Below are 143,861 nucleotides of genomic sequence, written 5' to 3'. Positions count from 1 at the left end.
ATCGACACCATCGCACTCCTAGTAACAACAAGGCAAGACGCCCATGCAGTCACCACCATGGTAGACTTCTTGGTGATAAAAGCCCCATCATCCTACAACGCTATAATAGGGTGCCCAACCCTCAATAACCTCAAGGCGGTCACTTCTACGTATCACCTTAAGTGAAATTCCCAACAGAAGTGGGAGTAGGCGAAGTCCAAGGGGAACAAATATTGGCTCGAGAACGCTACGCAGCCGCTGCCACTCACAAGCAAATAACCAAACATGGAAGCCAAGAATGAAAGGATCTAATGCAAGCTGAAGCGAACGAGCCTCTAGAGATAGTGTAGTTGCACCCGAACCGCCCAACCGCCACAACAAGAGTTGGTACAAACCTCCCGTCACAATATCGAAAAGCCTTGAAGCAATTATTGATTGAGCATAGAGATGTGTTCGCCTGGAGCCATGAGGATATTCCCGGGATTGATTATTCAATCATAAAGCACAGCCTCTGCTTCGATCCAGAAGCTAAGAGAGTATGACAAAAGAGGAGGCCGTTCATCATAGAGAAATGCGCAGCCATAGCAGAGGAAATAGATCGGCTCTTAAAAAAAAGCTTAGTACGGGAGGTACATTACCCAGAATGGCTTTCCAACGTGGTACTAGTTAAAAAAGCCAATGGCAAGTGGCGGATGTGCATGGACTTCACCGACCTTAACAAAGCTTGTCCCAAATATAGTTTTTCACTCTCTTGAATTGACATCATCGTAGACGCCACAGCCGGACACCAATTTTTGAGCTTTATGGACGCCTACTTCGGATACAATCAGATCAGGATGAACAAGACGGACGAGGAAAAAACAACATTTATAACAAACAGATGACTCTACTGCTATCGAGTAATGTATTTCGGATTAAAGAATGCTGGAGCAACATACCAAAGGCTAGTTAACTGAATGTTCAAGCACCAGATTGGAAAAATTATGGAGGTTTAGGTGGACGACCTACTGCTAAAAAGTAAAGAGGTCATTCAACACTTAACAGATCTTAAATAGTCCTTTACGATATTGTGAAAATACAAGATGGAATTGAATCCAGCCAAGTGCGCATTCGGAGTAAACTCAGGCAAGTTCCTAGGGTTCATAGTCTCACAAAGAGGAATAGAGGCCAACACTGAAAAAATTGAAGCAATTTTGAGGATGGCGCCACTCCGAAACATCAACGATACCCAGCGCCTAGCAGGAAGAAATAGCAGCCTTGAATAGGTTCGTGTCACGATCAACAGATAGATGCTTCCCTCTTTTTTTCGAGTTTTAAAGCAAGTATACCCTTGGAATGAGGACTGTGACCGAGCCTTTAAAGAATAAGTATTTGGCCAGCCCTCCCCTGTTAAACAACCTAACCAATGAGATATTTTGTACATATACTTGAGAGTATCTCCCCAAGTCGTATCGGTCGTCCTGGTAAAAGAAGAATAAGGAACCCAAGCGCTCATGTATTACACAAGCCACGCTTTACAAGGTGCCAAAGTAAGATTCTCATGAATGGAGATGCTGGCATTCACATTGATAGTAGCCGCAAGAAGACTGCAACCGTACTTCCAAGCTCATCCCATAAAAGTTTTGACAAAAAACCCTCTTGGAAAGGTACTACAAAATCCAGACTCCTCTGGGCGCCTGGTCGCATGGTCAATAGAACTCAGCGAATTTGAAATTAGCTACGTGCCCAGAAATGCAATTAAGGGTCAAGCCCTCGCCGATTTCGTGGTCGAGTTCAACGATTTCCCTACAGAGATCGATGCGCCCCTCCAGGTCAACCTTGGACTATCTTTGTCGATGGATCAGCATGCCGAGCAGGGGGCGGTATAGGGGTACATATTATCACAGAAGCAAAACAGGAGCATTATTATATGGTGACGCTCACTTTCAAGACCACTAATAACGAAGCAGAATACAAAGCCTTAATAGCAAGATTATCTGCTGTCAAGGCATTAGGCGCCAGAAAGGTAGAGGTAAAAGTAGATTCCCAGATAGTGGTGAACTAGGTCACAGGGGCCTGCCACTAAAGGGGAAAAGCTTAAGAAATACCTCAAGCAGGTACTGGTACTTCGAAACCAATTCAAATATTTTTCTATAACGCAGATTCTAAGGGCGAACAACATAGTGGCAGATAAGCTAGCAAAGGTGGCGTCAGTTAAGGACGAGGTGGAGTTACCATGGGAAGTGCAGAAAATGTTGATCGAAGTACCAGTCATCCGGATGAAAGTAGCACAGGTAGATCCGGAACACCAAGATAGGCCGTTGAAATAAAAGACTATCTTGAAACAAGAAAGCTCCCCTAAGGAAAGGAGGCGACAAGAAAGATAAAATTGAAGGCAGCGCGGTTTGTCAAGATCAATGGTGTCCTATACAAAAAAGGGTTTCGCAACACCCTTACTAAGGTGCGTCTCACCCGAAGAATCGCAGTATGTGCTCGCAGAGATACACGAGGGTGGTTGTGGTAACCATTCAGGTGGGAAGGTGTTAGCAAGGAAAGCCATAAGGACAGGATATTACTGGCCCAACGCCCTTAGGGACGCCAAATAGTTTGCCAAAAGATGCACCCAGTGCCAAGCATACGCCCCATTCCGCATAGACCATCGGAAAAATTATCATCTGTTATCTCCCCATGGCCCTTCTCCCAATGGGGAGTCAACTTGGTCGAGCTATTCCCACCTGGGAAGGGCGGAGTAATTATATGATAGTAGCAGTTGATTACTTTACAAAGTGGGCATAAGCAGAAGCCCTATCTACCATAACTGCTAAAGTCGTAACAAGGTTTTTGTGGAAGAACATCGTGTGCAAGTTCGGAATTTCGAGTGCCATAATCTCAGACAACGGGAAGCAGTTAGACTCTGAGCATTACAGGGCGTGGTGCCAAGAACTTGGGATAAGAGTGAAGTACTCGTCGCCAAGCCACCCACAGGCAAACAGACAAGGAGAATCAACAAACAAATCTATACTCAGGATCTTGAAGAAGAAATTAGGAGACCAAAAGGGGGATTTGGCGGAAGAGCTGCCAAGAATCTTATGGGCTTACAGGACCTCGGTAAAAACCTCAACAGGTGAAACGCCTTTCACTCTGGCATACAGAAGCGAAACGATCACCCCAACTGAAATCGGTTTGCCAACTTACCGAACCAACCACTTCGGCCAAGCGGTGAACAACTAGGTTCTTGCTGAACAATTAGACCTCCTTAAATAAGTGAGAGAAGAAGTAGAGATCCAGAACATCCTCAATAAAAGGAAAGCTGAGCAATACTTTAACAAATGAGTTAAGCCAAGGTCATTCAGAGTCGGCTACCTAGTCTTAAAAGGGGCGGGGGTCACTACTTGAGATGAAGGGAAGCTCGGTCCACGTTGGGAAGGGCCTTACATAGTAACCTCCATCAACCACCCAGGATCGTATTGGCTTAAGGATAGCGAGGGAAGAGAGTTGCAACACCTTTGGAACGTCGAGCATCTAAAAAGGTTCTACTCTTAAAAAAGCTTGTCTCCTTATGCATTAGCACTCATTTATTTCCGAACCACTTATTCCTTTTTGGGATGTATGTTATTGAGACTCGAGAAAATAAAAGTGAGTAAGCACTTGATCAATCACTACGCAATCCAGCGGGCGTGGAGGTCACAAGACCACGCGACCCTCTCCAAAGTTAGCCATCAGGAGACGAGTTACACACTTGCGGTGCAATCTAGCGAGCGTGAAGGTCAAGAGACCACGCAACCCTCTCCAAAGTTAACCACTAGAAACTGAGTTATACACTCGCGATGCAATCCAGCGAGCACAGAGGTTACTAGATTGCACGAACCTCTCCAAAATTAGCCACTAGGAGCTGAGTTACACACTCGCGGTGCAATCCAGCGGGCGCGGAGATCACAAGACCACGCAACCCTCTTCAAAGTTAGCCACCAGGAGCCAAGTTATACACTCGCGGCGCAATCCAGCGGGCGCATGGTCAGGAGACCGCACGACACTCTTCAAAGTTAGCCACTGGGAATCGAGTTATACACTCGCGGTGCAACCTAGCGGGTGCGAAGGTCACCAGACCGCACGACCCTTTCCAAAATTAGCCACCAGGAGCCGAGTTACACACTTGCGGTGAAATCCAGTGGGTGCGAAGGTCACAAGACCACGTGACTCTCTCCAAAGTTAGCCACCAAGGGCCGAGTCACACACTCGCGGTGCAAACAAACGGGTGCGGAGGTCACAAGACCGCGCGACCCTTTCCAAAGTTAGCCACTAAGGGCCAAGTCACACACTCATGGTGCAATCTAACGGGCGCGAAGGTCAGAAGACCACACAACCCTTTCCTAAGTTGAGTTACACACTCGAGCGTAATCAAACGGCCGCGAAGGTCAGAAGACCACACAACCATCTTGTAAGCTAGCCACCAAGAGCCGAGTTACACACTCGTAGTGCAGCCAAACAGGTGCGGAGGTCAGGAGACCACCCGAACCTTTAAAAATATAACACCCAAAGGATGAAGTTGAATACTCGTGATACAGTTAGAGCAAGTACAAAGGGTAGGACTTGGTGAGCATGTTCCTAAGGAAATCAACGAAGGCAAGGGGATCAGAAGACCCCATGACTCGCGATATGGCTTTGACTGGCCATGGAGAATATCTCGAAGAGGGAAATAGGAGGAAAACATAGGATAGTAAGAGGGAATCCAAAGAGGAAGAAAGAACGAAGAAGTGAGGAGAGAGAGAAAAATACAGGGAGGTAAGAGGAAGACGAAAGAGCAAAGAAAGTAAAGAAAGAGGTTATGGGAAGTAAATGGTGCGTGAAGCGCATACGAGAAAGGAAATCATGAAGGTTCTTAGGAATCTGAAGGGTTGGCTACGCCGACAGTTACACTACTTTTTGAAAATCATTAAATTAGCAAGAACAGTTACGGCTGATGCAAGTCACGTCTTTCCTAAAAGAGAAAGGGCGAGGGCTGGTGTACGCCACCTAGCAAAAACTACAGCCAAAAGAAGAAAAAGTACGAATAAATGCTTATGGACTAGCAGGGTAAGTAATAAACATTTTTGAATGATTAATTCTCTATGAGCCAGCTCAAAGGAAATTAGTGGGGTAATTGGAAGAGACATTTACACTCTTAGGCTTCAAGCCCATCTTTAAGGCCAAACTCATCCATAAGTTCAAGAAGGCTTATCGAAGGCTTAAAACTAGGAGTCTCACAGACAAAAGGCTCGTGACACGTGGTGAGACATCCACGAAGAACTAGGGATAGGGCCCGCAACTAGACATGAATATCTTAGGTAAGATAACTCCTAACAAAAGGGGAAATATCTTTTCCAGTTAATAAGGGATCACAGGAGACAAGCACATGGGACCATTGACCAAAGTTAATGGTCATCACGTCACATCCTTCTATAAATAGATCGGTAAAGGTAACAAACAATTTATGGATTCTGAATATACATTTTATCCTTATATTGTTACTGACTTAAGCATCGGAGTTTACATAGGGCAACAAGTGCCGCCCCTTCTTTGTCTGCAGGATATCCATACGGTTGGTGGTGTGAAACACATCCTTTACAGGCATAAACCTAAGATAATTGATTAGAATTTGCATAAATCGAAGTTAATCGATCAGAAGTAGGCCAAATACTTAGAAAAGCTCATTTACCCATAAACCCTAGACATTTATGTTATCTTACAAGCGATAAGTGATTGTGTAACAAGCAGAAATAAAAATCCAAATTTATACAAAAGATTTCGTCCTCCAAATCTTTGATTCATCCATGCAAAGTCAAGAAATTATTTGTTCTGTGTGAGAGTGGGAGCAAGAGAGATTTGAAATCAAATGTGTGTGCGCGTGTGTGTGTACACGCCGAGGGACTGTTGTCGATGGACGTGAGGGCCCGGGATAGTTGGGAGCAGAGTAAGGTGCGAGAGAGAGTGAGAAATGTGGGAGGGTGAACAGTAGAAAGTGGAGAGAGAGTTTTTTACTCTTTTGGGGGATCTACAACAGAGACCCAAATATGAGGATCTACTCTTGCATAGAATACTAACAATTAGTAAAAGACTTCACAACTTTTGCAAACAAGGTCTAAGAGCACTATCAATAGATTAGCCAAAGTCAAACCCCACTTTTAGATAATATGAGATGAATTTAACTTTGGTTATTCTCAACTTATTCCATTCACATCAAATCTCCACGTTGGAATAATCATTTTTTATTATATAATCATAAAATAATATGAGATGAATTTGACTTTGACTATTCCATTCACATCAAATCCTCACATTGGATTATTCATTTATTCATTATATAGTAATAAAATAATATTAATTTTAAAAAATATTAATTTTTTTAATTATTAATTTATTTAATTTTATCATATTTTACAATTCTACCTATTTTACCATTCTAATTAAACTCATCTAAAATTATATATAAATGTCTTAATTACAAATCAAATTTCTTCAAAAAGGCTACTAAACTACTAAATCGCACTACTAAACTACACTTGCATAAATCTACACCTGAAAAAAAGTCTACTAAACTACTAAATTGCACTTGCATAAATCTTCACTTGCATAAACTGCACAACACATTCAAGTGAAACCAAAATAAGTGGAAGTGCGAAACCAAAAACAATAGTAATAGTAAACAATTTATTTCAGTATAAAGAGAAAAGGCCAGATCAGATAGATGAAATAATAGTAAACAATTGATTTAGTAGTGTTACAATGCACATCCAAATATGACCAAAAATTTAGATTTATTGTAGCTAAAGTCTATCTTAAATGAATTTGTCTAATCCAATGTAGCATATTTTCATGTCATATTAATCATTTGAGTGTTTTTATTTGGATTTGGCTAAGAGTTAATCTTATAATCGATCTGATTGACCTCTATCAAATAGCAGTCTCCCAATAAATTGATGCCACGTAGACTTCCCATCTAAACTATAATGGAGCCGCACTAAAGCAAATCCTGATCACCTCATCTTCTACAAAAAATCTCTTCAAATTCATCTCTTTGACGTAGCAATGGCAGAAAATGGGTATTAGTCTACTGGAGGCTATTCTTCATGCTAAGCAAATTATTCAAAGGTGGTCTCCCTATAAGTGTCGATTTTCAATGACCAGTACCGTACTAATCGATATTCCAAAAGGCCATTTTGCCATATACGTGGGAGAGAAAGAGAAGAAGAAGAAGAAGTGCGTCATGGTTCCAATATCCTACTTGAAGCATCCTTTATTCCAAGACTTGTTGTTTAAAGCTGCAGAAGAGTTTGGCTTCAATCACGAAAAGGAGAAGGCTTGTCCGAGAAGAGAAGCAGAGCTAGGCAGAAAGGCAGACCCAGAAAAAGCAGCTGATCAAGCTCTGTGAGTAGTAATAAAGCCCACACTTTTCTTTATTATTATCTCCAGTAAATTAAATTGTTCAATTTGATAATCTTTCAATTTGGGAAAATGATCATGGGGAAAAGCTGCGAAAGATTCTTCATTTCTCGCTTACCTCTTGTCCCATATAAATTGTTATAAAAAGAGAGAAAAAGGGCATAGCTTTTTATATTAATTGCTTGTAGTAATTCTGCTTATCTTCTTCATCTTCTTTTTTGACAATCAAAAATCATTTATGCAGTTTGCTTTCCTTTGGATTTTTGGTCTGTAAACATCACTTTCCATACAAGCAAACAAGTTCAAGATTTTCCCACATGATCATTTTCCCAAATTGAAAGATTACCATGTATGTGGCTAAGGGGATGGCAGCAACAGATATACAATGACGGACGATGGGACAAACAACGGTGATAAGGGGCTCTGAAATGCACTATGTGGCAGCTTGAATGATAGAGGGCTGCTGAAGGATTCATTCCATCGGGTGTGATGAGGGGATCTTTATATGATATGGTGTGATAAGCTTCATCATACTTAAAGTAGATTTGTAGATGTGGCAAGTTCTCATTGAGGATTGCTAAAGCCAAAAAAGCAACCGGACCACTCCAAAGCGGTTTTATTTGGCTAATCCATTGAGAGTGCTCTATGGAGATTGTAATTGGTTACACAATTTGAGAAAATGTCACGTGCAAAATTTTCAGGCAATGGATTATGTCTTTCTTGGGGTCCAGCCCAATTAGAGCATTGACAATTGTCAAGTCCAAATTTTGGCTAGAACTTTAAGATTTGATTATAGCTTTAACCTTTGGCTACGTAAATCCACATTGGATTAGTTATCTTAAAGTTAAAATAATAATATAATATTATATATTTTAATAATATTTTACAAAAACAAATTGCAATATTTTATAAATACACTTCATATATTAATTAATAATTTACTTTTTACTTAAAATTATTTTTTCCAACTACCTGAGCCATAATTTGTCCCTCTACTTGAAATCAACCCTAGAAATTTCAAAAAAAAAAAAAGAAAAGAAAAAAAGAAATCAACCCTTGTGTCATACTGTTTGACATAAGCATACATATAATTCTAGACCAAATAACCATCTAGGGTCAAACAAAACCTTGGGAGACAAATGATATGGAGACAATGATCATCAATGTTCAGTAAAAGCTTCTCCCGAATTTGAAATTGGTAATAATTCGAAAGAGAGCAAATTATAATTGCGTATGAATCAAAAACCAACAAAATGAAATTAAGACCGCTTTGACAACCAAGGACAATGGGACCAGCATGGAGTATATTTGCACCAGCTTCCTTAAAGAGAGATTTGGGACCCTCATTCTTGAGGATTTGAGAGAATGTATCAAAGGAACTCTTATACTTGACGGTTTCACCAGATGTCATCATCATTCTTCTACAGACAGTGTCAATTGGATGGGATGCAAGGCCAGCACCATTCGTGATTACCCAACCAAGAGCAAAGCTAGCGAAGAAACTATCCTGAAATCATCTAGAATATGTGAGATTGCAATAATGTCAGTACGAGAATCATACAAAGTTAATATCCACATTCAACTCACTTTTTCATACACATTTAGAGCAAATTATTTAAGATAACCATGCCTTTGACATACTAGTTCTTAGTAAGGTAACTTCAAATTTAAGTATGAAAGTTATCACATCTCATATACACATCATGTGTAACAACCCAAAGAAAGTTCGAGCTATATCTAGAATTATACATTTAGTTAGAGCTTTTAGGAATCATGTGAAATCCAGTTCCAACTAGTAAGAAACAATGGTGGGATTTGGCACTGAGTACACCTTTATCATGTTCATTCCCTTCTACCATAGATCACCCGCCTGATGAGGGACCTAATGGGTATAACACAGTTACATTGTAAAATTAGTAGAACATGCATTTGTGTAGTTCTACTTCTGTCTTCAGTAGTGGTTTGAGAAACTCAACGCAAAATCATCAGTTTAGCTCTCACCAGCATATCAATATTTTGTAAGTATTTTATTTGCATTATATACATAGTACACTTATAGATTTAGGGCAAACATTTGATATTGAAAGCTTATCAATATCACTCACAACCAGTTCTCTTCTGAGGAAAAATAGTGTCCCACTTGATACATTGACTGGAATGAGGATAAGAAGTGCCAGGACTGTCATTGGTACAAAGATTTTTAAGCTGTCAAACAAAAGAGAAGAAATCAGTTACGAAAATGCTGACAAATCTGTCAAATCTAAATGCTTCAGCCAAGGTCATGAATAAATAGAAAAGATCATGAAAATTATTTGCTTGAAAAGTTGCAAATCAATACAAAATGCCAGTGTTCCCTTGTTTCTAGATTTCAATTTGCACTATACTGCTAATCTTTTTGGTTGTAGACAACAATGTTTCTGGGTGAATTCTCATAAGATGATATAACTTGAAGCTTGCAACTTTAAGGAAGATGAATTGAAAAGAAACAGTTCATCTGGATTCTGGACCATAGGTTCATGACTTCATTATGGACCATGGGCTTGATTTTCCAAGCTCAACCTAAAAAAAGAGCAATTAGGATTTCTTTGTAAAAAAACCAGATAAATTGCAATGAACCAATACCTAGAACTATTGAATACCATTAACTAAGAATAAATAATCTTTCAAACCTTAAAAGGGAAAGAGTCCAAAACTCTTAATCAATGCATGTAAGCGTGAAAAGGCCGTTATTAGGTTTCAAATATTAAAAATCTTCCCTACTATCTGGTCGTTATAAAATAGGGTACTTCTGTATTAAGCTACGAAGGAAATAAAGCTTGATAGAATGGAAAGGAAATAAAGGAAGTAGAATCTGTTGTGAACAACTTGATGGAATAGAATAAAACCTAAAAAGTGCAGTGAAAATGAGTTTGAGATCAGAAATGTACAGCGAAGTTTAAGCTCTTTCTCTGTGATCAAATAACTAATTTGAAACACAAAAGAAAACATGGCAGTTGCAAGGAAAAAGGTTGGTCCCACTATAGCAACTGCAGAGGAAATCCCCACTACAAGTGTGCAAACTCCTTAAATCCAACAACCCAACTAAAATTTGGATCTGAACAAGCAAAGAGTGGCAATAAATCTTGCAAGAAATCGTGAAGATCACAGCAATAAATCGTGCGAGACAATTTGGACGTGAAGATCACAGCAATGAATAGTGTGGCAAGAAAATTCCAAATGGCAACTTGAATTTAATACCTCCAATCAGAAATCTCGCAATCTCACGCTCTGCAGCATTTTGGAGTGGTATTTGAAATTTAAACGTTGGATCTTCCTAATTCCCTTCCACTGCAGCTGGAAAAAGGGGGTGGTCAGATTTTTTTAGGGTTTCTTGAGCTTTCTCGAGAAACGGCTTCAATCGTGTGGCAAGGTTAGGTATCCGAATGCCAATGCGCCTACCACCACTATTCCCGACCTAAGCAGCAGCCTCAGATCCGAGTGTTTGTAGGCGGAGCACGAGATAGAATCGAATAAAATACTGAGAGAAAAGGGAGAAGAGAGACTCAGAGAAAATGCACAAAGAATAGGGAGAGAAGAGCGAGGAAGAGAGACTTACCGTTTGGCGTGAAAGAGGACGGTGAAGAAGACGACCGAGGGAGAGAAGAGGGACGAACGAGGGAGAGAAGAGGGAAAGGAAACTTGTGGGTTTGAAGAGAGAAAAAAACGAGGGAAAGAGAGAGGTGAGGTTGATAAAAATCATAACATAATCTAGAGTGTGTGAACAGTGAATCGCCAATATTAGAGGAGAAAATATAAATCGTATTCTCCTGTACATAACAGCCACTGCACACTATGTATTGGGTGAAAAAAAAAAAAAAAAACCACAGCACCGGTGTACTGTGGATATGGGCTGATGCCCAGAATAGCTCATATTAGAGAATCTTCTTAATTTACTGTAGCTCAAGTGTTGAGATTTGTAGCATTGGCTAATTCAATGTGAATGTTTTTTTATCACATATAACAAAATTGAAAAATGATAGTTACAATCGTATGTGTGCAAGCGTCATATAATTATTTTTAAAAAAATGAATGAATACAAAATTCACATAAAAATAATAATTTTTAATGATAAATCTTATTTTTTTTCAAAACGATTATATGATATTTATATATTTCACGACTGTACGTAGCATTATTCAATAAAATTATAGACTTGCACATGCTCTTATTAGGTATAATGCTAAACCCATTAGGCGGTTGTAAGCTAAATTTAACTCGACACGTGTTGATGAGTCCTTGTCGGGAGTTGGTATCAGATTCGGTAGATTTGTGACATCTGACTTGTCTAGGACTCTAAATTGGTTATGGGTTCCGTTTAGGAAGTTCAAACAGTGGTCCATTTATTTTGGGTTACTGTTATTAGGGTCCTATTTTTCGGTGGGTAGTTACCACTTTTGATATTTAAAATGAAGTTATCAATAAAAATCGACTTCAAAATAATATTTTATAACGAATAATGTTAAATATAGGTATAAGTTGCTTGTAACATAGGTGTCGCCTGGGTGGAGACCCTACTCCTAGTGTCACTTGGATCTGATATTTTTAAGAATATCTTATTATTAGTGAACTGTTTAAAAATATCAATATTTTTTATGTTTATTTTTGTCACATGTCACTCCACCATTGGAGATGATATAACCAACTTAACTGAGTGTTTCAATTTTTGGGATAATGAAAGTGTTTTATCTCATCTTATCTTATATCATAATTATAATTTTTTAAATTTTTACACAAAATATAATAATTTTTTTAATTTTTTTAAATCTTAAAATAATAATAATATTAAAAAATAATATATTTAATAGTATTTTATTTAATTTTTATTTAAAATCATCTCATCTCATATCACTATCCAAACTGCACCTTAATAACAAAAAGATTAAAATTAAAAATACAAGAATTTCAAAGCTGAAAACTAAAATATATGAAGAAATATGTCTTGCCCAAAATTTAAAAAAAAAAAACTAAATATGTCTTAAAAGACTAACAACAAAAACTAATTTAATATTGAGAAATGATTTGTACAAGTTTTAAATAAATAAATCTCATATAAGTCTTTATAAAAAAATAGATCCCATCTTAAAAAAGTGAAAAAAAAAATTATACTTTATTAATAAGACCCATTATTTTACAAAAAATTTATTTGAAATTTATCTATTTAAAACTTGTGTCTAATATTATTTTTTAATATTAAACTTTATCATATTGGTTGTACGTGGTGATCAATCCACAGCGTACTCTTTTTTTTTTTTTTTTTTTTTAAATATGGACAGACAACTGTATATTTTTAACTTTCGGAATTCAGTGTTCGTCCGAATCCGGCCTTCTTTGCGTTTCTATATGAATGTTACGACGTTGTCTTTGTTTTTTTTTTTTTTCCATTAATTTTTAATTTAGACGAAAGACTTGTATATAAGTATCTCACATCCCTGAACGTTTGCACTATATAAAGTTTGACTAAGGTCTGGTTTATTTTTACAAATAAGATTAAATGAGTTAAAATTAAAATTAAAAATTAAATAAAATATTATTAAAATATATATTTTTAATATTATTTTTATTTTTATTTTAAAATTTTAAAAATTAAATTATTTATTTTATTTTATATAAAAATTTAAAGATTAAATGAAATAAAATAAAATAAATTGTAAAAAAAAACGAGGCGTAATTGTGGTACATTAGTGCGACAGAATGAAATTAATACACGATTTTCAAAAGAGCACTGCTATTCCTACAGAAGTTTTCCACCGAAAACTTCTACCGAAAGGCAAAAGTTTTTTTTTTTTTTTTTACTTTTTTTTCAATCATTTTTTTAAACACTTTAAATATTTTTAAAAAATATAAAAAAATCATAAATTCATTTAAAAATATTTCTTAATCACTAAGTAAAAATAAAAATAAAAATAAAATAAAATACACTTTCGGTAGAAGTTTTCGGTGGAAAACTTCTGTAGAAATAACATTTTCCTTTTCAAAATAATAGAATCATGCATGACGTAACCCTCAGGTAGGTATATTATATAATAGAATAAAAGTGAGATAAAATTATAATGTGTTAAATTATTTTCTAATAAATTATTAAGACAAATTATCTATATTTGTCAAATCTCTCTCTAACTGTAGCATTACGTCACTGCTAGCGATTTAAGCCGGGTCGAAACTGCTATATAAAGCTTGCCCCCATTAATCTAGACGCCATTGCGCATCGGATTAGAAAATAGAAAGTAAAAAGCTTCTCTAAAACCCACATTCATCAATGGCTGCAGTGTAAGTTTTTTAGAAATTCGATATTTCCCATGGATTTTCCTTGTTCTCAGATGCTTTTTTGTTTGGGTTTCTCTGAATTTCTGCAATCCTGTCATAATTTATACGAGGGTTCCATTATTTATTTATTTTTATTATCCTTGGTTGTACAGAGAAGTGAATCTTCCGACACCCTTGGATGCCACTTCTTCCGAACCTCCTCCTCTCTTCGATGGAACTACGAGGTTCACTCTGCTCTCCTAGTTGTTGTTGTTATTATTATTATTATTATTATTTTGTTTTGGTTTTTATGGTTTATACATGCACTGTGTTTTAAAATGAACTTGGATTTCTTTCTTGTTTTCGAAGGTTGTACACCTGTTACACATGCCCATTTGCACAGCGTGTATGGATCACCAGGAATTACAAGGTTGTTTTAATCACTCTGTCCTCATTGTTCTTCATTTCCTAATTTTAATTTGTTTTCTGTGCTCAAATTTTACAGGAGGCCATTGACCCCTTTGGCTTCTTTTGTCCTCTTCCTTGTCTTTTTTTATTTTTTTGTTGGGGGTTTGTTTTTACTTTTAATTTATGTTTTTTGTCGATGAATGATTCGAGGTGACAGGGATTACAAGACGAGATCAAATTAGTTCCACTTAACCTTGGAAACAGGCCTGCTTGGTATAAGGAGAAAGTCTACCCTGAAAACAAGGTGCCAATATGGAAGAGAATATACCTGTGTAGATTAGTGTTGGATATCTAATGTAGAGTAGTTCTACACATACAATTTTACGCACAATATTATACGTACTGTGTGGCAGCTCGATTTTAATCGTGTTTTCTTTTTTAATTTTGAATTTTAAAATTTTCCCAATTTTCAATAACTGACACATCAGTACTTATGATTATGTAAGTAAAATTGTAAGTATAGATGGCATTTTCCATGTAATATATTCTTGATTTAGCTGCTTGATTGAAGTGATTGACTATGGAGCAATGCATATTTACAGGTGCCAGCCTTGGAACACAATGGCAAAATTATTGGAGAGAGTCTTGATTTAATTAAATACGTAGACAGCAACTTTGGGGGGCCTTCTCTTTTACCTGATGTAAGATTTGAGTAATTCATTTGTGCCCTCGATCAAAAACGTTTGTCTCTATTTATTTCCCTTGGCCTTTGGACTGAAGTAGTTCTGGGAAATGTTATAGGATCCTGCTAAAAGAGAGTTTGCTGAAGAGTTGATAGCTTACACTGACACCTTCAACAGGACAATGTTTACATCATTCAAAGGAGATGCAGTAAAAGAAGCTGGTAAGCTTTAGAACTTATTGCCCTTAATGGAATAATTTCGTGTAGAAGATCGGATTGACTAAGACCTTGAACTCGCTACAGGTCCAGCTTTTGATCACTTGGAAAATGCTCTAAATAAATTCGACGATGGGCCATTTTTCCTTGGGCAATTCAGTTTGGTAAGCTGATTTCTCAACTATGTTATTCTAATTTTTATTTCATTGGTGCTATACTGCATACTTTTGGCTTAGGTATGTTCTCACCAAAAAATTGTCAAGATTCAAGATTTATTTTAAAGTATATTCAGCCTACAGAAACTGATCATGCTGATTTACATATGGAAAGTGGAAACAAATAATATGTCCATAAGAATAGTAACATCTGTGATTTGAGGGTTTGCCATATATATTTATGATTGGACTGTGTGATCCTCAGGCGGATATAGCTTTTGCTCCATTTGTTGAAAGATTCCAAATCTTCTTATCAGAGGGCTTCAAGTACGACATCACAGCAGGAAGGCCTAAGCTTGCAAAATGGATCGAGGTACGATATATAACCCCATCCACAGGAAATTTCCATTTTGAATTAAGCTTTAATCCTTGAGATATGTCTCTCCCATTGAGTTTGTTGGCTGAATATTGGTGTCAACAACATCTGCATACTACAATAGTTCAGGTAAATAATTTGTGGAAATAATCCTCTCGATAAAAGAACTGATAAAACTTCCAACTTAAAACAAACATGCTACTGCAAGTCTAACTCCTAAACAACAAACAATGAAGCCATTAATGAAACAAATAGACCTCCACTGTAACTAGAATGTTGAGCACATGAGTTGCCAATAGAGGACTCCCAAACCTCCTTCAACCGAATACCCCCACCTTGACCTGGCCTCCAAAAAGGTAGTATCACGTCTAATTTTATAGTTTTTGGAACCTAGTAGAAGATGAATGATGATTGATATGTAGTCAAGTTGATACCTTTTGTTGGAGATTACCATTTTAAGTTAATGGAGCCAGAGTGTACTTCTCCATGCAAGCTCAGAACCAACCATCTACCTGATGCACCAGAGGCTTCACATGACATACATTTTTGCATTATCTTCTTTTGTAACATGGATTTGAAAGAATCATGAGTTCCTAATGCATCAAGGTTTTTGTTCTTGAATGGTACTTAGTCTTGTTAACACATTTCCAGGAGATAAACAAGATCGATGCTTACAAGCAAACAAAGACTGATCCCGTAGAGCTTGTTGAATTCTACAAGGCTCGCTTTCTGGTACTACCTATTAAGATGTGTTATAAATTTGATTCGGTTTTCAGAAATTATGTTTTTCGCTAACCCCTCCTAATCAATCGAATGATCCTTTATTTCTCAGGCGCAGCAGTGAACACGCCTGCAAGTCTTCTAGACATAAGCTAAATAAAGCGGCATTGCGCCGTTTTGCATTGTTTCTTAGTATGTAATAAGAATGTCTTGAGTGCGAGTGGAGTACTAGTTAAACATATGGCTTCGTGTATGTATCAGCGTGCGTTGGTGTGTATGGATTGCTTAAATAAATGGAAATCAGTTGGTACCGTGCTTGAAACTTGCTGCTTATTGATGATTCTGTTTTTATTTGGGTAACTCTGTACATTTGATGCCAACAGAATGGAAATCATTCGGTACCCAAGAAAAGACATGCAATGGATTCAAGACTTTTAGTACGACCTTTCAATTATCCAATGAAGGGTAGTGCTACTGATTATAACTAGTTTACTTGCCAGAATCACCAAAAAAAGGAAAACAGAAGAGGAAGAAGGTTGTCTACCTACCATGAACAAACCTTACATGCAAGTAGCATATGAAATTTGTGGATTTCCATAACTCACAGGTCAATTTTTGTCTACTGAAATAATGACACTATCAACTTCGATGTCGGGATTGACTACCGATGCATAGAGATGCGATGCCGTCGACCATTAATTGATTTTGATGCGAATATGGGACATTGATCACTTCTGGTCGAGAGAAAAAAACACAGCCAAAAGATTAAAGAGTTGTCAAGTTAAACTGTTAAATCGATCAATAGGGAAAAGCTCAACAGGTGATCTAGTCTGAGATTTCAAGCTATCAAAGTCTTCAAGTTATCGTAGACAAGTTGAAATATTAGTATCAAATCAGAAAAGCATGATATCCATGATGGTTTTGAACTCTAGCACAGACATTGCTAATTAATGGGTTCCTTCTAGTTCTAGGCAACAAAGATGACTAGGGTTCCTTCTAGTTGTGGCCGATTCGGTTGGGTTTTTTACTCAATAGTATGCCATGCATGCCTATCAAGCTGCCTTGTTGAACTGATGGTTTTGAGGAGAAAGCACCAAAAACCTCTTTGTGAAATGGAAAAATTATAATATCATTTCAATGGAGAATCCTAGCAACCACATATGGGTGTTTCTAGCCACTAAAGAGTATGTAAAGACAGAAAAACTCTATTTACAAGTCTGTGAATGATGCACCCTACGTGCTATTGTGTCAGAATAAAACAATTTTGAAGTTCTCTTTGCAAATTAACCATGAAAGATCAACGATATGGTACAAGTATATAGGACACCTAATGATATACATACAAAAGAGTACTTCTTGCAAAACCATGTGCCCACCAATACCCAAACAAACTCCAAAGTGTCTAGTAACAGTACAATTTACAATACGAGTGAGTCACTGCTCTGTAAATGTTATGGTTAATTGTACCTGAGTTTTTGTTGTGTTTTAAATATGTTTGGATTTAAAGTTATTTTATTTCGTATTTTAGAACCTTTTTAAGCCAAACATATTAAAGGATTCATTTGAGGGCCGAACGGTTCAGGGTAGGAAGAACTACCTATTTCCTGCGATCATCTCCCAATTAACTGCGTTTAGACGAAGAGACGGCAATGGTTGTCCAAATATGCTTGAGGATTCATGAGGGCCAAGCAGGTTCTTTTATTATTGGTTTCTCCTCCCACTTGGTTATCAGAACCATTGTTCTTGCTAAATTATTAGCCATAAAGTGTGCTTTACTCTTATGCTACCAGCTATGTGTCTAAGAGCTTATCATTGAATCAAATGCTTTGGTAATAGTGAATTGGCTTCACAATGTTTCTCAACCTTCTTGGAAGTTTTATGATCTTTAGAATGTAACAAGTCAAACCTCAGTTCCCTTTCTCCATTTTTACTTGATAGCATCACTTCCATCAATGCTTTTTTTTTTTTTTTTAATGATAGCATCACTTACATTGAGGGTTATCTTATTGGAGGAGATTTCATGACGTCAAGAATCTCGAACACTATAGTTGAAAGAAAGAGATCAGAGTAGGAAGATTTTCTATAGAGTGGTCAACTCACAAAGGTCGACTAACAAATTGAGATGTTGAACATTGATGGATTTGTTTCCACAGAATTTATAGTACGTAATTAAGAAGCATGTTGTTGGTTTCTTTGAACAGCTGCTTATGGAGCAAGTGATGTGGAGGCTAAAGTTCGATTTTGAGACCATTTAGTAGCAAAGTGTTGACTGGTTGGAGATGCCCTTCAATGAGATAAAGGTTCATGAAATGGTGAGACGGATGGTCAAAGACAAAAACCTGGTCCATATTTTTTTTTGATGGGTTTCTTTCAATCCTATTGAGAGGTGGTGAATTATGATTTGAATAAGATTTTCTAGGAATTTTACTCATTTGGGAAGTTTGAGAAAAACCTCAATACCACTTTTATTGCACTTATTTCCAAGAAAGTTGGAGCTTTGGATGTTAAGGATTTTCGACATATTAGTTTAGTGAATGAGAAGTAGAATTTCCTTGCAGAAGGTTGTTTAGATCAAGTAGGAACAATAGGTTTAAGATATCGGGTAGGTTCCATCGTCCAATGGTTTAGCAAGTCCTTCATTAAATCCTACATTTGATTATGCCCTAGGCGACACACGTGCGCCAATGTCCAGTCTCCTTTAATAAGTAAGGGTCGACTTTTGGTCTTCCTGCTCCTGCTCGGGGAGAAAAGTAAGTTCTCATTGCCTTACTATGTTAGGGGAAGGGCGAAGTTCAGTCATATTTGACTCAAGCTAAAGCCAAATAAGATAGAAGTACCTTTAGAGCATATTTAAACACCTTATTAAGGCATATTAGAACTCCTAGTCTTAATCATACTACTTACTACTAAACTCATAGCTTATTGGTTACAAATTAGAAATGATTGATACCCCCAAAGTCCCCGTCGGGGGGATTAGACAACAGAAACTACTGCACAAACTTACATCTGAACTCTAACAACTCTTTAGTTACCATTGAAACTGGCCACTAGTTACAAAGCTCCAATAGGATATCGAGAGGGCTATCACAGTCAGAGGAGGTCTTGGGGAGGGTTATTTCAAAACCCCCAAATGCATTTATAAGGGAAGATAAATATTGGATCTAGTACTAATAGCCAATAAATGTTTAGATAGTAGATTGAAACTAGGTGATTCGAGTATTTTATGCAATCTGGATATAAAAAAAGCTTATGATGATGTTAAATGAGACTTCCTAATATACTTGCTTGGGAGGTGTAAATTTAACTCGACATGTGTTGATGAGTCCTTGTCAGTAGTTGGTATCAGATTCAGTAGATTTGTGACATCTGACTTGTCTAGGACTCTAAATGGGTTATGGGTTCCGTTTAGGAAGTTCAAACAGTGGTCCATTTATTTTGGGTTACTGTTATTAGGGTCCTCAGTCCTGGTTTTCTGGTGGGTAGTTACCACTTCTAGTATTTAAATTGAGGAAAACACTATGTTCACAGAAAAAAAACCACCGAATTTTTTTTTTAAATTTTTTTTTTAATTTTTTTTACTTAATAATTAAGTAAGTGTTTTTAAATGAATATGTATTTTTTTTATTTTTAAAAAATATTTAAACAATTTAAACAATTTAAAAAAATAGTAAAAGAAAAGATAAAAATATGAAAAAAAGATTTGTAGTGTTCGGTAAAAGATTTCTGTAGAAATCTTCTGTAGATGTAGCAACAGGGTAATGCTGGGATCCCGTTGGGATTCCGCTCCATTTTTTTTTTAATTTTTTTTACATAGTGAATAAGAAAATATTATTTAATAATATTATAAATTTTTTTCTTTTTTTAAAAATATTTAGAAGTGTTAAAAAATTAATGTGAAAAAAAACACTTTTAAATATTTTTTCACATAATTTTTTAACACTTTTAAATATTTTTTTTTAAAAAATTCAATATTTTCTTAATCACTACGTAAAAAAAAAAAAAAAAAAACACTAAAAACTAAAAACAAATTAGGATGCTCGAATCCCCAGCAGGATCCCTATCATTTTCGTTAAATTTAAGTGATCAATAAAAATGGACTTCAAAATAACATTCCATAACGAGTAATACTATATGTAATTTTAGGATATGCAAATTTTACATACTTTATTTTAAAAAAATGAGATTTATTATTAGAAAATAAATATTTTTATGAATGTTAAATTTATCTATTTTTTTCAAAAAATTTACAAAATTTACACATCATAAAACTGCAAAAACCCATAATTGCTCGTTGAAAAATTGGTTCTCTCGAAGTAACTAAGTCCATAATTGCTCGTTAAATAACATTCCATAATTTCTTCTTCTTATTTCTGCGAAGTACAAGTTGCTTGTAACATATGTGTCGCCTGGGTGGAGACCCTAGTGTCACTTGGATTTGATATTTTTAAAAGAATAAATATAGATAGAAGTTACTATTGGGAGTATCCATTTTGTACACATAATGTGGCATCATTTAGACCACACATCTCCCCAAGTGAGTGTTAGAAATAATCAACTAGAAGCAGCCACGCAGTGAGTGTAAAGTGTGCATTGCTATAGTGGTTTCTCTCTAGCATTACTCTTTTTAAAAATATATGATTATTAGTGAGCTGCTTAAAAATATCAATATTTTTTTATTTTATTTTTGTCACATGTCACTAGGGGTGAAAACCGATGTCTTCGGTGCAGTTTTTGGGCAAAATTGATGCCGACCAACGTCTAAAAAATTGGGAGAACAACCGACTGTAACCGGTCGATGGAGGAGGAGGAAACCAATCGAGGCGATTCTCTGACGGTTCTCGGTCAACGTCGATTCTCCTAGTGGCAAGATTCTACTGAGAGAGAGAGTTGCATAGAAGAGAGAGAGTTAGAGAGTTGCAGAGGAGAGAGAGAGAGAGAGAGAGAGAGAGAGAGAGTTGCAGAAGAGATCAGGAAATGGAAAAAGGTTGGGGAAGAAGAAAACCTCATATCGAAACGACGCCGTTCCACTTAAGTTTAAGTGGAACGGCGTCGTTTCAGACATATCTTTTTTCTTACGTCCTTAACAAAACGACGTCGCGTTGTTTCTATTATGTATCGTATACTTATAGATATAGAACGACGTTATTCTATTTAAACTTAAGTGGAATGGCGTTGTTTTGATTAGAGTATATTAAAAAAAAATTATTATATCGGTAGGTTCAGCGGTCCGGCCCAGCTTCAAACCATAATCGAATCGTTGAACATCGGTTTCTATAATATTCCACTGCATGCCGGCCGGTTCGCTTCAGCAGCGGTTTATTGCATCGGTTTCTGTATAACCCTGCATGTCACTCCACCATTGGAGATGATACAACAAACTTAACTGAATGTCAATGATTGTTCTGTTTGGATAGTAAAAGTGTTTCATTTCATCTTATAATAATAAATTTCTCAAATTTTCACACAAAATATAATAAATGAATTAATTTTTTCAAATTTCAAAATAATAATGATATTAAAAAAATATTTTAATAATATTTTAGTCAACTTTTAATTTTTATTTAAAACCATATTATCTCATTTCACCATCCAAACTGCACTTTAATAAAGAAAGATTAAAATTAAAAATACAAGAAGTACAAAGTTGAAAACTAAAATATATGAAGGAATATGCCTTAAAGACTAACAACAAAATCTAATTTAATATTGAACTTTATCATATTGGTTGTACGTGGAGATCTATCCACGGAGTATTTTTTTTTTTTTTTTTTAAATATGGACAGCAACTGTATATTTTTATTTTATTTTCTTTTAGATTTTATCTTTCGGAATTCAGTGTTCATCCGAATGCGGCCTTCTTTGCGTTTATATATGAATGTTATTATGTTACGACGTTGTCTTTATTTTGTTCTTTTTTTCTTAATTAAAAATTTAGAATAAAAAAGGATGGTGCAAAAGAGAAGATTTCACGAAAGACATATATAAGTATGTCACGTCCCTGAACGTTTGCCGTATATATATATATATATATATATATATATATATATATATATATATAAATAGTATGTCACGTACCTGAACGTTCAAAAATTTTATCTGCGGTTATTTTTATATATTTTTTATAGATTTTATTAAAATCATTTTTATGTCATTTTTTAATATAAAATAACTATTTTAACTAATTACATTATTAAAAGAGTCATGCTACGGGTCTCGAATTCGGGACCCAAAAATTGTCCTGAAAAGAGTTAACTTTTTTATTCTTTTTTTCATTTTTTTCATGTATTTTTTTAATCATCTTAAACATTTTTAAAAAAATAAAAAATTTACAACATCATTTAAAAATATTTTTTTAATCATTTGGTAAAAAAAAAAAAAAATTCATTTGGGACATTTTTTGGATTCCGAATTCGGACATAGAGCATTTCTCTTATTAAAATGTATAAAAAAAATGTAAAAATAATTATATACAACTGAATTCTATAAAATTTGACTAATTGCAAAGAATGAAATCAAATAGATGGGTAATAATAATATGTGATTTTCAAAACGGAAAATAATAGGGATATTATCCTCTTACTATTCATTTACTACTTTTTTTATATTTGATTTTTTTTATAATTTTTTATTTTACTTAATAGTTAAAGAAGTGATAATTAGTAAATTTATATATTTTTTTAATTTTTTCTTAATGATTAAGGATGTTAAAAAAATACTTAAAATAAAATGATAAAAAAATAAAAACACTACAAGTAATATATGAGTAATAGATAGGTAGTAAGCCTATCACTACCCTTTCAAAACTATAGAATCATGCATGACGTAACCCTCGGGTAGGTATATTGTAAGTCTATAAGAGACCAAAGGGATTTTCTCGGCATAAAAGATAAAAAGAAAATTATATTCCTCATGTTATCGTTTTAATTTTATTTTATTAAGTTGTGATATATTTATTATTATTAATTTTTTATGAGATAATTTTTTATTTTTTAATGATGATAAATATACTATATTTTACATATAAAATGTAAATAAGATAAAAGTATAGTATATAATATTATTTAAAAGACAAGAGAAATCGCTGCCTCCAAGAGTTTGTTCATCAGACTATGTTCTCACTTTCCCTAATCGAAGATCAAGTGAAAGTGAATGTAACGGTTCCTTCCAGCCAGTTCAGACGAACATGTTGCAGCACATTCCTTTGTACTGTGACTTTTAGCTGTAGGTTAATTGTATATTCATCAGATTATACAAAAATCGACTTCAAGTGGTCTCTCCATGTAGGAATTGGGTGAGAGTCAATTTTTTTACTCCGATCATCCCCTTTATTTTCTTACTTTTGTGTTGTAATGTGTTTTGATTTTGAGAAGACTGTAAGAGACTCTCATCCTACTGAACTTGTGTCTTATATCTGTTAGTTTTATCTATAAATACTTACTTGCTGAGGAAAAAAAAAATCAATATGAGAAATTTTGCTTTTTTCTACATGAAAGGAGTTTTGCCAACTACAGTACCGTATCTATTCCTTACTTATTTTCTAATAAATTATGAAGACAACGTATCTATATTTGTCACTAACTGTGGGTGGCATTAAGTCACTTCTTGTGATTTAGGCTTCGTTTGGAACCTCAACTCTTCTTAATTCATCTCAACTCATCATTATAATTTTTTCAAATTCTAGTATAAAATATAATAAATAATTCAACTTTTTCAAATCTCAAAATAATAATAATAAAAAATAATAATATTTTAAAAATATTTTATCATTTTAACTCAATTCAACATTCAAACGTAATTTTCAGACAGGTCGAAACTGCTATATAAAGCTTGCCCCCATCACCATGAACATAGACGCCATTGCTCATCAGATTAGAAAGTAAAAGGCATCTCTAAAATCCACATTCATCAATGGTATCAAATTCAGTTGATTTGTGACATTTGACTTATCTAGGACTCTAAAATGGGTTATGCGGCTGCCGTTTAGGAAGTTCAAACAATGGTCCATTTATTTTGGGTTACTGTTATTAGGGTCCTGGTTTTTCGGTGAGTAGTTATCACTTTTGGTATTTAAATTGAAGTGATTGATAAATAATGAATAGATGTAATTTTAGAATATGTAAATTTTACGTAATTCATTTAAAAATATTTAAAAAAAAAAGTGAAGTTTATTATTAAAAAATAAATTTTTATATGGATCTTAAATTTAACTATTTTTATCAAAAAAAATATATACGAAATTTACAAATCATAAAACTACAAAAATCCATAATTGCTCATTAAAAAATTGATTTTCTCGAAGTAAGAGCATTCTCATTGGATTAGCTAAAAGCTAAATCCAATGAGAATTTAGCTATTATGTGGATAAATTGCTCACATTGAATTAGCTATATTCTAAATATTTGGAATATAGCTACAGTAATATCCAAACTAATTTTCAAATTTGGAACACACTATTCATTCATCAAATCATTTTTATATTATTTCTTTCTCTCTCCTTTTAATATTAATTATTTCTCTCTTCATTTTAAATGACAATTGAAAAAATATAATTAGAATACAATTATAAATTAATATATAATATTATAAATAGTAAAATATGATAAAATAAAATAAATTCATAATTAAAAAAATTAAAAAATTTTTAAAATTATTAATTACTCATTACTATATAATGAATAAATAGATAATTCAATTTGGGGATTTGATGTGAATAATCAAAATTAAATTCATCTTATATTATTTTATTGTCATATAATGAAAAAATGGCTATTCCAATATAGAGATTTATATAAATGGAATAGCTAAAAGTTAAATTCATCTTACATTCATAAAAAATGTACTTTAATTTAGCTATTCCAATGAGAGTGCTCTAACCAAATCAATCTCTTCTTCTTATTTCTGCTAAGTACAAGTTGCTTGTAACATAGGTGTCGCCTGGTGGAGACCCTAGTGTCACTTGGATCTGATATTTTTAAGAATATCTGATTATTAGTTAACTGTTTAAAAATATCAATATTTTTTATGTTTATTTTTGTCACATGTCACTCCACCATTGGAGATGATATAACCAACTTAACTGAGTGTCAATTGTCTAGGTTTCGTTTGGATAGTAAAAGTGTTTTATTATAATTTTTTTAAATTTTCACACATAATATAATAAATAATTCAACTTTTTTAAATTTTTAAATAATAATAATATTAAAAAAATTATTTTAATAGTATTTTATTTAACTTTTAACTTTTATTTAAAATTATTTCATCTCATATCACCATCCAAACTGTACCTTAATAACAGAAATATTAAAATGAAAAATACAAGAATTACAAAGTTGAAAACTAAATATGGACAGACAACTGTATATTTTTATTTTATTTTCGGAATTCAGTGTTCATCCGAATGCGGCCTTCTTTGCGTTTATATATGAATGTTATTATGTTACGACGTTGTCTTTATTTTGTTTTTTTTTCTTAATTTATAATTTAGAATAAAAAAGGTTGGTGCAAAAGAGAAGATTTCACGAAAGACTTATATATAAGTATGTCACATCCCTGAACGTTTGCCGTATATAAAGTTTAAAAATTTTATTTGCAGTCATTTTTATATATTTTATTAATATAATTTTTATGTCAATTTTTTAATATAAAATAATTATTTTAACTAATTACATTATTAAAATGTATAAAAAAGATGTAAAAATAATTATACGAATCAGAATTCTATAAAATTTGACTAATTGTGAATAATGAAATCAAGTAGATGGGTAATAATAATATGTGATTTTCAAAACTATAGAATCATGCATGACGTAACGCCTACAAAAATAAAATAAAAAATGCATGACGTAACCATCTCATATCACTATTCAAATTGCACCTTAATAACAGAAATATTAAAATTAAAAATACAAGAGTTTCAAAGTTGAAAACTAAAATACATGAAGGAATATGTCTGAACGACTAACAACTAAAGTACCTTTCTTTTTTTTTTAAATATGGACAGACAACTGTATATTTTTACCTTTCGGAATTCAATGTTCATACGACGTTGTCTTTGCGTTTCTATATGAATGTTACGACGTTGTCTTTGTTTAAAATTTATGTGATGAATAATGAGTAATAGATTTGCACCTGGACGTATCGTATCTATCATAACTTATTTTCTAATAAATTATTAAGACCACGTTTGTATATTTGTCAACTCTCTTTCTCTCTCTATAACTGTAGCATTACGTCACTGCTCGCGATTTAGCCGGGTCGAAACTGCTATATAAACCTTGCCCCATCAACATAGACGCCATTGCTCATCAGATTAGAAAGTAAAAGGCATCTCTAAAATCCACATTCATCAATGGCTGCAGTGTAAGTTTTTTTGAAATTCGATATTTCCCGTGGATTTTATATCTTCTTATATGCTTTTTTATTAGGGTTTCTCTGAATTTGTGCAATCTTGTCATCATTTATACGAGGAAAATGCTACATGACCCGCTGGGCTTCCGTTGGGCTGTAATATTTTTATATGTATTTTTTTAGTTTTTTTTATATAGATATTTTTAATAATTTTAAATATTTTAAAAAATAAAAATAAAATATTATTAAAAAATATTTTCTTAATTAAAAAGTAGAATAAAAAATAATATTTAATGATTTTTTTTTACTTTTTGATTAAGGAAATATTTATTTAATGATATTTTAAATTTATTTTATTTTTTAAAAATATTTAAAAGTGTAAAAAAAATGTATATAAAAAATAAATTAAAAAAATACAAATAGAAAAGTATATGCTAAGTCTAACTAGAGCTCCCAGCGGGAGCTGTAGTATGACCATTTTAAATATTTAAAAAAAATCATAATATTATTAAAAAAATACTTTCTTAATTATGAACTAAAATAAAATTTCATGTCGTGATTAAAAAAATATTTTTTAATATATATATTTTACTTTTTAATTAAGAAAGTATTTTTTTAATAATATTTTAAATTTATTTTATTGTTTTAAAATATTTTAAAATATTAAAAAATTTATATAAAAAATTATTTAAACAAAACAAATATAAAATAATACTACAGCCCCAGCCCCAGCGAGAGCACCCAGCGGGGGCTGTAGCATCACCCATTTATACGAGGGTTTAATTATTTATTTATTTTATAAGTAATATTAGAGATAAGTCATTATAATAGTGTATACTTTGTACTCACTACATGACTGCTTCTAGTTAATTATTCCCAATACTTATTTGAGGAGATGTATAGTCTAAATAATGACATATTATGTGTACAAAATAGATGCTCCCAATAATAATTTTTATCTATATTTATTTTATTTTTATTATCGTGGGTTGTACAGAGGCGTGAAAGTGAATCTTCCGACACCCTTGGATGCCACTTCTTCAGAACCTCCTCCTCTCTTCGATGGAACTACGAGGTTCACTCTGCTCTCCTAGTTGTTGTCGTTATTATTATTATTATTATTTTGTTTTGGTTTTTATGGTTTATATATGCACTGTGTTTTAAAATGAACTTGGATTTCTTTCTTGTTTTCGAAGGTTGTACATCTGTTACACATGCCCATTTGCACAGCGTGTACGGATCACCAGGAATTACAAGGTTGTTTTCATCACTTTGTCCTCTTCGTTCTTCATTTCCTAATTTTAACTTGTTTTCTGTGCTCAAATTTTACAGGAGGCCATTGACCCCTTTGGCTTCTTTTGTCCTCTTCCTTGTCTTTTTTTATTTGTTTGTTGGGGGTTTGTTTTTACTTTTAATTTATGTTTTTTGTCGCTGAATGATTCGAGGTGACAGGGATTACAAGACGAGATCAAATTAGTTCCACTTAACCTTGGAAACAGGCCTGCTTGGTATAAGGAGAAAGTCTACCCTGAAAACAAGGTGCCAATATGGAAGAGAATATACCTGTGTAGATTAGTGTTGGATATCTAATGTAGAGTAGTTCTACACATACAATTTTACGCACAATATTATACGTACTGTGTGGCAGCTCGATTTTAATAGTGTTTTCTTTTTTAATTTTGAATTTTAAAATTTTCACAATTTTCAATAACTGACACATCAGTACGTATGATTATGTAAGTATAGATGGCATTTTCCATCTAATATATTCTTGATTTAGCTGCTTGATTGAAGTGATTGACTATGGAGTAATGCATATTTACAGGTGCCAGCCTTGGAACACAATGGCAAAATTATTGGAGAGAGTCTTGATTTAATTAAATATGTAGACAGCAACTTTGGGGGGCCTTCTCTTTTACCTGATGTAAGATTTGAGTAATTCATTTGTGCCCTCGATCAAAAGCGTTTGTCTCTATTTATTTCTCTTGGCCTTTGGACTGAAGTAATTCTGGGAAATGTTATAGGATCCTGCTAAAAGAGAGTTTGCTGAAGAGTTGATAGCTTACACTGACACCTTCAACAGTACAGTGTTTACATCATTCAAAGGAGATGCAGTAAAAGAAGCTGGTAAGCTTTAGAACTTATTGCCCTTAATGGAATAATTTCCTGTAGAAGATCGGATTGACTAAGACCTTGAACTCGCTACAGGTCCAGCTTTTGATCACTTGGAAAATGCTCTAAATAAATTCGACGATGGGCCATTTTTCCTTGGGCAATTCAGTTTGGTAAGTTGATTTCTCAACTATGTTACTATAATTTTATTTCATTGCTGCTATACTGCATACTTTTGGCTTAGGTATGTTCTCACCAAAAATTTGTCAAGATTCAAGATTTATTTTAAAGTATATTCAGCCTACAGAAACTGATCATGCTGATTTACATATGGAAAGTGGAAACAAATAATATGTCCATAAGAACAGTAACATCTGTGATTTGAGGGCTTGCCATATATATTTATGATTGGACTGTGTGATCCTCAGGCGGACATAGCTTTCGTTCCATTTGTTGAAAGATTCCAAATCTTCTTATCAGAGGCCTTTAAGTACGACATCACAGCAGGAAGGCCTAAGCTTGCAAAATGGATCGAGGTACGATATATAACCCGAATTAAGCTTTAATCCTTGAGATATGTCTCTCCCATTGAGTTTGTTGGCTGAATATTGGTGTCAACAACATCTACATACTACAATAGTTCAGGTAAATAATTTGTGGAAATAATCCTCTCGATAAAAGAACAGATAAAACTTCCAACTTAAACAAACATGCTACGGCAAGTCTAACTCCTAAACAACAAACAATGAAGCCATTAATGAAACAAATAGACCTCCGCTGTAACTAGAATGTTGAGCACATGAGCTGCCAATAGAGGACTCCCAAACCTCCTTTAACCAAATACCCCCACCTTGCCTCCAAAAAGGTAGTATCACGTCCAATTTTATAGTTTTTGGAACCTAGTAGAAGATGAATGATGACTGATATGTAATCAAGTTGATGCCTTTTGTTGGAGATTACCATTTTAAGTTAATGGAGCCAGAGCGTACCAGAGGCTCTGGTACCTGCTGCTGCACCAGAGGCTTCACATGACATACATTTTTGCATTATCTTCTCTTGTAACATGGATTTGAAAGAATCATGAGTTCCTAATGCATCAAGGTTCTTGTTTTTGAATGGTACTTAGTCTTGTTAACCCATTTCCAGGAGATAAACAAGATAGAAGCTTACAAGCAAACAAAGACTGATCCCATAGAGTTTGTTGAGTTCTACAAGGTTCGCTTTCTGGTATTACCTATTAAGAAGGTGTTATAAATTTGATTCGGTTTTCAGAAATTATGTTTTTCACTAACCCCTCCTAATCAATCGAATGATCCTTTATTTCTCAGGCACAGCAGTGAACACGCCAGCAAGTCTTCTAGACATAAGCTAAATAAAGTGGCATTACGCCTTTTTGCATTGTTTCTCAGTATGTAATATGAATGTCTTGAGTGCGAGTGGATTACTAGTTAAATATATGGCTACGTGTATGTATCAGCGTGCGTTGGTGTGTATGGATTGCTTAAATAAATGGAAATCAGTTGGTACTGTGCTAGAAACTTGCTGCTTATTGATGATTATGTTTTTGTTTGGGAAACTCTCTACATTTGATGCCAACAGAATGGAAATCATTCGGTACCCAAGAAAAGACATGCAATGGATTTAAGACTTTTAGTACGACCTTTCAATTATCCAATGAAGGGTAGTGCTACTGATTATAACTAGTTTACTTGCCACAATCACCAAAAAAAGGAAAACAGAAGAGGAAGAAGATTGTCTACCTACCATGAACAAACCTTATATGCAAGTAGCAGATGAAATTTGTGGATTTCCATAACTCACAGGTCAATTTTTGTCTACTGGAATAATGACACTATCAACTTCGGTGTCGGGATTGACTACCGATGCATAGAGATGCGATGCCGTTGACCATTAATTGATTTAGATGCGAATATGGGACATTGATCACTTCTGGTCGAGAGAAAAAAACACAGCCAAAAGATTAAAGAGTTGTCAAGTTAAACTGTTAAATCGATCAATAGGAAAAAGCTCAACAGGTGATCTAGTCTGAGATTTCAAGCTATCAAAGTCTTCAAGTTATCGTAGACAAGTTGAAATATTAGTATCAAATCAGAAAAGCATGATATCCATGATGGTTTTGAACTCTAGCACAGACATTGCTAATTAATGGGTTCCTTCTAGTTCTAGGCAACAAAGATGACTAGGGTTCCTTCTAGTTGTGGCCGATTCGGTTGCGTTTTTTACTCAATAGTATGCCATGCATGCCTATCAAGCTGCCTTGTTGAACTGATGGTTTTGAGGAGAAAGCACCAAAAACCTCCTTGTGAAATGGAAAAATTATAATATCATTTCAATGGAGAATCCCAGCAACCACATATGGGTGTTTCTAGCCACTAAAGAGTATGTAAAGACAGAAAAACTCTATTTACAAGTCTGTGAATGATGCACCCTACATGCTATTGTGTCAGATTAAAACAATTTTGAAGTTCTCTTTGCAAATTAACCATGAAAGATCAACGATATGGTACAAGTATATAGGACACCTAATGATATACATACAAAAGAGTACTTCTTGCAAAACCATGTGCCCACCAATACCCAAACAAACTCCAAAGTGTCTAGTAACAGTACAATTTACAATACGAGTGAGTCACTGCTCTGTAAATGTTATGGTTAATTGTACCTGAGTTTTTGTTGTGTTTTAAATATGTTTGGATTTAAAGTTATTTTATTTCTTATTTTAGAACCTTTTTAAGCCAAACATATTAAAGGATTCATTTGAGGGCAGAAAGGTTCGGGGTAGGAAGAACTACATGTTTCCCGCGATCATCTTCCAGTCACTTCGTTTAGAGGAAGAGACGGCAATGGTTGTCCAAATATGCTTGAGGATTCATGAGGGCCAAGCAGGTTCTTTTATTATTGGTTTCTCCTCCCACTTGGGTATCGGAACCATTGTTCTTGCTAAATTATTAGCCCTAAAGTGTGCTTTATTCTTATGCTACCAGCTACCAGCTACAGCTATGTGTCTAAGAGCTTATCATTGAATCAAAGTCTTTGGTAATAGTGAATTGGCTTCACAATGTTTCTCAACATTCTTGGAAGTTTTATGATCTTTAGAATGTAACAAGTCAAAGCTCAGTTCCCTTTCTCCATGTTTCACTGCCATATATAGAGAAGTAAACGCACTCGCAGTTAGCCTTGCCTACTATGGTGCTCAAGGTAATACAAGTTGTTTTCTATCCCTCTCCCATCTTCCAAGGCATATGTTGAGTACTTTTATTATGGACAGAGTGGGAATTTCAGTTTTACGATGATCGCATCAATTGCATTGAGATTTTTTATTTTTACTTGATAGCATCACTTCCATTAAGGTTTTTTATTTTATTTTTTATTTTTTTTTATTATGATAGCATCACTTACATTGGGGGTTACCTTATTGGAAGAGATTTCATGGCATCAAAAATCTCAGATACTATAGTTGAAAGAAGGAGATCAGAGTAAGAAGTTTTTCTATAGAGTGGTCAACTCACATAGGCGGACTAATACATTGAGATGTTGAACATTGATGGATTTGTTTTCATAGAATTTATTGTACGTAATTAAGAAGCATGTTGCTAGTTTCTTTGAACAGTTGCTTACGAAGCAAGTGATGTGGAGGCTAAAGTTCGATTTTGAGACCATTTAGCGGCAAAGTGTTGACTAGTTGGAGGTGTCCTTCAATGAGATAGAGGTTCGTGAAGTGGTGAGATGGATGGTCAAAGACAAAACACCTGGTCTATATTATTTTTTTGATTGGTTTCTTTCAATCCTATTGAGAAGTGGTGAATGATGATTTGAATAAGGTTTTCTAGGAATTTTACTCGTTTGGGAAGTTTGAGAAATACCTCAATGCCACTTTTATTGCACTTATTTCCAGAAAGGTCGGAGCTTTGGATGTTAAGGATTTTCGACATATTAGTTTGGTGAATGCGAAGTAGAATTTCCTTGCTGAAGGTTGCTTAGATCAAGTAGGAACAATAGATTTAAGCTATCGGGTAGGTTCCATCGTCCAATGGTCTAGCAAGTCCTTCTTTCGATCCTACATTTGATTATGCCCTAGGCGATACACGTGCGACAATGTCCGGTCTTCTTTAATAAGTAAGGATCAACTTTTGGTCTTCCTACTCTTGTCCGGGGAGAAAAGTAAGTTCTCATTGCCTTACTATGTTAAGGGAAGGGCGAAGTTCAGTCTTATTTGGCTCAAGCTAAAACCAAATAAGATAGAACTACCTTTAGAGCATGTTTAAACCAGTGTTTTAAATTTCGTACCGTACCGGCCGGTACGGTCGAAATTTTTCGTTTCTACCGTCCGGCCGGTACAGGTACTATATTTGTCCCGTACCGGCTAAAATACCGGCCATACCGGACTAAATTTCGGCCTGTACCGACCTGTACTGAGCTATATTTCGGCCGGTACCGGCCGATATTTCGGCCTGTGTTTTTTGTTTTTTTTTTCGTTTTTTCAAACTACAAACTTATTTTTTAACCCCTAATTCAGACTAGACTATTTATAATTTATATATATATGTATTTATATATAATTTATTTATATATAGACTATTATTTTGGAATATAGTTTTTATATTTATTTATATATATAATTTATTTATATATCGATTATCCCGAAACGTTATCCCGAAACGGTACCGGTACCGGTACCGAAATATTTCGTTCCAGTGCCTTGACCGGTACAATGTCCGGTACGGTATTCAAAACATTGGTTTAAACACCCTATTAAGGCATATTAGAACTCCTAGTCTTACTCATACTACTTACTACTAAACTCATAGCTTATTGGTTATATATTAGAAATGATTGCTACCCTTCAAAGTCTCCCTTGGGGGGATTAGACAACAGAAACTATTGCACAAACTTACAGCTGAACTCTACCTCTTTAGTTTACCCTTGAAACCTGCCACTAGTTACAAAGCTCCAATAGGGTATCGATAGGGCTATCACAGTTAGAGGAGGTCTTGGGGAGGGTTATTTTAAAGAGTAATGCTACATACAGTCGTGGAATGCGTAAACGCTATACAATCGCTTTGAAAAAGAGTGGGGTCCACCATTAAAAATTAATTTCTTTTCATATGGGTCCCATATTTATTCACTTTTTTCAAAGCGATTGCATAGCGCTTGCACACTCACGACTGCAAGTATCATTTCTCTATTTCAAAACCCCAAAATGCATTTATAAGGGAAGACATATTGAATCCAGTACTAATAGCCAATGAATATTTAGATAGTAGATTGAAACTAGGTGATTTGAGTATTTTATGCAAATTGGATATGAAAAAGACTTATGATCATGTTAAATGAGACTTCCTAATATACTTACTTGGGAAGTGTGAATTTGGGGAGAGATTGTGCTCTTGGATTCAATATTGTATCTTTACAATGAGATTTTCAATTTTGATGAATTCTAGTCCAACTGTCTTCTTCAATAGCTCTCGTGGTATAAGGCAAGGGAATCCTTTATCCCCGTTTCTTTTTGTCATTGTTATAGAGGCGCTTAGTAAAATGATGTCTGCTATGTTGAATGTGGCTTTATGGCTGGGTTTTCGGTTGGTGACATCAATCGTGGTACTCTTAACATTTCTCTTTTATTGTTTGTAGATGATACTTTGATATTTTGTGAGGTAAAATTATATGGGATGAAGTAATAGAGAAGATTGAACGTCGCTTGGTAGGTTGGAAGAGATTGTATTTGTCAAAAGATGGTAGGACCACATTAATCAAGAGCACTCTGTCTAATTTACCAACTTATTTCTTATCTTTGTTCTCAATTCCAATGAATGTGGCAATCCGAATTGAGAAACTCATGATTTCCTTAGGAGTCGGTTGAGAATTAGAAATTTGAGGGTATTTCATCGGGTACTTCTTGGAAAATGGTTGTGGCGGTACAACATGAAGAGTGAAGCTTTATGGAAGTTGGTAACTGATTTCAAGTATGGGCGTGCATGGGGGGTGTGGAGCCTAAGCGGTTTATGGAGTGAGAGTTTGGAAGCACATTTGAAGAGCTTGAGGTTTTTTGCTCAACATGGAAAACATATCTAGAGTAAAATTCGAGTATGATTTATGGCATGGAGAGAGATCCCTTATGGACAGATGCTCAACAATTTTCAGGATTGTGTGAAAATGAAGCATCAACAATGGAACTAATAGAGATATATAGTGGTTCAATCCAATGGTACGTGAAATTTATGAGGGTGGTCCATGATTGGAAAGTTGGTAGCTTTACTAATTTTTTCAGATTCTTGTATGCTATGAGAGTGAGAACTCAAGGAACTGATACGTTAGGGTGCATACCCGCTAGAAAATGTACTTTTTTTGTTTGCCCATTTTATAAAACATTCAAAAATTCACAACACAATCACCTTCCATGGAGAAGTATTTGGAGAAATAAGGCGCATCTCAAGATAGTATTTTCGCTCGAACAACTTCTTTGGGCAAGGTTTTGACATAAATAACTTACGAAAATTTCTGGTAATTGTTGTGGATTGGTGCTGTATGTGCATAAAGAATGACGAGATTGTGGATAATCTTTTATTGCATTGTGGTCGCTAGGGCGTTATAGGACGATGTCTTTAGAAAATTGGAGTTAGCCTTAGTTATGCATGTTACTGTGGTTGAGTTTCTAGCCAACTAGAATAATCTAAATGGTATTCCACAAATCACAACTGTGGAAGATGGTTTCTATGATGCCTATGGAAGGAGTGAAATGATCCGAATTTTGAAGATAAGGAGCGCTCATTGGAGAAGATTAGAACGTTTTTTGTTAAAAGTTTATTTTTTTGGGCTAAAGTTGTAGATTTCAATGACCTAAATCTTCAAGATTTTCTTGTTTCTATTTTTCCCTCCTAACTAGGTGTTAACTCTTGTATGCTCCCATGTACTCGGGCTATGCATATTCTTATTAATATAATCTATTACTTAACAATTTTTTTTTGCTTGATCTTGATATGACTAATTAGTATAGCCTTGATTACTTTTAATAGGGCTTGTTTTGAGATTTTTTTTATAGAGTAATGTTACATACAGTCGTGAAATCTGCAAGCGTCGTGCAATTATTTTGAAAAAGAGCGGTTCCTACTATTAAAAAAAATTAGTTTTTTATCATGTGGATCCCATATTTACTCACTTTTTTTTTAAAGTGATTGCGCGACGCTTGCTCATTCCACGACTGCAAATATTAATTTTCTTCTTTATAACCGAGTAATTCTATATTCAACTGTAAAGTACGTAAACGCCGTATAATCGATTTGAAAAAGTTGGATTCACTATTAAAAAATTATTATTTTTTTCATATGGGTCATATGTTTTATTCACTTTTTTTTAAAACGATTATGAGATTGTTACATAAGTTACAGTTGAAAATATCTTTTCTCAAAATGTAATTATTAAATATGAATAGAATAGAGAGACCCAATATTCCTAGCTTAATCTTTATTTGTATATCAATTTGTGATAAGTTGATCTTGGGTTACCTTATAATTAGTCCCTCACAGATAAATATGATAAACCTATACTCATCACACGTCCTTACTAGTGTAGTTAGTGAGGTTGTGTCAACAGATGAGACTAATAGAATGATATGTGAGGTTGTTAGGGTGCTCTGAATTGTAATAAAATAATAATAATAATAATAAAATATTAAATAATAATAAAAAATAATAAAAAGATAATAATAAAATATTAAATAATAGTAAATAATAATGATTTACTATCCAAACATAACTTAAAAATTTTCAATTTTTATAATTAAAAAAAAAAAAAATAGATCCCACTACTTTGGGAATCTATTAGATAAATATTAAATTCTCAAATATTTTCCATGTTAGGTAAATCTTTTTCATCTACGAATTTGTTTCTCTTGCAATATTTTAGGCTCTTTTAAATTAAAAAATAAGGTAAGATGAATTGAAGTAATTTATAAATAATAATAAAATTTATAAATAATAATAAAATTATTGATCTCGACACACTTCTCAATTCAAACCTGTACTAAATTTGAAGGTAGCACGTGAGCAACAGCCCCCACCTGAATCGACTAGAACAAGCTCGGATTTGAAATCTACAGTGAACCGGTACCCCGAGCCGGGCAGAGAAAGAAAGGATTGAAAAGTTCGTTGCAGTTAGTAGAAAGTCGAAGGAGCAGCCTTTAGATCCTCCGTATCAAGCGGCCCAAACCCTAATATCTCTCTCCCTCTCTCAGGTTCACCACCCGAGGATGACGGAGCTTAACTTCAGTTTCATCCACACTCTCGAGCCCAGGAGGTATAATACTTTCGCACATGCATATCTGCCGCACACTTTTCAGCTTCTCGTCTCTCCACGCGTACTTAAACCCCAAATTTCCTCGCATTATTTGAACAAAATTTGACAGATTCTTTGTCTTAGATGCTACTCTCTCTGATGCGATCACTCTCGATTATCATCTTTTTTCCATAACGAGATTTCGCGATGATCACGTTCTTCTTGATCCAGAGTTTTTTTGTCTTTAATTGAATTATATTTGAAGTAAATTTTTGGGATTTTGAGCAAATTAGAATGGACTAGAGTGATAGGCATGGTGGATATTAATTAAATAGCTGTGAAGTGTGTAACTGTGATACGAGGCCATAGTATGCTTAGTTTGGTGTAAAGAGTTTGGTGTAAAGCAAATGAAAGCTATGGGCGGTAGAACTGCAAGTACTTTTGAAGTATGTTGTTGTCCTTTGTGAGTAAACGTAAGTTGGGAGTTGATTCCAGGTAAGTAGTTAAATTTGCTGCTCTTATGATTCTTTTTGTGCAGTTTTACTTTTGCATGATCATCAACTTTTGGATCTTGTTTTTTACTGGCCCTCTTTCATAATTCATGACGTCTGTAATGTTGAACCCTTGTTTATTTATTTATCTTTTTTACGTTTAATTTTATAGCTTAAGGTTGGGATTGTGGAGATTGTGAATATAAGAAAAACCAAAACGTTTTTGTCAACAGGGATGCTTACGGGTTTGCTCTGAGACCTCAACACGCCCAAAGATATATAGAGTACGCTAATATCTACAAGGTATCTACCATCAAAGTTTTTCTTTCTAATACTAGCTAGCAGAGGCTCAACTAAACCCTTCTCTGAAACTGTTATATGCTCTCCTTATCTATAAATCCTTACTAGTAGAGGCACGTGCAAAGTCAAACATGTGAAAAAGTAATTGTCTCTTTATCTGAAAATAATTGTGTGGTACCAGGAGGAGGAAGGTGAAAGATCGGATAAATGGAAAGACTTCCTTGAACAGCTAGCACAATCTCCTCAACCGTGCTCTTCTGAGGAGGAACGTAAAGAAACATTACAGGCTGATGCTACTGAGTGCCAAGCAGAGACCATTTCTGAGGGGATCAACGAAGTTGATGCTTCAAGTGGCAGGAATTCTATCTCTGATGGTTCGAAAGAAAGTGATCCCAAAGAAGGGGCGCCTCTTTCAAAAGAAACAAAAACCCATAAGGTCCAAACCTGGACTCAAATAAAACCATCCCTTGGCGCCATCGAACATATGATGACTTTCCGAGTACGGAAGAGGAAGAATATGATAGATGAGCGAGAAAATTTAAGTGGGGACAATCTTCCGCCTATAGAAGAGACAGAACCCTCAGGAGGGGCTTCTGAAGAGGAATTGGAGGGTGTTAATAAGACATTGGATGATAATGTGAATGCTGTGTCGTTAGAAAATGCAGCATTTGATGAGGTCTCTCCCAAACAGTTATTTCCTTGGATGGAAGAATTAGAGTCCCTTGTCCGTGGGGGAGTACCAAAGGATCTCAGGGGAGAGGTATGGTTAACACTGTTAAGTTCATATATTATCCATAATTATGCTTGTGAAGAATTGCAGCGCCTGTACAATATTGCCATTACAGGTTTGGCAAGCCTTTGTAGGTGTGAAGGTACGACGGGTGGAGAGATATTACCAGGATTTGTTGGACCAGGAAGGAATTGATGGTGAAATCAAAGATCATGATGAGTCATCTGGTGTACCCAAGAAATGGAAAAGGCAGATTGAGAAGGTCATTAGATGCATGCGCCTTGGACTTTATCGTTCAGTGTTTTCATTTTGTAGGTGCTACATCTTTTGCTTTGTATTGTAATTTGGGTATCTCCCTAGACTAACTTTTATTTTCTGTTTGTAGGACATACCACGGACATTCCCAGGACATCCTGCTTTGGATGAAAATGGTAGGGATTCCTTGAGGCGTGTGCTTCTAGCATATGCTCGACATAACCCCTCTGTTGGGTACTGTCAGGTAATTGGGTTCCTTTGAGTTCCTACATTGTGAATTTACCTATTATATGAAGTACTTGCTCCTAGTGCACCCAAGTTTGCATAAACTTACTTTCCATGGGGCAAAGTAAAACCCAAATCCCAAGCTCCATTGCAGTTGCCTATTTTTTGGAGAATTTTTCCCAAAGTCCCTTCTTGATTCATACTTTTCTTTTATAAAAACTCTCTCTCTCTCTCTCTCTCTCTCTCTCTCTCTCTCTTCCAATTTTCAGTTCCAATCTCACTTGCTTTGTTTCATTTACTTTATGTAAGTGTTGTATAAATGGTGATCTACAAAATAGAGAACCTCCATGAACAAAGGTTCTGATTTGGGTTTATGGTGAGACTCAAACATCTTTAAGTAGTTCATAAAATTCACCAAACTAAATTACGTAGTTACATAAGGAATTTGTTCCTTTTGGGATTTCGGCTTCGAATTGGGTATTACAGAAGGTGAAAGAAATCCAGCAACGCGTTGGGATTTCTTGTGTTGGTTTTGAGAACCAATTCACTGCACTACGATGTGAATCAGGCTCAAAAAGCAGTAAAGAGCTAAAGCAATTGACCTAGTGAATCAATTACGATGTGAAAGAAGGTGGTTGTTCAAGTCGAGGTAAGTTCAAAGAGAGGGTCGCTTCGGTGGCTTCTACCTCAGTATAAAGCCCAATATCGGATCTTGGAATCTTTGGGGATTGAATGAGGCCAATAATTGCCACGGTGGAGTTCCTCTTATTTTATATTTGAATGGGACCTCATGTATATTCCTCGTATGGGTGGGGCATACACATGTTCAGACAATTAGGCTTGGTCTAGCTTTGATAGATTTTTAATTTCTATTACTTGGGAGGTGCACGATCCAGAGCTATGTCAAAAAAGACTCTCGGCTATGTTCATATCATTTCCCGATCTTGTTGGATTGTGGAGGTATTGAAGGGGTTTAGCTAGGACTTTTATTGACACATTTTGTTATTTCGGTCGAGTTTGGGTTGGCTAATTGATGACCCGAAGAACCCTAACAACCCAAAACAATCCCGATTGACCCGATACAAGTTGACGCCCCTAGGTGAAGGATGATATTTTTGAAGGTTTTCTGAGAATTCTTCTTGGTCGGGGGGTTTGAGAAAAGTATCAATGGACACCCTTAATGCTCTCATCCCCAAAAAAGCTTGGCCTTGGAATGTTAAGGACTATCGACCTATTAGGGCTTGTTTGGGAAGTGAGATGATCTCATTTTATCTCAAAACTTCTCATAATTTCCTTCCAAAACATCACTCAAACACAAACACTTTTAAATTTCAAAACTTCAATTTTTTATCTAATCATTACCTAATCATTACAACTTTCCCAAACTTCCAAACAGAACACAAAAAACAATATTACTTTTTCAAATTTCAAAACAAAATAATATTAAAAAATTCTATTATTACAATATTTTAATTTTATAATATTTTTATTCAACTCTCTCTCTCTCATTTTTCAAAATCCAATAAAACATCTTAATTCAAACCATTTCACTACTATTCACAGAATTTTCATCTCATCTCATCTCGCTTCTCAAACATGCCCTTAGTCTTGTTAATGGGGTGATGAGATCGAAAGTCCTGGCTATCCACTTGAGTGAGGTCTAGGGGAAGATTGTATTGAAGCTCCAAAATAGATTGCTAGAGGAAAAATCTTGAATTTGATGTTCATTGCCAACGAGTGTTTGGATAGCATAATAAAATCTGGTGGACCAGGTATATAGTGCGAGCTGAACATGGAAAAGGCCGTTTGTGTCAATTGGGTGATCCTACATTACTTTCATGGATTGTAGCAAAGCCCCAAAATACATTTGTTAGAGGAAGAAAAATCGAAAAATCTTGAATTCAATGTTCATTGCCAATGAGTGTTTGGATAGCATAATAAAATCTGGTGGACCAGGTGTATTTTGTGAGCTGGATATGGAAAAGGTTGTTTGCGTTAATTGGGAGATCCTGCATTACTTTCATGGAAGGTGTGGACTCAGGGAACAATGGTGTTCTTTGATCTTGTATTGCGGTTCCACAATTCTGTTCTCCGTTTTGGTGAATAACTCTCTAGTTGGCTTCTTCAATAGCTTGTGCGGATCAAGGCAGGGTGATCATTTGTCTCCTTTATTATTTGTCATTGTAATGGAAGTCTCTAGCAGAATAATCTCTGCAATGGTTGGTGGTGGTTTTATTTCAGGATTCTCGATAGAAGATCTCAATTGCTGCTCTCTCAAAGTTTCCCATTTATTGTTTGTCAAGGATACTTTGAATTTTTTTTTATTATTATTTTTCCGAAGGGAGCAAATCCAAATTTGCTCACTAAGGGCACTTATCCTTTGTTTTGAAGCTGTTTTTGGATTAAAGGTGAATTTATCCAAGTCTGAGTTGGTCCCAGCTGGAATGTCCTTAATCTCTGGAGTTTAGCTAATATTTTGGGATGCAAGGTATCTTCCCTACTGACGAAGTACCTTGGCCTTCCCCCTGAGAGTTACCTTCAAGGCCAAGTCTATATGGGATGAATTGTTTGAGAATATTGAGCATAGGTTGGCAAGTTGGAAAAGGTTTTACCTGTCAAAAGGGGGTAGGACCATCTTAATTAAGAGCACTTTGTCCAATCTGCTTACTTGCTTTTTATCCTTGTTCCCTTACCTACTGGTGTGGCAAATCGCATTGAGAAGGTCCAATGTGATTTCCTTTGTAGTGGATTAGGTGATGAGGTTAAATTCACTTAGTCAAATGGGGCAAGGTATGTACCCCTAATTCTGATGGAGGGTCTGGGATCCGTAACTGAAGTGTGTATAATTGTGCTTTCCTTTGGAAATGGTTGTGATGATATAACAATTAAAGGGAGACTTGCAGAAAATGGGGATAAATTTTAAATATGGGGGAGATTTGTCTTTTTTTTTGTCATCTTCTTTTTTTTTTTTTTTTTTTTTTGGGGAGTGTGGAGCTCTGAGGTACAAGGAGCTTATGTGGTGGGACTATGGAAGAACATTAGAAGGCGATGGGGGGTCTTTTCTCACCGCATTAGACTTATAGTGGGGAGTGGTTCCAAGATCAAATTTTGGCATTGTATTTGGTGTGGAGATCACTTTTTTTTTAATGCATTATTTCTATGGGAAAAGGTTATTGACTTCAATAGTCTTGATATCCATTATTTCCTTGTATCTATTTCTTCCTCTTAACTGGTTGTATTCTCTTGTATACTTTGTATGTACTTAGGCTATGCCTACTCTTCTATTTGAATGAATACAATCTTTGACTTATAAAAAAAATGACAGTTGGCCCTTAGGACATGAACTCGTTTGATCTTCTTGATTTAATTTAATGTGTCTCAGAGTGGTGAATCATGTTTGTAAAGTCTTCTCTTGGTCTTTATATTTTTTGATTTGATATGTTTCCCTTACCTTCTTTGGTTGCTCGACTGGATGTTTCAGATTTCCCTTTGAAAATAAAAATTAGAATCACAGGCATGGCATAAGTTATGCAACAATATAGAACTAGTAATTTCCTTGTTTAGGCCAACCTTTTGCTATCTTGAATTGATGTGAAGCTTTGTGTTAATTAAAGATATTTTTTTGACTTGAATAGGTTTAATATCCATATTAAAAAACTCAAGGACATGGTAGAATTTTCTGTCAAGGCTCATTGGCTCTCTTTTTTAGCTTTAGTCTTGCTGTTGCATTTGTTTTGTTCGTTTTCATTTTTTAATGTCAAGATATGTGGGGTATGCCATGTACCTAAGTGACTGGGTGAGCAAACTTGGCATGGTTGTGACATTTGCACAGATTTTATTAGGGTTTTTGACAGAAGCCTAATGAAAGGGACTGATTTCTAATTGTGTGAAACTTGAGGGAGTATTTTTGTTGGAGTTGGAAATCTAGGTAGCGATTTTAATCCCTTGAAAATGCAAGTAATAATTTTGAATTTACTCTGAAGGAAAAGAAATGAAGGGAAAAACCACTTAAGTATTCAACATTAAAACACTTGGGAAGTCCCTTGAAGTTATTAACACTTGTCTTACATGCAGGCGATGAATTTCTTTGCTGGTTTACTTTTACTTTTGATGCCTGAAGAAAATGCCTTTTGGTACGTTTTTTTTTTTTATTTATTTATGAAACTTGAATGATTTCTCCAGAACCCGTGCTTTTTTTTTTTTTTGGGGAGGGGGGGGGGGGGGGGGAATTATGTAATAGGATTTCTTAAGAGTTCATGTCAAAATGCATAAGCTTTCTGTTGCTGCTTGCTTTTGCCTTTTTTATAATTGAATTAAGGAAATTTTAATATATTTCTATTAACAAACAGGCAAACTTATAGCTGGGGTAGCCTATGAATTGATTTTACTTTCATGGAATCTTTCAGGACTTTGGTAGGCATTCTTGATGATTATTTTAATGGCTACTATACAGAGGAAATGATTGAATCTCAGGTGTAAAGTTCAACATCCAGAGTTCTTTTTATTTATCTTTGATTGAATTCTGATTTAGCATTTTCTACACTCATTTGGACATTGATGGATCCTGTTTTTACCAATAACTCTTTCAAGTTACATTCAGATAATATCTTGTGCTTTATCAGGTGGATCAACTTGTTTTTGAGGACCTGATGCGTGAAAGATTTCCTAAATTGGGTTGGTCATTTTAACATTTTCTGTTTCGATGATCCTCTTTTGTGATTATTATCCCTTGAAGCAGTGTGGGTGGTTTTTTTATTCCACTTATGCCTCTGGTGCAGTTAATCATCTGGATTACTTGGGAGTGCAGGTAGCATGGATATCTGGACCCTGGTTCTTATCCATTTTTGTCAATATGCTTCCTTGGGAAAGTGGTATGGTTTGTGTGGTGTGCATTTACAAGATTGACTTTTGAACTGTTTGGTTATAAGACACACTTATCTTCTGATGAGTAACTTTGTTTACAGTTTTTCGGGTTTGGGATGTGCTTCTTTTCGAAGGAAATCGTGTTATGCTGTTTCAAACAGCACTTGCTTTAATGGAGTTATATGGTACTAGGATGGCTGTTTGTGATTTGTGTGAAGTCGCGGCGATGAATTGTATTTATTGCTGATTTGGTGGTTTAAAAGCAATTTAATTTTCTTGTACGTGATTTTATGTAGGTCCTGCATTAGTCACGACTAAAGATGCTGGAGATGCAATTACTTTGTTGCAATCCCTTGCTGGTTCAACATTTGATAGCAGTCAGCTTGTGTTGACTGCTTGCATGGGTTATGTGGCTGTGACTGAGGTTAGATTGCAAGAACTGAGACAAAAACATCGACCAGCTGTACTAGCAATCGTGGAGGAAAGATCAAAAGGGGGTCGAATTTCAAAGGACTCCAAAGGGCTTGCATCTAAGCTGTATAGTTTTAAGCATGATCCTGGATCACTTGTAGAAGAAAAGAAATCCAGTGAAGGCAGTGATAATCTGGAAGATGCAGATAAATCTCATTTAGGGTCACGTTCCTCTAATTTGGATGAGTTGCTTAATAGCCTAAGTGGTGATTCAGATGTAGATTCTCTACCAGATCTTCAAGAACAGGTAGCTTTCTCCATCTTTTTTTTTTTTTTTTTTTCTGTATGTTGTGCCTCTTTAATTTCTTAATCACATAATATGGCGGACACTGTGGTTGCTTTATTAATCTCTTGAGGTCCTTGTGCAATAGATTATTTTAGTCTTCTTTCACCTTGTTCATTTTGACTTATTCTGGTATCAGTAACTGCCCTTTTTGTGTAACACATGGGTTGCTAGATTTCTAAGTCACGGTGGCTTTGGCAATAATCTTTTCTAACATAGTAAGGGAATTGTGTTTAGCTCTCTCTCTCTCAGTAACAGTCTTCTCCACCCAGCTCAAAATAATTAAATTATACAGAGGATCATATAAGTTGGTTGAGGCAGTTTGATTTTCATAATTTCTGTTAGGCGCTTTGTAATTTTTCAACCATTGAAGCCATTGTCCTCATCTAAAGTAGGCTTATAGATAAAGACCAGCATAGAAAAAAGTTTTCAAATACAAACCTTACATCAACCATGTTATCTTTGGCTTTTGCCTGTAGTAATTTCATTACTTACCGGTCTAGGGGAAGGTTATTTTTAAACTCTAGAATGAAGAGAGAAGAAAAAGAAGCTCCAACCCCCTGGCAACATAATTTTAGTGTTTAAGAGATTTTTCTGTGCCACTTTCCATTATTATAGTACTCTCTTTCGTCAAGCCTATGGGGCCGCGTCTGTAACTAGATAGCCACCATCATAAACCATCCACCAGCACCATAAGTGTAACACCCCGTTCCCGAAAAGACATTTTAGAATTTTCGAGGAGCCAGTGTGCTGCTACTACTAAACTTAAACTTAAAACTTTTTCTTTTTAACAATGCGCCAGATGCGAAAGATTTCCATAAAATAACAAATTTCAATAAATACTGAAAATCCAAAATAAAGTCTGCGGAAGCACTTATGAAAAATACGGAAGTCTCATGTGTTTATCAAAATAATTTATTTAAACTTTAAACCATAAAAATAATTATAGCATAATCTATCTAGGCCTCTGCCTCGCTTCCCTGAGTCAAGTCCTGTCCTGCAGTCTCATCTTCATAAATGTCAACACCTGGGATGGTTTAAAAACATAAAGACAAACTAAAATGAGTCGAATATTCAATAAGCAACACATCATACAGTAAATATAATAAACATAAAGTTTCTTGAAAAGCGTGCATATTCATAAATACATTCATAAATAACATGAGCAGGAACATTAACTTATCTTTCACTTATCATAGGCCGTTACCCACTGTTGACCCCCGTGAGTTAGGGTTAGCGAATCTAAATAGATTCCGATTCCGCCTGTGGCCGCGGGTTGTGGAATCCATACATAAGGAAGACAATACTGGGTGCACTACCGGCATGCACGACCTGGCAATGCAATATGCCCATAACATAGGTACCGTTTTCATATCATTCATATCATAACATAGGCCATTACATATATTATCAAATCATACTTGCATACTTGTCATTTCATAGATTTCAAACGAAATCACATACGTACTTGTCATATCATATCATAGATTTCAAATGAAATCACATTATTTCATAAATGTCGTGATATATGTTTCATCGCATGAAATCATGATTTTTCATAAAATACTTTAATGCATAAATCTTTACATAAAACCATGCATTTCATAAATAATTTTATGAAATGACTCTCACATAAAATCATGCATTTCGTAAATAATTTCATGAAATCACTCTCACATAAAATCATGCGGTTCATAAATAATTCTATGAAATAACTCACATAAAATCATACATTTTATAAATAATTTTATGAATAATCTCTCACATAAAATCATGTATGACTTCCCATAATTATTTTAACGCATAAATTATCACCTAAGATAATCAATATTCATAAACTTTCATATAAAATCATGGATTTTCATAAATATATCATGATTGGGTACGTAAAGAGAAGCTTCCAAAGAAGGGCATACATGCAAAATATTTTTATAAAAGACATGCCATTTACCGTACATACGTGTAAGGGTATGATCATGCTACTTACCTCGTAGCGCTTAATCCAATATTTCCAGGGCGCGATTGATTACCTATAAAATACATGTAACTGGCGTAAATATCTAACTTAACATGTATTTCGTGATCAAAACCTGAATTTCCAATTTAACATATATTTCCATAAATCTTGATCTTTCATAACTCTAAAATCACATTGACTCTATGCTATTGACATAAATTCTGTATAATTTTATTTGTCGAGCTTAAAATACAACTCTATCACCATGACACAAATCTAATTAATCTCAAGCCCAGCCCACAACTAAGCCAAATCCAATTTATAAATACAAGTCCAATAAAACATCATTATAAATTTTGTAAGATTCAAAACCTGGCCCAAACTAATAATTCTACATGAGCCTAACAAAAGGAAAAAGCCCATCCCACCCACATACGGGCCTAGGGCCCAAGGCCCATCAAGAACTAAGGGTTCTTTCTAGAACCCGAAACATTGCTAAACAAAACAAGGGCAAAACAGAGTTTGAGAGAGAGGGTCTGCGATGGAGGAGCTCACCGAGAGAGGGCCAAGGGCGATGGAGGGTCGCGGTGGCTGGCCAGGTTTCACGGTGGCTAGGAGTGGTCGGCGTCGTGCTGGGCTTCTCTGGGCTGGGTGGTGCGACGCAAAGAGAAGGGTGAGTGAGAGAGAACGGAGAGAGATTTTTCGCACCACGTAGCGTGCATGGGGGCTACGGGTGGTGGCACTGGGGGTCACTGGGCGGTGGAGGCTAGACCTCCGGCGTCATCTGTTGCTGCTGACGGTGGCGAGGCGGCCCACCAGTGGCAGAACGTGGCTCTTGGTTTGGGGAAGGATGCTCTGTTTCGTTGGGCAAAAACAGAGTAGCTTCAGCTTCCGTTTTCCACGGAAGATGATGATGATGGCTACTGTGTTTGGGCTACTTTCGAGGGTGGAGAGGAAGAGCTATGGTTGCTGCGTGTGTGTAGTTGTGTGGTGGTCTCGTGTTTGTCCTACGGTGAGTGTTGGTTGTGTTTGGAGGGTGAACGCTAAGTGGTGAACCGGGGCTGCCGTGCTGCGGGATTGAACGTGGGGTTGGTTTCGGTTCTGAAAACCCTAGGATATATCAAAGGCAGTGTGTGTAAGGCTGTGCGTGAGTGTATAAATAAACACGGTGTCGTGCAAGCGGAGGAAATGGATGAAGCTGTGCATGCATTTATTGATACGTGATTAGAAGACTCACGGTGGAGGGCATTGCGGCTTGCATTCTTTGGTGAGTGAAACGTGTGTATGCATATATGTTTGAGATCTTAAAAGAAAACCCTAGATAAAAATAAAGGAATAGACGTGCATGTGCATGTGCATGTGGGTGGCTTGTTTGAAATTCAAAGAAGAAAAAAATCCGGTAAAGAGGAGTTGTATTATGAAAGAGGATTCAAGGGCTTGGAGGGAAAATAATAATAATAATACCGATGGAGCCTTAATAAAAAAAAAATATAATCTATCCGATAAATTTCTAATGGGCTTTAACTTATTTATTGAGCTTAATAAAATTATTCGAATTTTATCCCTAAGAAAAAAAAATATAGGGTCGGGTCGTTACAATAAGCCATCTTTATTTTGAATGATTTATTTTCAAATACAAACTTTTATGTATATATCTACATAATTATTTTAACCAATGAGCATTTAAATCATATGACTTGTAATCTTCATATCCATCAAATTAAACCTTTATTCCACAATTACAGATGCAGATCTTTAATCGGTCTAAATACTTGGTACGATATATTTTTGGAGATCCACTATATTTTATTTTTGCTGAAAAGTTATTCTTCCTAGACAATTGCTACATTGTTGGATAATTGCCTATTGCTTGATCTTCAATTCAAGCATTTCATCTATGACTTGCCACCCTCTTTGATATAGGTTCCCAATCTTTTTGTAGCTTCCTTCCACAACTCAATTGCTTAACTGAATTTCTACATTAATAATGAATCTGCATTGTTTGGAGGGACAATTGCTATGCATTGTTATCTGATAAGACTCACTATTTCAAAGAATACCTTACGTATTTATCCATCGTAGCCTAATGCAATTCACCTGTTAATAGTTACTAACAACAACTACAAGTGATACCTGTGCAACGCCTTTTAAATTTCAATCATTAACAGCTTATGTGCAGGTGGTTTGGTTGAAGGTTGAATTATGCAGGTTGCTGGAGGAGAAAAGAGCAGCTGTACTCAGGTTAGTACTTCCTATATGCTGTGTAGTTTATGTATCTTTCAATGACCAAATCAAATAAGTAAAGGAGCTCATTTTATTTAGTAATATGACGAAGTAAGAGTGACTGACTTGTAAAAGATCTAGTCTAGATGGTCATAGGCCAAACAAGGTTTATGGGTGGCCTAGCCAAGGCCAACTAGTTACTAGTTTCTGCATTTAAGAGGTTCATGGACCCAGATTTGAGAGCTTAGGAGTTCCTTATATGAGGATTTCATTGCATTTAGCCTTCTTGATACTTTTTCAAAGGTTGTCTAGCAAAACTATAGGTTATCAATTGACTTATTAATAGTATATGAAGATGTTGAACCTGGCTTGTGAAAGGTACTAATTTAATTTAAATGTATGGCTCCTATTCTTTTTTTCAGGGCTGAGGAGCTGGAAACAGCACTTATGGAGATGGTCAAACAAGATAATCGGCGGCAATTGAGTGCAAGGGTATATTTAGATGATCATTCTTGCGGTAGTTTGTATCACAAGTCACTACCAATTAGTGTTGTAGATCCATTGACTACAAAAATGCTGCAGAGGACTTGTTCATGATTTAATTTATATTTTTGCTTCTGCTTCATCCATTCATCTAGTACTGATGGAAATGAAAAATAACAACTTCATGCAAGAATGGGATCATTTTATCATCTAATACGCTTTTTATTGTCTCCTTTACATGGGAACTGGCTCAGTTTCCAAGTGCTATAAGTTCCACCTTCCATAAAAACTCTTTTCAGCCAACTTGTTTACAAGGTATAAAATTTGTTATATGATCTCTCAGGTTGAGCATTTGGAGGGAGAGATAGCGGAGCTAAAGCAAGCCCTTTCTGAAAAAAGAGAACAAGAAGCTGCAATGCTTCAGGTTCAAATCAATACTGATGTTTTTAATTACAAAAGAATGATCTATACTTTGCCTGTGAGTCTTGTTGCAATTTTTATTTACTGTAGAATTTCATAGGTCTTGATGCGAGTAGAGCAAGAACAAAGGGTTACTGAAGATGCTCGACTAAGTGCGGAGCAAGATGCAGCTGCTCAGAGATATGCTGTACATGTTCTTCAGGTTCTTTCTTTCTCTTTTACATCGAGAGGCATTCTGTTCACCAAGGTTATAATCTCAATAATTTTTTCAACCTCACATGGTTATATCCATCCATATCAATGTTTGAATGCTAACAGTTCAATCATTTGAGCACCGTTAATTCTACCTATTGCTTTATTCAGTTACAATTAACAATTCTTGATCTTGGTCAGGGTCATTTCATGTAGTTTATGTTTTCAGTTCTCAACATTTTGCTCCTACTTGTTGTCCAACATGCCATTTTGTACGTAGGCCCTGTGTTAATACATAAAGAGATGAAAATCTAATTCAGGCAGTATTTTTAACTGAACAAGGGGCTTCGTAATCTGCTAGAGTATCATTTTTGTTGCTGTGATAATGAACCTTGGTTGGACAATATTTTTCGCTTCATGGCCCTAACTTTTTACTTTTCACTAGAATGGAGCTTGTTGTGCTGAGTTCTGACATGCACTTTTTTTTAACTCTTTCTTTTGTTTTAGTATTTCTAACATGCACTATTTGGTTTTTTAGTTTCTCTAAATTTCTATAAGTTCATTTTAATGAGATAGCTGGAGCATTCTGTATGGTTATTCATTTTCTTTTCCTTCACCACCATCAGTTTGAACATCTTGCAAAACATCTACCCCTTTCCCAAAATAGGTTTGTTAGTCTAAATGATATGATCCCTTATTGGATCACTCATTTAAATTATAAACATTTCTAAATGATATAACTATCACAGAATGGTAGGAAGTGCAATTAATTTTCTCAAATACCTTTCATTATATATTAAAGTGAGCAAGGCTTTTAATATGAGCTTTCTGTCTTTAATTATTCTTTTTTGAAAAGGATGAAGGTAGTTTAGAAAAATCTAAAGTAGGTATTTCTTTTTTTGGAATGTAAATATTTTTCTTGGACATTCTAAAGAGGAAAGTGTGACATTAAAATTGGAACGTAGAGAGTATATTCAGCTTGCTATTATTGTATTAGATGAGTCATGATTAATCTATTCTCTACGTGATGGTACATATACACAGGAAAAATATGAGAAGGCAATGGCTTCTCTCGCTGAGACGGAGAAGAGGGTGGTTATTGCAGAATCAATGCTGGAGGCTACCTTGCAATATGAATCCGGCCAATCTAAAGCACAATCTTCTCCAGGGTATATGAAGATTCTCTTGGCATCAAATTTATAGTTCTGCATGCTGTTTTATCCCATGTAATCAAGATTTTTGATAGTTGATGATTAATTCTAAGCACATGTATGGAGGAAAAGTTTGGGGGCTGAATAAGAACTACTATGACCAACACTTTTCACATGCACTTATCATTATAAAACTGGCCAACTATCAACTATTGGTTAACAATAGTAATAAGAGTAATGCTAGATACAATCATGGGCTGTACAAGTGCCGAGCACTCATTTTGGAAAAGAGTGGGGTCAACTATTAAAAAATTAATCTTTTCATATGAGTCCTATATTTACTCACTTTTTTTCAAAAAGAGTGCGACGCTTGTGCACTCGATGACTGCAAATATAATTTCTCTAGTAATAATAATGGCAATAATAATACTTTCCAACTATCTAAGAGCTCTAGGACTTGCGTACATTATGTGGCATAGCCTTAAGTTTGCTAAACATGTTCTTTGTTGCATTCCAACATCAGGGTTAAAGGGTTTTTTTTTTTTTTTTATCTGTTTACATGAACATCAATCTATTGTTTCTTTGGTGGTCATATGCTTCTAGATGATGTTGATGCCTTATAAATGTAGTTTGCTGCTGTAGGGCTGTGCGTAACCAAGACACCCCCACAAGAAAGGTTGGTTTACTGTCGTTTGGACTTGGTTGGCGTGACAGAAACAAGGTAAAATTTTGTAATGTCGCCTACTTGATCTCTTGGTGTTGTTTGACATGCAAATCTTGCGTAATCAAGTTTAATGGGGTTTGCTGGATCTACTAAAAAACAGTCACCAAGCGATCATAAGACATTTTAACAAGCATTTCTTTTTCTTTACTTCAATTACGAGAGTCAATACTCCATTCAACTATTTTTTTACTGACTATGGCATTGTGTAAATTACCAAGTCCAGTTCGTGTTTTCCAATTTCCCAGTAGGCACTTGTTAATGTTAGAGATAATAACAAATCAAGAATTTGATTTGATTTTTCATAATTATCAAATTATTTGATTTGATTTTCTTAATGATCAAGATATTTACCTTATCTTATCTCCATGTAATTTCCCTATAAATAGGAACCGTTATTTTGTATTCAATCACACTTGAGAATAGTAAAGATGTAGCCGTCAAAGTCTCTTTCCCCCATCTCCTCCTCTCCATCTCAATTTCTATAATATTTTATATTTTCTATCACTTAATTAGGCATGCTTCATATTGTTTGTAAAACTTAAACGCATTCCTTTATCAGGGTAAACCATCTAATGCTCAGGAGTCTAGTGAAAGTAAATCCATGAATGAGGGGACAGGCTCAAACTCTTCAGGGAAAGAAAACAAAAACGAGGAGCAGGAAACTTAGTGGGGAAATGATGTAGACTTGGTGCAAATGCTCTCTTCTACTTGTCTCGTGCTACCCAGGTACTCTTGCTTCACGATGGTTCTGTAAAATCAGTACTTATAAAATATTATGTATTACACCCGCATTCCCCCATCTCATCCTACTGTGTTAGATATGTTTTTATATTGTTTTGAATATAATTGATATGAGGATTGATGTACAGTGATCCATCAACGCAGTGGGATAAGAATGGGATGGGGTTGTAGTATATAACATAAGTTGGTTATTGTATCATGCTTATGGTGGCGGCTGGGTGAGGGAGCCATATGTCTGTACCATTGTCCAGTTAAACAATACATTGGTTCATTTATTTTTCTTTTTCCTTTTCACCCCCCTTTTGTTGACTACCAAGTCTAGGCATATAATTAAATTCATTTGTTATTCACTCATTTATTATATCACCACCAGCCTAGAAATGAAATTTCATCTTTCTCAAATGCTTGCATCATTGCTTTCCTTTTGCTTGCTATTTCTTACCCTCAAAATTATAAGCACTAATCGCAAGTAGAGCGATATTTTTCACATCAACATCAAGGATCCTAGGTTCAGTTTGATGGATCAAACTTGCTGGAAAAGATTATTGTAAGTTGGCATGGAAGATGGATCCAATCCACTTCTAGACAAAACCTTTACTGCAGAGCATATGTGTTACATCTCCATAAAAGAAATTGAAAAAAGTAAAGGAAAGAAAATTTTGTAATTAGGATCAAATCCATTTCGGCCAAACCGAGGTCTATTCGATACATAATTCAACCATCTCACTGAACCCCAAGGGGTTGGTTTTCAATCCTAACCTAGATAGTTGTAAGTTGAGCTTATTGGATGACAATGACTTGGAAGGAACCTCCCTCAATGAAGAGTTTGATTTTAATTTTTTTTTCCCCTTTGCTTATTATTGGCTTTTCTGATAGTCAGAAGGGTGGCTCTAGTCTGTGAAATTATAGGGTCAAATGGAAAATGCTTCCTCGTCCATGCGTTTTTTAATTTTCCCAAGATAGTTCTGATATATAGATTATTGTGCTATTAAGACTAGAGAAATATTTTGCTACCACCGAATCAAAGTTCATTTTTATGTGATCAGAGAAATATATAGATTATTGGGGATTAGTTTTCATGCTAAAGTTACAGGTGTTTCAAAGCCTTTTATTATATATAATCTAAAGATGATGGTGGTAGGTTTTCCTCTTCTCCTTCGGTAGCTTTGTCCATTTTGTCTACAAAAATGGCAACAATTTTAGAGGTAGAAAATGTGAGTTCTGACTAGCAATCAACTAGTTTAGGTCATTATAAACTCTAGCACGTTTCTCAATGTAAAAATATGTGAAACATTTTGGGCCTAACGAGACTCTCGCTAGAGTTTGGATTCGGAAAACGTCTCGTCTCATCTCATCGCTATAATTTTTTGAAAATTTTATGTAAAATATAATATATAATAGATAATTCAATTTTTTTAAATTTCAATTCAATTTTTTTAAATTTTAAAATAATAATTATATTAGAAAAAATAATATTTTTTAAATTTTATTTTTCATCTAAAATCATCCATACGAATACTAAAGCCAATTTTATTGGTCGAGATGGAAAAGAGATGCTGCCAAGTTAATTGGACAAAGTCCCACCTCCCAATCGGTCAAAGATAAACAGCGCAATACGAGTCTGTACTCTGTACACTTCACTCCCAATGTCCGATTATTCTTTGCAGGCTCTCTATATGGACTTTGTGCTGCACATGCACAATTAGGTTTGTCCTACACATGTGCTGTCACCTAATCTTTGAAGAAAATCATACACCTACAATTAGTCTATATTTATTTTATAACTCTATTTAAATCAAGGGTAGTTATGTAAATTTAAAAATTATTTTTTAGCAAAGTGGCATAATTACATTGGTCGAGTTCAAATGACTTGTAAAATAATTATAAAAGAATTTTAGGTGTATCATTACCTATTTTTAAAATCATGATACCTGGTTTGCCTTGTACGGAATGGATATACTGAGTTGTTACGGATAACGGATTTGGTTAATAGTATGACTCATTTTTTTTAAAAATATTTTTTGAAAAATAAATAAAATTAAAAATATAAATACATATATTAAATTAAGAAAAAGGTAATGCTACTGAGATCGATGATGAACCGATGAAATTTGAGCGATAAGTGTAAATGTATTTTTTTCCCTTTTATTTTAATTATTTTTTTATATATCTTTAAATATTTTTAAGAAATAAAAAAATACTAATTTACTAATAGTGACTTCCTTAATTATTAAAAAAAAATAAAAAATAAAACATTCAATCGGTCATTTTTAACGATAATTTTTATAAGTTCAAGTAGTATTTTTCTTAAAAAAAAGCCACCCATGTGGGAGTGGTGGGTGGCCACCCCATGGGCAGCCCGACCTGCTTCTATTTTGATTTTCATTTATTTTAAAATCTTGAAAATTCAGTTTTATAGAAAAATTTTTGGATATCCCCGAATCCACCCAAATGTAAATATTCACATACCCGAATCCGGATACCCGCATCCAGATTTATACCCAATTTGGGATCACAGTATCTCTATATCTGAATCCGCAACAGTCCTATAATTGTCCATACATAAAAGAATATTAAGTTCTAATTATGGAGAACATGACACGTGCATAGACCTAGAAAATGGAAGAATATAATAACTCCGGGCCACTTTTGTAAGTAACATGAAGAAGATTGGAGTGAAAATGACGTATCGGCAAACCTTGGCCATTCTTCAGTGGCCGAGTAATCTTTCATTGGAAGGAGTAGTGATGTAAGCAACTATATTTGAATCAGTAAAACCATTGGCATGCATAGTCAAACCACGTTATACTACTTTTACCTGGAGGTTGAGGTGCAGACCCTAAAATGCAACCTTCAGTCACAACCTCTTCCATTTGAAGATTTCATAGTCTAAAAAACCTTTTCCAATGCCTCATGGGCAGTAACAATAGGAACTTGAAATTTCATGACTCTCATAATGAGATTAGAAAACAAATCCAATTAAGTATATTCCCAAGCTAATTCAGGAAACAATCACATTAAATTCTTAGCATAGGTGATTATGTCATGGCCAGAGTTAGATCTGAACATTAAGGCCCCGATTTTAATTGTGAGATGAGATAAGATGGTTTTAGATGAAAGTTGAATAAAATATTGTTAAATATTTTTTTAATATTATTATTGTTTTGAGATTTGAAAAAGTTGAATTGTTTATCATATTTTGTTTGAAAATTTGAAAAAGTTAATAATGATAATATGAAATGAGATGAAACCATTTGTGTATCCAAACGAAACTTAATTTTCACTTGGTTTTCCTTGAAAATTGGATTGCCCATACTAGACCTCTTTTCTATTTTTCTCCCTTCCCTCCAATTTTCTTCTTGATTTAAAGAAATTTTGCTGCATCAGTCTTCCCAAATTCTGAGGTTGCCTTTTACCCTTACGAAGCAAGTACCCCTTTCATGGAGGTTGGTGTTACAGCCGTTAGTTCAATGTATAGATCTGTACATTGGAAATCACAACTCCAAGACAATCACCGACCACCACCACAAGGATCGCCAACCATATTTTTCGAAAAAGAGGAAACTACTAACCTTGCCAAATGGAAATTGGAAAGCAAAACCATACCGTAAAGGCTGAACTTTTTTTTATATCACGCAGCTTTCATTGTTAGAATACAACAGTAGAACACAAAAACACCAGGATCAAGCAAAGGTCACCACAGCTGGGACTAGTAAATACAAGGGAGGAACCACTGCCCAAGTGCGAAGGCCTCTTTGTGTACAGCAACCTGAGCTTACCATTCACATGAAGTAAAGAACATGCAAATATCTTCTAACGACAAATGTATCAGTATCGTTCTGTTATCTAGACCATTACAAAATTTGATAGCGAGGCACAATTGAAGCTCAACGACCAATCACTCACAACCAAGCACCGAGCTTCTGATCACCAACCACAATATAATATATCACCTATATAAGCATCAATCTCGGTAAGACAAAAATAGTAGCCATGTTTGGCCTGTATGACACCAGCCCACTCAGTATGGAAGGAACCATTTTGGATTCAATTCTACCATAGAAACACTCTCGAGTTAGTCTTCTATTCAATCTCTCTCAGATCCACTTTACGATTGAGTTTCTTAGCTCTTCCCTTTACTTGAGGAGAACAGGGAGACTGGCGGGAGCTTTGGTCTCGCTGTTTATCGGGGTCATGTTTTTGCGAAGCAAGGTAAGTCAAAGCAGTGACAACATCAGCTATGGCCGGCCGCAAATGAGGCTGCTCTTGAACACACATTGCTCCAATCGCAAGAACTTGGTACAAGCCTCTTGGAGGATACTGACCTTGGAGCAATGGATCAGCCATTTGCCAGATTTTTGTACGATCTTTGAACAATGGTCTTGCCTGAAATTAATTCAAAATAAAATTTCATAAACTATAGACATCATAATTTTTGGTAGGGGTGTCAAATCATGTTAATGGGTGGTGTTCGTGTTGTGTCAAGGTATGTACATTACACTTAATGGGTCAACATGAACATGACCCGTTAAGGATTTTGTGTCAAAATTCCAAACCCGAACACGACACGGTAAGATAAGGGGTTGACACAACACGACCCGTTAATGAATAAGAAATAAATTGACACCACACCACACGACGCGATGCGACACGACCCGCTCCGTTTCAACCCATTTACGTTAATGGGTTGAACAGACACGAGACGTCACGACACGACCTGTTTGATTTAATTGATTTTATATAAATATTTAAATATAAATAATATCTATAAAAAATAAAAAACTAACTACAAGTTAAAAATTACAATCCAAACAAATATGATCCACACAATTTTTAATAATATTCATTATTAAAATTACATCCCAAATATAATAAACAAAACATACAATGTAAATATATTAATGCTACAATCCCAAATATAATAAAAAATTAAAAACACAGATCTAAACAAATTTAGAACTTGAAGAAGGAAGTGGAGCATCCTCCTTGCCCTTTAGATCTAAGGGTATGAAGGTAAATTTAATTTTCTTAACGGGTCATAACGGGTTGACCCGTTAGTGACCCGTTAAGCAATCGTGTCTTAACGGGTCAACCTGTTTTAACCCGAACCCGTTAAGGCTAAACCCTAACCCACTTTTATCGTGTTGTGTTCATATTGGATTAACGGGTTGTGTCACATATTGTCACCCCTAATTTTTTATATAGATTATAATCATTTTCGAGGTCAACGATTGGTATTAAATTGATGATAAGATCCTCAAGTTACAAATTTGAATTACATCCTTCTCTTTCTCATTTAATTCTTCTCGTTTTCCTTTCCCTTTTTTTCTTCATTTTCTAAAATCAACCCTCTAGAATATATCTAAAAACTACTACATGTTTATATATTTGATGTGGCAAGAAAGGGGCAAGAGAAGCATATGCTAGAAACCTATTTGTGGAGATAGCCATGTGTCGGGCATTTAACTACATATAACATATAGGTGTTCACAATTTATCAATAGGAAACTCTCTTAGGCTGGTCATAATACGATAGAATCTATGCCTTTTGAGCCGGAGCATTTCCAGTGATACTCTCAGTAGAGTATATCACTAATCTAATAAAGTGAGACCTCATGATGAAAAAAATAAAAATAGAAGAAAGGCCTTAAAACCTTATCACCATCAGTAAAATTAAATAAAGGTAACGATTTCTTACCCATGTAACCAGATTCTGCTCTCCTTGAGGTTTTGAACTGTCAATTGCTCTCCTACCCGTTATGATCTCCAGAAGAACAACCCCAAAGCTATAAACATCTGATTTCACAGTCAGTTGACCTGTCCTTGCATATTCCGGAGCACAATATCCATAGGTACCCATGACCCTTGTGGAAACATGTGTGTTATCCCCAACAGGCCCGAGTTTGGCCAAGCCAAAATCAGATAGCTTGGGATAATATCCTTCACCAAGCAAAATGTTGGAACATTTCAGATCTCTGTATATAACAGGAGGATCAGCTTGGTTATGTAAATACTCCAATCCCTTTGCTGCCCCGGCGGCAATTTTCATTCTTGTATTCCAATCAAGTTGTTTCTTACCAGGTAAGATGTCTGCAAAATAAGCATAAGCGACAAGCATTATATTACAGATTAACAAATAACAACAAATAAAAAATAAAGCGTGAAACCTGTAACACAATGTATATACCATGCAAATGGTCTTCCAAAGATCCTAGTGGCATGTATTCATAAACCAGAAGCCTTTGATCTCCATCAGCACAGTAACCAATCAAATTAACAAGGTTAGGGTGGTGTAGCAGACTTAACATCAAGACTTCAACAAGGAATTCCCTGTTCCCTTGTAACCCATTGCGATCAAGCTGCTTGATAGCTACAACCTGTACCAAACCCAGTTAGAAGGATCAGATTCACTGTCAACTCAGTTCACACACACACACACACACTTTACCCCGTTTGGATTCGAAAAATATTTCATCTCATCTCATCCCATCTCATTATTACAACTTTTTTAAATTTTCACACAAAATATAATAAACAATTCAACTTTTTCAAATTTCAAAATAATAATAATATTAAAAAATAATATTTTAACAATATTTTTTTTAACTTTTATCTTTTATCTAAAATCATCTCATCTCATCTCAGAATCCAATCCAGCCCTTAAAAGCTCAATTCATAAATCCTAATTCTATATCTTGTAAGCTAGATAAGAAACACAACTTTCGGAAGACGATCTTAAATATCAAAAGTGAGCAGAAGAAAAAGGAGTAATCATTAGCAGGAAAAAAATAAGCATAAATGGCTTTTTTTTTTGCGAGAAAGCAACCAAATGCAACGTGATTATAACTCATCTCAATCATCTGCTTCTCTTATGAATGATTAATATGTGATGACTCAACTAACCTGATCGGTCGCTTCCAAACGCCCTTTATATACTCTACCAAAACCTCCCTCACCCAAAAAACATTCTGCTCTAAAATTTCTAGTCGCAGCTGCCAACTCACGGAATGTAAATATCTGCGCCGATTCCGAAATATGATTGGAGCCTCCGATTTTAGAGGCCTCCTTGGATGCTAAGGAGGAACTTATCTTCAAGTTCTCTGGAAACACACGAGTGGAAAGCGGAAGCAAATTGAAAAGGTTAGGAAAGAGCCACAATAAAGCTTGAGTTTCTTGCAGAAAAAGCAGATGCAACCAGAATCATCGGGACCTCAAAACGAATAAAAAAATATTTTAAAAATAAAAAAGAATCCAAGGACGCCAGCAGCCAGTCACTGTAGCAACCAATTGAAAGCAAGATGAACTCAAAAGGGTGACACAGACATGGACATTAAATACCTGAACTGGGTTTAATCCGATCAAGCGGGCTCTCCTGCAGCTCCAAGTTTTTCTTCTTCTTCATCACCTTGGCCTTACTTTTGTGTGATCTTCCAGAGCAGGGAAACCAACCCATGTTCTAATTCTGAAAATGCCTGCAGAGAGTATTCCCCTAGAAAAGGAAGGGAAGGTTAAAAGATCAGTCTTTTACATAGAAAGAGAGGTCGTAGAAGTTACACAGAACTTTAAATTGAAATTGAGCAGAAGAGCGAGCCCACCTCACCCCCAGAAAACCTGTTTCTTGGCTGGCTGGCTGGCTGGCTGGCTGAGGGCCAGAGGGACCTTTCAAACCGAGCTTGCATTAGACGTGCGACGCCGTCGTTTAAAGCTACAGTTGTGTAACACTTTTTGTTTTAATTTATTATTAATGTCATTATTTTGATTAGGCCAATTTGTTGTGCACACAAATCACTGTTGGGTGGTTCCCACCACACCACCTATGGATATGATGATGATGGCTGGATTTTTTTTCTTTTCTCCTTTTTATGTTCTAACAACATCATTGCCGTGTTGATCTCAGCAATTAATATTTTGAGACACACATAATACTTGCTCTAAGTATTTTACTTATTTACTTATTTATTTATGAAAAAAGATACTTACAATCGTGAATTGCGTAACTGCCGTATAATCGTTTTGAAAAAAATAAATAAAATATAAGATCTATATGAAAAAAATTAATTTTTTAATAGTGGACCCTATTATTTTTTAAAACGATTACACAACAGTTACGTACTCCACAATTGTATATAAAATTATTATTTATTTATTATTATTACTATTCAAAGGTAGTCACTCTCAAATTTAGAGGTACATTCAACAATGGCATCGATGATTTGAGAGTTTTAAGACTTTTTTGCACCCAAGGAAAAACACTACACACTAAAAAGACACGCTTTTCAGTTTGTTTTATTATGTAAAAAAGCTTGGAGTGTAGAGATCTTATCATACTTGTACTGAATTGATAAGTCATGAGACAATAAGAGCTGGTTTAGATAGTGAAATGAGATGAAATGATTTTAAATAAAAGTTAAAAATTGAGTAAAATATTATTTTTTAATATTATTATTGTTTGTATGAAAATTTTTAAAAATTATAATAATAAAATGAGATGAAATGATTTATGTATTGAAATGAGACCTAAATGTATAATTGGTACAAAGAAAAATAAAAGATATGAGTAAGGTTTAAATAATTGTAATTAGAAAATATTTTCAAATTTTTATAGAATTTCGATAGGCCTTTTCTATGAATGATCAATTACTCCTTTTAACAGTTGTTTTATAATCGATTGACTCTTTCTAATAACTAGTCGGTGACCGTACGATGCATAGAAAAATCATTATTTATTAAATATAGACAAAAGAAGATGAAGCACTAAAAAAATACAAAGTGTTTTCAAACTCTTAAAATTACAACTTATCTAATATTTATTGATGTGACTTTTCAAATTCTTTTAAGGTTGCATTTGGATGTTGAAGTGAGTTGAGTTGAGTTGAGATAATAAAATACTGTTAGAATATTATTTATTATTATTATTATTATTTTGAGATTTGAAAAAGTTGAATTGTTTATTATATTTTGTGTTGGGATTTGAAAAAGTTGTTGAGATGAGTTGAGAGGAATTGTGGTTCCAAACGAAGCAATGACCATGAATTAGTCATTTATAACTATAGTATAGAATCTTGCTTCTCTTATTTGATTAATTCGTTTAATGTAAGACTAAGATATTCTTTATTTTTACAGATAAAATGAGATGAGTTAAAATAAAAATTAAAAGTTAAATAAAATGTTAGAATATATTTGTTAATATTATTTTTATTTTAAGATTTGAAAAAGTTGAATTATTTATTTTATTTTGTGTAAAAATTTAAAAAAATTATAATAATTAGATGAGATGAAAAATCTTATGAATGTAAATGAGGCTAAATGATTTGGCTTAGCAAAAATAAAATTCCTATGAAAATTATATATAAGCTATAGATTATAGATATGGGCAATTGTCTATTGAGCATCGTTGGATAGATCTTATTTATAATCAAATAAGAGAATTATTAAATATGAAATATGATATCCAATAACTTCGAAAAGCTGGTGAGAAAGATAAAAGGTTCTTCTTTTATGGACCCCCACAATTTGATCAATCGTATCAGTCAAACTTACTTACAATAAAATTATGATTATACATTATTTTTATGAATTCTAATGATGGGTCGAGTTCTCGTTTTTCAATATTGAACAGCGCGTAGTCAAACCGTGTTCGTGGCATGTCTTTGTTTTCTTCTTCAGGAGGTAGAAACCCCGACCCAAGTTAGGTGTGGAGGCTTTTGGTTTGATTTTGGAGCTTTGAAACAGTAAAAGAGCATCTTCCAACTTGCAAAAGACGCCATTTACAGTGATTTATTCCCACGAATGAGCTCGAATTTATGGGACAGCCAAGTTTTTCCAGATTTGGTAAGCTACATCTTCTACTAATCCATTCATCTACAATATTAAAGGAAACTTTGCCACTTTTATTCCCACGAAAAAATATGTTTTTTTTTTTTTTTTATGAAAATATTTCGTGTTTGCCGATGTTGATGCATCTATATGTTGTGCTTTATGACCTTGCTGATGAAATCTTTGATTTTGCATCAATGATTGAGAGAAAAAAAAAATGCAACGTTCTATAGGAATGGAAAGTAGGCCTTTTGTTTTCCAGAAAAAGCAAGATAAGATGAGCAAATCTTGCTATGTACGAACTAGATAACAATGATCATGAATATATTACTGATATGCATCGGAGCATTGAAAACGTGCAGGCCATGCCACAGAAAATCTGAAGTCATGAGGTTCATTGGAAGGAGAAATTAAAGAATCTTACATTTTGAATGTTCTTCCACGTCTATGTGATATGAGCACATAGGTTGTAAAGTATAAACAATAATTCAAGAAGCTGAATGAAACTAGAGTGCATACATATAACACCTGATGTGGAATTCAAGTCTACTTGTTATATGGAGTGTTAAACAATCAAAAGAGATACTGTAGTAAAAAGCTGTGAGGCAGAAAGTTGGATAGGCTTAAGTGACAACTGTGCTACCATCTAATAATCTTTGTTACCCACAAGGAGAAGAGCAAATAAAAGGAAAGAAAAGTAGTCTTCATCGAGAATTCGATTTGGAGGAGAGGAAAACTGATCCATCATTTCTGATCGCATTAGTCGTCTGGCTTCTGATCCCCTTGAACTCTCACCCGACCTACTTTGTCTGATCGAATGATGGGTTGGTGAAGTTTTCAGGGCATGGTGTCAATCATTGCTTATCTTTACCTTTAGGGGCTAGGGAATCTGTTTCAGAAACCACTGGATTTGAGTTCCTGAGTGGCATTTCATGGTTGTGTTTTCCCTCATATGTCGTAATGAAAGCTCTTGGATCATCGGATGCTCTTTCAACATGTTTGCGCACGCTGCATTTGAGACTGGTACATCTATAATAGCTTCTGCAAGATGCATGAGGGATGCTTAACAAATACTATCTGGAAAGAAAGACTAAACACTTCTTCACCAAGAGATTATATCACACAAAAAAACATGAATCTCAACCTGGGATATGGATTTCCTTTCACAACCTTCTGTCCATATTTCCTCCAGCGGAAACCATCAGACATTATCTCAGAATCTGTGGAGTTTTGCACAACAATTCGGGGCTCTTGTATGCCTTCCCCTGATACACCTGCTTCATAGGATCGACTCTCACTTTTCCTGAAGCAGAGGATAGTTCAGACAAAAATTAACGCATTCCACTTGAATGAAAGTGATGAAAATGATGTGCACTGAAAAGGAGATCTCACGGATTAGGCAAGGAGAAATATATAGGATGAAAGAAAAGAAAGGCAAAGGGGTTAGCACAAGAAAAACTTGCGTCATTTCTTTGATAAACAGTGGGATAGTAATTATATCAATAGATTCAATTCGGTGAAATTTGGACATACCACTAACATCCTTCTACCATTTATTGAAAACCATGAGTGGGAAAGGCATGTTGTGTAACAAAGTGGGCCATACAGAACACAACCATCTCAGATAAGGTCCCTAGTTTTGGTATACCCAGTATTGATTTCATTTCAGTCTGATATTAAAATACATATACTCTTACCTTCTTTTACTTCTGGGTTCATCATCCTCGGGCTCCATTGCTTTACTCCCTTCTTCACATTCTCCACTAAGACCACATGAATTATCAGGAGTGACACCGCCAACATTAACTGCTCCAGTGGCAACAGGATCACAAGGCACTGGAATATTACCATGATAAGTCGAACGCACAGGTAATCCTACCTCATTCTGACTTTCTACTCTGCCTTCAGAACCCTCATTACCTTCATTGTGGTGATTAGCCCACAATGTATTGTTGGCATCTTGACCAGGTCCGTCAGATACAAATCCTAGCCCTTGTGTCCCTGATGAGTTGCGCTTAGGAGGCTGGGGCTTTGAATGACTGTGCTCACCTTTGTAGACAATCTCTGCAATCTGACCATCCAACGATCTTTCAACCTTCTTTTTCACAGGACAATTTGGGTGTGTGCACTTATAATAACTTCTTGGGTACTCACTTCCTTTGACTTGCTTTTGGCCATATTTCCTCCAATTATATCCATCATAAGAAGGCCTATCACTGTTAGCTGTGGTCAGCACAGCTTTTGGATCCTCCTCCAAGTTCGGGGATGCTATCTTGGAGTGCCCACCTGTCTGATTACTTTCAACATGTGATGGAATGTTCTGGTGAAGATTTGAGCTAATTTGGGATCTGAAATTACGTTTTTCTTGGTTTGAATGTTGGACAGAGGCCTCAACTGGTTGTTGTTGTTGCTGTTGATGACCAGTACTGAAATTTCCCTGTTCATTTAAAAAATAAAATAAGAAAGAATCTCTTACTTCAGAAGTATACAGTTATCCAACTTTGATTTTCATATCTTCTCAATGTGTTGATAGGATTGAAGCTTCATGAGGATGGAAAAGAGAAGTAAAATGACAACAGAACAACACGAATAGCCATTAAAAGACCATAGATGTCAGGAAAAAAAGAGGTACGCCTATAACACCATGCAGATTTTAGCAACTAACCATATTTGCCAAGAGAGAAACGGTTGTCTTTGATACAAGTTTTGCCAGTGGTTTGTATACCACAGTGGATTTGCTATCAAATTTCGAAACATTATCAGATGAATTACAAACTGCTGCTCCAGAGATCCCAGCCTGAAATCATTGTGGATTAGAAAGATCAGAAGATGAGAAAACAGAATAAAGGACATTTTAGAAGACCTAGAAGATCACCTGGGAAGAAACCAGCCCAGCTGGAGCACGAATCACCGCTGGCTTGAACCTCACAGTCTTTGGTCGAATAGCAGCAACTGCAGTTGAACATACATTGGACGGTGAGGCATCAATGGCGCCTGCAAGAAGTTCTGAGAAAGATCTAAAACTGGAACAAGTAGGCCTTGATGCGACTGGTTTCGCAATAACTACTCTCTCTGCTTCCTTAATATCCATCTCAAATGATAATATGCTGTTCTAATTATGGTTTCATGGAGAATGATATGCCCCGCCCAACAAATGGAAAGCTTTGAACTCCAATCGTCATATGCCTGGAATACTCAATAATCCTCTACTAGAAGGGTAGCAAGAGTAGATTATAAACGTGTTGGGAGGTGAAACTTTTAAGGTAGGACGGCTGAAATGTGCTTCAAATGTTTCTGTTCTCCGAATTGGTTCCAGTATACACAGTTAAAACTACTCTTCTTCTTCGAACCTGCATCATGGTGGGCTTATTATTAGACAAACTAATAGTAGATAGACAAATAAAATGATAAGAAGAAAGAAGTATATTGATTATTAAATTTCACCTTTTTAATGTGGGAGGAGTTGTAGAAAGAAGGATGAAGTTCAATGGTCATTAAATGTGACGAAAGGGCATTACCAAGTAAGTAATGCCGTTTTCAATTCAAAGTACAAACAATAAGAATACTACAGTAAGTTAGCAGGTAAAAGATATTACTAGAAATCTAATGAGTTTTAAGTAAAAATTAGTTGTAAGGAAACTCCACGACCAATTTCTGATAATCCCTACTAAATGATGAATATCGCCCGAAAAAAACAATTAATCAATATCTCCAGAAGTCACTTCCAAAATCCAGGCTGGAGATTACCATCGTCTGACTACTCACATAGTATCCTCTGGCAGAAACTAGCATACCACCTGATATGCACACCTCAAATTGCATTGATTCTCAGTTAAAGATAAACTGTGCCTGAGCTGCATTTGGTACTATGGGAACATAGAACTAGGAACTGGACTTAACCCAATATAAAGGAAGTTGTGTTCTTTATATTGGCAACCGATGAATTCTCCCAATTAGCAATTAAGCTTTTCGGCCCTGAAGCTGAAGTCATGACAGGTCAAACTCTGGGACCATTCCCAGGATCAATTCAGTTTTGAACACCATTAAAGTTGCACAACAAGCCATTACTGAATGTGTCATCACCAAGTCATTGGAAAAAAATTCCATACCACTCTCAAAAGGAGAAGAAAGGAAAACAAAACCACCAAATGAATTGATGAATGAGTAATAGCCGATAGTGTTTCCCAAATGTTCACTAGAACTGAAAAGTCCTACAAAAGGTTCTTCAAGTCGATTTGGCCTTAGTTGGGTAATGGAATTTCTGTTTCATAACTCAGATGGATTCTTTCTATCTGCCATCTTCGGAAGCTTCATTAGATATGCATTTGTATTCTCCATCAAGACAAGATCGGATAGACATTCCATAGTTGGTTTCCTATCCACGTCACATCTGCAAGGAGGCGTAATGGTGCTCATCTGCCTCCAAATCCTTGAATTTCTTGGTTCTGAATGCAACTACAGTTTGCAACAAGTTGAATGTTCTTTACCTTAAGAATATTAACTCCTCTGTGGTGGTTGCTCTTAATATTCTTCTTCCATGGCCATGAACTTGAGCTTTATCATCAATTCGAAGAAGATAATAAACCCTATTACATTTCCAAGCGCAAGAGAACAATAAACCGTCATGACAGTCCAAAACTTTTTTTTCCCCTCTTCCAAAGTCACAATACCAAAAATCTAGTTGGGACTGGTTGCCGACCCTAGAACTACCATAAAATATCTCCATCCGCATATTCATTCTTAACCACCAAATCATTAGGAAACCCAAAATCCAGCCTATATTCTTTCCTTTTTTGGATAATTATTAGTATAATTGGACGAATACAAAACAAACCATCATTTTATATGACAATAAACAGAAAGTTTTCTTAACCCAACTCACTGAAACCTTCTGATTCCTCCATATTTACATCAAAATTTAGATTTTCTGAAACAAATGGATGCGAAAGTGCAGGATAATATGGGTTTTGAGAGTTGTAATGAAAATATGGGACCTTTAGAGTTGGGATGAAAATCACAGACACCGCAGCACAGAAAGCACGGATCAAAATCTAAAAAAAAAAAAAAAAAAAACAAGTCGAATAAAATAAAAAATAATAGGAAAGAAGGGAGAACTAACCAGAATGGCAATAACTGGGAATCCAAGAAGTTGGTTGGCTTCTTGAAACGCCATTTACCAACTCATTTTATAACATTTGGCAAGACCTGTATTGAGGTTGGAGTCTTTTGTAAGAAAATAAATAAACTAGACATCTGAGAGAGAGAGAGAGAGAGAGAGAGAACCCATAAACAGTTTAACATACAACATATATACAAGGTATTGACCTCTTAGAGAGAGAAACCTTAGCCATCTAACTTATGAGAAAAACCAATCATATAACCAACCTTAAAGAGTTCTCACTGGTTTTTCAGCTCCCGCGGTTTCAAAAGCGTTCAGAGAGAGAGAGAGAGAGAGCTTTTTCGAAACTTGAGGAAAACAGTTCAAAAGTTTGAAACAAATAAAAGTTAACAGCAGAAAGATGAGGCAAATCCAACCATGATCCAACTGTTTTTGGGTTTCTTTATTGTTTCCGAAATTTTTGTTCTCTCTTTCTTTCTTTGTTTTTTTTCGTTTTGTTTTGGGATTCTCAGTAATTTTGTCCTAAAGACTTGAGATTGGTGGTTTGGACTAAGAGCCAGCAGCACCCCCAGCGTAATTCTATTGTATGGCCAACTAACTGTCTCCCTGCTCCCCATGTTTTGACTCTCTCTGCGCGTGGAACGCACTCGAATTTCCCCCATGATCCCATCCATCAGTTGGACAGGATACCAAAGCGCACAGCCGAAATTGACACTCGCTCCCCTCCCCCATTGATGTGGGAGTCGGGCTACTATCTTTGACGTTTTTGTAATTTATATTTTTTTAATATATTTAAATATTTTTAAAAAATAAAAAAATATATATCAATATATCTAAAATTACTTTCTTAATCATTAAATTTTTTTTACCCGAACGGTTAAGTAGAACAGTAAAAATTAGTAGGCAAAGTAACTTTTTTCTTGATGTGTTCCTCTATCGATTATCGATCATCAATAAAGAAAGGAAGTGGATGACATCAATGGGGGCTGAAAAGATTCATCTTATTTTTATCGGACTTCATTCATCAAGTTCAACTCCTTTTTTGGGATAAATCTTGTTAGCAACCATACTCCAATGGCAAATGTGAGAGAGGATGACAGATTTTTGGGTAAGCAAACTCTTGCAAAAAGTAATACCACGTATAATATTTCGAGACTACATTTTAAGTCTAGTTAATTTTATCTTTAAATTTTTTTAAAATTATAATAATTTTTTTATTAAAATAATAATTTTTTTTATTTAATAAAAGATTTACACATACAATCTCTATTTAAAAATTGTAAATAAAATTTATTCTTGCAAAATGCCAGCAAAGAAGACATGTTGTCACGTAGAACGTGAAAGTCATGGGTGGAGTGGTTCTATAGACAGGCACAAATCTGTGCCTGCTCGCGAACGACATTGATGTGGCAAAATGCCACATCAGTAATTATATTATTAAATAAAAAAAAAAGACAAAAATGCTGAAAAGGAAGAAAATATCTAAAAGTGGAAAGAAATTATTTTGCATTCATTCAAGCGGCAATGATCTATCCAAGCAACGAAGGCGAAAAATCCAATTTCAATGGCTTCCTCGACGTAGTGCTACAAAAAGTTTCATCAGATTTCTTCCTCTCTCTCATATCCAAGTTCCTATGAAGCTTACACCCACCCAACAAGGCACACCAAGTTGGGTTCAACTTTCATGCTTCTTCATTTCTTTGGATTGACTCTAATTACATGTACAAAAAATCTTTCAAAAACTAATCAACTACTCATAAAATTTTAATGATCACAAGTCATTCTCTTGTGAATAATAATGCATGAAAAAGAAAAATTCCTGCACTTTCTTCCACTGATGAATGGGGATTCATGACTTCTTTGGATTGGTTCTAATTACAGGTACAAAAAATCCTTCAAAAAATAATCAATTGCCCAGAAAATTTTAATGATCACAAGTCATTCTCTAGTGAATAATACTGCATGAAAAAGAAAAATTCTCTAGTGAATTTTAACAACTCATACTTGGGAGGAGAGAAACCACAGATCGATTCGCACAACGAGAGAAATTTGGGTTGGGAACCACGGATCGATTCACACAAAAAAGAAGAAGAACCACGTCGAGCAGGAAGTAATTGATTCGCACAGAGAAACCGAACAAGAAGAAGAAGAGGGATCAAGTCGAGTAGGGGTAGAGAAACGTTAGGGTTTGGGTTCGGGGAGAGACATCGAGCAGGAAGAACCAGAACGCATTTCAAAAGTCTCGAAACGCACTGTTTAAATAAAACGGTGTGTTTCTCTCCATGTCGGATGTCGTCCGAAGGCCCGACTTGTGCCTTCCTTTAGACTTTTTCTTTTCAAATATAAATAATAAAATCTCATTAAAAAATTGCTCAACATTTTTTAGATGCAAAATTATTGACCGAACTTTTATATTTAATTAATAGTATTGTTAATCTATAATATTTTGTTACTTATAAGTCCGTGTGTATGAACACACCAGCCAGTTATTATGATACTCATTATAATTGTAAAAAATTCAAAGCAATAATATTTCTTATATTATTAGCTTATATGAAAGATTTTTACCTTAACCGTGTGTTAGATGTGTCAATAAACAGACTCATAAATAGATTTTTTTTTAATATGTATTTTTTATGAATTAGTGCATTAAAATAAATCTTATGAATTAAATTTATTCTTTTAATTCTTCCTTATATCACGTGTTAGTCACATATATTTTATTTCTCTATGTACTGATATAAATACTTGCTTTGGTCACTGTACATGTACGGTTTTAATTCAATTGAGGTATTTTTCTCTAGAAGCTTCTCTCGACTTTTGCTCTGCTAGGGTTTCATCCCTTTGTTGTGCTAAGGTTTCGCTCCTTTGTATTCTCCTAGGGTTTGCACTTCATATGGTATCAGACGTCCTTTTTTGATTACTTCAATGCGCCCTCTCACAAATTCGTCTCCAAGGATGCTACTTATCCATACTTTCTACATCCTAGTAATAGTTTTGGTATCCTTTTGGTCACTTAGCCTCTTCTTGGTGAGAACTATCATGCTTGGTCCCGTTCAATGTTCATGGCTCTCTCTGTAAAGAACAAGTTTGGATTCGTTGATGGATCTATTCTTAAACCTTTAGATCCGACAGATTCTCTCATTTCTCCATGGTTCCGATGTAATAATATGTTGATATCTTGGATCTTAAAATCTGTTTCTCCCGAAATTTCTTCTAGTATCTTGTATATTACAACTGCTTGTGAGATTTGGTCAGATCTTAAGGAACAATTTTCTCAAAAAAATAGATCTCATATTTTTCAATTGTAGAAATCGATTTCCTCTCTTTCTCAGGATTCTCTTTTGGTGAGTAATTATTTTACTCGTCTTAAGGGCCTTTGGGATGAACTTGCTAATTACAAGCCTGTTCCTGCTTGTTCTTGTGGAGTTGTACGAACGTTGAACTCCTATGTTCAACATGAACATTTTTTATAATTTTTGATGGGATTGAATGAATCTTTTGCACTTACTCGTGCACAGATTCTACTTATTGAGCCTCTGCCTCATCTTAATAAAGTTTTTTCTCTTATTTTACAAGAGGAACAAGAACAGGAACGAGAAATCTCTTATGTTTCTTTGCCCTTGTTGATTCACATGTTTTTGCTTCTTAAATTGATGGAACCAAATCTGTTAAATCATTTTCTAAGAAGGATAAACCAATATGTAAACACCATGAAATTACTAGTCATGTGATTGAAAATGTTACAAGTTGCATGGTTTTCTCCCAGGCTACAAACCGGAACAGAGGCAATAGTCTATGGCTAATAATGTTGTCCTTAGTGATAGCAATTCCTTATCTGTTTCTCATTTTTCCTTGATTGAGGCTCAGTATCAGCAGCCTCTGTTCATGCTTCATCCTTCTAAATCTATTGATGAAATTCCTTCTGCTGTCAATGCAGTTGTTTCGAATTCTTTTTCTAATATTATTTTTCCTCATAATAATACTCACTTTGTTTTTTCTGTTGCTCAGTCTGCTACATTTGATTCAAATTCCTGAATTCTCGATACTGGAGTCATTGATCATTTGGTTCCTTCTATTGATTGTTTTACTTTCATTACCAATTCTGCTAATGCTTCTGTGAAACTTCCTAATGGTCTATTTGTGTCTGTTACACATATTGGCTCTGTTTATATTTTTGAACATCTTATTTTACATGATGTTCTATGTGTTCCAACTTAAATTCAAATTAATTTCCATTAGAGTGTTAACACAATCACTAACTTATTGCTTTTTATTTTTCTCTGACATTTGTCTAATACATGAACTGTTACTTCTTTACTTCTTGGTAAGAAGCCTATAAGCTACAAATGAGTTTATAAGATTAAGTATCGTGCTGATGGTTCCATTGAAAGATATAAAGTAAGGTTGGTTGCCAAGAGTTATACCCAAACTGAAGAATTGGATTATTCTGAAACCTTTTCACCTGTTGCTAAAATGACTATTGTTAGAACTCTTTTAGCCATTGCTGCTGTGAAATGCAAGCATCTTATATAACTTGATGTAAATAATGTTTTTTTGCATAGAGACTTATCTGAAAAAGTATATATATGGTTTTACCTCCTAGTTTTCATGTTAAAAGGGATCCCAAGTTTGCAAGTTGAAGATATCACTCTATGGTTTGAAATAGGCCTCACAGCAGTGGTTCTCTAAGTTTTCAGCTTCTATTCTCAGTATGGATTTTCAACAATCCAAAACTGATTATTCTCTTTTTACTAAGATCGAGGGTTCATTTTTTATTGCTCTTTTTGTCTATGTTGATGATATTCTCATAGCTAGTAATGATATGAAATCTGTTGAGTTTTTAAAGTCCTTGCTTGATGAGAAGTTTAAGCTTAATGACATTGGTAAGCTCAAATATTTCCTTGGTCTAGAAGTGGCTCGGTCTCCTGTGGTATTTATTTGTGTCAAAGAAAATATTCTTTGAAGGTTCTTCTAGATGTTGGTTTACTTGCTTCTAAAACTGTTGACTTTTCTATGGAATAAAATATTAAGTTGAGTAAAGATGTGGGGAGACTTGTTGCCTGACCGTACAATTTATAGAAAACTTGTAAGTCGACTTCTTTACCTCACATTAACTCGGCCAAACTTGTGTTATTCTGTTAATAGGCTTAGCCAATACACGGCTCAACCTAGACTACCCCATTTATAAGCAGCCTACATAATTTTACAATATATCAAAGGCACTCCTGTTCATGGTCTTTTCTTTCCAGTTGCCAATTCATTATCTCTCAAAGTTTTTGCTGATTCTGATTGGGCCTTTTGTCCTGACAATAAAAGATTTACAAGTGGTTATTGTATTTTTCTTGGAGATTCTTTGGTTTCTTGGAAAATAAAGAAACAAACCACTACTTCTAGATCTTCTGCAAAAGCTAAGTATAGATTCATGGCTTCTACCACTTGTAATATTATTTGGTTTCTCACCGATCTCTTATATGATTTTGGTATTTCCCATATTTATAGTGCTCAACTTTTTTGTGATAGTCAGACTGCCTTACACATTGCTGCCAATCCAGTCTTCCATGAAAGAACAAATCACATTGAGCTGGATTGTCATTTTATTCGAGAAAAAAATTCAAGCTGGAGTTATCAAGACCTGTTACTTGGCTTCTAAACATCAACTTGCTAATGTGTTAACCAAATCTCTTGGTTTTCAGCAATTTCATCACTTAGTTTCTAAGATGAGAGTCCATTCTATATACTCTCTATCTTGAAGGGGGTATCATGAATTAAATTAATTCTTTTAATTCTTCTTTATATCACGTGTTAGTCACATGTATTTTATTTTCTTATGTATTGATATAAATACTTGCTTTGGTCACTGTACACGTACGGTTTTAATTCAATTGAGATATTTTTTTCCAGAAGCTTCTCTCGACCTTTACTCTGCTAGGATTTCATCCATTTGCTGTGCTAAGGTTTTACCCCTTTATATTCTCCTTGGGTTTGCACTTAATTTACAATAAAAGTAAATAAGTTAACATATAAGTTTTGGAAAACAAAATTAGAAGTTGAAATAAAAGAAGAGAAAAATAACTTCTAATATAATAAGGGCAGCAAGCTGGCAACCCAATTCCGACAGCACCAATGTCTTTTGTGCCATGTTTGCTCAAAGGGGAGGCGGTCTATGCATATAGATAGAATTTTTCAAAAAGATGTTTATGGTTTGATTTTCTTGAAAAATGTGATTTATTTTTTAAAATAAAAAACAAAAACTTCACCATTTTCACCGTCAAGTTGAATTTGATGCTTACCAACCAACATTTAAAGTTCTATGTCCGAATTATAAAATATAAAATAAGAGAGTGACAGATATTTTTATAAGATTTATTGTACGAAAAAAATGGCATATATAATAAAAGATGTTATAAATTGGGTCTACAATGTTTATTAAACATTTACTTTACGTATTATAAAGTAACTTTACGTGTTTGGAATTTAAAATCATCTCAATTTATCTTAACTCATCTTTATAAATTTTTTAAATTTTAATATAAAATATAATAAACAATTTAACTTTTTCAAATTTTAAAATAATAATAATATTAAAAAATAATATTCTAATAATATTTTATCATCTTAACTCAATTTAATTCAATTCAGTTCAACATTCAAACGCAGCCTTAACTCCCAACTTCTGATAAAAATTTAAAAACTTTCTCATTTTATGCGTATGATATTTCTCATTTTAAATCTTAAAAATTTAGAGAAAAATTAAAAAAAAAAAAGTCTTCATTTTACTTGTATATTCTCGATTCAACTAAACATTAAAAATAATTATATATATCATGAATAATTTTAATTGAATTGAACAAGTTTAATAATTATATACATTAAAAAATGTTTAAGGCACTTAAAAGGATTCGATAGATACGCCTATCACTGACAAAAAAAGGCAGATAATAGCCGCCTCATCAATGATCATGAACTCCCAATGATGTGTCTCTTTATTTTTTATTTTTCCCTTTTTCCAAACAGTAATCAATGCTCTTAGAAAAAAAAAAATCAAATAGAATGTAGCATTATAAATAAACCTGACCTCTGTTTTTTTTTTATTTTGTAATTTCTTCTCCTCGGAAATACAAAAATATTAAAAGAAATTATAAAAAATAAATAATATCTAAAGAATTTAGAATGTCTATATTTATGGAGGTTTGTCATGTAGCATAGTTGGAGAATTAGTTGAGGTTTGGAACATTTGGAAAGTTAGTTGGGGGAATGGGGAGGTGATGGGAACACGTGGGACTCTCTCCTCCAACTTCCAAAAATTCAAGCTGAAATTCTACGGCCCCTTACTCTATGACTGGTAGTTGCGATGCTCTTTGGCACGTCATACACACGTGTCAATGGAATTTTTATTTTTATTTTTATTTTTAATATGTTTTTTTTATTTTTAATATGTTGCTGAATACGTGCAAATGGAATTGCTCCGACTCCTATAGGTCCTTTGTCATTTTTCTACCTTCTTTCATTCTCTAAATAATTAGCCTAGGATTAACATACTAAAGTTCAATCAAATAAATAAATGGATAGAAATATAAAATAGATGGTAGGTATCATATAATTTATTGATATTTACGCGACTGTTTCAATAAGTTTTATTAAAATATTTAATGAGTTATTTCATTTTTAAGTCAGTGGGTAGAACATATCATTCGTATTATTTAAATAATAATATTTGATTTGTAAGATTTACATTCATATTATGTGTATTCTATACATCGACTTGAGAATATAATTTCTTCGTATTAAATAAGATAAGCATATAAAATCAAATGAATTTTTCAACATTTGTTTTTCTTAATAGTTTACTAATTTAATTTGATACAATTTTCTTTTTAATTTTATTAATCTATTACTCATAAGTACGTACTATGCATTACCTTTACACTTCACACATGTATATATATTGGTTTTTGCTTGAAAAAGGAGTTACCAAAACAATGTAACTATGCATTATGGGGTCAGTATTTTTCACCATCCATTAAAAATAATAATAAAAATAAAAATATCAAAGTTATTAAAAAGTATAAATATACATTTCCTAGAATATATGTCGGTGGTGAGATATCTTCAGTAATAATGAAATAAAGAATTGATGAGAAATGTTAAAGCAAACAAAGAGAACTACAATAATAAAACTCGCATATAATTATGGTTGAATTTGATCAATAAGAAAATTGTTTATTTGCGACTAGTTAATTTCAGTTAAATGATTATTTACAATTAAAATTAGTTACGAATAGTCTTTTGATTACAATAAATTAGTCACAAAAACCTATTTTTCTTGTAGTCGATATATATCTGTCATATAAATTTTACGATTTAAAATACAGTATGTACGATCTAATGTATTATATTAAATTATTAAATTTATATAGTAATTATTGATAATTGAGTAATAATACACTTTCTCGATTTTCTATAAAATTATAAAATAATTACAAGACAATTGTAAGTAGATCATTTTTGGGCCTAATTTTATAATAATTCTTTATATACCTAACATCTTTTTTAATGGTATAGAATGAGAAACTTAAAGTACTCTAGCAGCTGGTTTGATAAAATTCATCCGACAAGAAGATCATTAGATTCTTTTCCAAGCATAAGGATCGTCCAAATATTCAAATTCAATGATAATTAAGTCATGGAAAAATTATCTATCTAACTTATTGATAAGTCACATATCTGATCTCTAACTTATAGATACGGTCACACACATCATGTAGATTTTGATATATTTATCGTTGAGATTTACGACACCGACATACTGTATATATGTAATTAAAATAATATAAAATTTTAAAAAAATGATAAACCTATAATTAGTCTACAACTAATTTATAACTCTATTTAGGATGAATGGTAATCATGTAAAATTGAAATTATTTTTTTAATTATAAAGTGACATAATTATATTGGTTATTTAAAATAAATTGTAAAATAATTATATAAAAAAAAGTTATAAGAGTATCATCGTACTAAAATTTATATATATTATGTGTATCTCTTTTCAAAGGCTAAAATATATTCGAAGGAAGAGAGGGTAGATTGTGACAAGTCACGAGTTCATAGAAGTATAATAGTAGAAGTAGCTTAGCATTCCCAAGTACTGGTATATCGACATGCACGAGGCTTGTGGTGGGTACCTAATCGGATGCATGCGGCTTTTGCAGTTGGCGTGCGGCTTTCCAGTCCTATTAGTACTTTTCATAAAAAATTTATAAATTAATATAACTTAAATTTATTTTATAAAAAAAATTAATTTTACGATATAACATATCATATTAAAGTTACGTTAATTTATAAATTTATTTTTATGAAATCTGTTTTTTTGACTAAAACATTTTTTTTATAACTGAAATAAAACACACTTTCACCGACGTGGCCAGACTGCACATGCACATGCACATGCACGTGGATCCATCAGCTAACTACACCCAATAGTTGAGGCATGCCATGGGTAAGGAAGTAAGGTATTTCCCATCTTCTGCTACTTTAATGATTCAAATGCATAGATGGTGATGTTATGGACAGCAAAGAGTAAACCCTAAGAGGACATCATCCCCGGCCCATCATGCATATATATTGTAGGTGTCGTCTACTCTTTGGTAGTTTGTGCGATATGTTTGAGAGAAACAAAAGTGGTCTCCCCAAAAATTAAACCCACAAAATCTAACTTGACCTATGTGGCCTTTGAATCCACAGCCCACCCATGCCCAAGACCAAAGCAAATCGCCGGCCTGTTAGCGGGGAACCAACTCAACAACCCTCTTGTCACCCATGGATAACCCTCAGACAAAGCCAAGAATTTTCATTCAACCCATTAGGTGCTTGAGCAGACTAGGACATGGAGACCCTTGTGAAGAACTTTTTTTGCAGCAGTCAAGAAATGATATATATGTGTGCAGCTGTGTTAACTTACTGCAGCTTGGCAATACTCGAGTCAACCAGCTCGGTCAGCTGCAAAGGAAGCACTGATTTGATATCCAATTAGCCAGAATCAAATCATCCAACCACAGGAGTTCTTAAAACCTACACAACATGACTAATACATACTGGAAACTCATTCTTCACTTCTTAGATGATTGGCTTGGAAGAAATATCAAAAAGCCCAAGAGAAAACTATGGCAAATGGGGCATCTGTTTCAGAAAATTGTCCTATTTAAATCAGCTATTTGAAACCTCCTATACAAAAAGTCATGAAATTTATTATTATTTGAAACCAATAACAGCAAAGATTATGCAAATTGGTTACTACAGAACATCATTCAAGCACTTCAAAGTGCAGCTTGATTAAATCATTAATCAAAAGTCCTCATTGGGGGAAAAAAGAAAAACTGTAACGATCATAAAGCTGAATGATGTTCTACACCCAAACCCTCCCCTTAACCTTGGCTAACTTTCTCATTACACATGCAAAGAATGGCATACCTTCAAAGGTACAGTAAAATAGCTTATGTTGCAGTGGTGCAGCAGACTGCTTCTCTTCATTGTCATTAAGATCGAGAGCTTCCAGCAATTTTGGCCAGGATTCTGGGAACTCTCTTGGCAGGTGAAACTCCTATAATTTTCCTTGACTACGATAAAAGTCCTCCACAGCTGACTCTGCTAGAATAATAGGATTGTCAGGGCACCTTATAATTAGATTAAAACGATATGTACCAAATTCAAAAGGTGGCATTGAAAACAATATAGAGATGCAATTTACATTCATCAAAACCATTTGAATGACACACACACCAACCTCATGAAAGGGACAAGATTAGACAGAACTCTTTGCATTGACAAATGTCTTGCAAATGCCGCCTCAATAAAGAACAAAGAAAAAGAATCAAACAATATCTACCTGTTCTTTTACTACGGCTTCAGTATCATCTGACCAAGAATGAGATTCAACATACAATGTGGCTGGGGAATAAGTGGAGCCAGCTAATACCAGGATTCCAATTTCCACCCTTGATGTTAGTGGAGGCCATATTGAAATTTCCCAAACTCACTGCAAATTCTTCTTTGAGGACATTTCTTAGGCAATACATCTTCCTGGAGCTTTAGATTGACAACCAAGTCAATGCCAATAGCCTGTTCCAATATTTCCTGAGAACACAAACAATCAAGCCAAATCTGAGCACATATCATAAAGGGCATGAGTACTAGAGAGAATATGATATTTTCTTACTACTAGACAGAGAGAGAAAGTGACATTAATGTAATACTGGTTGGTCACCTAATTTGGGTTGGAGAAAAACATTAGAGAAAGATATTATCTGCCCAAAAGAGAATCAAAGAGAACAAAAGTAGTCCTTGGTGACTGGTGTATTTAACGATTGGGAAAATTAGATTAAGAGTACTATTATCTAGACAAATTGGGAAATAAACATTGTTAGAAGGAAAAAAAAATTGAAACCCAGGCCTACTAACCCTTGGGTTTTGGAAGGGTATCTTTGACATGGGGATGTTCCTTGATTGGTATTAGATGAGTTGCAGCAAAAATAGAGAACATCTAGGCTTCGTAGTAGCAAGCAAAATTCTGTTGTCCCATACTACCACAACACCTTTTTCTTCTCTTTCGATTGAAATACAAGAAGATGATCAGGGTCATAATCTTCCCAGTTTAAAAAATCCATTCCTTTTCACTTCAGTGAAGAAAACTTAATATTTAATAGATTGTAAGGCATAACAATCTCTCTTGACCACAAGGAAATTGCTCACAGCTTGATTTATTGTTAGAGGAAAACCATCAAGAATAGATCATGATTCAGCTTACGATAAGTATTTTTATTTTTATTTTTTTATTATTTTCTTTTAAGTATTTTTTTAACATCTCTAATCATTAAGAAAAATTAAAAAAATATACAACTTCAATAATAGTCACTTCTTTAATCATTAAATAAAAATAAAAAATAAAATAAAATAAAAGGAGTAATAAATGGGTAGTAAGTCTATCATTACCCTTAAATAATAACCTTTTTAAGTTTTCCTTGAAAATTCAAAGAAGAATCAATTGATTTTTGATACTATATAAAAATAAAACAGTTCAGAGTCACTATAAAAGAGAAAGGAAGAAATACAAAACCCCTACTTCATATACCAGTGAAAGGTTTCATCTATCTGCAATGGGGAGGAAAAAGAAAACTTCTCTCTTTATAGAAAATTTGGGTAGCTATTATGGTCAAAATTTTCCTGTGGACGTTTTTTTTTTTGGGTAATTTACAGCTTATCAATTTTTTTTATTATTTCTTTATAGTCAAAGTTACACTGTAGTGAAGAGAGAAAAAAAAGGGGCACCGGGACATTAGGGGTATAGTGTGTATATCTGTATATGTTCTCCTTCGTCCCTAATTCTATGGCTAATATTGGGAGATTTTGGTTGTGGATAGACGGCGTGCAATGGCATAAGTTGGTTTTCAAAATTTTTGAGTTGGTTTTCAAAATTTTTTGAGTTTGAAACCAATCTTTTAAACAAAGCTTGAACTTTTTGCTCACCTCTCAAAACCCAGAAAACGAGAAAAACAGTTTTACAAAAATAACTAATTTAGAACCAAACAAACAGAGTCTAATTAACACAAAAACAGTAAAACATAAACAACACTAATAATTCATGGCAAGCCCGACAGCTCATAGTTCAAATAGAGTGATTCTTAGCTACTTGTCACAAATCAAACAATTAAATTATCACAAATATCGAATAGACACATATATGATGAGGAACTCGTAATTTTGACTTAAAACTCGATCTACTTCAAGGAATATTCTAGCAGAGTCATGGATATTAATTGGCAAGAACTCCCAAATATATCAACAAATGATACATGAGCGGGATTATACGAGCATGACAGACGTAACTTAATTATGAACTAATAATATTGAAACATTAACGGATATAGATTTTTTTTTAGCGTCCCACCAGCTAAAAACCATTTCGCTAAATAGTAAACAAGATTGAGAGATTTCAGAACAGAAAAAAACAGATAAAAAATGGAGAAAAGTAGCAAACTTCTAAAGCTAGCCCGCATGAAAAATAATAAGAATCCAAAGTAATATGAACTCCAACGAACAGATCAGGGACTAGACAGAAAAACCAGTTGAGAGAGGGGGCCGGATGAGACGAGATTGTCGTTAGCGACGCGGGGTACGCCAAGAATGTTAGAGAGGCGGCTGGCGATGGTTCCCATTCCCAACCCGGGGAGCCCAGTAATACCCACTGGACATTTCTATCCATGAGACCATTGCGGCGGATTAGATTATCGTCAAGCTTCTGGAGGGATAGGAGTGGCAAAAGGAGCATTGGCATCGGATATAATGGCCGGTGATAAAAGCTTCTCCTCAAATAATGAAATGGAGTAGGGCTTCGACACGAGGGAATGGCCGCCAATGGAGGGGGAGGGGAGAAAGAAGAAATTGAATTTGGGTCATGCAGTTTTAATTGCCAAAGCATAACCACGTGAAGTTCTCATATTGAAGCATTTTGACAACCAGAGTGTTGCCACGTGTAACTCCATTTCCCACAATTACGACCAACGATCACGAAGCCGCCCAGTAATCTCTACTCCAACCAGAGTCCTTGGGCGGAGTTTCTGTTTATCCTTCAAGCATCCATCCATGGTGACTTCCCTGTCTACCACACTTTCGACCTATAATCTCTACTCCAACAGGATCACCAACCCTACTTCAACACATCTGCTTCCTAGCCTATCACACAATCGCACTTTCAGACTTTCTACGATTCCCAAACACCTCAAGAAGCATTGTTTCCGTTGCCAGTTGATGATGACGATAACAACAATAATGTCATAATGATGAGGATGAGAAGGTGAAGGTTTGGTGATGGCAGCAATGACCGTGTCATTCATGTTGTTGCAAAGCAGCCTGCATTGTGGAAAGACCTTATACTACTCATCAAAGTAGGGGTGCAAAAGAATGAAAATGAAATCTGTTGAATTTTATGTTGTGGAGTCTATACTTCCCAACTAAAAAAATGGTAATGTGTCTTAATTTTGCAGCCTGCTAATAAAACTTTTTGTTTGTTTCAGAAGTTTATGCCAACCCAACCCACACTTCGTATGAGGCTTTACATTTTGTCTCAGGGGTTTCAACTACATTCACTCTTAAAGTCTGTGCAAATCCCTTTTTGGTAACTCTACTAGTACTTGTGGCTTACATAAGGTTTTTGTGAAAATTAGCACTTTGTGATTGCATCTAGGAATTCTTAGTTTAGTTGTTTCTGTGACACTGCAGGTAGGTCTCAAGATAATACAGTTATATATGGAAGGTTATCGGCAAGACTGGAAGCTTTCATTTGAAACAGACACCGTGACAAGAGGTGGGTGGTATGCAAAACATCTTGTTGCAACTACTATGTCAAATTTTTTTATGATGAGATCAAAGTATCCAGTTATGTACTTTTCTTGAACTCCTAGCAACTATCAACAAAACTTGCATCCTGACTTGACTTAACGGTATTATCAACAGAACCTAGATCCATCACAACTAAATCTCCTTGGTGGCTTAAACAAGATCTCAAGGAAGCCACCAAAGAAATCTGGCAACAGTCGACTCTACACTAATGCGTAAATTGAAAACAAAAGTATAGAAATGTACAGATTATAAGGCCTGCATTCAATAAGACAGTTGGTTTAATGATCTTTATCTATTTTGGCTAAGCTTGTCAAATATGAGTTGTCTGCTGCAAGGGTAGAAAATACTTTTTTCTTAGTGAATTTTTTTTCCTATTTTTAAAACTAACAAATGGAAGTTTGTTGTTTCTTAGGCAGCAAGGTGGAATTATAGTTGCAGGTCCTGGCAAAACTAACCTCTTATTCATTCACAAGGTAATTAAGTTCCTCATCATAGCGTGTCCCCTTTCTCTTTTGTCCTCATGCCCAGAACACGATTAATCATCAATATGACCATTGTTATATATTTCTTATTGATCAATAGTTTCCTTTTTTTCCTAAAACACAGACAAATTAACATGTATATTTTTATACTTTTTGTAACCTTATCTACATATATTTTCTTATACAATTAAGATCGGGGAGGAGTATCGAAAGACTCCACTCAAGACTTTAAAGTTCTGAGCTCTTATGCTAGATACTACTCTAAATAGATGTAAAATTTGTTTATTTCTTTTTGAGTAGGACAAAGAAGCTGGGGGTGATCCTGATATCAAAGATATTCTGCAAGCTTGTTGCTCGTGAAGAAGAAATGACGAATTTGCTGAAATTCTCTATCAGATTTTACTTAATTCACTTCTACTTTCTATTTGCACACTTAACTCATACAAACACAACAACCCATTCTGTTTCTATTTGAACAGTGAGTACTTCAGGTTTATGGAGTGATCTGGAATGCTTACAAATAATATTTTTCTTAAAAAAAGACCGAGAAATGTAAACAACACCTTGACATTACACAAAACACCCTAACAATAAGCAAATCCTGATCCAGCCACGTATGCTGCTTGTTTCTTCAGTTGCAAGAGTGAAATCGTAGACAGGGGTATGACATTCGGCTTCTTGCGAGAGAGAAATTCTTGTGACACACATTTCATTGTAGGCCGAGACTTTGGCTGAGTGTGAAGGCATGCAAATGCTACTGTAGCAACAAGCAAAATGTCCTGTGCAACTAGACGATTTGGAGGTGGCAGGCGTTGGTCTAATATTTCATTTAGCATCATATTTTGAGATGATGATGATAATGAGGACAAGAGTTCTCCTGGATGTCTTCCCATTAATACTTCTACTGCCACCACACCGAAGCTATATACATCACATTTTTCAGTAACTGTCATCGTATAGGCAAACTCTATAGAGAAAGAAAAAACGATGAGAACAACTAAATATAGTCAATGAACAGTAATACATCTAATTAATTTGATAATTAGTAACAGTAAATTATTGAATGAAGAATAATATTTGATCAAGTTATTAATAATAATCTTTAGTTTTCAAAATACAAATCGTTTTAAATAAAGACGTGACAACTTCATTATATAATATTCTAAAAAATAAACAAAGTTCACTAAAATGGGTTCTAGCTTCATTTTTTTTTGCTTAGAGGATATAATTTGAATCTAAAAATTTTTATAAATTTCTAAAAAATAATAATTTATTTGAAATATCTTAAATAAAATATTTAGAAATTGATATCTTGGATTATTCAGCCTGCTCGCACATTATTCGGATCTAGGACTAGTATTATTCTAAATCATGAAATTTTGACTATAGGAAGCTACTATATTATTATATTATTGCTAATTGAAAACTATTCCTACATAGTTTCATTATGCACTCTCCAAATGTATTATTATTAAATAATATATGCGATTATGCTAAACATATAATTAAATGAAGAACACATATATCTAATTAAATTTATAATTTAAGATTATTGGGATTTTAGATTTTATTAGATGTCTTTTTAGTTTTATCAACTTATAAATATCTTTCAAGCTTAATTGGTGATAAAGATTCATAAATTGTAAATTTGATAAAAAAAAAAAAGTAAAGAAAAATAATATTTAAAACTGTTTAGATACTGACTAATGGAATAATTGTATTCAATATTCTTAATTAAATAATTTAAATGACATTGTTGGAGTCCAAATAATCAATTAACAATTTACCTGGGGCAATGTAACCATAAGTGCCAGCAACCAATGTTTGATTGGAGGAGTCAGGATCAAGGAGTTTAGCAGTTCCAAAGTCAGATATAAAACCTTGAAATTCAGAGTTCAGCAAAATGTTGTTGGATGATATATCTCTATGAACAATTGTTGGGATGCATTCATGATGCATGTATGATAAGGCGTGTGCTGTGCCTTTGATGATGTTTACCCTCTTGCTCCAATCCAGTTCCATAGCTTCATCAACATTTCTTAGGACACAAAATAGGCTTCCCCTTTCCATGTACTCATAAATTAAAAATCTGCATTCTTTATGTACACAGAACCCAAGCAGCTTCACAATATTTCGATGTCTTATCTCTGTTAACACCCTCACCTCATTTATAAAACTCCTATAGAAACCTAGATTCTCAGCCTCTCTCTGATGAAGTTTCTTTAAGGCAACCACATTTCCGCTTGGTAATTCTGCTCTGTAAACGCTACCATAACCACCAGTTCCAATGCAATATCTGATATCAAAATCCTCAGTTGCTTCAATAATGTCTTCATATGCAATATGTCCGTCATAATTCCATATCGAGAATATGTTTCCATTCTTTGATCCCCTAGACTCAATCTGGTTTTTCTTGAACATGCGACGGGACAAGAAAATACCCCCTCCAATAAACAGGAATCCGAGGAAAATGGTGATGGGTACAAAAGTTTTTATTTCGGTTATGATTGATTTTTCGCTTGTGGAACATGGAGGGAATATCTCGAACTGACCGCATAAATCCCTGTTGCCATTTAATGTGTGAGAGGTATGATACAGAGCATAACCGTCTGGAATTCGACCCTCCAAAGAATTATATGATAAGTCGAGTGTATATATACCAGTGAGAGAAGATGGAATGTTGCCCGTAAGATTATTGTAGCTAAGATCCAAGCTCAATAGAGGGACAATCATCCCAAGTGCGCTAGGTATTTCTCCACTAATAAAGTTATGGCTAAGGTTAAGGTAGCTCAAATCTTTCAGCATTCCTATCTCGGGAGCAATGGATCCATTGATTTTGTTCTGACAAAGGTCTAAATTTTCCAAATTAGGTAAATGGCCCAAAGTGGAAGGGATTGGACCGACAAGCATGTTGAAACGAAGTCTTAAATAGACCAAGTTCTTTAGGATCCCTATCTCAAGTGGGATACGCCCCGTAAGGGAGTTCGAACTAAGATCAAGATTGACTAGATTTGGGAAGAAAGAGAAGTTGAGTTTGATCAACTGACCTCGCAAACTTTGAAAAGATCTATCAATGCGTGTGACGCTTCCACCAACATTGCAAGTAATACCATCCCAGAGGCAAGCACTTGAATAATTACTACTGGCTTGGGCATGAGTAGCGGACGGCCACCACCCAGTCTCCTGCAAAGCCTTGGCTTGTTTAAGTTGAAGGGCATGAGATGACCCAGATGCAGCAACAACAAGCTGCTGAAGTGCATTATCCAAACACTTTCCGCATAATAAGATCCAGATAGCCCATATCGCTAGTATCGGTATGGAAATAGAAAGGGAGGTTGTTGCCATTTTAATTTATGAGTAAGTAATGATGGATTAGTACTAGGCTAGACTTTAATATATAAGAAAAGATGATCTCAAGCTAGGCTGGCCTGTGAAATAATTGAACGAATCAAGTTGGAAATTTCCATGAAATGAATATTCATCCTAGCCTGAATTGAAATTTCCTTTTGAAAGCCAATACATTTATTCCTTGAAATCGACCCTCAAGACTTGTCCTACATGCATGCGACGACTCATTGACTAATATTCATGTATTAATTATATATAGGTCCGGCTATTTAATGTTCGACGTATTGTTTGGTCTTTACTTTTTAGTTCTTTTTTTTTTTTTTGTCTAAGCAATTGAGCACGCATTTCGCTGATAAAATAGAAAGTGAGATATATTAAAAGGAGTAGTAGTGTTAAGAAAGTAAATAAAAGAAAATTACAAGGTTCATTTGCTTATTAAAAATTTTGAAAAACCTAATCAAATTCTCCAAAAAATATGAAACTCTCTTCTAACCTTTTAATTTTAATTGATATATTTTAATTTTAGAGAAAAATATTTAGTTGATATCTGAAAAATAAAAAACTCAAAGGGCCCAAGGGGAACAATAACAACTCTATCGACTCCATTAACTCTACAACAACCCCCCTGTGGTGGTTGTTAGAAATAAGGGACTTTTTGGTAAAATATGGCTAGTCAGGTCAATAGCCCACTATTTGAGCAGAATTCCCGAGAAGCGTCCTGAACATCTACAAAAGAGTTGCAGGAACTATACTCATTTGCTTTTACCGATAAAATGACATGAATTAAAATTAAAAATTAAATAATATATTATTATAATATATTTTTTTAATATTATTTTTATTTAAAAAATTGAAAAAATTGATTTATTTATTTTATTTTATATAAAAATTTAATAAACTTATAATAATTAGTTGAAATGAAATAATTAAGAGAAGTTGTAATCGAAAACAAACGAGACCAAACAAATGAAATAAAAATTATAATAATTAATATCTCTTTTGTGACTTTTTAATAAGAAAAAAAAAACCTAAAAAACCAATTATTTGGGATATAAATATCTATTTCTGTGCTTGGTTTAATGGTGATAATAATTAATGGTTAGTTAAGTGCATGCGTTCTTCAAAATTTGATTATATATGTAAAAGGGAACAAAATAAAGAGTTTTGAGTTTCGGAATTGTCTGTTTGACGAGTGATATTTGCGTTAATTCTTTACATTTTTCTTTGTTGTTTTATTATTTTAGAGTCCTTGTAATGAAGAAGAAACGTTTCACACCACTGACATATATATAATAATAAGATTTTAATTAGTTGACATGATTGGACAAGAAGCAAAACTCATTTAGAAAAATTATTGCTCGACGTATTGTTTGGTCTGGACGCAGGGAATCAAAATTTCCACGTCATAAATTGCTGAGGTCGAGGTCGAGGTCGAGGTTTAATCTTTAGTCTTTATTTTTTAATAATGCTAAAGAGAAGTTATTATAGCAGTGCACACTTTGCACTCACTGCGTGACTACTTTTAATTGATTATTTTCAACACTCATTTAAAAAGATGTGTGGTCTAAATAATGTCACATCATGTGTGTAAAATAGATACTCTCAATAGTAACTTCTATCTATATTTATTCTTTATTTTTTAGTTCTAATCACTTGTCGACAAGCTTTTGTTCCTGGCTAGCAAGAAGAAAAGACTTTTGCATTGACCCATCAAACACTTCAGACGTGGAGACTACTCTCACCCAACCTTACGTTTGGGGCGGATGGGAAATGGTCCAAATTTATCAATACAAATAGAAATTGGAAAATAAATGAGAAAGAAAAAAATTAAAGGTCAAGAACAGGTCGTAGACTGATAGTGAGGCTTACTGTTGCTTCTTCTATTTCCTCCACAAAGAATAAGAAGATGTTTTGGGGGCAAAATCCACTAAACTTGATGTTTGTAGAATCTCTCATGGCATCACCTATTTCTCAATACAATAGATAAAATTAGAGTTTCTAGAGATTGAATAAGATGTCATCCTCCTGAAGAGTGAAGATTTTAGGAATCTCTGTGCATAGTCCAGTCTCTCTCAAATATGAGGAGATGCCCTCCCTTTATAGAGATCCCATTCATTCTTTGGAGTAATTGAACTAGACTTGCCTTATGAAATCTTTTCATTTTAGTGGTAGACTTTCAATGGGCTGGACCCAACTCATTTTATATCCAACACATGGCTTTGTTGGTGTGTGTGAGACCCATGCACAATGGCTATTGGGGTGGGGTGGGGTGGGTTAGATAAGAAGATATCGAGTTTTTCGATACTGCGCATTTCGCCATCAGAAGTGTGGTTGTGCAGTAGTGCATGTCAATGTGACGTGCACATGACACGTTTTCGCGTTGGCATCTCATAAGAGGAGATTTAGGAGTTTTGGGCAAAGAGAGTTTTGAGGGTTGAGAATGAAAAGAATGAAAGGAAGTTTCATCCTCCTTAACATTTGGATTATCTAAGCCATAAGAGATTGAAGCATTCATCCTTAATTTGGGGTTCTTGAGCTACTAAATCCAAGAGGGTAGCAAGAAGTAAACTCGTTCAGTTTTGCATTCATATCCAAGGCCCACTCTAGGAATACAACCGGCATAGTAAAGCCACACCTGCAATAAGAATCTCTACTCGAATATAACTTACAAACAGTTGGTTACAAAATCTTTGCAAACATCCCATCCAACAAAACCTCTGTGAAGAAAGAATCCCTACTTGTCACTATTGGTGCAAAGGAAATGCCAGCTATGGAAATAACGCAAGCTACGGAAACTGCAGAGGAAGCTACGGAAACAACGGAACTTACGGAAACGGCAACTACCATCAATTATCCCAAATCAAACCCAAGATCACCAGATGCATAAATTCTGGGATTTACGTTTTGTATTTCAAATTTGAATTTCTAATTGTACTATATATAGAAACTCCTGTACGCATATGAAGTCAATGAAAACAGAGGAAATGTTTATACCTTCCTTTCTACGTTTCTACATGGTATCAAAGCCAATAGACCAACGTCATCTTCCTACAATTTTTTTTTTCTCTCTTCTCTCTTCATCATGCCTGCTGCTCAGTCTACTCAACTCCCTTTCTTCAATCCTACTTCGTCTCTCAATATTTCTAAACTTAGTCGTGCCAATTATCCCACTTGGAAGGCCACCATGCTTCCCTATCTGAAAGGCCAAAAAGTTTTTGGCTACCGTGATGGTTCTCTCAAACAACCATCCAAGGAACTTGTTGATGGCAATGGCACCAAGACCCCGAATCCTCTCTTTGACATTTGGGAAACCCAAGATAATTTAATTCTTAGTTGTCTCAATGCTTCTCTCATTGATGAAGTTCTTGCATAGGTTGCTCATTGCACAACTTCTCGTGAAGTGTGGCTTGCTCTCACATCCTCTTTTGCTTCTCAGTCCAGGGCTCAAATCATCCAAGTGCGGACTCAACTCTCAACAGCCCGCAAAAATAACCAGACGACAAGTGAATTTTTCCTACATATCAAACGTCTTGTGGACACCCTTGCTATTGCTGGACAACCCTTGAACAAGGATGACATAATCACTTACTTGCTTACTGGTTTGGGACCCGAATATGACTCTCTCGTTACTACCATCTCTACTCGTGACGAGTCAATCACAATGGAAGAGGTCTATTCTTTGCTTCTTACTTGTGAAGCCCGAATTCTACATCATTCCCAGTCCACCCCAGCCACGAACATATCAGCCAATGTAGCTACCTGCCAGCAACATTCTTTTGGAAATCGTGGCCATGGCAACTTCAGTAGAGGCCGTGACAATGGAAGCACAAATCGTGGCCTTGGTAGAGGTAATTCTTCACCCCGAAACTCTGACTTATGGTGCCAATTATGTGACAAATCTAGCCATACTGCCTCTCGGTGTGATAAGCGCTATGATCCTCACTTTCTACCTCCACCACCACGTCGGAATGCACAAGCCAACCTATGCACCAACCAACCTCAGCAGATGACTGAACAAGGGTGGCATGTTGACTCTGGTGCAACGCATCATTTAACAAACAATCTCAATAATCTCAATGTCCGTGACGAAGAATATGTTGGCACTGATCAAATCCAAGTCGGTGATGGTTCAGGTTTGTCTATAACCCACACTGGCACCACTTCTTTATCCACACCTTCAAAATCTTTTATTCTTGATAAAATTCTGGTTGTTCCCCAAATCACAAAAAATCTAATCTCTGTTCAAAAATTTACTCGAGATAACAATGTTTATTTTGAGTTTCATAACAATTTTTTTCTCATCAAGGACTACTCGGGGAATGTCCTTCATAAAGGCCACAACAAAGATGGATTGTACTGCCTTTCTTCACTACTTCAACAAGTTGTCTCTTCTGCCTTTGTTGGTATCCGTGTCTCTATCTTTGATTGGCATCGTAGACTCGGCCATGCTTCTTTTTGAGTTGTTAATCATGTGTTAAATTCAAATAACATTTCTGTTGTAGTCAATAAAAGGCACTCTGTTTGTCCTGATTGTGAGATGGCTAAAAGCCACAATTTGCCCTTTGCAAATTCTGTTAATCATGCGACTCGACCTTTAGAACTCATTTTTTCTGATGTATGGGGACTAAGTGCTGTTACCTCAACCTATAACTCTCGTTATTATGTTTGTTTCTTGGATGACTGTACGAAATTCATTTGGCTTTTCCCTCTCAAAAATAAATCTGAAGTTGAAAATATTTTTTTCCAATTTCAAACATATGTTGAACAGCACTTTGATGCAAAAATTAAAGCGGTTCAAACCGATTGGGGAGGTGAATTTTGTTGACTAAATACCCATTTCAAAAATTGTGGTATTGAACATCGTATTGCCTGTCCTTATACTCATGAACAAATGGGTTCAGTTGAAAGGCGCCATCGCCAAATTGTTGAAATGGGACTCGCATTATTAGCTCATTCAAAACTTCCTCAATCATATTGGGAAGATGCTTTTCAAACGGCTACCTATATTATCAATCGTTTGCCCACCAAACTCTTGGACAATCATTCCCCGTTTGAAAAGGCATACCACAAAAAGCCAAACTACGATTTTATGTGTGTCTTTGGTTGTGCTTGTTGGCCCAACCTACGACCCTACAATCGTCACAAAATTGATTTTCGTTCCAAAACTTGCATTTTTGTGGGCTATAGTCTCTCACATCAGGGGTACAAATGTCTTGACTTATCAATTGGAAAAATCTATGTTTCTCGGCATGTGGTCTTTGATGAATCTCTCTTTCCATATAAAAAATCAAACACTCCATCCTTCAGTTTTTCTTCGTCCGAAACAGCCTCTCTCCCACTTCACTTAAATCCCACATGCCCGCACATCATAACTCTACCTGCAGGTGCTGAAGACTCACAACCTCACCCACTGCCACTTGTGTTTGATCAGCTGCCACATGCCACTCCAACGGCATTACAACATTCAGATGATGCCAATGTTCCAGACCAACATGCTGTCTTGCATTCGGTTCCTGCTGCGCTCCCACAACCAGAAATCCTGCCCAGTCAAGTGCAAGCATATGCTCCAAGTCACCGCATGATCACACGGTCTCAAACAAACAGCCTCAAGTCCAAAGTGCCATATGTTGGATACATTAAATATCCTCTTCCGCAAGCATTTTTTGCCGAGGTAAATGACTCTTATGTTGAGCCCAGTTGCTTTACCGAAGCAAATAAACACTCACATTGGAAAAATGCCATGTTGTCTAAATTTAATGCCTTAATTCAAAATAGGACTTGGGATCTAGTTCCACCTCGACAAGAATACAATCTTGTAGGGAACAAATGGGTCTATCATGTTAAAAGAAGGCGGACGGTAGTATTGAACGATTCAAAGCCCGCTTTGTTGCAAAATGCTTTCATCAACAAGAAGGTGTTGATTTTCCTGAGACTTTTAGCTCTGTGGTTAATGTAATACCCCGTATTTTTTTTACTGTATTGTTCTTTTTAGTGAAGGGTTATTTTTAATTAATTTAAATATTATTGTTCTTATTTTAAAATTTATCGAATTTTTCTCGTTGGATTTATTTTATAATTCTTAAGTTTTGAAATTTACTTTGATGTGCTTTGGTGATATTAATTAATGTTTGTTTTTAAATTTGCTTTTTGCTTTAATGGATAATTTTATTGTTGGACTTTAATTATTATTGTTTTATTTATTTATTTTTTTCCACGCACGACACTACACGGTGCACGTCTATCTCTTTTCTTTCTCTAGGGTTTTTCTTAGCACCCGTATAATTTTACACTTTCATCTTAGACCTTCGAAAACTGCCCTGTATCATCGTTGTAACCAGCCTCCAGAACCACCCGGGCCCTCCTAGTTCGACGCCAACCTCCACTCACGTAAAATTGACGCCCTTAGCCTCCACCGTTAGCGTCATTCACCAAGGCTCAACGCCTCACTGTGCGCCATCACCTCCGTCTCGGCCTCAGCCGCAGCAGCATGCCAGTACCGTGAGAACGTCCCGCTCATACGTGGAGGTCAGCAACCACGGACAGCCATTGCACCACGTGAGACGCTGAGCACGCGGATCGCATGGCAAGAGACTCGCCCGGGCACGGTCAAAAGCCAACCTGCATCTTCACGTTTTTACCCAACCGTCTCCTAGAAAACGCAGCCTCCCAAGGAAGTCAAGTCGCCGCATGCTCCTCCTCAACGCTGCCATACGCCGCCACCGTGACCCAGCCGTGAACCCACCAGTGTAGCCTTCGATAGCTATCCCGCAAGCCTCTGTTTTTCACTACCGAAACAAAGGATGTTTTTCCTCCTACCTTGAGCCATTACAACCACTAACCACCAAGAGCTCCTTCACGTTGCGGCTCCAGAAACGCCGGCGAAGTTTTCCGTCACCCCAGGTCCGCCTCTTGCCACCCCGCTGCACGGTAATCTCCCTATCTGTTTTCTGTCTGTCACATTTGGTTTGCTCTCCCGTAAGCTCTCTCTCTTCGTTATCTCTCTCACCGTGCATCTCTCTCTCTCTTTCTCGTCCAGTGCATAGCCACCGAGTGCACCACCTCTCGTCGTACACTGCGCCGTCGCACTTTACCATCTTGGTGAGTCCCTGTCGCCGCTGCAATTTTTTTCGTTTATTCTTTTGTATGTTTATCGTTTGTTTTACGTATAGGGTGTTTATATATATATATATATGTGTGTGTGTGTGTGTGTGTGTATTTATAAGTAAAGTTTTAACTTGGGCACTTACTAGTTTTAACCTAATATATATATGGAAAGGTCACGGTTTGAGTTTTCGGCTGAGAAATATTTTTTTTGTGTTGAGTTTATATTTAAATAGGATTTTGTTTCAAGTTTTAATAAATATTATATTGTATTTTGATAATATTGTTAGTTAAAGTAAGTAAATCTGTTTTTCTTAAGAGGTGAGTATTTCATGAATTATTTTAGGAAAACTTTAGCAACCAATGTATTCTTTTTATTTATAACATATTGTTAGTATTTTAGATATTTTGAATATTAATTTTTATTGAGTTCTATAATTATCATAATACTTATTCAATAAATTTTCTTCTCCAGTACGAATTCGATTAAGTGGATATTGATGGTCTTAGAAAATGTTGGTATTTTAGGCATTATGAGAATTTTAGGTTTTGAGGTTCTTAAAATAGGTTCTTTTAGCATTTTTAAGTTTTAATATCGAAATACGTGGTTGGTTAGAAATTTATGGAAGTTACGTGACTATTTTATAGGTGACGATTAATATTTGTTCGGCATTTTTTAGGAAAATTCTGAAAAGTTAAGAAATCCAGGTAAGCGGAATTCCTATGCTAGACTTTGCATTAAAATAAAATGAAATGAGGTCCTTTTTGAAAAATTTGCATGTTTTGTTATGAAAAGAAATCTGAAAACAACCTCAGATATTTGTTCTACATCACTAATGAGATTTTGTTTAAGAAGAAAATATTTTCTGTCATGACTAGTGTAGACATGAGCTTATTTTTGGTATTTTGTTATTGAACTGAGACAAATGAGTAAATATGAAAATTTGATAAATTTCGCATGTGACGTGAAGATGTTCTAAATCTGTTTTGGAAAATGTGAAATGATCTGAATATTCGGTACTCTGTTTTAATATGATGTGGCATCTGAAAAACCTTTGGTATGACTTTCTGATTCTGACTTTGATATGGTGATTCTGATTCTGTTTTGCTTTGATATGTGGCCCTGTCACGGGATATAATTGTGACCTGTAGCCCTGTCACGGGAGATAATAGTGACCTTGGCCCTATCACGGGATACAATAGTGACCTCTGGCCCTGTCACGGGATACAATAGTGACCTTTGGCCCGCCACTGGATATAATAGTGGTTTTCTGTTCTTAGTGCAATCGCTTTGGTAACACGGTGATTTATATTCTGCTTGGCTTTCTACAGGATGCACAACCCTGCCACGGGGGTTAAACATGGTCTATGTTCTGATATGGTATGATAAGACGAAGTTGTTCAGTCATGTTGTGCCAAAGAAGTCTTTGAATATGAAAAGTTGGTTTCTAAATATGAAATATTTGAAAAGTCGCTCTGATTTTCTGATAATATGTATTTTTTTTAGATTTGCATATTGATACTGAAATGTTTTATTTCTGTATTCTGAACTCTGTGAAAATGCTCATGTTTACATACTAGTATATGTCCTCTGCTTACTAGTTGTTGATAACTCACCCCTTATCTCCAATTATTTTTCAGATGATTTTTGAATAGACCAGCTAAGGATCAGGATTATGGAGCATCGGTGAGATGATTATTTAAGCATAGTGGATTACTCAGAAGATTTCTGAGAAGTGACAATTTTTATTAAGAGACTTTGTAGTATTCTGATGACGTTATATTTTGGAGTTTATAAATATATTGATGAATTGTGAGTTTTAAGTTATAAGGAGTAACTCTTCGATCCCTGCGGGACCGGGGCGTTACAGTTAAACCAACCACCATTCGCCTAGTCATTTCTCTTGCAGTCTCTAATAATTGGCCACTACGCCAATTGGATATCCAAAATGCTTTTCTTCATGGATTTCTTCAAGAGGATGTTTATATGCAACAACCATAAGGATTTATTCATCCGGATTACCCTTATTATGTTTGCAAATTAAAAAAGAGTCTCTATGGTCTTCGGCAAGCCCCAAGAGCATGGTTCTCTCGCGTCACGGATGAATTGCAAACACTTGGCTTTAAGAGCTCAAAGGCAGATACCTCTCTCTACACCTTTCACCAAGGCAACGTTCAATTAATTATTCTCAAAGATGTGGATGATATAATTGTTACAGGTTCGGACACAAAGGCTATTGATCAATTAATTGGCACCTTATCAAATATTTTTCCCGTGAAAGATCTTGGGCAACTCTCCTTCCTTGGCATCGAAACCTTGGGTATTGGTGAAAGTTTATTCTTAACTCAGCGCAAATATATTGGTGACTTACTATGGAAAGTAAAAATGGACCAAGTTAAACCATGTGCAATTCCAATGGCAACCACTTGCAATCTCTCTAAGTTTGAAGGTTCCGACTTTCATGATCCACAACTTTATCGGAGTATAGTTGGCGCCTTGCATTACCTTGGTTTTACACGACCCGATATTGCTAACGGTGTTCATTGTGTAGGCAAGTTCATGCATCAACCAAAAGAACCTCACTGGTAGGCGGTAAAGAGGATCCTTCGGTATCTTAAGGGAACTTTGTCATTCGAACTTCACTTTTCCCGAAACATTGACCAAGCTCTTCATGGCTTTAGTGATACCGATTGGGAAAGGGGATAGCAATGATCGTAGAAGTGTTGGTGCATACTGTATTTTTCATGGCAAGAATTTAATTTCATGGAGTTGTAAACAACAACAGACCGTTGCAAGAAGTAGCACCGAATCCTAGTATAAATCTCTTTCCAACACCGCAGCGGAACTTCAATGGATTCAATCGGTTCTACATAACTTACATATTTCTCTTCCCAATTGTCCAAAGTTGTGGTGTGACAATATTGGTGCTACATATCTCTCATCCAATCCGGTGTTTCACGCCCGCACCAAGCATTTTGAAATTGATTTTCATTATGTACGTGATCAAGTCCTACAAAAGAAGCTCCAAGTTTCATTTCTATGCTCAAAAGACCAGATAGCTGACTTGCTCACCAAAGCGTTAAATTCTCCTCGCTTCATTATGTTACATGCCAATCTTCAATTGCAGGATCTGCCCTTTCGATTGCGGGGGGATATTGGTGCAAAGGAAATGTCAGCTAAGGAAATAACACAAGCTACGGAAACTGCAGAGGAAGCTATGGAAACAACGGAACTGACGGAAACGGCAACTACCATCAATTATCCCAAATCAAACCCAAGATCACCAGATGCATAAATTCTGGGATTTACGTTTTGTATTTCAAATTTGAATTTCTAATTGTACTATATATAGAAACTCCTGTACGCATATGAAGTCAATGAAAACAGAGGAAACGTTTATACCTTCCTTTCTACGTTTCTACAGTCAGAAACCTGTAAGTAACTTTAGTTACAAAAATTTTGTTAAATAATTCTTTATTTGACATGTCCTTAATTATCTCAATAGCAGTTAAAATCTCTAATAATTTTAGAACTTGGTTTCTTTTACTCCAACCTCCCGTTGTTGAACTCGTCTCGCATCACATGGATCTCTATTATTGTGTATTGTGTTGTTCTTGGCGAGCACTCCAAGAAAGGTTTTCCTTCTTAAAGCTGCAAAAACTTTTTTCCTCCCTTGGTGTACTCAACTCAGGTCTCAATCTCTGAATGTATAACTCTAGCAACCAATTTTTTGTTCTTTGAATAGTCCCCACGTTGATCAAGCACTTTTTGAAATTTAAAATCACAATCCTGTGAAAATCTGCACCCCTATAATCCGAAAAGTTAGAAAATCCAAAAATCCGACTACGAATCGACTCAGCTCTAGCTTTGGTGTCGGATTTCTTTTCCCTTAAAAAGTTGGATTCGGAGTCGACTTCGCTTTGACTCCGGCTTAGACTCCAATATTGTACATACGTTATAAAAAAAAATATATGTATTTTTCTATACATTCATCATTATAACTTATATAGTTAGTTAAATTCATTAATAGTATGAGCTAATTATTACAAAATAATATATTTATACTATAATATAGACTAAATTGACTATAATAGTTTAATATATGACATATGTAAACATCATACTAATGTATAACAAACTAATGTAATAACTTGTAATATTAATGTATAAAGACTAATTGCAATACCAATATATAATAACACTAGTATAATAACATATAATACTAAGTACAAGTCTATAATAGGAATTAGTTAGACATTAGTATAAAATATTATAATGGGCTAATAACATATAATAGGATAGTACAATAACATGTAATTAGACACTAGTTAAATAGTAATGGTTAATAATCAATACTAACAATTAAACTTAGTGCTAAAACATTATAAAACCCATAAATAAAGCAATTTATGGCTAAAAAAATATTAAAATTGGTTTAGAGTTTGATATAGGGTTTAGGGGAAAAAAAGAAGGTTTAGAAGCCCAAAACCCTCATAGCCTAGCCCAGAGTCAAAACAGGCGTCGTTTTGACTCTGTAAACCTCACCACAACCACGCTATTATGTAAAATGATGTCATTTTTATAAGTTTAGGAACTTGTAAAACGACGTCGTTTCATATGTTTAGGAACTTAACACCCCTTCCCCCATCTGACCTCATCACTTCTAGATCAGTTCAGCCCCATCCACATATCTCTTCTAAGAAACCCTAGGTCACCCAACCAATCGTTGCCGTTCACCCAGCCCGTCATTGCCCTCTCTCTCTCTCTCTCTCTCTTCTCCTGGTAGTGCCTCTTCCGTTCATGACCTCACTCTCACACCATCATCTATGTGTTTCCCTGCTCTTCTTCGTCGTCGCTGCCACAACTTCCCCTTGCCATCAGATCCTTATCTTAAGTCCCTCTCCCTCTGCCTCTCGGTCTCTGGCTCTCCTAAGTCCCTTACTCTTGATCTCCATCTCACACTTGATCTCCATTTCACGCTCGATCTCCATCTCTCGCTCGACTTTGTCAATTTGTTGATTTTAATTTGAGTGTACATATGCATTTTGGGTTGGTTTTTGGGTTATTTTTCTTCCGGATTTTGGGGTTTGTGATTTCAACGATTTTGCTTGTGATTTGGGTGAATTAGTGATTTTGCTTGTTGTGATTTTGTAAACTTTTGGAGTGTTGTGGCTCCAACTTCGGTGGTTGGAGTTGAAGCAAAGGCTATTGTGATCGGAGTCGGAGTCAGAGTCAGAGTCGAAAGTAGGACATTCCAACTCCGATTGAGTGTTTGCTTAGCCCTAAGATAGGCAATCATTACATCTAGAAGAAGCATTGGTTTGAGAATTAGTTGAGGTTTGGGACATTTGGAAAGTTAGTTGGGGGAATGGGGAGGTAATGGGGACACGTGGGACTCTCTCCTCCAACTTCCCAAAATCCAAGCTGAAATTCTACGGCCCTCACTCTATGACCGGTAGTTGCGATGCTCTAGCCACGTCACACACACGTGTCAATGGAATTTTTATTTTTATTTTTAATATTTTGCTAAATACGTGCCAATGGAATTACTCCGACTCCTATAGGTCCTTTGTCATTTTTCTACCTTCTTTCATTCACTAAATAATTAGCCTAGGATTAAGATAATAAAGTTCAATCAAATAAATAAATGGATAGAAATATAAAATAGATAGTAGGTATTATATAATTTATTGATATTTAGGCGACTGTTTCAATAAGTTTTAAATATTAAATAAATATTAAATGAGTTATTCTATTCTTAAGTCAGTCTGTAGAACATATCATTCATATTATTTAAATAATAATATTTGATTTGTAAGATTCACATTTATATTATGTCTACTCTACACATCAGCTTGAGAATATAATTTCTTCATATTAAATAAGATAAGCATATAAAATCAATTAATGAATTTTTCAACATTTGTTTTTCTTAAAGTTTACTAATTTAATTTGATACAATATTCTTTTTAATTTTATTCATCTATTACTCATAAGTACTGTAACACCCATGTCTCGGATGGGTCAGAGAGTTACTACTTGTCACTCAAAAATCATAAATCACAGTTAAGATATAAACTATAACTTCTCAATTACACATGAATCTCAATGTTTAAAACTCTTACTCACAAAATAAATAACTATGAATGCCACTAGGTCTCAAAATAAACCTCAACGTTTCAAAATGCCCAATCAAGAAAGCAAAACAAAACTATTGAATAAAAAATGCTCAAATAACCAAAGTACCCTCTTTGTACTTATTCCACTATGCTCATGTAGCCTTATACATGATTTTTAGGCTACATTTGGGTAGCCAACATACCTCAACACTTTCCAAGTATTCTCATACTATTGAAAATACTTCACATGCCAAACGCAATGAACCATCTTCGTATCAAAGTCTTTCCAAAAATCACTATAATATTTATCACTATTATATATAAATTAAAATTAAAATCAATAATATTTATCACTATAATATATAAATAAAAAATAAAATCACTATAATATTAATCACTATTAAATATAAATAAAAAATAAAATTACTATAATATATAAATAAAAAATAAAATCACTCTAATATTTATCACTATTATATATAAATAAAATAAAATCACTATAATATATAAATAAAAAATAACATTACTATAATATTTATCACTATTATATATAAAAATAAAATCATTATAATATTTATCACTATTATATATAAATTAAAAATAAAATCATTATAATATTTATCATTATTATATATAAAAATAAAATAAAATCACTACAATATTTATTAATATTAAAAAATCACTATAATAAAATCACTATAATATTTATTACTAAAAATAAAATCACTATAATATTTATGGGACTCACACATTTTTCAACTACCTATCTAAAAGTCAACAACTCAACATACTTCACACATCTAAACAGCTAAAAATACTCTCAATGGGACCCACAAACTCACTCTCATCTCTACTCATAACTATTCACAAACATTCTCAACATTTATTAGGTATTCTCACTACCCAAACGTAGCTTTAGTCTTGATCCCTAGTTGTACCATAAAAATTATTTGAAAAATGATATGAAGATAACGGGTGAGTTATCAATAACTCAGTAAGCAAATAACATATATTAGTATGTAAACATGAGCCTATTCAGAAAGTTCGGTATGCAAAAACAAAACATTTCATTTTTCATATGCAGACCTCAGAAACGTGTTATCAAAAAATCAGAGCGACTTTTCAATCTTTTCACACTCAAAAACCAACTATTCATATTCAAATATTCGTTTCATATTCAAAAACCATTTTCATATTAAAAAACGCTTTGATATAACATAACTCAATATATTTATCTTATCATATCGTATCGTATCATATCATATTATATCATATCATATACCATGTTTAACCCCCGTTGTAAGGTTGTGCTATCCCTGGTGGCCAAACCAGACAGTATCATAATGTGAAACTTTTTCGTTTTCAATCTCGGAGCCCCGAGTGTGCATACAAGAAAGAACACACAAAAGACTACTTTGTTTCCAATGTCGGTGCACTCATATCATATCATGTTGGTACCAACCATATTAAGTATACCAGTATCATCATATCAGAACCATATTCAAAATCAGAATAAAAATAGATAAGTATGCCAAAGGTTTTTCTTATCATATCATATCAAACCACGTGTTGAATATATTCATATCATTTGCATTTAATAAAAAACAGATCCAAATCATTTTCATATCATATATACAAAAATTCACAGATATCATATTCGCTCTTTTGCACATTTCGAAAACATGTCAAAAATTGCTCATGTCTACACTATTCATGTCGAAAGCATTTCTGTTTTCTTTTATACATATCTTATGAGTGAATGCAAAACATATACTGAGTTTGATTTTCACATTTTCTTTTTAAAACAATATGCACATTTTTACAAACCAACCTCAGTTCATTTATTTTTATGCAAATCTAGCATAGGAACCCCGCTTACCTAGACTTTTTAACTTTTCAGAAATTCTTTTCAACAATGCCGAACAAATCTAAATCGTCACCTATAAAATAATCACGTAATTTTTGTAAATTTCTGATCAAATACATGTCTCGAAATTTAAACTTGAAATGCTAAAAATTAACCTATTTAATTCCTCAGTACCTAAAATTCTCATAACCCTAAAATACAGTCAATATCCACTTAATTTTCTTAAGCTAATTTCAACTCAATCACTAGTTTATTTAAGAAAATCAAACCCAACCCAATTAAAATAATGAAACAGTCGTAGTAAAAATAATACACGACCCAAAATAATTTAGATCCCTAGTCCAACCCAATAACATACAAGTCTAACTTGGTAATGATATAACATAACCCACTCCAAAAAGAAACCAATACGTAAACAGGCCATGATCTAAGATAAACTCAGCCCAAATAATTTTACAAAGCAATATACATTTCTGGAGAGAGAAGAAAACTAGAGAAGAGCTACACATCGGGGGGAAAAATATTTTTACCGGGAGAGAGCGCGAGGCAGCAAAGCAACAGTGACACGGTGGTTGGGAGCGGCTGCAGGGCACCGTGGAGGGGAGAGAAAAATTGATGAGACAGAGAGGGAGAGCACGGTGACGGAGAGAGAAATAACGTGAGAGAGGAAGCTTGACGTCGGCACGTCCATGTGGCCACCGAGTGTGAAGCGTGGAGGTGAGGGGCTATGGTGATTCGTCTATGTGTATCCTTGAAACACTTAGCAATGTGGGAACCTTCCAATGACAGTGCACGGTGGGGGGCTGAGTAAGAAAACTTGCTCTGTTTTTGTTGTATAAAAACAGGGGGCCTTCGCATGGGTTGTGTCGATTTTGCATGGTGATTCTCGGTTTTGTGTGGGGCACGAACGGATGTTGCATTGGGTGAAGGTGGTTGGGCACGGTGGCTAGGAAATAGTGTTCGTGTGTGGGTTGACAGTGGTTGGGTGGTGACGTCCGATGGGCTGCCTCGCGAGGAACTCAAGAGGGTTATGCATACGTGATCGGCTCGGTATGATATTGGTGTGGTGTAACTCGGCTTGCTGTAAGGGACGACCACGGCTTACGGCGGTCTCCATGGTGGTGCAACCAACGCCATGGTGGTGCAGTAGGCTTGAGGATCTGTCATGGGTGGTTTAACTCCCGGTGTGGATGAGGGTGGTGTTGACCGTTTCTCACGGAGGCCGTTCGTGAGAACGAGTCTATCGCTTAGGAGTCCTAAAGTGGTCCACCACTCTTATTCATCACGTTCATAACTGATCCCATAAAAATAGGAGCACGTGAGACACGTAACACCAAAACTTGATGGAGGCTTTGACTATAAATACAGTGTTTGGTCCCCAGACTCACTCACTCAATTCCCTTCAATCTTACACTATCTAAATAGAATGGAGAAAAGTTTGTAAGTGCCAAATATAGTGAGAAATGCAGCAAACTGGTGAATAGCATCAATGATTGGAGGTATTATTCTTGGAATTATTTATCCTTTATCATCTAACACCCCCCCGCAAGATGGAGAATAAAGATTAATTATTCCCATCTTGGACATATGAGCTTGCATGAGATAAGAAGGCAAAGATTTTGTAAGTAAATCAGCAAGCTGTGTCTGAGAGGCTACATGTGCAGTAGTGATGCTTCCATCTTGGATTTTATCTCGAATTAAGTGGCAATCAAGCTCGATATGTTTTGTTCGCTCGTGGAAGACCGGATTGGCTGCAATATGTAAGGCAGCTTAATTGTCACAAAAGAGAAAGGCAGGCTGTGGATGATGTTGACTGAGGTCTTGCAATAAATACCGAAGCCAAGTTAACTCAGAACAAGTGGTGGCCATGGATCTGTACTCAGATTCAGCTGAAGATCGGGAGACTACATTCTGCTTTTTGGATTTCCAAGAGATAAGTGATTGGCCTAAAAATATGCAATATCCTGTGGTGGATCTTCGGGAGTCAGGACAAGAGGCCCAATCACTGTCACAATATGCTCTTAGCTGTATTTGAGATGAGGAGGAGAGGAGAATGCCTTGACCAGGGGATGTTTTGAGATATCTCAAAAGCTTGTACACAGCAGCCAAATGAGGGGACATAGGCTTGTCCATGAACTGACTTAGCAATTGGACAGCAAAGCTGATATCTGGCCGTGTGATTGTGAGGTACAATAGACGGCCAATGAGTCTCCTATAAATGCTAGGATCAGAAATGGGATTGCCAGTTTCTTTGCTAAGTTTGAGATTTTGTTCCAAAGGAAGTTTTAAAGGTTTACAACCCAACATACCCGAATCTGAAAGGATATCTAAGGCATACTTTCTTTGACATAAGTGGATGCCCTTGGATGATCTTGCAATTTCTAAACCCAAAAAATACCTTAGGCAGCCCAAGTCTCTTATTTTGAACTGAGTATTGAGAAAAGTTCGAAGAGAGGAGATGGAAGTATTTGAATTGCTAGCAACTAGGATATCATCAACATAAACTAAGATGACAATATAGAAATCTCCTTCTTGTTTGGTAAACAAACTATAATCAGATTTGGATTGAACAAATCCAAAAGATAGAAGAGAGGATGTCAACTTAGAATTCCATTGTCTTGAAGCTTGCTTAAGGCCATAAAGACTCTTAAGGAGCTTGCACACTTGGTGAGGTTCACCTTTGGTGTATCCCGGTGGTTTTTTCATGTAAATTTCCTCAGTTAGATCACCATTCAAAAAAACATTATTTACATCAAAATGATGTAAAAACCAGCCTTTAATAGCTGCCACACTAATTAAAAATCTGACAGTAACCATCTTGGCTACAGGTGAGAAGGTATCAACATAATCTACACCTTCTACTTGAGTGTAACCTTTAGCTACTAGCCTAGCTTTCAACCTTTCCAAAGTGCCATCAGAATTGAATTTTAACTTGTAAACATACTTGCAATCAATTGGTCTTTTGCCTGCTGGTAGATCAGTTAGTGTCCAGGTGTGGTTCGTTTCCAAAGCTGCAATTTCAGCTTCCATGGCTCTACACCAAGTAGGGTCCTTAACGGCTTGTTTGTAAGAATGAGGCTCGGTATGCAATGAAATGGAGGTGGTGAATGCTTGAAAAACAGGGTTAAATTGATGATAAGATAAACAATGAGATAAAGGGAAAGGTTTACCATTGGAAGTAGGAGCCTGCTTGGAACTTGATTGCTCATAAGGGTGCTGCATGACATGGTGACAATGGTAATCCTTGAGATATTGGGGGGCTGTTCTAATCCGAGAGGATCTTCTAAGAGTAGGTTGTGGAGTAATGGCAGGATTTGTGAGAGGAAAAGATGAGGTTGTAGGTTCGGGTGATGAGTTGGGTTGTGTAAGTGTGTGGACAGGTGTAGGAGTAGGTGCTGGTTGGGGTGTGGAGGATTGAATTTCGGTAGTGGGGAGATGGTTGGGAGGAGTTGAAGTGCTGTGTGGGTTGTGTGAGAAAAAAAAAGGAGATGTGAGTGGTGAGAAAGGAGAATCAATTTGTGATGTGGGAGGTGGATTGAGAGAAAAAATTGGTGATAAATCTGTGGGTGGAGAATGGTTAGAATTAATGGTGTGGGAAGGAAACACAAATTCATGAAAAATAGTATCTCTTGAAATGAAAATGGTGTTGTTTTGAATATCTAAAAGTTTATATCCTTTAATGCCAAAAGGATAGCCAATAAAAACACAAAGTCGACCTCTAGGCTGAAATTTGGTTCTGCCTTGTGAAAGAGAGGCAGCAAAACATAAAGATCCGAATACTCTCATATGAGTATAGGTTGGTTTTTGTTGAAAAAGTTTTTCATATGGTGTCTGGTTGTTCAAAATGGGTGAGGGAAGTCTATTTATGATGTAAGTGGCTGTGAGGACAGCATGATTCCAATATTTATGGGGCAAACCGGATTGGAAAATGAGAGCTCTAGTGACATTTAATAAATGTTGGTGTTTCCTCTCAACAATGCCATTTTGTTGAGGGGTTTCCACACAACTTCTTTGATGAATAATGCCCTTGTTATTAAAAAATTCTTTCATTTGAAATTCAACACCATTGTCACTTCTTAAGATTTTAAGTTTCATGTTAAATTGTGTGTCAATCAAACTATAGAAAGATTCAATGCACTTGCGAGTTTCAGCCTTGGTTTTGAGTAAATAAAGCCATGTAGAACGAGAAAAGTCATCCACAATAGTTAAGAAATATTTGGAACCATCATGTGCAATAGTGGGGGAAGGTCCCCAAATATCACAGTGGATGATTTCAAATATTCTAGAGGAAGCATGAACACTATCAGGAAAAGGTAATTTGTTAAATTTTGCCAAAGGACACAAAGTGCAAGGTATTTCATTAGTAAAAGATCTGTGAGTGTTTACAGGGAGATCATGAATTAATTGAAGCCTATTTTTGGATAAGTGACCTAGGCGACAATGCCATAGGTTGTATGGTGTGATATTCTGTGTAACAGAAGCAGAAAAAGTGGGATTTGTGTGTGGTTTGTGTTTATAAGTGGAAAAGTAATTGGTGAGGGCAGTAGGTGGCACGACAGAACAATGAAAATGGTAGAGTCCATGCAGCAGGTCACCCTTCCCAATCGTTGTCCAAGAATGTAGGTCCTGAATAAAACAGTGAGAAGAAAAGAAGAGGAAACAACAATTATTTGATTTTGTCAGCTTTGGCACAGAAATTAAAATGAAATTGAAGGAAGGAACACAAAGAACTTCTGTGAGAATAATAGTATTGGATAAATGGACAGTACCAACATGTGTCACAGATGCTGAACTTCCATTGGGAAGCTTAACAGAGTATGAAACCGTGGAGTGAATAGAAGAAAACAAGGAGGTGCTACAAACCATGTGGTCTGTAGCACCAGTGTCAATTATCCAATTTGTGTTTGATGAATTCAAAGAAGCATGTGTGTGTGTTGAAAAACAATTGAGTATACCAGACATGTTGGATTGGGAGGTAGGATTTGATGAACTGGAATGCAGAACATTAGCCGAGATAGGATCCTGCGTTTGAAGTAGAGCTAGCAGCTGCTGATATTGGAGCTTTGTTAAACCCACCTTATCCTCACCAACACCAACAGATTCAGGAGCAATAGAAAGATTAGCATGAGAACTATGAGGCTGTTTGTTATGGAATTTGTGACCCGGTGGATATCCATTAAGCTTATAGCATTTTTCAATAGAGTGACCGAGCATATTGCAATGGGTACAAAGGGGAGGGTCGGCATTTCCAAGTTTGAAACAATTTTCCACAGTGTGACCTGAGATTTTGCAGTGAGTGCAATAGGGGCGATCTTTTCTGGGGTTGGTTTGATTTGTGGGAGATGATTTTGAAGGAGTATACGGTTTCTTGACAGCAAGGGCTAGGGTTTCAGAAGGTTGGGAATGGGAAGTGATTCGGTGGTGGCGCTCTTGTTGCTGTACAAGGGAAAAAACTTTGGAAACAGGGGGAAGAGGGTCTAATAGCATGATCTGGTCACGAATTGGAGAATAGCTATCATTCAAACCCATCAAAAATTGAAGAACACAATCCCGTTGGGATTGGTCCAAAAAAATCTTCATAGTGCCACAAGAACAAGTGGGGAGGGGGTCATAAATTGCCATTTCATCCCAAAGAGTTTTGAGATTGCTATAATAGATGCTTACCGAGTCATTTTCTTGGGAAAGAGAAGCCAAAGCTTTCTTCAATTGGAAGATTCGGGGCCCATTTTGGTGAGACAGCCGCTCATGAAGATCCATCCAAATTTCGTAGGCATCGTCGACAAAGGCAACACTGGATTTGAGAGAGGTAGTGATGGAGTTTTGAATCCATGACACTACCATGTCGTTGCACCGATTCCAGAGGTCGATTAAAGGACCAGCGGGAAAATTGGGTTTGGTTAAGGTGCCGTCGATGAAACCTAGCTTATTCTTAGCGCGTAAGGCACGTTTCATCGAACGGGACCAGGTTGTGTAATTTTCGGTAGTGAGTAGATCGGCGACAAGGGTGATTGAAGGACTATCGCCGTGATCTAAAAGGTAAGGATTTGTAGGATCTGCAAGATTGAGATATCGGAAGGGAGGGTTTGTAAGGGGATTTGAGTGGGTTGGTGAATCGGGTGGAGTATGTGATTCGGAGAACTCCATTTTGCTCTCAATGGCTCTCTGATACCATGTAAGTGATTGGTAACAAGAAGAAAAACAGAGAGCGTTTGGAGGTTCTGGAAAGAAATTCCTCTGTATATTTAATACTGTTTTCTTACATTCAACAAGATAGAAGCCGTAGCCTATATACCCAGTGGAGCTCTAACAAACTAACAGAAAGTAAAGCAAATATTAACAAACTTACAGAAAGTAAAGGGAACATGTATTTACAGCTGTGTATAATAAAGAATAAAGAATAAAAATATAAACATAAGCGACATGTAGCTTATTTATCCTTTATCATCTAACACCTTCCAATGACAGTGCACGGTGGGGGGCTGAGTAAGAAAACTTGCTCTGTTTTTGTTGTATAAAAACAGGGGGCCTTCGCATGGGTTGTGTCGATTTTGCATGGTGATTCTCGGTTTTGTGTGGGGCACGAACGGATGTTGCATTGGGTGAAGGTGGTTGGGCACGGTGGCTAGGAAATAGTGTTCGTGTGTGGGTTGACAGTGGTTGGGTGGTGACGTCCGATGGGCTGCCTCGCGAGGAACTCAAGAGGGTTATGCATACGTGATCGGCTCGGTATGATATTGGTGTGGTGTAACTCGGCTTGCTGTAAGGGATGACCACGGCTTACGGCGGTCTCCATGGTGGTGCAACCAGCGCCATGGTGGTGCAGTAGGCTTGAGGATCTGTCATGGGTGGTTTAACTCCCGGTGTGGATGAGGGTGGTGTTGACCGTTTCTCACGGAGGCCGTTCGTGAGAACGAGTCTATCGCTTAGGAGTCTTAAAGTGGTCCACCACTCTTATTCATCACGTTCATAACTGATCCCATAAAAATAGGAGCACGTGAGACACGTAACACCAAAACTTGATGGAGGCTTCGACTATAAATACATTGTTTGGTCCCCAGACTCACTCACTCAATTCCCTTCAATCTTACACTATCTAAATAGAATGGAGAAAAGTTTGTAAGTGCCAAATATAGTGAGAAACGCAGCAAACTGGTGAATAGCATCAATGATTGGAGGTATTATTCTTGGAATTAAAACCTGTCGATTCTTGTTTCTAAAGTGTTATTCCACATTATAGAATCGTTTTTACTTTAACAGGTGGTTGTCCGAATATGGAGGTTTGTTGCTTTGTTTTGAGTTGTCTAAAACCGAGGTTTGTGCTTGAGTTGGCCGTGCACCTAGACTGTTTCCATGGTGTTCAACGGTGGAGAAGAGGTTGTTGGTGGAGAAGCATGCGGTGGGGGGGTGGTTGTGTTAGATGGAGGCTGGGGGTTTGGGGAGAGTAGAAGAGTACGTGAAAATAAAAATTGAGAAATAGAGACCAATAGGAAGAAAACAGAGGAGAGGGAGTTGTGATTTGGGATGGAAATTAGCGTGGGGGGCGTTACTCGGTGTTGTGGCTGCGTGAAACATGGGGAAGTTTGTAGGAGACTAGGAGTTATCGGGGCTTGGCGGGAAAAAGAAGGAAATATAACATCGAAGGGGCCGGGTGTCACAAGTACTATGCATTATCTTTACACTTAAAACATGCACACATGTATATATATTGGTTTTTGCTTGAAAAAGGAGTTACCAAAACAATATAACTATGCATTATGGTGTCAGTATTTTTCACCATCCATAAAATAAAATAAAATAAAATAAAATAAAAGTAATTGAAAAGTATAAATATACATTTTTCAGAATATGTCGGTGGTGAGATATCTTCAGTAATAATGAAATAAAGAATTGATGAGAAATGTTAAAGCATACAAAGAGAACTACAATAATGAAACTCGCATATAATTATGTTGAATTTGATCTATCATATAAACTTCGATTCAAAAACAGTATGTACGATCTAATTAATTAATGTATTATATATATTAGACTATTAAATTTATATAGTAATTATTGATAATTGAGTAATAATACACTTACAATTTTTTATAATTATTTTACAATGAATTAATACAAATACGCCACTTCATTAAAAATAGATTTCGATCGGTTTTACAAAACTACTCTTGATCTTCTATAAAACTATAAAATAATTATAAGACAGTTGTAAGTAAATCATTTACGGCTGTAAGTAAATCATTTTCCGGCCTAATTTTATAATCTTCTTATTATACCTAACATCTTTTTTATAAAAAGATGTTATAAGAGTATCATCGTACTAACTTTGGCATTCCTAAGTGGTATACCGACATGCACAAGGCTTCTGGTGGTTGCCTAATCGGACGCATGCGGCTTTTGTAGTTCCGCGGTTTTCCAGTACCACGGATCTTTATTATTATTATATTATAAAGAGATTTTATAAAAAAATTATAAATTGATATGATTTTATATAATATATTAAATTTATTTTAAAAATAATTAATTTTACAATATAACGTATCATATTAAATCACATTAATTTATAAATTTATTTTTATCGATCACTTTTTAACTAAAATATTTATTTATAGCTGAAGTAAAACACACTTTCACGACGTGGCCAGACTGCACATGCACGTGGATCCATCAGCTAACTACACCCAATAGTTGAGGCATGCCATGGGTATGGAAGTAAGGTACTTCCCATCTTCTGCTACTTTAATGATTCAAATGCATAGATGGTGATGTTATGGACAGCAAAGAGTGGCGGCTACCAATACCATCAATAAATCCGGAATCACCCGAAATCTTACCAAGCTTCAATAGAGTTAATATTCACTTGTAAGGGGACCACATCATCCCCGGCCCATCATGCATGTATATTGTAGGTGTCGTCTACTCTTTGGTAGCTTGTGCGATAGCTTTGAGAGAAACAAAAGTGGTCTCCCCAAAATTTAAACCCACAAGATCTAGGTCAGTACTTGACCTATGTGGCCTTTGAATCCACTGCCCACCCATGCCCGAGACCAGAGCAAATCGCCCTGTTAGCAGTGAACCAACTCAACAACTGTAAGAAGAGGACATATAATAAACCTGAGTATTTATAGAGTTTAGAATGTAGAATAAAATATTTTCTTTCAGAATGTAGAATTAAAGTATTGTTTTCAAAATGCAGCATTAGAGTATGTTATAAAAATATCAGAGTGAAAGTTCGAAAATATTCATAATCAAAATCTCTTTGACATAGTATAAACTGAAACATCACATATTATCTTATCATATCAGAACAAAAACATGTCTAACCCCCGTGGTAGGGTTGTGCAAGCCCCGATAGTTAACTGAGCAGAAACAGAATGTGAATCTTCCCCTTATTCATTCTAGGAGTTTCGAGTGTGCACATAGGAAAGACTACGCAAAAAACCACTTTGTTTCCGAAGTGGGTGCACCAGAAACAGAAAAGTTAGTACCAACCCGAACAGAAGCCACAGTTTTACACCTGTGGTGAGATCAGAATGAAACAGAAATAGAAACAGAATGTTATTCCAGAGGTTTTTCAGAAATCACATTAGATCATATCAGAGTACAGAAAATCTTCAGAACAGAACAAAATCATATCACAACATAATTTATGCATAAAATTTCATATTCGCTGTCTTTTCACAGTTCAGAAGCAAAATATGAAAAATAAGCTCATATCTATACCAGTAATGACATAAAATAATTTTTTCTTAAATAGAATTTCATGAGTAATGCAGAACAAATAACTGAGGTAGTTCAAATTTCTTTTCATAATCAAATTTGTATATTTTCCAAAAATAACCTCAGCTCATTTTATTTTAATACAAAGTCTAGCATAGGAACCCCGCTTACCTGGACTTCTTAGCATTTTCAGAATTTTCCTAAAAAATATCGAACAATAATTAATTGTCACCTATAAAAAAATCACGTAATTCTCGTAAATTTCCAATTAATCTCATATTTCGATATTTAATCCTAAACTTCTAAAATAATCTATTTTAATACTTCACTATCTAAAAATCCTCATAATCTTAAAATATCCTCATTCTCTAAATTTATTTGATAATACTCAACATTTAAGGTAAGTACAAGTAAAAATTTCGTTAAATAATAATAAACAAATAGCTTTAATCGTAATTTAAATGTTTAAAATAAAATTACACAATTACTAAAATAATTTGCTACCTATAGTACAATTTGAAAATCCTATTTATTTTCTGTAAAATTTCTTATACTTCCCATATAAACCATGTAAAAACATATTTATTATAAACAAAATTTCAAATTGAAACCATCTACTAATAAGGGCAAAATTGTAATTCCATATCTAAATAATATGTAGTAAAGGGTATTAAAGTAATTTCCTTCCATTCTTTGAAAACCAATCAAAACGGCAAAAACCAGCGTAAAACACAAAACGTGCATGGCAGGGCTTACCCAAGGAGGAAATTCACACGACAGCGTGCGACGTAGCAGTGATGATCTCGGCAGAGCATTGGAAGAGAGAGAGAGAGACGAGTGAGAGAAAAACCTTGCGTAGAAAAAGAGAGAGACGGACAGAGAGAATGGAATAACGGTGAGGAGGCTGTGACCCTATGTGAGCTTACCAGTAGGGACGCGGTGTGGAGTGACCGTCGGAGTTCTCTGTGCCGGTGGTAACGACGTGGAGGCGCTGGCACCGTGTGAGGTGGCTGTGAACGACAAGGGCACCGGCTGAGCGTTGCTCTGTTTTCGGGGGTTAAAACAGGGGAGTTTTCGGTTCACTATGTAGGTGGTTGTCCTCGGCAATAAGGTGGTGGTGCAGTGGTGTACGGCAGAGGAGCGGAGCTCCAATGATGGTCAAGTGGAGGTGGTGCATGGCGAGGTGGAGCTGCGAACGTACAAGGATGTAGGCTATGACAGTGCGGTGGTTGAGGCTTACGTTCTAGTTGTCTGGGCAGCGGCATCACGGAAAATACAATCGTGTTGTGTTACGGCTTGGCCAGCGGTTAAGGTGCTGCACGACTTGGGGTGCGAGAAACCGAGGAGATGGAGGCTGAGGAGGGCAGCAACTATGTTTCGGTTGTTGGAAAACGAGAAGAGGGGGGAAAAGGAGAACGGCTAAAGTAGGTTTTTGTCGAGAAATGAAGAACGTGTGTAAATATATGTGATGCGAAAATCTTAGAGAGACGAGGGAGACGTGTGTGAATGAAAAACTAAGTCGTGCGTGTACATGAAGTGGATAAAAAAATAAACTAGAGACGTGCAAGACCATGCATGCCGTGGATGAGAGGAAGACTTACGGGTGAAAAAGAAAATAGACGGAAAAATAAAACGTCCGGGAAAGTTAACGTGTGAAAAGAAATAAAAAAAATAAAAAAATTTGAACTTGAGTGGGTCCAGGTGTTACAACAACCCCCTTGTCACCCATGGATAACCCTCAGACAAAGCCAAGAATTTTCATTCAACCCATTAGGTGCTGGAGCAGACTAGGACATGGAGACCCTTGTGAAGAACTTTTTATTTTTTATAAGTCTTGTGAAGAACTAGTTATAATCGCCAACTAGATGAAGAACTGGAGGAATACCGCCTCAAAATAAGTCAAAACTTGTGAAGGTGACAAATCCAGTTGCCTTGTCGATCAACCAAGTTATCATTTTATAAAATTTTCTGGTAGTCCAAATAATTATTTCATTTTTTTGATAAGTAAAGAGCTCAACAGTGAATTGCTGGCATCGAAACCAAAAATTAGTTCAAAATTACCCCAGAAATAGTTGCACAATGGGATTGTTTGTAATGTTTCCCATATATAGGCCATTCGATAACAAAGATGACACAAAAGGACCATACGATTTGGAGAATCAAAGTACTGATAAATCAGCTATTTATGAACTTGATTCTTGAGGTATAATCTTAAAATCTCAATTTGACGCAAGAAGGTAAAAAATGTACAGCACAATCTATACTGCAGCAGTCAAGAAATGATATATATGTGTGCAGCTGTGTTAACTTACTGCAGCTTGCAATACTCGAGCCAACCAGCTCGGTCAGCTGCAAAGGAAGCACGGATTTGCTATCCAATTAGCAAGAATCAAATCATCCAACCACAGGACTTCTTAATACCTCTACACTACACTGATACATACTGGAAACTCATTCTTCACTTCTTACATGATTGACTTGGAAGAAATATCAAAAAGCCCAAGAGAAAACTATAGCAAATGGGACATCTGTTTCAGAAAATTGTCCTATTTAAATCAGATATTTGAAACCTCCTATAAAAAAAGTCATGAAATTTATTATTATTTGAAACCAATAACAGCAAAGAATATGCATATTGGTAACTACAGAACATCATTCAAGCACTTCAAAGTGCAGCTTGATTAAATCATTAATCAAAAGTCCTCATTGGGGGAAAAAAGAAAAACTGTAACGATCATAAAGCTGAATGATGTTCTACACCCAAACCCTCCCCTTAACCTTGGCTAACTTTCTCATCACACATGCAAAGAATGGAATACCTTCAAAGGTACAGTAAAATAGCTTATGTTGCAGTGGTGCAGCAGACTGCTTCTCTTCATTGTCATTAAGATCGAGAGCTTCCAGCAATTTTGGCCAGGATTCTGGGAACTCTCTTGGCAGGTCAAACTCCTATAATTTTGCTTGACTACGATAAAAGTCCTCCACAGCTGACTCTGCTAGAATAATAGGATTGTCAGGGCACCATATAATCAGATTAAAACGATATGTACAAAATTCAAAAGGTGGCATATTTGAAAACAATATAGAGATGCAATTTACTTTCATCAAAACCATTTGAATGACACAGACACCAACCTCATGAAAGGGACAAGATTAGACAGAACTCTTTGCATTGACAAATGTCTTGCAAATGCTGCCTCAATAAAGAACAAAGAAAAAGAATCAAACAATATCTACCTGTTCTTTTACTACGGCTTCAGTATCATCTGACCAAGAATGAGATTCAACATACAATGTGGCTGGGGAATAAGTGGAGCCAGCTAATACCAGGATTCCAATTTCCACCCTTGATTGAAATTTCCCAAACTCACTGCAAATTCTTCTTTGAGGACATTTCTTAGGCAATACATCTTCCTGGAGCTTTAGATTGACAACCAAGTCAATGCCAATAGCCAGTTCCAATATTTCCTGAGAACACAAACAATCAAGCCAAATCTGAGCACATATCATAAAGGGCATGAGTATTAGAGAGAATATGATATTTTCTTACTACTAGACAGAGAGAGAAAGTGACATTAATGTAATACTGGTTGGTCACCGAATTTGGGTTGGAGAAAAACATTAGAGAAAGATATTATCTGCCCAAAAGAGAACAAAAGTAGTCCTTGGTGACTGGTGTATTTAACGATTGGGAAAATTAGATTAAGAGTACTATTATCTGGGAAATAAACATTGTTAGAAGGAAAAAGAAATTGAAACCCAGGCCTACTAACCCTTGGGTTTTGGAAGGGTATCTCTGACATGGGGATGTTCCTTGATTGGTATTAGATGAGTTGCAGCAAAAATAGAAACATCTAGGCTTCGTAGTAGCAAGCAAAATTCTGTTGTCCCATACTACCACAACACCTTTTTCTTCTCTTTCGATTGAAATACAAGAAGATGATCAGGGTCATAATCTTCGCAGTTTAAAAAATCCATTCCTTTTTACTTCTTTGAATAAAACTTAATATTTAATAGATTGTAAGGCATAACAATCTCTCTTGACCACGAGGAAATTGCTCACAGCTTGATTTATTGTTAGAGGAAAACCATCAAGAATAGATCATGATTCAGCTTACGATAAGTATTTTTATTTTTATTTTTTTATTATTTTCTTTTAAGTATTTTTTTAACAACTCTAATAATTAAGAAAAAATTAAAAAAATATACAACTTCAATAATAGTCACTTCTTTAATCATTAAATAAAAAAAAAAAATATATAATAAAAAATAAAAAGAGTAGTAAATGGGTAGTAGGAGGGTAGTAAGTCTATCATTACCCTTAAATAATAACCTTTTTAAGTTTTCCTTGAAAATTCAAAGAAGAATCAATTGATTTTTGATACTATATAAAAATAAAACAGTTCAGAGTCACTATAAAAGAGAAAGGAAGAAATACAAAACCCCTACTTCATATACCAGTGAAAGGTTTCATCTATCTACAATGGGGAGGAAAAAGAAAACTTCTCTTTATAGAAAATTTGGGTGGCTATTATGGTCAAAATTTTCCTGTGGACGTTTTTTTTTTTGGGTAATTTACAGCGTATCAATCTTTTTTTTTTTTTCCTTTATAGTAAAAGTTACACTGTAGTGAAGAGATAAAAAAAAAAAAAAAAAGGGGAGATTTTGGTTGTACATAGACGGCATGCAATGGCATAAGTTGGTTTTTAAAATTTTTGAGTTGGTTTTCAAAATTTTTTGAGTTTGAAACCAATCTTTAAAACAATGCTTGAACTTTTTGCTCACCATATCAATTTCAATTGACCAGCCCTCTCAAAACCCAGAAAACGAGAAAAACAGTTTTACAAAAATAACTAATTTAGAACCAAACAAACAGAGTCTAATTAACACAAAAACAGTAAAACATAAACAACACTAATAATTCATGGCAAGCCTGACAGCTCATAGTTCAAATAGAGTGATTCTTAGCTACTTGTCACAAATCAAACATTAAATCATCACAAATATCGAATAGAAACAATTAGCTCACTTCTAAAGCTAGCCTGTGTGAAAAATAATATGAATCCAAAGTAATATGAGCTCCAACGAACAGATCAAGGACTAGACAGAAAAACCAGTTGAGAGAGGGGGCCAGTGGAGATGAGATCGTCGTTAGCGACGCGGGGTACACCGAGAATGTTAGATAGGCGGCTGGTGAAGGTTCCCCCATTCCCAGGCCGAGGAGCCCAGTAATACCCACTGGAAATTTCTATCCTTGAGACCATTGCGGCGGATTAGATTATGGTCAGGCTTCTGCAGGGACAAGAGTGGCAAAAGGAGGATTGGCATCCGATACAATGGCCGGTGATGAAAGCATGCCCTCAAAGAGGGTAACGGCCACCGTTAGAGGGGGAGGGGAGAAAGAAGAAATCGAATTTGGGTCAAATTCTAGGAGTGACGTGCAGTTTATTGGAACGCAACGAAACATCATGCAGATTTAATTGCCAAAGCATAACCACGCGATTTCTAATATTGAAGCATTTTGACCAACCAGAGTGTTGCCACGTGTAACTCCATTTCCCACAATTACGACAAACGGTCACGAAGCCGCCCAGTAATCTCTACTCCAACTAGAGTCCTTGGGCGGAGTTTCTACTTATGCATCGAGCATCCATCCATCGCGACTTCTCTGTCTACCACAATTTCGACCAACAATCTCTATTCCAAATATTTTATTATTATTTTACTTCAAATATGTATAAATCAATGTGAGAGTTTTGCTTGAATGACAAAATAGATATCTAAAAGAGGTGATTTTATATATCTATATGCATAAACCAATATGAATGCTCTTAACAACAAAACTAGCTACTAGCTACTCGGATAAGATTGTTGAGGAGCATAAAATAGATAAAAGCGTCGATACTAATTAAAAATTGCTAGAAATGTGAATATGAAAAACTCTTATTTTACATCACTGCTAGCTTCAAGTCAATTGAATAGATGTCCCCAAGGGAGTGCAATACATAGTTAGCTTTAGGATGAGTTCCTATAGCCTATAGAAGACTTAATTACCTACCACCAAGGGTGGTGGCTTAATAGTTCTTGGGTTACGCTTAAGTGGTTTGACATGTACTAGATCTTGAGCTCAAATTTGAATAATAATTAACCTTAGACTATTAGTATTTGCTATCTAAGGTTTCATGGAATTTCCTAGGAGCGCTAGGGTCCAAGTAGTGGTTTAAACTCGACTTGAAGGAGTGTCTGAGGCTTCTCTCCATCTAGGCCACTCATGTCCAGTTCCTAGCAGGTAGGGTGCTACTATGTTCACATCTAGGTAAGGAAGCCACTTCTGGTCCCCCTCGTACCCTTACAGGTAGTAAAAAGAAAAGACTTAATAACTTATTGGCATCTTCCCCCTTAATTTTTGTAGGTTTAAAACGATGAGTGAGAAGTGCTTATGTCAATATAGTACTGATATATATGATATGTTGAAAAGACATAATGGACGCATCAGATGTGGCTTTGGTTGTAATTGGACTTGGTAGTTTTGATCAGGTATGTACTGATGATTAATTGAACTATTGATACTTGCTTCAATAAGACTTAATAGATAAATTAAGTATACAATAATTAGGTGCTCGTGTATTTGTTGGGTGTCAATATGCCATCCTTGGAATAAGAGCGTTTGTAAATATGTATGGAAGTTTCATGAGGAAACCAATGACAGTTTTCATATGTTTTTAAGGGTAAATATGTGACTAACAATGCTATGCTTCAATGAAATCATTTCTCACCCTTTGTCCCAATTTTCTTATCAAGGAAATAACATAAATTTTTGAAGTAACTAGTAGCAGTAATTTTATGCAGTCAAGAGCACTTATTGTTGAGGAAGATACTCTCCTCATTTTAGCTTGGCTCAATATTAGTATAGATTCTATACGGGGGGGGCTGACCAAATCTTCATACAATTGTTGAGTAGAATTTATGATTATTACTTCGCCTATAAAAAACCTAATGGTCAAGAATGATCTGTACCCTCTTTGACTAATAGGTGGTCAATTATTAAAAAATATGTCAATAAATTTTGTGGTTCCATGGCCCATGTTGAAGGAATGCTTCCAAGCTAGGGAAAGAGAAGATAATGAATTTAGTGACTCCTTAAGAGAAATGACGCATGATAGAAAGATTCATATGTTGGAGAGAAAAGAATCAATAATGAGGTTAAACAATCACAATTCTGAGTTACTTGCTGTTAAGAAGAGAAAGGTTGAAATCGAAATTAAGTCTCAAGAAGAAAGATATATAATATTAGCTCAAAAGAAGAGGAAAACTGATATAGAAATTATGAAATTGGATATTGGTTCCATGAATTCTGTGCAGCAAGAGTATTTTCATAATCTTCAAATGGAAATAATTGAGGAACAAATGAATAAGGCAATATCTCGTACATAGTTGTATGCTTTGTTTTGTTCAGTTTTTTAGATTTTTTTTTACTGTAGTGACATGTTTTGGGTATTGTTGTATTGCTGGTTGCTATAAAATATAAATAATTTTTTGTACCTCTATATGGAACTGTATTTTGTTGGTGGTTGGTGGGTACCAATTGATTGGGTGAATTTTGTGGTTGGTGGGGTTTGCTTTTTCTTACTGCTTGCTAGTGGTGGAGCCGCTGGAGGAGTTGTTGGTGGTTACTGGTTTTTGTTGCTACTTGCTAGTGGTGGAGCCGTTGGAGGACCTAGTGCCAAGTTTTTGTTGCTGCTTGCTGGTGGTGGAGTTGCTGGAGGATTTGTTGGTGGTTGCTAGATATTGTTGTTGCTTTACTCCTTGGTGGCCTCATTTTTAAGCCAAAGGTCATTGGTAGCTGCTTTGGTGTATTCTAGACTATTTTCATTCTCTTCTGCTGCTGGAAATTTGTATTGTAATGATCTTGGAGAAAATTGTATTGTAATGAATTTGTATCAAAATCAAATTTTTGGAACTTGTATCAAGTTGATTTTGATACATGGAATTTGTATTAAGTTGACATTACAAACTTTTTTTGAGCACAGAATTATGAAGTTGATATTAGTCACATGTAAGTTTTGAGTACATGTTAATATGTGCTATTTATGAGCACATGGGATTCATTTTTTGTGTATATAAATTTGATGTATTTTATTATATATGAAATTGCTAAATTTGGATGTATGAAATTGTATTAATACATGTACTGGGTGCTAATACATGTACAGGTTCTGAGTAAAGCTTAATACAAGTACTTGGTGCTAATGGAATTTCTTTGGGTGCTAATTGCATTTATTAAAACAATACATGTATTAACCCAATACGTGCTAATTGCAAACTCTATAAGAAAAAAAAAGTAGGCAAAAAATTAATAATAAAAAAATAATAATATTTTATTATTATTTTACTTCAAATATGCATAAGTCAATGTGTGAGTTTTGCTTGAATGGCAAAGTAGATCTCTAAAAGAGGTGCTTTTGTATATGCATATGCATAAATCAATGTGAATGCTCTTAACAACAAAACTAGCTTCTAGCTACTAGGATAGGATTGTTTAGGAGCATAAAATAGATGAAAACGTCGATACTAATTAAAAATTGTTGGACCTGTGAAGATGAAAAACTTTTATTTTACTTCACTACCAACTTCAAGTCAATTGAATGTATGTCTCCAATGGAGGGCAATACATAATGGCTTTAGGATGAGTTCATGTAGCCTATAGAAGACTTAATTACCTATCAATAGTTCTTGGGTTATGCTTAAGTAGTTTGACGACATGTACTAGATCCTAAGCTCGAATCCGAATATGGATTAACCTTAGACTATTAGTATTAGCTATCTAAGGTTTCATTGAATTCCCTAGGAGGACTAGGGTCCAAGTTGTGGTTTAAACTCGACTTGAAGGAGTGTTTGAGGCTTCTCTCCATCTAGGCCACTCATGTCCGGTTCCTAGCTGGTAGGGTGCTACTATGTTCACATCTAAGTAAGGAAGCCACTTTTGGTCCCCCTCGTACCCTTACAGGTAGTAAAAAGAAAAGATTTAATAACTTTTTGGCATCTTCCCCCTTAATTTTTGTAGGTTTAAAACGATGAGTGAGAAGTGCTTATGTCAATATAATACTGATATATATGATATGTTGAAAAGATATAATGGACGCATCAGATGTGGCTTTGGTTGTAATTGGACCTAGTAGTATTGATCAGGTATGTACTGATGATTAATTGAATTGTTGATACTTGCTTCAGTAAGACTTAGTAGATGAATTAAGTATACAATAATTAGGTGCTCATGTATTTGTTGGGTGTCAATATGCCATCCTTGGAATAAGGGTGATTGTAAATATGTATGGAAGTTTCATGAGTAAACCAATGGCAGTTTTCATATGTTCTTTTAGGGTAAATATGTGACTAACAATGCTATGCTTCAATGAACTCATTTCTCACCCTTTGTCCCAATTTTCTTATCAAGGAAATAACATAAATTTTTGAAGTAACTAGTAGCAGTAATTTTATGCAGTCAAGAGCACTTACTGTTGAGGAAGATACTCTCCTCATTTTAGTTTGGCTCAACATTAGTATAGATTCTATACGGGGAGCTAACCAAACCTCCACACAATTGTTGAGTAGAATTTATGATTATTACTCCGCCTATAAAAAAACCTAACGGTCAAGAATGATCTGTACCCTCATTGACCAATCGGTGGCCAATTATTCAAAAATATGTCAATAAATTTTGTGGTGCCATAACCCATGTTGAAGGAATGCTTCGTGTCCTGCAATGTTCCTCCAAGAATTTCAAGAATTCCTCCAAGAATTCTAAAGATGTTTCAAGACTTCGAAAACTTATTGAAAGATTAATTGATCTTTCAAGTTTGTGCATTGGTTGCTATGGCGACTGGAGCTTCGGCCGCCACAACCAGGACGATGGCAGAGATTGTATCATCACGACCTTTACCAATGCTAGAGGTAGAGGTCCCCATGCGTGAAGCAAAGCTGATCGAGGGAGAGTTGTGTTTTGTTTTCAACAAAAATGAGATTGCACAAACGGCGGCTCCATTTCGCTACTCAGTGGTGTTAACATTTCAATGACGTCGACCTTCTCTGGATACTATTCGCGGATATATTAAGAACCGTTGGGGAGTGTCTTCAATGCCGGTTGTTGGTGCGATGAGGAGGATTCGAAATGTTCTGGTGCGATTAACGAATGAAGCGGATTTTGTTACTGCTATTAGGGGTGTAAACTCAAACCGGAAAACTGGAAAACCGGTCCGAACCGGACCGGGCCGGACCGATTTTACCGATTTTGAACCGGTCCGGTCTGGAACTGGTTTTTAAAATGTAAAAACCGGCCAGTTCCGGTTTTGAAATTTTTTGGACCGGACCGAACCGAACCGGACCGGTTGATTAAAAAAAATAAAAAATAATATTTTTATATATAAATTTTATACAAAATATTTTAAATATATATTAAATATTAATATAAATAAGTTTTATATATAATGTATAATTATAAATTTATACATTAAATATTAATTTATAATTTCATATTATAATTTATAAATTATTACATTAAATGTTAATACTAATATATAAGTTTATAAATGATACTAATAGTCTAATATAGACTATAGATTATAGTTATACTTATAATTAATACTAAAAGTTTTTACTAAAAGATTATAACTAATACTAATACTTATAATTAATACTAAAAGTTTTTTTTTTATAAACAAATTTTTAATGAGAAATTGTGAAATTTACATTTTAAAAAAAGCGGAAAACCGGACCGGAAACCGGGAGTATCGGTTTAGGAGAGTAACCGGTGCGTAATCGGTTTTGGAAAATACAAAACAGGTACATACCGGTTCGGTCTTAGATTTTATCCAAAACCAGATTGGACCGGACCGTTTACACCCGTAACTGCTATGTCTAAGGAAGTGATGGACATTGCAAACGTTCCGTACAAAATTTTCCATTGGACACCTTCATTTAATGAGTATGAGGAATCACCATTAGCACTGGTATGGATTTTCTTACCAGGGCTCCAGCCTCATTTCTTTCATGAATCTACGTTGAAGATCTTTGCAGGCCCTTACGGTAGATATTTGAAAAGAGACAATGCAACGGCTTGCGTATCACGGCCAGAGGGAGCAAGAATGTGTGTGGAGATGGATATTTCTAAAGAGCATAGGCATTATTTCTGGATTGGTCTTCCAAATAAATTGGGAAGCCATTTTCAAGAAGTGATATCTGAAACACTTCCAGCATATTGCTCAACATGTCATCAACAAGGGCATTCAAATAGCACGTGTAGTAGGGAAAGATTACATGCAGGAAATAACAAAAGCAGAGTAACTCAGGTTCGTGAGGATCTGAATAAAAAAGGGAAAAAAAAGCTGGTGTGGAAATCGGTGAATAAAAAAGATCAAATTAATTTGCAAGAAACGGAGAACAAGAAATCAGAGCAAGTGGTATTTTATGCTATGCCGGATGGGGTAATGATGTTGTCCTTAGCAATAGATGATCAAACGGAAATTCAACAAGAAGGCAACAGTTCGCAATGTTTTGAGGGAGAAACGGAGGAGCCAAATGCCAGGGAAAGGGATGTGGAAGAGGAGCATGAATTGTTTAAGGCTGAGGAACAAAAGGTTACACATGGGGATGTAAGTATTATAGCGGAAGCAGAGGTATTATTGGAAGAAGTTGTAGATGCAGAATTGGAGAGGATTTCGGACATTGTAGTAGATGGTGATCCTGGAATGGGTTGCATGATGGAAACTCAGGCGCAGACAGAGGTGCAAGCATATCAGATGAATGTGGGTACTGTCAATATATAGGCTACAGAGGCTAAAGTGGAAAGGGTTGTGAATCTAGATGTGGTAAATTGTAACGTGGATTCCATAGATGCAGTAACGCATGTGATTCTGCGGCAGGGGTCTGGAAGGAACGAAGAAAAGGATGGGGAGGGTGTTGAAAATGCAGAGGCTGTCGTAGTGGAGCCAGACGAGGAACCAGATTTGCCAATTATAAAATTAAAGAAGAAGAAAAAAGCTGTAGTTGCTCCACCAGGTATGCTCACTCAGTCCTCCAAATAGGTTTGAAATGTTAGATAATATTTTAGTTTGGAATGTGCGGGGGGTGGGCAGTTCATATTTACAATTACAGAAGTATATTTTTGAGACAAAACCAGACGTCTTGGCTATTTTGGAGCCATTTGTAGCTGAATGTCGTATTAAGAAATGGGCGAGAAAATTGAAGTTTGATAACTTTATGACTAATTATCATCAAGAAGGTAAGATTTGGGTTTTTTGGCAGAAGGATGTTTATATGCAATTGGTTTCCAGCTCTAAGCAATAGTTTTCTGGGTTGTATAAAAAAGGTGAGAGTGAGATTTTTATAACATTCATCTATTCGAGTTGCCTTCAATCTGGGCGTATGCAACTATGGAGAGAATTAGAAATAGTTCAAAGGCAGGACATTCCGTGGGTAGTTGGGGGTGATTTTAATGTTATCAGATATGATCATGAAAAAATTGAGGGTCTTTTAAAGTCTCAGGGCGTTAAAGATGACTTCAATAATTGCATAATAAATTGTGGGCTTATGGAAATTCAAGAATAGGGTTCAAGATTCTCATGGGGTAATGGGCAAGAAGGAAGAGGTCGAATGTGGGCTAAATTAGATCAGGTAATTGTTAATCAAGAATTTGTTCGGAGGTACTCCATGGCAAAGGTTTTTATTTTGGCAAGAAATACCTCGGATCATTGCCCGTTACATGTTAAAATTTCAAATTCTAGACAGTTTTATGGACCAAGGCCTTTTTTCTTTCAACGTATGTGGATTACACATAGAGAGTTCAGAAATGTGGTTGAAAAGAGTTGGGGAGAATCTACAAAGTTCCATGGACTTTTGAATTTGGCTGCCAAGTTGAAGCGGTTGAAGCATACTCTAAAGGAATGGAATCGCACTTCGTTTGGCAATATCTTTGAGAATATTACACGATGGGAAGATCGGATAATTCTATTGGAAGACAAGGTAATTCAATCAGGTGATGCAGAGGATGACAAATTGTTGCAAGAAGCTCGAAAAGATCTGCATGAATGGCTGCATAGAGAAGAAATATTTATGGCTCAAAAGGCGAAGTCAAAATGGATAAAGGAAGGGGATGCGAATACCAAATTTTTTCATGGTATGTCCAGGAATCATAGACGGAAAGCATGGATTGGAAAAATGGAGATACAAGATGGGCATGTGTTTCAGTCTCCGGTTGAAGTGCATGATGGAGCAGTAGAGTTTTTCCAGAAACTTTTACAATCGAAAGGTAATAAAAATGCTAAAGATGAAATATGTCAGATTGTAACCCCGACTGTGACGGTGGAAGAGAATTTTGATCTGGTTAAGATTCCAAGCATGGAAGAAACGTTAGCAGCTATGAAGACCATTCCGGAGGATAGTAGTCCCGGGCCGGATGGGTTTGGGTCCAGTTTTTTTATTTCATGTTGGGATATTGTTGGAGAGGATGTTCTTAATGCAGCAAATGAGTTTTTTTTGGGTGTTCCGTTGGGACCATATTATACTTCAACATTTTTAGTCCTTATTCCTAAGACAAACAATCCGGATAGTTTTGCTAAATTCCGGCCGATTAGTCTATGCTCGGTAATTTACAAGTGCTTTTCAAAAATTATAGTTGGAAGAATGAGGCCGTTGTTATCTAGCATTATTTCAGAAGAACAAGGTGCGTTTGTTAAGGGGCGTAGTATTTTTGAAAATGTATTATTGGCACAAGAAGTATTACGTAGTCTAAATAGGAAGACGAGGGGAGGGAATATAATGTTGAAATTAGATATGATGAAGGCATATGATAGACTGGAATGGAATTTTTTATGGTAGGCCTTACATGCTTATGGCTTTTCAGATCAGTTTGTGGCTCTTCTAAAGAATTGTGTACAGAATTGTAATTTTTCGGTAATGCTGAATGGAACTTATAGAGGGTATTTTCAATTATCCAGAGGTATTCGGTAGGGAGATCCTCTTTCGCCATATTTGTTTATTCTAGCAGAGGAAGTGTTCACAAGGCTGGTTAAGCAAGCAGTCATTCATCAGAAAATCAAGCCTCTCTCTATTCCTGGAGTGAAAACACAGGTATCTCATTTACTTTATGCTGATGATGTTATATTTTTCTTAAATGGGGATAAAAAATCAGTAAAAGGGCTCATGGAAGTTATAGATATTTATTCTATGTGGACGGGACAAAATGTGAATCCAGATAAATCTGCCATTTATTTTTCCTCACGCATTTCATATACGAGAAAAAAAATATTGCAAAGGATCACCGGATATGGACTCGGGATTTTTCCTTGTACATATTTGGGTATTCCTATATCCTCATCGATGATTGGCAGGCGTTGTTTTGAGAATATTGTTAATAAAGTTCGGGCAAAACTTGATGGGTGGACAGAGATTTTATTATCTGCGGGGGGACGTATTGGTACGATATGACATGTACTATCTAGTTTACCTATTCATCTTATTTCAGTAACGGATGTACCAAAGATGGTCATTAGAAAACTTAATTCAATTTTTGCTGGATTTCTTTGGGGGGCACGGAGGAGCATCGTAAAAAACATTGGGTGTCTTGGAAAAAAATCACTAAACCAACTCAAGAAGGAGGATTAGGTATTCGGGATTTAATGGAGGTGCAAAAGGCGATCCGATGGAAATTAGCTTGGACTGTACTCTATGATAGCTCATTATGGGCGAAATTCATGAGGGAAAAGTATTGTAAAAAATATCTCCCAGTACAAGAAATGTGTAAATGGAATTCCTCTCCTTTATGGAAGTTGATGGCATCATGTTTTGTGGAGGTCATAGAGCAATCAGGGTGGCATATTAATGAGGCACAAATTCCGTTTTGGTGGGAGAATTGGCTTGGGCTTGGTATTCTGGGCAAGCAGGCAGGAGTTGTAGAGAATCCAAAATTGATATTGCGGGAGATGATTTCAAGAACAAAGTGGCATGAAAAACGGCTCACGGGGATGATAGGTAGAGAAAAGGCTCGGTATGTTTGCTTGAAGGTGAAGTTGGGCAGGCTGGAGTTGGAAGGTACGGTTTATTGGAAGGCTTCAAATAATTCAAATGTCACTGTTAAAGCTGGATGGGAAAATTGCAGAACAAAAAATGAGAAAGTTAGGTGGGCAAATGCTGTTTGGGATCCTTGTATTCCTCTTAGGATTTCTTTTATATGCTAGAAAGGATTACAAGGGGCTTTGAGTGTAGATACCAATATTAACGCTTGGGCATCTCTTTATGCTCGGCATGTGTATGTTGTGACCAGCCAAAGATTGAAACGATGGATCACGTATTGGGAGAGGGGGATTTTGCGTTGACGATGTGGAAAAAGGCTTCGGATATGTTGGAGGTTGAATTTGAACAGTGGCAAAGCTGGAGAGAAAGGTTGTGGAATTGGGTTTCTAGAGGTAGAAGGACTTCGCAGCTAGATCATCTAAGAGGCATCACGCTTGTGTTTGTTATATGGATGCTTTGGTTTCGTCGGTGTAGGTTACGCATGGAGAATAGAAAGATGTTGATCGAAGCATGTTGGGAACAGATCTTGTTTTGGTTCAGGAACATATCTATAAAAATGAGGAAAAAGAAAAAATTAAATATCGCACATGTTAATATTCTTCAGCGTTGTCAGATTCCTATTGTGGAGGTGCATAATCGTATTCATAGGCTTTAATTGATTTTTGTTGTTGTTGTATTTAATACATTGTAAAGTTTTTTGGGAAAATAGTGAGTTTATTGTAATCCATGGTATTCCTCCGCCAAAAGTGAGGGTTTATTAATAAAATTGAGGAGGGGTCACTATTGGACATGTGACCCTAACTCTTTAATTAAAACAAAAAATGCTTCTATGCTAGGAAAAGAGAAGATAATGAATTTAGTGACACCTTAAGGGAAATGACACATGATAGAAAGATTCATATGTTGGAGAGAAAAGAATCAATAATGAGGTTAGACAATCACAATTATGAGTTATTGGCTGTTAAGAAGAGAAATGTTGAAATCGAAATTAAGTCTCAAGAAGAAAGATCTATAATATTAGCTCAAAAGAACAGGAACACTGATATAGAAATTATGAAATTGGATATTGGTTCCATGAATTCTGTGCAGCAAGAGTATTTTCATAATCTTCAAATGGAAATAATTGAAGAACAAATGAATAAGACAATATCTCGTACATGGTTGTATGCTTTGTTTTGTGCAGTTTTTGATATATTTTTTTTACTGTAGTGACATGTTTTAAGTATTGTTGTATTGCTGGTTACTATAAAATAGAAATCAATTTTTGTACCTCTATATGGAACTGTATTTTGTTGGTGGTTGGTGGTGTGTGGGTACCAATTGATTTGGTGAATTTTGTTGTTGGTGGGGTTTGCTTTTTCTTGCCGCTTGCTGGTGGTGGAGCTGCTGGAGGAATTGTTGGTGGTTACTGGGTTTTGTTGCTACTTGATAGTGGTGGAGCCGTTGGAGGACCTAATGCCAATGCTGGCTTTTGTTGCTGCTTGCTGGTGGTGGAGTTGATGGAGGATTTGTTGGTGGTTGCTAGATATTGTTGTTGCTTTACACCTTGGTGGCCTCATCTTTAAGCCAAAGGTCCTTGGTAGTTGCTTTGGTGTATTCTAGACTATTTTCATTCTCTTCTGTTGCTGGAAATTTGTATTGTAATGATCTTGGAGAAATTTGTATTGTAATGAATTTGTATCAAAATCAAATTTTTGGAACTTGTATCAAGTTGATTTTGATACATGGAATTTGTATTAAGTTGACATTACAAACTTTTTTTGAGCACAGAATTATGAAGTTGATATTAGTCACATGTAAGTTTTGAGTACATGTTAATATGTGCTGTTTATGAGCACATGAGATTCATTTTTGGTGTATATAAATTTGATGTATTTCATTATATATGGAATTGCTAAATTTGGATGTATGAAATTGTATTAATACATGTATTGGGTGCTAATACATGTACAAGTTTTGAGTACAGGTTAATACATATACTTGGTGCTAATGGAATTTCTTTGGATGCTAATTGAATTTATTAAAACAATACATGTATTAACCTAGTACGTGCTAATTGCAAACTCTATAAAAAAAATTAGGCAAAAAATTAGTAATAATAAAATAATAATATTTTATTATTATTTTACTTCAAATATGCATAAGTCAATGTGTGAGTTTTGCTTGAATGGCAAAGTGGATCTCTAAAAGAGGTGCTTTTGTATATGCATATGCATAAATCAATGTGAACGCTCTTAACAACAAAACTAGCTACTATCTATTAGGATAGGATTGTTGAGGGGCATAAAATAGATGAAAACGTCGATACTAATTAAAAATTGTTGGATTTGGGAAGATGAAAAACTTTTATTTTACATCACTACCAACTTCAAGTCAATTGAATGTATGTCTCCAAGGGAGGGCAATACATAGTTGGCTTTAGGATGAGTTCATGTAGCCTATAGAAGACTTAATTACCTACCAATACTTCTTGGGTTATGCTTAAGTAGTTTGACATGTACTAGATCCTAAGCTCAAATCCGAATATGGATTAACCTTAGACTATAAGTATGAGCTATCTAAGGTTTCATTGAATTCCCTAGGAGGGCTAGGGTCGAAGTTGTGGTTCAAACTCGACTTGAAGGAGTGTCACAGGCTTCTCTCCATCTAGGCCACTCTTGTTCGGTTCCCAACTAGTAGGGTGCTACTATGTTCACATCTAGGTAGGGAAGCCACTTCTGGTTACACCCTCGTACCCCTAGAGGTAGTAAAAAGGAAAGACTTAATAACTTATTGGCATCTTCCCCGTTAATTTTTGTTGGTTTAAAGCTATAAGTGGGAAGTGCTTATGTCAATGTTTTACTGATATAAATGATATGTTGACAGGATATAATGGATGTATCAAGTGTGACTTTGGTTGTAATTGGACTTGGTAGTATTGATCAGGTATGTACTAATGATTAATTGAACTGTTGATACTTGCTTCAGTAAGACTTAATAGATGAATTAAGTATACAATAATTAGGTGTTTTTTTTTTCATCAATAGACGAGGTCAAATGTCCACGAATGAATCCCTCCCAATTTTATTAAAAAACCCTCACTTATGGCGGAGGAATACCGTTGTAACAGCCAAGTCCCAAGGAATTAACAAATAAACAATAATCAAAACTATCCCTATTCTCCACACCATTAAAAAATAAAAAACAACACCAATAAAAAACTGAGCCCCAAAAACAGTAGCGTTGCTACAAGCAAATTAATTCTCCCGCAAACAAGCCATTCCCAATTTGTTTATGAAGAATTTGTATGTTTTTGAAGAATTTGAATGCTAAATCAATTCTATTACATCAGTAGTGGTACATCAAGTTTTATTTTGGTTTTACTGTCAATGGAGTAAAATGGAAACATGAAGATGAGATGGTGTCCATGGGTCAAGTACATGTGCACTTTTGATTCCATTTTGTTTTCTTTTTAAATTTCTTGTTAATGTTTATGTTCTTATAGTGTTTATATCTTGATATTTCAATTACGCTATAATAAATGGGCCTGTGTGGATATGAAACCATTGTTTGTGTTGTCAATTAATGATGATGATAATGCAATAATGTGATAATGATGAGGATGAGAAGGTGAAGGTTTGGTGATGGCAGCAATGCCAGTGTCATTCTTATTGTTGTAGAGCACCCTATATTGTGAAAATGCCTTATTACTCATCAAAGCAGGGGTGTAAAAGAATGAAGAGAAATCTGTTCAATTTTATGCTGTAGAAATCTGTGTGGATATTGAACCATTGTTTGATTGCGAATTGATGATGATGATATCAACAATAATGTGATAATGATGAGTATGAGATGGTGAAGGTGAAGGTGTTGTGATGGCAGCAATAATGGTGTCATTTATGTTGTTAAAAAGTAACATGCATTGTGGAAAGACCTTACTACTCATCAAAGCAGGGTGTAAAAGAATGAAAGAGAAATCTATTCAATTTTATGTTGTGGAGTCTATACTTCCCAACATAAAAAATTGTAATGTGTCTTAAATTTGCAGCCTGCTAATAAAACTTGTTGTTCATTTTAGAAGTTTATGCCGACACGACCCACTCGTCGTATGAGGCTTTACACTTTGTCTCAGGGGTTTCAACTACATTTACTCCTAAGTATGCGAAAATCCCTTTTTGATAACTCTAGTTTTACTTGTGGCTTACATAAGTTGTTTGTGAAAATTAGCACTTTGTGATTGCATCTAAGAATTCTTAGTTTAGTTGTTTCTATGACACTACAGGCAAGTCTTAAGATAATAAGTTATACATGGAAGGTTATCGACAAGACCTAAAGCGTTCATTTGAAAAGGACACCATGACTAGAGGTGTTTGGTTTGTAAAATCATCTTGTTGCAACTACTGTGTCCATTTTTTTTTTTTTTATGATGAGATCAAAAAACCCGCTTATGTGCTTTTCTTGAACTCCTAGCAACTATCAACGAAACCTGCATCCTGACTTGACTTAATGGTATTATCAATAGAATTTAGATCCATCACAACTAAATCCCCTTGTTGGCTTAAACAAGATCCCGAGGAAGCCACCAAAGAAATCTGGCAACAATTGACTCTACACTAATGGGTAAATTGAAAAAAAAAAAGAGTATGAAAGTATATAGATTATAAGGCTTGCCTTCAATAAGACAGTTGGTTTAATGATCTTTATCTATTTTTGCTAAGCTTGTCAAATATGAGTTGTCTGCTATAAGGGTAGAAAATACTTTTTTCTTACTCATGATTCTTTTTCCTTTTTTAAAATTAACAAGTGATAGTTTGTTGTTTCTTAAGCAACAAGGTGGAATTATAGTTGTAGGTCCTGGCAAAACTAACATCTCATACGTTCATAAGGTAATTAAGTTCCTCATCATAACCTGTCACCTTTCTCTTTTGTCTTCATGCCCAGAACATGGTTAATCATCAATATGACTATTGTGATATATTTGTTATTGATCAATGATTTCCTTTTGTTCCTAAACCACAGATAAAATAACTTGTATATTTTTACACTTCCTATAACCTTATCTAAATATAATTTCTTATAAAATGAAGATCAGAGTGGAGTATCAAAAGACTCCACTAAAGATTTTAAAGTTCTAAGCTTTTATGCTAGGTACTACTCTAATTAGTTGTAAAATTTGTTTATTTCTTTTTGATTAGGACAAAGAAGCTGGGGATGATCCTGACATCAAAGATATTTTGAAAGCTTGTTGTTCATCATGAAGAAGAAATGATGAATTTGCTGAAATTCTCTATCAGATTTTACTTAATTCATTTCTATTTTCTATTTGCACACTTAACTCATACAAACACACCAGCACTATTTTATTCCAGCTGCTTCCAACCTTGAACAGTGAGTACTCTAGGTTTATGGGGTAATTTAGAATGTTTACAAATAATATTTTTCTTGAAAAAAGATCGAGAAATGTAAACAACACCTTGAGAGCACACAAAACACCCTAACAATAAGTAAATCCTGATCCTGCCATATATGATGCGTGTTTCCTCAATTGTGGGAGTGAAACTGTAGTCAAGGGTATGACATTCAGCTTCCTGCAAAAGAGAAATTCTTGTGACACACATTTCATTGTAGGCCGAGACTTTGGCTGAGTGTGCAGGCATGCAAATGCTATTGTAGCGATAAGCAAAATCTCTTGTCCAATTAGACGATTTGGAGGTAGTAGGCGTTGGTCTAATATTTCATTTAGCATCATATTTTGAGATGATGATGATGATGATGATGATAATGAGGACAAGAGTTCTCTCGGATGACTTCCCATTAATACTTCTAATGCCACCACTCCAAAGCTATATACATTGCATTTTTCAGTAACTGTCATCGTGTAGGCAAACTCTATAGAAAAAGAAAAAAACATTGAGAATGACTAAATACGATCAATGAACAGTAATACATCTAATTAATTTGATAATTTTAATCTAACAGTAAAATTATTGAATGAAGAATAATATTTAATCAAGTTATTGATAATAATCTTTAGTTTTCAAAATACAAGTCTTTTAAAGAGGGAATATAAAGACATGACAACTTCATTATATAATATTCTAAAAAATAAACAAAGTTCACAAAAATAGGTTCTATCTTCAACTATTTATTTTTTTAATTTTTATTCCAGTAGAGGATATGATTTGATTATAGGAAGCTACTATATTATTATATTATTGCTAATTGCAAACTATTCCGATATGGTTTCATATCCCACTGTCCAAATGTATTATTATTAAATAACATATGTGATTTTGCTAAACATATAATTAAATGAAGGACAAATATATATAATTAAATTTATAATTTAAGATTATTGGGATATTAGATTTTATTATATGTCTTTTTAGTTTTATCAACTCAATATCCTTTTAGCTTAATTGGTGATAACGGTTCATAAATTGTAAATTTGACAAAAAAAGTAATGAAAAATAATCTTAAAAAATATTTAGACACATGACTAATGGAATAATCGTATTCAATATTCTTAATTAAAAATAATTTAAATGACATTGATGTGGTAGAAATAACCAATTAATAATTTACCTGGAGCAATATAACCATAAGTGCCAACAACCAATGTTTGATTGGAGGAGTCAGGATCAAGGAGTTTAGCAGTTTCAAAGTCAAATATAAAACCTTGGAATTCGGAGTTCAGCAAAATGTTGTTGGATGATATATCTCTATGAACAATTGTCTGGATGCATTCATGATGCATGTAAGATAAAGCGCGTGCTGTGTCTTTGATGATGTTTACCCTCTTGCTCCAATCCAGTTCCATAACTTCATCAACGTTTCTTAGGACACAAAATAGGCTTCCCCTTTCCATGTACTTATAAATTAAAAATCTGCATCTTTTATGTACACAGAACCCATGTGGCTTCACAATATTTCGATGTCGAATCTCAGTTAATACCCTTACCTCATTTATAAAACTCCTATAGAAAACTGGATTGTCAGCCTCTCTCTGATGAAGTTTCTTTAAGGCAACCACATTTCTGCTTGGTAACTCTGCTCTATAAATGCTGCCATAACTACCGGTTCCAATGCAATATCTGATGTCAAAATCTTTAGTTGCTTCAATGATGTCTTCATATGCAATATGTCTGTCATAATTCCATATCGAGAATAAGTTTCCATTCTTAGATTCTCTTAACTCAAACTGATTTTCCTTGAACACACAACGAGATAAGAGAATACCCCCAATAACTAGGAGTTCGAGGAAAGTGGTGATGGGAGCAAAAATTTTTATTTTGGTTACAATTGATTTTTTGCTTTTGGGACATGGAGGAAAAATATTGAATTGGCCGCATAAATCCCTATTGCCAGTTAATGTGTGGGATTTATGATGCCGATCAAAACCGTCTGGAATTTGACCCTTCAAAGAATTGTATGACAAGTCAATTGCTTTTATATAAATGAGAGAAGGGGGGATATGGCCCGTAAGGTTATTGTAGCTAAAATCCAAAATCGGGCTACTACAACACTCCCAAATGCAATGGGTATTTCTCATTTAATAAAGTTATGACTAAGGTTAACATATTTCACCCAATAAAGATTATCCTTGTGATGGGGAATGCTTCCAGTTAAGTAGTTTACACTAAGGTCTAAATATTCTAAATAAGTTAAATTATCCCAAATGAGAGGGATTGGACCGACGAACATGTTCGAACCAAGGTCTAAATAGGTTAGACTTTTCAGCATTCCTATTTCGGAGGGAATAGATCCATTGATTTTATTCTGATTAAGGGTTAAGTATATCAAATTAGTTAAATGGCCCAGAGTGGAAGGGAATGGACTGACGAGCATATTTGAACCAAGGTCTAAATAGGTTAGATTTTTTAGCATCCATTTTTTGGAGGGAATGGATCCATTGATTTTGTTTTGGTACAGGACTAAATATCTCAAATTAATTAAATAGCCCAGCGTGAAAGGGATTGGATCGACGAGTATGTTCGAAGAAAGGTATAAAGTGATTAGATTTTTCAACATTCCTATTTCCGGAGGAATGGATCCATTGATCTGATTCTGATGAAGGTCTAAAAATCTCTAATTAGTTAAATGGCTCAGAGTGGTAGGGATTGGACCGATGAGCAAGTTCCAAGTAAGGTTAAAATCGGTTAGATTTTTTAACATCCCTATCTCAAGTGGGATGAGCCCCGTAAGGTTGTTCTCTTGAAGATCAAGACTAACTAAATTTGGAAAGAAAGAGAAGTTAAGTTTGATCAACTGACCTCCCAAACTTTGAAAAGATCTATCGATGGTTGTGACGCTTCCACCAACATTGCAAGTGATACCATCCCAGTGGCAAGCACTTGAATAATTACTACTGGCTAGGGCAGTAGTGGACAGCCACCACCCAGTCTCCTGCAAAGCTTTGGCCTGTTTAAGTAGCTGGTGAAGTGCATTATCCAAATACTTTCCGCATAATAAAATCCAGATAGCCCATGCTACTATTGATATAGAAATGGAAAGAGAGACTGCTGCCATTTTTTTGAGTAAGTAATAACCGATTAGTAGTAGACTAGACTTGTATATATAAGAAAAGATACTCTCAAGCTAGGCCTTCGAAATAATTGAATGAATCATCCCAAAAATTTTCATAAAATGAATACATTTATTCCTTGAAATCGATCCTCTCGACTTCTCCTTCAGCTCCGGTGGTTTCGAAACAGATCAGAGAGAGAGAGAGAACACTTTCGAAACTTGAGGAAAATAGTTCAAAAGTTTGAAACAAATAAAAGTTACAGCAGAATTTTATGTTATGGCCAATTAACTCTGCTCCCCATGTTTTGACTCTCTTCGCGTGGAACGCACTCGAAATCTGACATTCTTAATTGATTGTGGCTTAAATGTATGGGCCCCCCTATTCAAGGCACTTAAAGGGATTCGGTAATCGGTACGCCTATATCACTGACGAAAGAAGGCCGATAATAGCCGCCTCATCAATGATCATTAACTCCCATTAATGATGTGTCTCTTTTTTTTCTTTTTCTCCTTTTCTATACAATAATCTGACCTCGAAAATATCTTAGTAAAGAATTTTGGATTAAATAATATCTCATCTTTTGTAAAATAAAAAAATTTATATTTACAAAAGTTGATAGATAAAACTTTTTATTTATCAATACATTATTGATATAAAAATTTGTCATATCAATCAATTTAAAAAAACGTAATATATTTCGACGTTTTATTATCATTAAAACGAATCTCATAACATATATGATTATACACGTCAATTTGTACCACTTTAATAACGCTACATCCTTGGTTAGAAAAAAAATCAATGAAAAATATCATTCATGGAAATATGAATATACTATTATATCAATCTACATATAAAATTGTTAAATATATAAAAATAATAATTATTTTATTATATTAAATTATATCAATTTATAAATTTATTTTTATATAATTATTTTAATTGTATCTAAAATATTTATGGAGGATTGTCATGTAACAAGTTTGAGAATTAGTTGAGGTTCTGGACATTTGGAAAGTTAGTGGGGGAATGGTGAGGGGATGTGAACACGTGGGACTCTCTCCTCCAACTTCCAAAAATCCAAGCTGAAATTCTACGGCCCCTCACTCTATGACTGATACTTGAGATGCTCTTGCCACGTCATACACACGTGTCAATAGAATTTGTTTTTTTTTAATATTTTACTGAATACGTGCCAATGGAATTGCTCCGACTCCTTTGTCATTTTTCTCCCTTCTTTCATTCACTAAATAATTAATCTAGGATTAAGTTACTAAAGTTTAATCAAATAAATAAATGGATAGAAATATAAAATCGATAGTAGGTTTTATATAATTTATTGATATTTACACGACTGTTTCAATAAGTTTTAAATCTTGAATAAATATTAAATAAGTTATTTTATTTTCAAATTAATGTGTAAAATATACTATCTTTATTACTTAAATAATAATATTTGAAATATATATATCAAATTAAATCATGTTATGTAATTATTTAATTATATATACTCTTCACATCGACTTGAGAACAGAATCCTTTGTATTAAATAAGATGAGCATATAAAATTAAATGAATTCTCAACATTTATTTTTCTTAATAGTTTACTAATTTAATTTGATACAAAAGAATGAGTAATTCTTTTTTTTTTTTATTTATTTATAAAGGGGGTTGGGGGGTTTCGAACCCAAATTTTCCATTTAGAGAATTGAGTCATATGTCATCAGGTCATCAGTCTCCTGACAGAATGAATAATTCTATATACAACCGTAAAGTACATAAATGCCGCGTAATCGTTTTGAAAAAGAGTGCAGTTCACTATTAAAAAATTAATTTTGTTCATGTAGATCCCATCTTTTATTTATTCTTTTCAAACCGATTATGCGGTAGTTACATAATTCACGATTATAAATATATTTTTCTATTAATTTTTGGTTGAAAAAGGAGTTGACGAAACAATATAACTATGCATTATGGTATGGTAACAGTATTTTATTACCATCCATAAAAAAAAATAATAATAAAAAAATCAAATTAATTGAAAATTTGTTCTTAAATGCCCTTACAAATTACTCTCGAAGTCCTTGCGAAGAAAAGGAGTTGGCATGGCCAACATATAGAGAAATTTCGACTCCTAAACTTTGATTCAACACGATTCTACAATTTTATACTTTATAGCACAAAGAGGCTGTACAAATATACATTTTCCAGAATATGTCGGTGGTGAGATATCTTTAGTAATAGTGAAATAAAAAATAAATGAAATGTTAAGCATACAAAGAGAATTACAATAATAAAACTCGCATATAATTATGGTTGGATTTGATCTATCATATAAACTTTACGATGCAAAAACTATATGTACGATCTAATGTATTATATTAAGAGTGTTGATGAAATATATAATAATATAATAAAAATTATAATGAAATTAATATTCAAACGAAATCAGTTTAGACTAAGGTACGGAAATTTCGCTCTCTTTAAAGAGATTCAAGCCCTCTGCAGTGTATAAAATCTTAAATTAACCGGTGTAACAGAACTCATCTTGATTTGACTCATTCAAAATATAACAGTCCAACTGATCGTCATATGACTCAAGCCTACTCTACACAAGTGGTTGATTCCAAACCAACACTCAAAAAATACACATTTATTTTATCTAGAAATACTCTGAAAAGTATCTATGTACACTTCTACTAATTTTTTCTATAATATTGTACGGAAAAAACAACACCACACTGAAATGAAAAGATCGACACTTGACGGCCGCCAACCTCCATCAATATTTAAAACAAATCAAATACACTCATAGTTGTGCAATGAAATGATGAATAAATTAAGTAACATATTTCCAAAAAATGGCAGAATGAACAATCAGCCACTACCAAATCAAAAAGAAAAAACCAACGGCTGAAACTTAAGGACCATTAACTAAGAGCCGGTAAGAAATTAACTGATAAAATTAAAGTTCAAACGGCTTGGTTGTAAAACGGACGATAATGAACATTTAAAAAACAATTGAGCAACTAAAACATTAAATACAACCAATTTAAAGAGATGAACGTTATTGATAAATACTATTTATTAAAAAATACCAACATTCTCCCACTATTTTTTAATAAAATAAAAATAAAAATATTAGAGAACTACTTCTAGACAAAGAATGATTATTACGTATCATGAAAGAGTGCTCTGCATTGAACTCTCACTTATTGCAATAAAAATCTTTACTCCAGATTCAGTATGAGTTTTAGACTTGAACTATGACTACTTAGGTGAAATAAAGAATTATTGCTCACACATAGTAATCCAGGTATTAACATGAGTTTTATTAGCCAGCACATTACGGCCTTGTACTCATCTCGGTTTTATGAGTATATTTGAAAATAAACCCAAATCTCATAGAGAGCGGCCCCACTCTCACACAAACATATGTGAAATCTGTCAAGGGTGCTCCTGTACTTCTTACACTCTACTCATAAGAACTATAGAAATTCATTAAGAGTTTCTCCCAAAACTCATCCCCATAACATTACAGGATAAATGCACTCACATCATATGAATGATAAATAAAATAAGTAGTGCATTTCTTATGACCATCATATGATTCGTTTTTCCTATTGAACCCAATTCTCAAGATCTCTGATCCTCAGGTTGGGTATCCACATACAATGAATTAATACAAATACGCTACTTTCTTAAAAATAGATTTCGGTTTTACAAAACTACTCTCGATTTTCTATAAAATTATAAAATAATTATAAGACAGTTATAAGTAGATCGTTTTCCGCCCTAATTTTATAATATTCTTTATATATCTAACATCTTTTTTAAAGCTATACAATGAGAAGCTTAGCTGGTTTGTTTTTAGAGATTGAGATGAGATTATATGAGATGAGTTGAGATTAAAGTTAAAAAGTTGAATAAGATATTGTTAGAATATATTTTTTAATATTATTTTTATTTTGAGATTTGAAAAAGTTGAATTGTTTATTTTATTTTTATTTTGAGATTTGAAATAGTTGAATTGTTTATTTTATTTTGTGTGGAGATTTGGAAAAGTTGTAATGATGAGGTAAGATGAGATGAGATGTTTCCTGAAAACAAACGAGGCTCAGGTACTCTAGCTGGTTTGATAAAATTCATCCGACAAGAAGACCATATTCTTTTCCCAAGCACAAGGATCGTCCAAATATTCAAATTCAATGATAAGTCTTGGAAAAATTATCTAACTTATTGATAAGTCACATATCTCTCTAACTCATTTTTTGTCCTAGTTTTGTCAGTTAGGCTAAAAAAAACACTTTCTTGTCGGGAAGACTTGAAATTTTATAACTTCAATTAATCAAATTTAACTCCAATTAAATTGAGTAAATTGTACTAATATTATTATTTTGTTAAGATTTTTGCGTCAATAATTTATTCATACAGCCAATAATAAGATTTAACTAGTTAAAAATATTGGGCAAGAAACAGAACTCGATTGAAAAAATTATTGTTGGACGTATTGTTTGGTCTTTACTTTTTAGATCTTATAATTTGTCAACGAGAAAAGATTTCCGCACTGACCCCGTCAAAGATCACTTCGATGGACGTGGAGACTTTTCTCACCCGACCCCACGTTTGGGGCGGATGAGAAAATTGCCCAAATTTATCAATACAAATAGAAATTGAAAGCACGGGCTGCCAATGGCCAAACGGCCACCGTAAAAGCTTTCTTGAAGTTTATACTTCATTTCTAAATTGATTTTCATTGTATTTGAGGTGTTAGGAAATGACTGAGTTTGACTCAGCTATTTCTATCTCGTAAAGTTCGAACGTTATACATACAAAATGAGGAAGACGACATACACGTTCGCAAGTTAATCATATAATGTGCGCATGTGCTACGTATTGAGAGTACATACGAATATATATTTTATATTCGAACGAACATTTGTAACGGCCGCATGTATGATCGTTCAAATTCTTGATCGGTACATACGAGTGAACGTTATTTGTAATTCATTCGAATGTAAAACTTTCAGTTGCCATAAACCAAATATATGTTTGAACTAATAGTTATGTACGTTCGAACGTATTATTGAATACGTTAAAGAACTTCCTCACGTGCAAACGTGATATGTTTGGTATATTCGAATGTGTGTTTAGGCTATCACGCTCGAATGTAACTCATCTTAGACTGGATGATACTATTGAGGAACTTAACGTGCGAACATAACAACAAAAACATGCGCACGTTTATGCTTAATGTCTGAACGTGATATGTTACGTTCGAACGTGTTCCCAAAATAATTTAGATTATAGTACATAATATGCATCATAATATTAATATTGCTCAATTTTTTTTCTTTATTTAAGGATATGACTCATCTTTTGATGACTAGGAAAAGGGGGAGGGAAGGTACAAGTGAGGACACATCTCGAATTGGGGCTCGAACAGTTATGTCTGAACGAGAAGTCATGATCAACCACTTTCATGAAATCATATGGGAGCAAAAGAGCGTTCGAGACGTGTTTGTTACAAGAGGCTAGATGAGTATCTGCACATTGAGGGGTATCATCCCCCTCAATGGTTTGAGAGTTTTATATGGCGATGTGGTCCTTACCTAAGGATGCATCCTCTCACACTGTGACAGTACGCGGTGTTCAGTTTGAGGTCTCGGCATATGTCATCGCCGAGCTTCTGGAGATCCGTCGTGTAGTTAGATATTGACTGCAGGAGATGCTCAGCCTATGGATGGATCATGAGTAGATGCAGATGTAGGCACTTCTGCATCATCAGCTAGCCCAGTTGACCAGTCAGAGGTTGATGATTCTGATAAGGAGGATGGTCGCCGAGATGAGGATTTCTACATTCTCACTGGGAGTGACCGTGACCGGATCGATAGGAAGAACTCATTAATTCATGTACAGCTCCACCCTTTTTTCCGCATGTTGCATTTTATTGTTGCAACAAATGTGGATCCTGTGGGACATAAGGTCACATTTAGCCGGACTCGCGCACAATTCCTTAAATGAGTGGCACGTGGAGATCCCATCGATTTGCCACTTTGTATTTTTGAGAGGATCTGTTACAATGGGAGCGTCATCTCCACGGACAACCTCCCATATGGAGTCCTCATTATCAAGCTATTACTGGCCCGGGATGTGCAACCCAAGGTGGAGGAGTGGATGAGTGACCAGATGAGCCCCATCGACATGACCACACACCGTCGGAGCATTGGACAGGGGAGGGGCTATGCTCGACGTCAGCCTGGCCCTGTACCAGATCTTGTTCCTCCCACTTAGTCTAAACCTAGTGTTGGGAGTACTAGCCAGCCGTCGATGGGTACATATATGGGAGATGTGCATCCTGCTTGGGTTGATGCATTTTTCTTAGATATTACTACGCACATCAACCAAAAGATCACGTCAGTAGAAGAGAATGTTGGAGCTTTGGTCACCAATGATCTCCATCGGATAGATATACTAAACGCAAAGGTTAAAACATTGACGGACGATTTTAATAAATATGTAAATGGCACATTCTGAGTATTTTATACTTTATTTTTATCATATGTAATGAACAATATTATTTAATATATTTTCAGTTTTTGAATTTCAATTTTCAATCTTTTTTAATGTTAGCTTGTACAACTATAATATTAAATCACTGCATTTCAATTATCAATCTTTTTTAATTTGAAATATCAAACTTTAATATTAAATCAATTATTGTTCACACGTAAGAATCAAGAACATTTGAACGTTGACGCAAAAAATTTTCACGTAAGTAGCGTTCACGTTCGAATGCCCAGTGAACGTTCTAACATGAAAATGTATACATTCAAACATAATGTAATTTCTCATCTACCTTCAATGACGGTTTCCACAAACCGTCATAGAAAATGCTTTTCTTTGATGGTTTGGGCACTGTCACAATTTATAAACAGTCACAAAACTAATTTCTCTTGTAGTGCCACCTAGCTAGTTGAACTCCCAGACAAGGGGATGAATGAGATATTGCATATTTTACTCTTTTTTTAAAATCACATTCCCCCTCCCAAATAAGGTGTAAGTAAGGCATAAAAACAGTTAGGCTCCATTTGTTTTGAAGTATAACTATTATGTTATGGATACTGTTTTGAGCAAAATTCTTTGCAAGAAAACAACTGCTTTTTGGTGTTTGGTTGTCACGAAAATAGTTCATTTTTTTCTTTTTATTATTCGGTTAGCATAAAATTTTGTTTTCAATTATAGAGTTTCTTCTAGGTTCTTCATTGTTGGGCAACCTTCTCCTGGGTTTCTTCTGATTTGTTGTTCTCCTCTGTTTGGCTACTACAAAACCAGAGGTTACATAATTGGAAAATGATGGGTTATACTGTTGATTATTGTTTGGGGCCTTGAACAGAGGAAATTGATTAGATAGCCTGTTCGAATTTCTGTCAAATTATTTTTGTTCTGCAGTTATTTGTTCCCTTCATTTAATTTGCTTTTTAAATATTTAGAATGAAAGCATAAATAAACTTTAAATTTATCAGTTTTATTTATTTATTTATTTCTTGTAGCCAGATCATGATTACCATTGCATTTTTTTTATTTGTGAATCTTCGTTTTCTTTCTGAAAATCTTATACATTGAGGATTCTATGACTAACACTTGTAAATTTGGAGTACAGACCTAGTATTGGAGAGGGATGGGAAGAACAAGATGGGATTTCAAGCTCAAAGATGAAAGATGAGTCTTTCATTTGAGAGGGAGAGAAGGGTTGGTGCAGGTGCTGATGGGAACGGAGAGGCTTACTGCTTGGAGAGAACGGATGATTGTTCGTCTGGAGAAGGGTTATGCAGGTGCAGTACAATGAGAATGGGAGAATGGAGAGAATGGAAGAATTATGTGTGGAGAAGGAAATAGATGGGAGGGAATCGCCTGCTTTGAGATGCAACAAGTCTTTGTTTGGATGGCTTACGTGTCAAGATACAATTGGCCAGTGTGAAATTTGGTTTTAAACCCATCCGTCTCCAAGCTTTTCCCTAATGCATCACATTATAACCTTTTTCAGTTTTCCTGGAAAATTCAAAGAAGTTTCAATTGATTTTGATACTATCCGAGAAGTTATATATAAAAAAATAAAATAGTTCAGAGTCATTATAAAAGAGAGAGGAAGAAATACAAAACCCCTACTTCATGATCTATCTGCAATGGGGACGAAAAAGAAAACCTAATTATGGTCAAAGTTTTCCTGTGGAAGCTTTCTTGGGTGATTTACAGCTTATTAATCTTTTTATTCTTTCACCACCTCTCTCTCTAGAAAAAACCAAACCCTCTCTCTCTCGCATCGCAACTCGCTCGTCCGAATCTAGCTGTGGGGAAGGGGAGCTTTGGCCCCTTCTTCCTCTTCCTCTTCCTCTCCTCCCTCTCCTCGCCGACCCTTCGTCTCCGGTGGGTCTTGTTTGGTTTTTTTTTATAATTTTTTTCAAGTTTTCAGCCGAATAAAGGTGGTAGCCGTTTTGAGCTTCTCTAATGACTATTGTCCGACACGTGCACCACCGGGAGAAGCCCCACCCGTCGATCTTGCGGTCGACTGGATTGGGTGCCAATCAGAGCGACACGTTGCGCCAACGCACGGTTTAAAGGAAACGCGTGAGGTACTCAAACTACCGTCATTCATCTTTCGTCGACACCATGCACAGCAACTCAGGGCCCAGTGACTTCGGCAACGTCTTGACCGGCTGAACGACTCCTTCCCAGTGTGGCGCACCACTGATGCTTTCCATTTTGTTTTTTCCGATTATGTTTGGTGTTGTTGGTGGTGTTTCTGCATTTTCGACTTTATGTCGGTGTGTTTTTCTCGATGTTTGTTTGTTGAGTTTTTTATAAATAGGAAAATAAAGTGAAATAGGCTATTGGACTTTTGTCCATAGTGGTGTTTGGTTCCTCCCTCCTCCGTGTTAGGAGGATGGGTGTGTTGTTCACTTCTCCTCCTTTGGAGGATGGAGTTTTGATGAGAGGTATTTTTCCTTCTGTTTTAATATAGAGAAAGATACTCTCTTTTTGAGAGTTTTCATGAAATTTAGACAATGCCAGTCGCAAAGTTTTTCTGTACGGGTTGCTTACAACTAATGTTAGTTTGACTTGTAATTTTGAGTCACAGATGTAACTTCTTTTTATAGAATGAAATTAAGTCTATTTCTTATGAAATAAAATAAAAAAAATCTTTTTATTTTTTCTTTATGGTCAAAGTTACACATTGTTGTGAAGAGATAAAAGCACTGGGACCTGTCCCAACGTCGGTGCCTTCGTCCCTAATTCTATGGCTAATATCGGGAGATTTTGGTGGTGGGTAAATGTCATGCAATGGCATAAGTTGGTATTTAAAATTCTTGAGTTGGTTTTCCAAATTTTTTGAGTTTGCAACCAATGTTTTTGAATTTTTGCTCACCATACCAGCCCTCTCAAAACCCAATCAAGCACCAGAAAATGAGAAAAACAGTTTACCAAAAATAACTTTAGAACCAAACAAACATAGTCTAATTAACACAAACAGTAAAACATAAACAACAATAATAATTCATGGCAAGCTCGGCATCTCATAGTTCAAATAGAGTGAGTCTTAGCTACTTGTCACAAATCAAACAATTAAATCATCACAAATATCGACTAGACACATATATGATGAGGAACTCTACAATTTTGAGTTAAAACTCGATCTACTTCAAGGAATATTCTAGCAGAGTCATGGATATTAATTGGCAAGAACTCCCAAATATATCAACAAATGAAACGAGCATGACAGACATCACTTAGTTATGAACTAATAATATTGAAACATTAGCGAATATAGATTTTTTTTTATCGTAC

The 143,861-nt window shown here is 35.2% G+C and overlaps 10 protein-coding genes and 1 long non-coding RNA gene across 14 annotated transcripts; 4 read left to right on the top strand and 7 right to left on the bottom strand.

Moving 5' to 3' along the window:
• Nucleotides 1-8,416: 8,416 nt before the first annotated feature.
• LOC109020459 (ADP,ATP carrier protein 3, mitochondrial-like) lies at nucleotides 8,417-11,044 on the bottom strand. Of its 3 annotated transcripts, XR_004801192.1 has the most exons (4): nucleotides 10,973-11,044; nucleotides 10,615-10,894; nucleotides 9,483-9,582; nucleotides 8,417-8,894 (listed from the first exon to the last, which is right to left on the bottom strand). XR_004801192.1 is itself a non-coding variant. In XM_035688895.1 (3 exons), exons 2-3 carry the CDS (start codon nucleotides 9,561-9,563, stop codon nucleotides 8,471-8,473), a joined length of 495 nt encoding a protein of 164 aa, XP_035544788.1. In that variant the 5' UTR covers nucleotides 9,564-9,582; nucleotides 10,305-10,606; the 3' UTR covers nucleotides 8,417-8,470. The 3 variants fall into 3 exon arrangements, 1 of the variants encoding a protein (XP_035544788.1); XM_035688895.1 differs by lacking the exons at nucleotides 10,615-10,894; nucleotides 10,973-11,044 and adding an exon at nucleotides 10,305-10,606 and having other exon boundaries at nucleotides 8,417-8,884; XR_004801193.1 differs by lacking the exons at nucleotides 8,417-8,894; nucleotides 9,483-9,582 and adding an exon at nucleotides 9,591-9,936.
• Nucleotides 11,045-13,555: 2,511 nt separating this feature from the next.
• On the top strand, nucleotides 13,556-16,549 carry LOC108984700 (glutathione S-transferase L3-like). The gene is made up of 10 exons (XM_018956743.2): nucleotides 13,556-13,683; nucleotides 13,833-13,904; nucleotides 14,029-14,089; nucleotides 14,285-14,371; nucleotides 14,670-14,768; nucleotides 14,869-14,971; nucleotides 15,053-15,129; nucleotides 15,386-15,493; nucleotides 16,148-16,228; nucleotides 16,329-16,549. Exons 1-10 carry the CDS (start codon nucleotides 13,673-13,675, stop codon nucleotides 16,338-16,340), a joined length of 711 nt encoding a protein of 236 aa, XP_018812288.1. The 5' UTR covers nucleotides 13,556-13,672; the 3' UTR covers nucleotides 16,341-16,549.
• A 9,963-nt stretch (nucleotides 16,550-26,512) lies between these two features.
• On the top strand, nucleotides 26,513-30,202 carry LOC109018065 (glutathione S-transferase L3-like). The gene is made up of 10 exons (XM_035688893.1): nucleotides 26,513-26,575; nucleotides 27,561-27,638; nucleotides 27,760-27,820; nucleotides 28,016-28,102; nucleotides 28,389-28,487; nucleotides 28,588-28,690; nucleotides 28,772-28,848; nucleotides 29,104-29,211; nucleotides 29,822-29,890; nucleotides 30,004-30,202. The coding sequence occupies exons 1-10, from the start codon at nucleotides 26,565-26,567 to the stop codon at nucleotides 30,013-30,015; spliced, it is 705 nt and encodes a 234-aa protein (XP_035544786.1). The 5' UTR covers nucleotides 26,513-26,564; the 3' UTR covers nucleotides 30,016-30,202.
• Nucleotides 30,203-36,779: 6,577 nt separating this feature from the next.
• On the top strand, nucleotides 36,780-52,757 carry LOC108985211 (TBC1 domain family member 8B-like). Of its 2 annotated transcripts, none has more exons than XM_018957415.2 (18): nucleotides 36,780-36,988; nucleotides 37,692-37,761; nucleotides 37,940-38,518; nucleotides 38,604-38,750; nucleotides 38,874-38,987; nucleotides 43,043-43,101; nucleotides 43,375-43,441; nucleotides 43,591-43,642; nucleotides 43,747-43,839; nucleotides 43,933-44,016; nucleotides 44,128-44,549; nucleotides 48,722-48,783; nucleotides 49,188-49,257; nucleotides 49,592-49,672; nucleotides 49,769-49,870; nucleotides 50,905-51,029; nucleotides 51,654-51,732; nucleotides 52,295-52,757. In XM_018957415.2, exons 1-18 carry the CDS (start codon nucleotides 36,942-36,944, stop codon nucleotides 52,400-52,402), a joined length of 2,361 nt encoding a protein of 786 aa, XP_018812960.1. In that variant the 5' UTR covers nucleotides 36,780-36,941; the 3' UTR covers nucleotides 52,403-52,757. The 2 variants fall into 2 exon arrangements, with proteins under 2 accessions (XP_018812960.1, XP_018812961.1); XM_018957416.2 differs by lacking the exon at nucleotides 36,780-36,988 and adding an exon at nucleotides 37,376-37,462.
• Nucleotides 52,758-56,079: 3,322 nt separating this feature from the next.
• On the bottom strand, nucleotides 56,080-60,153 carry LOC108985213 (probable serine/threonine-protein kinase PBL7). The gene is made up of 6 exons (XM_018957420.2): nucleotides 60,072-60,153; nucleotides 59,815-59,965; nucleotides 59,380-59,576; nucleotides 58,664-58,853; nucleotides 58,175-58,566; nucleotides 56,080-56,862 (listed from the first exon to the last, which is right to left on the bottom strand). Exons 2-6 carry the CDS (start codon nucleotides 59,927-59,929, stop codon nucleotides 56,560-56,562), a joined length of 1,197 nt encoding a protein of 398 aa, XP_018812965.1. The 5' UTR covers nucleotides 59,930-59,965; nucleotides 60,072-60,153; the 3' UTR covers nucleotides 56,080-56,559.
• A 2,487-nt stretch (nucleotides 60,154-62,640) lies between these two features.
• LOC108985212 (WRKY transcription factor 44-like) lies at nucleotides 62,641-67,959 on the bottom strand. The gene is made up of 7 exons (XM_018957417.2): nucleotides 67,678-67,959; nucleotides 67,412-67,497; nucleotides 65,168-65,642; nucleotides 64,958-65,089; nucleotides 63,990-64,729; nucleotides 63,437-63,595; nucleotides 62,641-63,333 (listed from the first exon to the last, which is right to left on the bottom strand). The coding sequence occupies exons 3-7, from the start codon at nucleotides 65,381-65,383 to the stop codon at nucleotides 63,147-63,149; spliced, it is 1,434 nt and encodes a 477-aa protein (XP_018812962.2). The 5' UTR covers nucleotides 65,384-65,642; nucleotides 67,412-67,497; nucleotides 67,678-67,959; the 3' UTR covers nucleotides 62,641-63,146.
• A 9,415-nt stretch (nucleotides 67,960-77,374) lies between these two features.
• On the bottom strand, nucleotides 77,375-79,246 carry LOC108985208. The gene is made up of 3 exons (XR_001995153.2): nucleotides 78,300-79,246; nucleotides 77,885-78,058; nucleotides 77,375-77,413 (listed from the first exon to the last, which is right to left on the bottom strand). It is a non-coding gene; the product is annotated as an uncharacterized LOC108985208 (long non-coding RNA).
• A 1,568-nt stretch (nucleotides 79,247-80,814) lies between these two features.
• LOC108985209 (thioredoxin-like protein AAED1, chloroplastic) lies at nucleotides 80,815-82,650 on the top strand. Its single transcript, XM_035688766.1, has 5 exons — nucleotides 80,815-80,869; nucleotides 81,484-81,584; nucleotides 81,689-81,780; nucleotides 82,221-82,281; nucleotides 82,591-82,650. The coding sequence occupies exons 1-5, from the start codon at nucleotides 80,815-80,817 to the stop codon at nucleotides 82,648-82,650; spliced, it is 369 nt and encodes a 122-aa protein (XP_035544659.1).
• Nucleotides 82,651-82,678: 28 nt separating this feature from the next.
• Nucleotides 82,679-85,656, bottom strand: LOC118348055 (MDIS1-interacting receptor like kinase 2-like). The gene is made up of 2 exons (XM_035688884.1): nucleotides 84,078-85,656; nucleotides 82,679-83,257 (listed from the first exon to the last, which is right to left on the bottom strand). The coding sequence occupies exons 1-2, from the start codon at nucleotides 85,633-85,635 to the stop codon at nucleotides 82,875-82,877; spliced, it is 1,941 nt and encodes a 646-aa protein (XP_035544777.1). The 5' UTR covers nucleotides 85,636-85,656; the 3' UTR covers nucleotides 82,679-82,874.
• A 26,880-nt stretch (nucleotides 85,657-112,536) lies between these two features.
• On the bottom strand, nucleotides 112,537-115,867 carry LOC108997592 (adenylate kinase-like). The gene is made up of 4 exons (XM_018973941.2): nucleotides 115,558-115,867; nucleotides 113,681-113,911; nucleotides 113,263-113,439; nucleotides 112,537-112,792 (listed from the first exon to the last, which is right to left on the bottom strand). Exons 1-4 carry the CDS (start codon nucleotides 115,705-115,707, stop codon nucleotides 112,655-112,657), a joined length of 696 nt encoding a protein of 231 aa, XP_018829486.1. The 5' UTR covers nucleotides 115,708-115,867; the 3' UTR covers nucleotides 112,537-112,654.
• Nucleotides 115,868-130,835: 14,968 nt separating this feature from the next.
• On the bottom strand, nucleotides 130,836-134,017 carry LOC118343770 (MDIS1-interacting receptor like kinase 2-like). The gene is made up of 3 exons (XM_035688765.1): nucleotides 133,762-134,017; nucleotides 132,074-132,736; nucleotides 130,836-131,377 (listed from the first exon to the last, which is right to left on the bottom strand). Exons 1-3 carry the CDS (start codon nucleotides 134,015-134,017, stop codon nucleotides 130,983-130,985), a joined length of 1,314 nt encoding a protein of 437 aa, XP_035544658.1. The 3' UTR covers nucleotides 130,836-130,982.
• Nucleotides 134,018-143,861: the final 9,844 nt, after the last annotated feature.

Source organism: Juglans regia, chromosome 3, assembly GCF_001411555.2.
Source record: "Juglans regia cultivar Chandler chromosome 3, Walnut 2.0, whole genome shotgun sequence".
Classification (NCBI taxonomy): Eukaryota; Viridiplantae; Streptophyta; class Magnoliopsida; order Fagales; family Juglandaceae; genus Juglans; species Juglans regia.
Note: the sequence above shows the minus strand (reverse complement) of the source record. Positions and strands in the feature narration are given on the sequence as shown.

Bases quoted from the DNA above. Each gene is read 5' to 3' on its own strand.
- LOC109020459 (XM_035688895.1), bottom strand. From the start codon at position 9,563: ATGACAGTCCTGGCACTTCTTATCCTCATTCCAGTCAATGTATCAAGT. The intron at 8,885-9,482 runs GTGAGTGATATT...AGATGATTTCAG, and splicing joins TCCTCAGAAGAGAACTGGTT to GATAGTTTCTTCGCTAGCTT.
- LOC108984700 (XM_018956743.2), top strand. The intron at 15,130-15,385 runs GTAAGCTGATTT...TGTGATCCTCAG, and splicing joins TCCTTGGGCAATTCAGTTTG to GCGGATATAGCTTTTGCTCC. The intron at 15,494-16,147 runs GTACGATATATA...ACACATTTCCAG, and splicing joins AGCTTGCAAAATGGATCGAG to GAGATAAACAAGATCGATGC.
- LOC109018065 (XM_035688893.1), top strand. The intron at 28,849-29,103 runs GTAAGTTGATTT...TGTGATCCTCAG, and splicing joins TCCTTGGGCAATTCAGTTTG to GCGGACATAGCTTTCGTTCC. The intron at 29,212-29,821 runs GTACGATATATA...ACCCATTTCCAG, and splicing joins AGCTTGCAAAATGGATCGAG to GAGATAAACAAGATAGAAGC.
- LOC108985211 (XM_018957415.2), top strand. From the start codon at position 36,942: ATGACGGAGCTTAACTTCAGTTTCATCCACACTCTCGAGCCCAGGAG. The intron at 36,989-37,691 runs GTATAATACTTT...TTTTGTCAACAG, and splicing joins CACACTCTCGAGCCCAGGAG to GGATGCTTACGGGTTTGCTC. The intron at 38,519-38,603 runs GTATGGTTAACA...TTGCCATTACAG, and splicing joins CAAAGGATCTCAGGGGAGAG to GTTTGGCAAGCCTTTGTAGG.
- LOC108985213 (XM_018957420.2), bottom strand. From the start codon at position 59,929: ATGGGTTGGTTTCCCTGCTCTGGAAGATCACACAAAAGTAAGGCCAAG. The intron at 58,854-59,379 runs GTTAGTTGAGTC...GGTTTGGTACAG, and splicing joins GTTTGGAAGCGACCGATCAG to GTTGTAGCTATCAAGCAGCT. The intron at 56,863-58,174 runs GTAAGAAATCGT...AATTAATTTCAG, and splicing joins AGCAGAATCTGGTTACATGG to GCAAGACCATTGTTCAAAGA.
- LOC108985212 (XM_018957417.2), bottom strand. From the start codon at position 65,383: ATGGATATTAAGGAAGCAGAGAGAGTAGTTATTGCGAAACCAGTCGCA. The intron at 64,730-64,957 runs GTTAGTTGCTAA...TTAAATGAACAG, and splicing joins TTTCTCTCTTGGCAAATATG to GGAAATTTCAGTACTGGTCA. The intron at 63,596-63,989 runs GTAAGAGTATAT...CCTCTGCTTCAG, and splicing joins GAACCCAGAAGTAAAAGAAG to GAAAAGTGAGAGTCGATCCT.
- LOC108985209 (XM_035688766.1), top strand. From the start codon at position 80,815: ATGGCCGCCAATGGAGGGGGAGGGGAGAAAGAAGAAATTGAATTTGGG. The intron at 81,585-81,688 runs GTAACTCTACTA...GTGACACTGCAG, and splicing joins TCTGTGCAAATCCCTTTTTG to GTAGGTCTCAAGATAATACA. The intron at 81,781-82,220 runs GTATGCAAAACA...GTTGTTTCTTAG, and splicing joins ACCGTGACAAGAGGTGGGTG to GCAGCAAGGTGGAATTATAG.
- LOC118348055 (XM_035688884.1), bottom strand. From the start codon at position 85,635: ATGGCAACAACCTCCCTTTCTATTTCCATACCGATACTAGCGATATGG. The intron at 83,258-84,077 runs GTAAATTGTTAA...CTTTCTCTATAG, and splicing joins TTATGGTTACATTGCCCCAG to AGTTTGCCTATACGATGACA.
- LOC108997592 (XM_018973941.2), bottom strand. From the start codon at position 115,707: ATGGTCTCAAGGATAGAAATTTCCAGTGGGTATTACTGGGCTCCTCGG. The intron at 113,912-115,557 runs GTTTTTCTGTCT...TTGTGTTCTCAG, and splicing joins CTGGCCCCCTCTCTCAACTG to GAAATATTGGAACTGGCTAT. The intron at 112,793-113,262 runs GTATTCCATTCT...CTTCCTTTGCAG, and splicing joins ATTTTACTGTACCTTTGAAG to CTGACCGAGCTGGTTGGCTC.
- LOC118343770 (XM_035688765.1), bottom strand. From the start codon at position 134,017: ATGGCAGCAGTCTCTCTTTCCATTTCTATATCAATAGTAGCATGGGCT. The intron at 132,737-133,761 runs GTCAGTTGATCA...TCGAACTCCTAG, and splicing joins ATCTTTTCAAAGTTTGGGAG to TTATTGGGGGTATTCTCTTA. The intron at 131,378-132,073 runs GTAAATTATTAA...CTTTTTCTATAG, and splicing joins TTATGGTTATATTGCTCCAG to AGTTTGCCTACACGATGACA.